A 109581-nucleotide genomic window follows, 5' to 3' on the forward strand; every position below is an offset into this window, starting at 1 on the left:
GCTGGGAAGTTCCAGTCAACCCGTCAGGGAAGTTTTCTTCCTGGTTCTTGCAGTTACAGGTTTTCAAACAACCCGGCAAAGAAGTTTTCCAAGGAAATGTGACTGAGGGAAGTGCAGGGATGAGCTCTCATTGCTCTCTGTGTGGATTGTGTCTGTCCTCAGCCAGCATGCAGTAGCTTTCAGATGAGGAATGGGACTATTCCAGGCTAAAGTGGGCAATCAGGATCCAAACTCAGTTTTTTTAAGGCAAAATGAAGGTGAAAATGTGTGGTTGGAGCCTTCTTGGTCGCTTACCCTTTGAATTCCCTGCTGTCCTCTAGTCTGAATCTTGCAGTGTTTCTCCTGAGGCGTAAAAATTAAAGGGAGAAAGCAGATTGTCCTCACCCACATAGACACCTTCTCCGCAGCTCAAGGTGAACAGACAAAATCTCTGGGGGTGCGTTGTTTTATTAAACGTGTATCAGATATCCAGCATTAGGGGAGCTGTGTACAGCGACTGGCTGCAGGTGCCTGGGGCTTGACCAGTGTCACCTGGAAGGGAAAAAGGAAAAAAAGGCGACCATGGGGACTTGTTTCCAAGTATATTTATTTGTAATTTCTCATTGTCCATTGCTGTACGTGTGCCTCGGAACATTTAGCTCGCGCTGCTTCCTCCTCTTCTCCCCGTCTTACTCCGCCTGTTCGTCTTCCTCCACTGCCTGTTCCTACTCTTCTTCATTGTCATTCTTTTACCCTTCTTCTCCTCCTTCTGTCTGTCCTCCTGTTTGATGTTGCTCTAGTTGTCGTCTTCCTCCCCCTTCCTCCCACTCCTCCTCCACAACTTCACCCTAATCCTCTTCTCCTGTTAGTCATCCTTCTCTTGTTCAACTTCTTGCTCATCCTCTTCTTGTTTCTCATCCTCCTTCTTCTCCTCTTTCTCCCCCACCTCCTCCACTGCCTCCTCTTTGTTCTGTTCCTCTTCATCCCGCATGTCCTCTTCCTTCTCTGTGTCTTCCTCCTCCTCCTGTTCCCATTCCTCTTCATTCTCCTTCTCCATTTTCTTCCTCTTTCTCCTCTTCTTGCCCCTCTACCTCCTCTTCCTCCTCTTCTTTTCTCTTCTTTCTCATGTTTGTTCTCCTCCTCCTGTTCTGTATCTTGTTCCTGTGTTCTGTTCCTCCTCCTGCTCATCCTTCTTCTCTCCCTGTTTTTCCTCCTGTTTCTAGTCCTGTGCCACCTGTTCCTTGTGTTCCACCTCCACCTCTTCTTTCTCCTCCTCTTGCTCCTCCTCCTCTTCTTCCTCGTCCCTCTTTTCTCTCTCTTCTTCCTCCTTGTTCTCATTCTCTTTCTATGTTCCTCGTCCTCTTCATTCCCTTCCTCCTCCTCCTTCTGCCGTCCACCAGTTCGTCCTGTTTGTCTTCTTTCTTTTTCTCCTCCTCCTCCTGTTTGTCCTTCTGTTAATTCTCTGCGATGGGGTCATCACAGCCTGGTTGGTTGGGTGTCTGGGACTCAGTGATGGATCAAGGGATTCGATTCCCCATTTAGAAATGGGTTTCCATAGGCCCTTTCCTGGTGCCAGCGTGACAGAAATGACAGGCTGACAGTGGGGGTTTTAAAGGGTTTGTGGGTTAGAGAGAGCAGGAAAATTAGCTCGTTCCACTGGGCATCCAGTGGGTACCTGCCCATTATGAAAGTGTTGTTATTTAAGTGCTGTTAGTTTGGGGTGTATAGGGCAGGTGGAAGACCCACGTGGCTCCGTGAGGTTCCCACCATTCCCATCCAGTTTGATGTGTATCAAGGCAGAAAGCCTCTGCCCCACGGGAGGGGAAGGTGTCATGTTCATTTCCTCCACCAATTAGCCCTCGGATGAGAAGAGGGAAAAAGTTCTGTCTGATTTTACAGAAGGTGCTCTGCGTGCTGCTGCGCTTCCCAGTTGTGTGCCAGGGTCATCACAACCTGGCTGGCCAGGTTCCTGGGACCTTAGAGGCCCATAAGGAGCGAAAAAGTCAGCCTGGCACCCAGGAACCTTGAGGCTGATAGGGAGCGGGGGAAGAAGTCTGCCTGGTGTGCGGGACCTCCGGGGCCTGATGCAGAGGGGAAAGGGGACTGATAAGCGACCAGCTTGGTCACAGAGCATGGCTGTTTGCCTCATAAAATGCAATTCGTTTTGCTAACTGTCCTACCAGGTGTCAGGAGCATGGGGGTACCGGTCACAAGTGCAATTGTGAATTGCCTTTCTTAAGTACTGGGACGGCAGCAATGCAGGGCCCAAGTCCCAGGTTAGGCTTGAGGCTACTGCTTTTACCCTGGTTCTCCCAGGCAAAGCACAAGATGAGTGTTTTAGATCACTTAAAAAATTTGTAAAAGTGCGACTTAACAGAGTTTGATGGCAAGGTTCACTCTGTTACTTACTACATGGGCGAAACATACAAAGGAAGATCGTGTTAGAATCGATTTGGAATGATTTACACAGAGATGGGAGGTGTGGAAAGGTATCACAAAGGGAGACCCTCCTGTGGAGTCACAAGGTTCAGAGTGGACCCCCTTGCTTTCAAGACTCCATCTCAGTGGGGAGTCGAGGCGCAGCTGGATCCAGACTTAGTCCCAGACTTGGTCATCAGTTTATGGCTAAAAGACTGTGTGTGCACAGTCAGTCCTTGTATCACTTAGTTAAGATTTCCAAGTTTAGCATGCTGTTCATCACTTAGCGATCCATTCGGGCACCTGGTGTTAGTTCGCTCTGCAGTTTGAGCCCTTGGTTTCCTGAAACAGGCCCTCAGGCATGGAGTCTTATAAAAGTACATAATTTAATAGAGTGGTACAGCAGCAGGATCAGCTCGAGCTCGGTGCCCCCAGACAGAAATCCAAACAAAGAAATCCCTGGGCAATTATACCCTTACAGACTATTCACCCCCCTCTTCATGTGATCTTCATGCACCTTTCACACGCCCTTTGGTCCAGTCGTGGTTGTGGTCGGAGATCTTCTGACACCTTACTGGATTCCTTCACTTTCTCCGGGCAGGCCCTTGTCTTGCCGAGCTGCAGGGGCTGTTGAGGGTTGTAGCCTTGAAGGCTCCTTATCATCTGATTTAGGCTGGCTCGGGAGGCTCCTGTTTTTACTAAGTAGGTACCCGTTCAGTACATCTCAGTGCAAGTTTACAGCTTGTGGCCTAAGGCTTCAGCAAATCCAGTTACTCATGCTAAGTAAACAGCGTACTAAATCCCAGAACATTATAATTCAGAAGTGAGTTGTTCTACTTGAAACTTACTTATTTAAGGTCAACGACTAATACCTCTTAACACTGAGAGTCGTCCCTGCTCAAGGGGAGAGTTGCCTGGTGGAGCAGGCCAGTTGCCGCCCAGGGAGAACTCAAATTGGGCTCATCCAACGACCTGTTGCTGTTAAAAGATCTCGTTGCTGGAGATTACTGCCGTGCAGCCATGCTGCCTAGCAGGGAGAGCTCAGAGAAGGCTCGCTTAGGCTGTCATAGTTATGGGGTAAAGTGGTTGGCTCGTAGTCAAATTGCATACAATGGGAGAGGTATGCATAAGAGTCCTTGTACCCACAACTCTCGCTGTGCCGCTCTGCTCCTTTGTGGGTTTCCTAGAGGAGTTCTTGGCCCGGCTGCGGCTCAGGCTTTACCTCCTTTGGAGCCTGTACCAAATTGCTGCTGGTTTGGTTAAGGAGGGTTCAAGTGCATCCGTCACAATAATGCACATAGTCTGTCCTGTACTTCTCCAAGGTGGTCTAGGGGTGATTGATTCTGTATTACCATTTGTGCTAAAGGATTTTCAAACGTGGGTTTCTCTAGGTTTGCTTTATTAACAACTCAGAGTTGGGCCACCACCGCAGTGAATGGTGAAAGATAACTCAAAACCGCCTTCTATATATACGATTTTACAAAACAATATGCAATTGATGTTTTGTCAGAAGAAGTTCTTGGTGTTCTTGCACAAACTCTCACTTCTCTATTCTCCAGTGGTTTCAGAAGTCCAATACGTTTTCCTGTCTCAACCGATTCTTATTGTCCCGTCTCGGTTCTTCTGAAGTTAGTGGTCATAGGCAGAAGGTCTCCAGTCACCACAGTCACTTATCTTCTTACACACCAAAGATCACCTCTGAATTTCTGAGAATCACTCAGGTTGTTCTCTTAATTCGTCTTACTCTAAAGTTAATCACTTATCTATTCTTATGTCTGAGATCTAAGATGTATGATTCTTTTTCTGTTGATTCAGCTTGACTGGGTTTTAAGCCAGCTATGGTGAGGGCTACACGAGGGACAAGTGAGCAGCTTATGCATATTGTTTTATAAGCACCTGCATTCTATTAATCACATCTAAACCAAGCTCTAATCATTAGTTATATGTCTGATATGAATAGTCTTAGAAACAGTGAGGCTTAAGGCCTAGTTCCCTTTACATTTGTGATAATAATTTGATTTCTTTTTGTAGGGCTGTAATACTCTCTGCGCTTTCATTAATGGCTTTTTCTAAGTGTCTTGACACATTTGCAGCAGCTCTTTCTAGTTCTGCAACGCCTAACCCTGGGATAAAAGCTGTTGCAGGCAGGTGGAACTTTGTGCCACATTCTATCAGTGGGCTGTAACACTTCTTCCCATAGAGAGCAGTAGCTAGGAGCTACAGAGGCAGAAGAGAGACAGGTTCTAACCTGTGTGGATGGTATTAATGCACTTGGAATACACTTTTCAGCTCAGGTTGAGGGTCAATCCTCAACTGCCCTTTCTCCACCTCTCTAGTATCGCCCTGGTAGTTGTGTCAATGGGTAGTATAATCTCCAAATAAGTCTGAATCCTGTAAGTGATTTCCTGTAGAAGGGTTTGCATGTGCTGGATTTGGATGTTCAGGTAAACCGGTAAGGTTTGGACCCAGAGTAGATGACTCAGAGCAATCAGGATCCTACAGGCCTGTGGTGGCAACCAAAATTGTATCATTATCCTTGGTTTGATTACAGCTTCCTGCAGAATACCAGGTTAATCTATCTGCAAATATCCACATTGTCTCAAGAGTCTGCAGGGCCTGAGAAACTCCATCCAGGAAAAAACTCTACAGTGTGGTGGCTTATTAGAATAGGTTTGATGTACAGGCTTCTGGAGAAACTCCCTTCCATGTTCAGTGGATGTGGTATATAGTAAGGTCTTGGAAGAATCTGTGGAGGAAGACCAATTGCCTTTAGACCCAGAAACTGATCTGTGGAATGTTGCAGGCATAAGACTCCCCTTTTCATCTGTATGGTCCGAAGATGTGAATTGTCCATCTCCGTCCATTGTATCCATTTCAAGGCTCTGTTGGCATTTCCAGTTCCCAGCTGCTGCAGAGTCAGTAAGCTTGTCAATAGGTTTGCTCTCCAGGCATACCCAGGGACCTCCTTTGAGGCTAGCGACAAACCCTTCCTGGCGGAAGGGCCGTATGCTCACTTTCTTTGGTGAAAATTCATAACGTAGATGCCTGTCCTTGTACCACTGAGAATTCAGTGGGACAGATACCCAGGAGAGCTGATTTCTGGTAGAGGATGGGCTTTTAGTGCATACCCAACAGTCGGGCTCGTTTGCCTCCGCTGCCGTACTGTGGGCTGTGGCTATGGCCAAATTATGGAATGAATAGGTATAATCCATATTCCACCACAGGCTTATAAGCAAGGCTACCCTATTAAAACCTAGGCTTCCAAATCACTAGTAACAGGAAGAACAAACAGACGGAGATAGCAAAAATAACTATCCCTTGGATATAGAGGACAGCACTGAAATCAAAAGGGTTTCCTGACTCTGGAAACCCAGAAGGCATTGAAAGAGCTAAAGCAAGCAGTCATGGAAGCTCCCTCATGAGCCCTGCCAGACTACAACAAGCCTTTGGTATTATATTTACATGGGCAGAAAGGAATAGCCAGTTGGCCCAGAAACGTCTGCAAGCTGTAGAATGTGACTCAGCAGAACTAGACCTCGTAATTCAAGGCCTGATGTCCTGTGCTGGGGCTGTGGCAGCAGCAGCTGCGATGACTGAGAGAGCACTCAAACTCATTAGGCTAGTTAAGTGTCATGCGCGGTTTGTGCTTTCAGAACCTTCGGGAAATGGATCGCTGGGCTTGGAGGTCATTTGGGGAGTAACTCCTCCTTCCCTGCAGACCTGACCATTGTTTGATCTTTGGCCATGCATGGTGAGCTGCCCTGCTCAGCATATCAGATCAGCATATCAGAACACAGAGCTGCACACCCCCAGGCATGGCCTCCCCATCCTGTTGCTGATGTCTGTGCTGATCTGTGCCGATTGGCTTCTTTTCACCTGTGGTTCCTTGCTGTGCAGGGTTCGTTGTTAAGCAGAGTTCGTCATTACGTAGAACCTGCCCCACCGCCATGTTTGAGACATTAACTCTTTCGGTCTCTCACAGGGCCTCTCCCCATCGTCCGCCTGCCCGCCTGGGCTGCGAGGAGGAGCCGGGCGAGCATCGCCTCCATCTGCCACGGTAGACGCTGTCGTGGAGCAGGCATCGCCTGGCCCCGACCATGTCGTGTGTCCACTACAAGTTCTTCTCCAAGCTGAACTATGATATGGTCACCTTCGACGGCCTCTACATCTCTCTGCCTGACCTCAAGCTCCAGATCATGGCCCGTGAGAAGCTGACGGTGGCCAGCTGCGACCTGCTGATCACCAACGCCCAGACCAACGAAGGTGCGTGGGGGCAACAGGCACGGGGCCTCGGGGACTGCCCGGCTGGCGGTGTCGCAAACGACCCCGCGACAGCTTGGGTGGAAGCTGGAAATCCAGTAATAGTCCAGTCTGTTCATCAGGATGTTTCAAGGCAGTGCTTTCAGTGCAGCTACACAGATGATTTGTTTGTCGCAAAGTGTGCAAGGGGCGTTGATGAGAAGAGAGCTAAAAACTCACCTCGTGAGAAAGCATAATTTTAAGCGCTAGGGGGAAAACGTGTTCTCGGGAGTTACCCTCTTTTGTGGTAGAGAGAGTCTGGCATGTTAGTAGTCCTTGTCAGCTCTTACTCTGCAAATCCTTTCCCCAGCAGCATATCAGCTGGTTGGCAAGGCATCTAAGGCTAGTCAAGGCTTTTCTTTGTCATTTCACATATCGGCTTGCCTTCTGATGACTTCTGTTCTGAAGAGCTTCTGTACTTTATCTGGGTGAAAATACTTCTCTGCATAGTGCTCAGAGAGGTGCTTTTGCACTGCTGTCAGACTCCAAACGGTGGGTTAAAGCAGGCCGTAAAATAAAGTAGGAGCTTTTTTCAGTAACCTGTTGATAGCATACATATGACAGAAATTAGTAAAGCTAGCAGATTTTCAGAAGTATAGGTGAATTTAAAAATGGGATTTTTAAATTGTGCATTCAGCGTGAAGCGGAGCATAACCTGAGCTGCTTGTACTTTTTTGCAGGAGGAAGGTCGTGGATACTAATGCAATAGCTGATTTAAGATTTCCGAGTCCGTATGAGGCAGCAGTCAAAGTAGCTCTTGTTTAACTTGTCTGCCTCCATGAAATACTTCTTTGCCTTGGGTCTTTCAAGCATACCAAGTTTCTTGTCTTTTAGACTGTTATGTCTCTTCTGCTCTTGACTTGGAGATAACATCCAAATCTTCCTTTGCTTTTGCAAGCTTTCTGAGTTAACGGGATCCTTATTTTTAATCACAGGTCAGACTGACAAAAGCCCAGTAGCCCCTTACTGGCCATCCCTGCCAGTAAAACAAAAAACAAGTGTTGTGCTATCAGGGAATAGGAATCAACAATGTTGTTACCTCCAGCTTTGCTGAACATTTCTGTTGGAGTGCTGCTTGGACAAGTGAAAAGTAGCCTTGTTGGGCATGACGTCACTGCTCACTTTGCAGATGTGGAGTCACGAGGTGAGGCAGTGTGACGCTGCTTTGCAGGTCCTGGTAGTTGCCGAGTCTCTGCTAGGGGATGCTGCTGCCCATGGGGAACAGGTTCCTGCTGGGAGACACCAGTTCATTCTGAGAGCTGTTAGACTAAGCTGGCTTCTGTTAAATTCAAATTGAGAGGGACTTCGGGAATAGCGCGCCAGATTTAGTCCTTCCCTATTTAAAAAAAGAAAAAAGTTGACTTTTTAGTCGACATTGTTTGGCTTCACCTCTCATAAAATTTCATCACCAAAATTAGTTCAGTTAATTGCGGCGAAGGAAAAATAAATGTCTTAAAGCCAATTGGTATCAGGCCCCTTCACAGAACTAACTCAGCAATGGACTCTGCTGTATGTAAACACTCTTCCACAAATTCTCTGAGACGGTGACCAAGCTGGTGGAATACTTCAGTACCAAATACAAATAGGTGCCGGGATAAGTGTCCTATACAGAGAAAGCCTTTCCTTCACCGCACTATTGTCACTCTTCAGCTGATCCATTTAAATGTGCGCTGATGGACTTTTAAGGTGAATTCAGTTTTATATCAGTCTGTTACTAGATGGCTGGACCTCTCTTCATGGTGCACTTAACAAGCGAATTGAAAACAAGCATATATCACAAGATATATATATATACACACACACATTCAAGGATAAGTCTATTCAGAAGGCAGGTGTCAATGCTTCTCTTCTAGTGGTCAATGAATTGTCACCAAGTACTAGAAGAGGACTTCTTCCTCTTTTTGCATCACACAGCTGTTGGGCATGTTCGAAGTGACCTCTGCAGGCTTGCATCATTTGTGAATAAATGCATTGGTTGCTGTCCTCATATATACAGTCTCTTCCTAGGCGAGGTGCTGCCACTTGTAAAGCTGCTGCAGAACTAGAACAATCCTCAGTTCAGCACAGGCGTAGCAAACTCCTGCCTTTTTGTGGAGCCGCTGTTGCTTGTCCTCTATCTCTGAAATGTCAGTCCAGCGGTTTGTGATCGGGACCAGAAAGAACGCTCTGTATGACTCCATTCAGCAGGTCGAAACAGCTGGTTTGGGCTTCTAGATCTGCAGCTGCCATGATGTCCCAGTTGCCTGCCTGGGCCCCAGTACTGCTTCAGCTCCTTCTCCATCAAAAAGTCCCAGTGCAGGCCTTTCTTGACAGGTGGCTGTGGAAGGGTTAGAGTTTCTTCTTTGAGAAGAGCTCTAGGGGTTGCTTTCAGGATATATGACTTCTGTAAAAGCTTCTGTTTTCGTCATTAGTAGTCCTTTCTCCTACAATTTGAACCTCCTCGGAAGTCCAGAGGAAGCTTGCTGTTCGGTTCCCTAGGGGGGAAGATCAGGAATTAGTTTCAGCTAAATGATTTCTCAGTTTTCTGAAGAAGCATTCTGTCATTTGGAAATAGAAGTAGAATGTTCATTTCATTGTGGAAATAATGTCTTCTGGTAGGTGAGTTTTGGGGTAAGAGAGGTTCCTGCCTGTAGGAATAATATACTGAAAAATGAAGCATAAATTGTGAAATATTCCTGTTTTGTGTGTGATCACTGAGCAAAACCACCCTGACAGAGCTTGACTAGATATACAGCATCTTTGGTTTTCAGACCATTGTTCTGATTCGGTCTGCAAAGGTAAGAGCTTTTAATATTTAAAACTGTAGGCAGATTACAGGGAATGGCTGCTGATAGTGATTTAAAATATTTAGTCATATCCAGCTTGTGTAAGGACAATATAAAAACCATTCTCATGGAGAGATCTTTGCATTTTAAGCTTACTCAGTCCAAGTGTCTCAGGTAGTTTGGTTTTTTGATTGTTTGGGCCTTATGTAGAAGGTCAGAAGGCTTTCCTCCTCTTCAAAGACTAACATGGTGTAAGCCCAGGCAAAGCATGGGTAGCTTCAGGCCCACTCTCTTTTCAAAAGGCTTTTCACGGCTGTCGTCGTAAGGAATTTTGTTTGAGTGTCTCAGCTCTGCAAAATGAATCGCAAGAATTCATAGAATCCTGGAATCATGGAATGGTTTGGGTTGGAAGGGACCTGAAGGATCATCCAGTTCCAACCCCCCTGCCATGGGCAGGGACACCTTCCACTAGACCAGGTTGCTCAAAAGCCCAGGGACGGGGCATCCACAACTATTGACATCCAATTCACATCCCTTGGGTTAATTCAAACTAGATGATAAGCTTCAGAGGGGAGATAGCACTTTAGTTGGAGCCAATTGTGCCCTACTTGTGAAAGCAAGCTCAACCCCCCCCCAGATTTCTCTGATCCAAATACTAGCATTGCCAGTTTTGTTTCCATTTACACGTAAAGCGCCGAGCAGCTGAGAAGCGGTGTTGTTGATGGATTAAGCTCCAAGGAATAGACAGAGATGGCAGGCGCTCTTCTGTGTTCTGTCAGTCTTGACCGCTAGCAGCACAGGGGAATTGATATAGCTAACAGCTAGGAAAGCAATGGCGCAGAGTTGTCATGCTTTAGCTGAGGGCCTCTTTTGTTGCAGGGCAAGCTAGTCAGACTTCAGAATCTGGTTTATGCAGGTGAGACTTTGCTGTGGTTGGTTTTTCTCCAAAGCTCTGTTGGTTTTGTAGCCTAACAGAAGCAAAAGCAACTTAAGCTAGATCAGGAAAGAACCTCACGCATTAGCAGACTCCGCTTCAGTGACCTTTGAGACCATTTTGCTGTTGGCATTCCAACCATTGTAAAACCATGAAAAAGATTGTGCTGCTTGTGTTTGATTATCAAACCTGAAGGTTTCTTGAAATGTACTTTCAGTGTGTTGGGACGATAAAAGTGCAACGTTCCATATCAAACTTTGCTTTTCCATCCGTAAAGGGATTCTCTGAAATGTTGTGTAATTATGTATTGATATAGGTTCTCGTAAAGTGGCAGATTCTTTTTCTGTATTGATGTTGTTTTCAGAATACACAGATGGTAATGCCCTGATTCCTAGGAACTCATCGGTAATTGTTAGAAGAATCCCTGCTGGAGGAGTTAAAGTCACCAGCAAACCCCGTGTTACGTAAGTATCCGTAAAGCATTGTATTCTTGGTTAGGGGTTTCAGTGCATTAACTTTTTAAATTGATATTAGTTTACAAGAGGCATTCAGATTGTATCTTTCTTGTTAAAGCTGCTGTTAATTTTTGTTGTCATGGGCTAGATTTTAATATATCTGTCCCAAAGCAGACGTACGTGTTTTGGCCTGCTGGGAGATTGGGTTGAAACTGCAACAATGGTAGCTTTTAAGATGATTCCATTGGGTTTGTTCTTGGGGTTGATTCTTCTGAGAGCCAAGTTGTAGATCCCATTTCCTCTACGTGGAGAGATTCCTTATTTTATGTGTTTGATTTGATTGCTTTTATAGTAAAGACAGATAGGCATTGTTGTGTAAACTTCTAATTTCTTCCCACCTCAGAAGAGTCTGATTGTCAGTGTTTGACTATTTCTTGCATTTGGGGGGTGCAGGGTGGGATATGGCAGGTATTCTTACCCCCTGGTAAATCTGGGTGTTTTGCATACTAGACACAGAGGAAAGACCAAGGGTTGCCAGCTGGCAAACCATGCAAACCAGAAGTTCCATTCATAAGTGATTCCTGTTAGTTTCCTAAAGACAATGTCCATTTCAGGCCAGAGAAAAAGAACACTCTCCTAAAGTGTATCACCTTTTGAGCGAGTACAACAAAGGAATAGTTAACCCCTTCCAAACTTGAAACTCAGTAAGCAGTTCAGCACGTTACCAGGCGTTACTAGTTCTCTAAGTCTGTTTTTACCCTAAGTTGCTATCAGTGCTCCAGGTTTTCAATCTATATTCCTCAGATTTCTGGAGGACAGAGAATCGGATGTGTTGGTTAAACTTACAGCTATGCAAATGCAATGCTGACTACAGGATTATTGCTGTCATGTATGTATTCAGCTACATTAGCATTGTTTGAACATTCATGTCTTCCAGCCTTCTTAAAGAGACGCCTCTCCCCCACAATTAGTAGGTATTATTAGCTTGTGGTTTTGCCATGTCTTTCTCATGTTGGTTCTCAGGCAATAAAGTAGACTGGTGAGTTACTGTGTGTCTCGAAAAAACAGCACAGCAGCATCCTGGTACCTGTGAAGCATTTGCGAGCAAAAAACCCTGAATTGCTGTGAGTCTGCCTGTAAACTTTGGGCATATTACTTCAGCAGTTGCTGCAGTGCTTTCAGGCACTACCTAGGAATTCAGGACGGCACAGTGTTGTCCTTGTAACCATGGCCTTGTTTTGGCCATGTTTAACTTAAATATGTGTGCTTAGTGCCGCCTTGTCAACGCATCCTCCGTTTCTGGTTGGCTGGCGCTCTCTCCTGGTATCATAATCCTGCCCTGAAATGAGAGGAGAGATGCTGCTAGCATCAAAGATCAAGCAAAGACCTGTATGTGGGGATAAGGAAAGAATGGCGCTGCTGTTGTAGTGTTGAAAATGAACCAGGCAGATGAGCTTTCTATTCCTTCAGCTGGAAACATTGCAGAAACAACTGGTAGAGTGGTTAATGTTTGGGAACGAGGAATGTATGCTATAACGGTGGAGAGGCCTTCAAAAATGCGTTACTCACCTTGTTGTATGTTCTTCAAGGTAAATGGATGAAGAAAGCATTGCGTGGTAATCTAAAGTATTTCCCTGTACTTCCCCATCTTCAGGAGGTACGTGGCTGTACTTGCGAGCCTGGTGGTATTCTAGCAGTGGCAGGAAGCATGAGCCTTTCTAGTTGTACGTAAATTCCACAGCAGCCATTGAATTGTCTCTGCTCATGGGACGCTTTGGATGACGTATGAATTGTTTGTTAACTAGATCAAGGGCTGCACGTCTGATTCCTGATGAGTGGCATGCAGATACAGATCAATAAGTGTGTGGAATCTCAGCAAGTTTTCAAATGTAATGACTATTGCCAAAAAGATTGTAGCCTTTTCAAGATTATCTTAAAGCAAATTCTGGCAAGTAAGACCTTTTCTTTTTCGTCACAGGGCTCCTAAATCACACCAAACCCCAGAAACTGCTTTCAGGTGACATTTCTACTACTATTTTTAGTCAATCTTGCATATGCTAAATGTAGGAGCTATCTGAATACAGTGCTTGGGCTTTCACAAAGAAACTCTGTTCTAAAGCCTATGCTGCTGCCATTTTTGTTATCTCTTTGTCAGATGACTGACTGTTTTCTCTGAAGTAAACTTGCACTTCAAAGTGTCTAGAACGTCAGTGTTCTTTCTTGGAAATTAAAGTACTGTATCTGGTACCCATTTGTAATACTAGATATATACGGATTGGTTAAAGTTGCCTTTGTATTTTGAGAGTTGATTATTTAAGAACACCAAGCTGTGATACAGACTTCATCTTTTTGATACTGACGCAGCAGAGACAAAATACCTGAGGGCTTCCTCTTGCACTGTTGTGTTCTATAACTGTACATCTTAATTTGTGACAAAGTAGAAACGGGATTTGGGTCTGTTTGTTGGGTTTTTTAGTTGCGCTGAATGTGCCGAGAGAGAACAGTTTAGGTATATGAATAAATTTCCCCATTCCCTAGACTATCAGAACATGATGTTTTGATGTTCAGGTTTTATAACCTGTTGTCACTGCTTTATGCTGGGTCCAAGTGCTTTACTTGAAATTCTAATCACCTTTATTTCTTCTTCCAGGAGTCAAACTGAGCCAGTGCGTGGAACATCAAAAGCAGTATGTAAAAACACAATCTCACACTTTTTTCTACACACTGCTCTTAATTCTAAACCATGTAGCCTTGTATTAATTTTCCAAACATTAACTAATTATACATTCCAGTAAAACCTGGTGTATGTTGTAAAGACAATGTCTTTGATTCAGCATAGGAAAAACTGGGTAATGCCATCACTTGCACAGGTCTAATGTAAATATTGGTATTGGTGCCTAGTGATGCATTGCATTTCACATTGAATATGCTAGACTATTTCCTGGATGACTTTGTGTTGTACAGGTAATGTATGATCGCTTTTAGATCATGTAGGTCCGAGGTTTGCACAACTGAACATGGTGCCATGTTCTACATCTGTGTATAGCTAGTAAAGCGTATGTTTGTACATTGTTTTGTTTGTAGGTTGTTTTGTGCTTTTTGTTTCTTGCAATCCAAATTGTTTGGAGTGAATTTTCTGCTATTTCCACATTATATCACTTAGCTTTTTTTTTTAAAATACTCTTTTTGCCCAATGGATTTTGAAAATGTTATCAAAACTCACTGAGAAACCACCGTGGTTAAACTTGGTACTGTTTCTTAGTTGTGACCTGGGGGTTCAAACAAATAGCCAAACCAACATATCCCATACATTTTGAGGACAGTCATGTGCAGCTAAATGTTTCCGTTTCATGTCCTTAAATGCTTGGGTATTTGTTCCTAAAAGTGTATAATTGAAGTGATATTATTTGGGCCCCTCTGAGTACATGTATGTCTTTAAGAGATTGCCATGAATTTAAATATGGTTGCTCCGCGAAGTGGTATTCGGAAGTTCTGCATTTGATCTTTCCACTCTATCTGATGAAGCAGTTTAGTTTAATAGTTTGTCTGCAAATGAAAATATCTAAGACCCAGTGTAGAGATTTTGGCACAAGGTTAGAGCCTGGTGTATTTGTGGGTAAAATCCCTGTCATTTGTCTGAACTTCTGCCTGCAGTACTTTTTTGGACCTGGGTGGCTTCGGGGTTGGATGCTGCTTTGATTTCCCAAAGGTTAAGCCTTTCTTTAGTATACCCCCACTCTGAATTTCCATTTGGAAAAGGGGCAGCATTTTTCTTCGGGTTAGAAAACACTGTCATTCGGCTGCTAAACTAGAGAGAAGTCACACAAGGAAATACCTGACTGGTAATGGTCTAGATCTGGATTTGCGACTTGGGTCGAAGGCTAGGTGTAACTGTGCTTTTCAAAATAGCCCTTATAATGTAAAAATTCCTATTTGTTGGTTTTTATTTTTCATCTTCAAGTATAACTGCTTTTTCTTCACTAGAATGGTGTGAGGCTTTGCACTAACCCTGGATCATTGGATCTGATCCCTTGATCAGCTGTTTGGGTAACTTAATCTAGAAATTGATGAGCTCTGGGGTTGTGTTCTGTGAAGAATACAGCCTCTGATTCTCGTGGAATGGTATACAATGAACTTAAAGTGGAAAACTTCTTGTATGTTGGTGTAAAAACACTAAGCCTAAACCTGACATCCATAATTCTATCACTGATTGGTTCAACTTCCTTTTTGGACATGAAAGGCTCTCATTGTGAGCCCAGTGACCCTAGCAGTTAATGGAAGGCATTTATGTAAACCACCTTTATAGTATTTGATCTAACTGAGATGGGGTTTTATGTCTTGGAAAGAGTTCTTTTTCTCTTTGTTTACTAGCTTGTGTATAAACACAAATCACATCTTCATCAATAAGGTTACCATTCTTTCAGCCTCGTGTGTTCCCTGGTGTCTTTGTATTACGTTTCTAAGTAGCATCTTACCATAAGCTTAGATAGATGTCTCAAAAAAATATTTTTTTTTAAGAAAGGAAAAATCCTGGAGTGGGAGGGAAGACTTAGTGTTAGTTAGAACTAATTAAAAGGAAGACAAAGCAAGACTGTTCCCTTCTTGTTTGCTCTGACTGTACCTGATGTGGGTTGTGGGTAGCCATAGGGAGGGTGGAAGCCTTGCATCTCTCTTTACAAGTCCTCTCTCTCTCTCTCTGTCTCACACACACAGTAAAAGCACTGCAGCCTCAGGTGCTTCTAGTGTTGGAGGCACAGTTAGCTTTATTCTTAAAGCTAACTCAGGTCTTGGTCTAAAGTGTGTGGGGTTTTGTTTTGTTTTGTTATTTTAAATAAACGTCTTTCTGCATGTATTTCAAAGCCAAACCTGGATCTTAGTGTGGTCTGAATAAATCACTGGGAAGGCTTGCCAATTATTGTTGAACAGTAAAGCAGCAATGTTAAAATCAGTTCAGATTTTTTTTTTTTTAAAGGATGCACAAAACCTTATACTTTGAATATTTCTTAATTGTCTTGCTCTTATGTTAGCTGTCATTCTACACTTCCAAATCTGTGCTGCTGTCCTACCGTTACTACTGCCAAATCAAGAAAGTGAATCCTATTTGTTTTCGTATTCCTATTTCAGTAACTGCAAGGATCTCTAGTTGGTATTAGTCCTCAGAGGCTGCAGAAATGCAGAGAGTCACGCGCATTGTTTTAGCACCGCCAAGCACAGCTGTGATCCTTCCTGGCTGAATTTTCAGTTTAACCAAGCTATTGGGTTTTAGGAAACCACTGTAATTTAAATGCAGCACTCCAGCAGTGAGATTAGCCTTTTCCTCCTATTTTCTGTGTCTTGAGGACAGCTGTTCAGTTTACGCTGTGACACTTTATTCTACGTTTTTGAACAACCGAAGTCCTAATAAGCAGTGATTCAGGTGTCTTTCTGATCATGTTTTGCTAGTGTAAGCTTAACTGCTGCTTGTGGCATAATATAATTCCATATTCTGGAAAAGGAACAAGCTAAGCGTTACCCTGTTTACTTGTGGAAAAGCAGCATTTCGCTATTAGTTCTCCATAAACGCTGCAGCCTATTGCAAACTAGTGGCCTGAGGGCTTCACTCCTGCAGGGTGTTCCAGGAGGTAGGTGGGAGGGAGGAGTGTGGTTGCAGTGGAGAAAAAAATTACAGGACTGTGCTCTGACTCCATGTTTTCATCATCATTAAAAATTGGGTTTGCTCTGCTAGTAAGAAGCATAACATTAAATTCTCACACCTCCGGAACTAATCTGGATAGTATGGCCTGTGGTCTAATAAAATACAAGACATCAGTATTGTCTGTTTTTGTAGGCCGCTCTGTCATGGTAAACACCTTTATTTCACTAATTTGAGCAGCCTGTTTTTTTCTAGACAAAGTGGTGGTTTACTTTCATGGCTGATGTTCTGGCTTGGTGTTTTTATTTGGGTGTTGTGGGGTATGGTGAGTTTGGCATTTTTAAACTTAGTGACGACAGGAGGGGCAGAGTTCATGGTTGAGGGCTGATACGCCTGTGCTTGATTTTGCCAGGCAGCTACTGTCTTCATAAAAGCATAACTGTGTGCATTTAGAAGTGATGAGATGTTAACGGATTAATTGACAAGCTACACTGCAAATAAGTTTCCTGTAGTGATGCTTCCTTCTCAAATAAACTGAAATCCTTTTTAGCTGAAAATTGACAGATGTGAGCATTTGACAAGGGTCCCTCTCTGAGATACTGTGGAGCAGTAAGTTGATGTCGAGCGGGTTTGGTTATTTTCGTTTCTTCTCATTAACCACACAGGCACTCTTAAGGTGCCATAGGTTTGGACTTTGTTTTGAGCAAACACAAATTGCACGGGGTTGGCAGTGCCCCTGTCAGCAACACTCAGAGGATATAGTGCAGACTTTCAGACTACAGTAGACCTTAACTATTGCTATGTTTTGACTGTAGAACTTGAATATGTGTTTAATTTTTTGTGAACAGACAGATGACTCTCCTGCATCTCTTTCTCTGGCCCACCTTGCTAAGGTATAGATATATTCTTTTCAAATTCTTTAAAAAAAAAAAGTGTTTGCTTTGTTTTTTAAAATCTTATACTGTGATCTATAGCTGGATAACTGTTGTAATGGAAACAAAATTTAATTTAATTTTTATTAATTTAAAGTATTAATTTTAACTTTAAAATGGGTGTCTATTTTGGTACTAGCCTGTAAAGAGCAGTTCCCACTTTGGGAAGATAGAAGGGGAGTACCTTATCAGCCTCAACGTAATGTTGCACTATTACTCATCTTCCAGACACACAGAAGCAGCATTTCAGAAGCTGTTTACCATTTCTCATATGTTTCATTGATTTTGCATTGGAAACTAACAGTTTTTCCAGAAGAATTGAATGGGCTGTAAGTTACGGGCATTTGGAGGGGGGAGTGTGCAACAGCCAAAAGAGAATCGTTTCTGTAACATGGACAATTGCATGGCTGTTTTTGAATTCCTAGCCATTAAAGTTACAGATCCATTCTTTTAATGCTGCACAGTTTCATAAATGCTAGTATATAGACAGTAGACAACATAATCTAATTTGTTGGAATGCAGACTGTGTGAAGTGTGAAAGTGTACCTGATTGTTTCTAGGAATATACCGATGTGTATGTGTGGCATATTAGCAGATGTGACCTTCCGGAACTGTTGTAATGCCATGTTTTGCTATGGACCTGCTTGCATTTTTTGCTCAACAATGTGTACCTTCCTCTGGGAAAGCACTACTGTCTGCACTTTGTGAAAAGGCGTAGTGCTAGCCAATGAAAGAACTAGTCTTTAAAGTTACAAAGCTTAGAGAGGGTAGGGCCTAATGCAGAGGAGCTAGTTCTTTCTTCTGAAAAGGAAGGATGGAGTTCATTTCCAAGAAAGAGGAATCTCTTCACACTGGTCACTTCTTTCCTTTCTCACTGAAGAAATTAAATTGTGTGCATCTGGGGGGGGAAAAAAAATGTTTGGAAGGTAGCCACCAAAAGAACTTGGTCTCCATTAGTGCTGTCCCTAAACATGTCCTTGGTACTGTAAACTTATGCCAAATTTTACTCTTAAAATATGAAGAAGTGTCCTTGTGGTGTACACATTTAAGCTTTTGAGAAAATTTCAGTATTTCAGAAAAATACAGGAACATAATGGAAAGCAGCTCAAACCTGTTACTTACTCTAACGTCTTTAGTGCAGACTGACTTGGCATGGAGGTGATGCGTTAAGAGTTTTCTGGTTTATTATTACTACGTATGAAATGCCATGTTTGAATTTTGGTCTATTCCTACTAATGTGTTGTGGGTTTTGGATGTGTTTTGTAAACTGTTGGGTTCAAAGAAATTAGTCAAGTATCTGTAAAGCTTTCTGTAAATGTTAATGGAAATGATTTCATAGGTGTTGCTCTGGATTATGTTACTGTGGAGAAAAAAATGGTGTCTATGAAACATCCATTTAATAGAATGTTGAAACTAGTTGGTTGCTTTTGTGAATGAATGCATATAAAAACAGAACCATGAGTGGTTGATCTGAGTGGTTGATCTGAATGCTAGGTGCTTGAAGGTCCACATCCTTTACAGCCTCTCCCTTAGACCCTGCTTGGATCTGGACTCGTGTGAAATAAAAACATTGGAACAAATACTACTTTGAAAAAACAGCTGGCTTCAATAATTTGAAAGATCTAGTTCTGCATAAGGTTGATATTACAATTTATATGTTAAAAGGACACAGTCAACTGGAAAAAAAAATGCAGATTGTGCTTCCTGTAGTTAAATCACTTAATATGAAGAAGTTAGTAGAGGGAGAAGCATGCAGTGTGGACTGCCTCCAGCACATGATGGTCAAATTTGTAGTGACAAGAATCTTTTGTCTTGCTGAGGGATTATAAAAAGCTTGCTTCCTTTTAATGCTTCTGTGTGGGAAGCTGCATTTCAGCAAGCAAAAACAACTTCCCTGACTCTTAAGTTGTGTGTCCCTTTAATGCTGCAAAATGTAAATAAGGATACTTGCATGCATCTTTCTCAATTAAATGTACAGTGGATGTCTTCTTCAAATAGGCTGGAGCTTAAAAATCACCTTAAAAATACTGGATCGTGTAATGTTGTCTCCTTATGCCTTCGGTCCACTTGGAAGACAATTGGATTGGTTACGCCAGTCTTTCTGTAAGGTACAAACAGAGCCTAAGGTTTTGAGTGCCCAAGAACGCTCTTGTCAAGTAGGTTAACACGCACACAAACACCATGTAATAACGGTGTAAGGGCTCCCCAGAACATCTTCAGGACAACGGTATTTTCTATAAGCAGCTCTTTTGATGCAACCTCAGCTAGTGTTGTGCTGCTCTTTACAGGACTCGGTGAGCGGTGTTGTCTTTGGCTGTGTGGGCTTAAACGTGTTTCTAATGTGCGTGTCAAATAATTGCCTGTTAAACAGACTGCCAATCTGGCTGAAGCCAGTGCTTCCGAAGAGGATAAAATAAAAGCTATGATGATCCAGTCCTGCCATGAATATGATCCAATCAAGTAAGTGTTGATAATGTCAGATCTGTTCTTTGAAGATTATGGAAAAAACTGTAGAGGTGTTTGGTTTAACAAGCGAGACATGTGCATACCTTGTTCTTTTATTCCCCCAAAACTTGCAGTTACATGAAGAAACCCGTGGGTCCACCTGCATCGTCATATACTTGCCATCGTTGCAGAAAACCTGGCCACTCTATGAAGAACTGCCCAAGAAATGGGGTAAGATTGTGGGGGACTTCTGGTGTTACCTAGTTTTTAATTGTTTTACCCTGGCAGTTAGGTAACAAGTACATGAATACTCACGTGAAGAATTGTTTCTCTTGGGGTGAAATACAGAGCTTATATGGCAATGTTGCAAAGCCTTTCAGAATTTGAGGGAAACCTGGAATTAGAAATGTAAAATTTTCTTTTTTTCTAGGTCATGGACATGAAATGTGTCCATAGATCTTTCTCTGTGAACTTGTATGCGTGTTTTTGTACATTTCAATGTTATTGGAAATTTTTCTGGTTTTAACTCTTTTTAGTGACAGTTCATAGTTTTTAGTATTTTGTATAAAAAGAAGATGTTTCTGTTGACCCCATCTACTGAACATTTGTGTGTTTTAATCAGACAAGCCTCTGGTTGCGTCTTCATGCCGTTTAATGTTAGTCACTGAAGGTACATGCATGAGGTATGAATTTAGCCTTCATATAGAGATGGTGAACATAAGTTTCCCCAGTGAGTGATTCAGAGCACTGCATTAAGCTCTCCCTCTGCATTGCCCTTTGGAGGAGGAGGAGCGGCTTTGTGTCTCTTCTCTGAGTGGATGGTGAGCTAAGGGCTGTTTCGCCCTTAAGGAACCTGAGGGTAAGCCAAAGAATGTCGACCGAATTCAAGACACTGCTCAAGCCTTTGGAACATCCTGGCTGTATTCATTTAGGAAAAGAAGTATTTTAGTCGAGCGACCCTTACGCTAGGTAAAAGGAGAGGATTAAAGGCTCTTGCTGCTTAAAATCATCATTGAAATGTCATTTTAAGTGTGGGTCTTAAGATGCGGTATGTCTGCATTTCTTGTCTCAACAGGACGAAAGTTTTGGGTCTGTGCCCAGGATGAAAAAGACCACAGGAATTCCAAGGAGCTTCTTGGTGGAGGTGAAAGATCCCAAAAGGAAGGGTGTCATGGTGACAAAAACTGGAAAATACGCAATACCACGTGTTAATGTGTAAGTATGGAATTAATTGGACCGACCAAAAAGTGAACGAGAGAAACCGTGCGTAAATGTCTGTATTGGCTTTGTGTGGCAAGTTTTTGGTAGCGGGGGTGGGGGGGAAGGTTACAGGGGTGGCTGCTGTAAGAAGCTGCTGGAAGCTTCCCCTGTGTTCAAGAGAGCCAATACCAGCCAGCTCTAAGACGGACCCGCCGCCAGCCAAGGCCGAGCCAATCCGCAATAGTGGTGACGCCTCTGTGATAACATTTTTAAGAAGGGAAAAAAAGTTGGGACAGAGGGAAAACGGCAGCCGGAGAGAGGAGTGAGAACATGTAAGAGAAACAACCCTGCAGACACCAAGGTCAGTGAAGCAGGAGGGGGAGGAGATGCTCCAGGCGCCGGAGCAGAGATTCCCCTGCAGCCTGTGGGGAAGACCATGGTGAGGCAGGCTGTCCCCCTGCAGTCCAGGGAGGTCCACGGTGGAGCGGAGGTCCACAGTAAAGCAGATGTCCACCTGCAGCCCGTGGAGGACCCCACGCCGGAGCAGGTGTGTTCCCAAAGGAGGCTGTGACCCCGTGGGAACCCCGCTCTGGAGCAGGCTCCTGGCAGGACATGCAGATCTGTGGAGAGGAGCCCACGGAGCAGGTTTTCTGGCAGGACTTGTGACCCCGTGGGGTACCCACGCTGGAGCAGTGTGCTCCTGAAGGACTGCAGCCCATGGAAGGGACCCATGCTGGAGCAGTTCGTGAAGAACTGCAGCCCATGGGAAGGACCCACGCTGGAGAAGTTCATGGAGAACTGTCTCCCGTGGGAGGGACCCTGCACTGGAGTAGGGGAAGAGTGAGGAGTCTTCCCCCTGAGGAGGAAGGAGCGGCAGAGACAAGGTGTGATGAACTGACCGTAACCCCCATTCCCTGTCCCCCTGCGCCGCTGGGGGGGGAGGGTAGGTAGAGCATTTGGGAGTAAAGCTGTGCCTGGGAAGAAGGGAGGGGTGGAGGGAAGGTGTTCTGAGATTTGGGTTTATTTCTCATTACCCTACTCTGGTTGATTTGTAATATATTGAGTTAATTTTCCCCAAGCTGAGTCTGTTTTGCCCGTGACGGTAATTGGTGAGTGATCTCTCCTGTCCTTATCTCGACCCACAAGCTCATCTGAGCTAATTTCGTTGTTGATCCACTGAATGGGAGAGGTCTGCGGTGGGAAAATTGTTCCCCCCTCCCTATTCTAGTGTGGTGGCTATAGAAAAGTAGGTTCAACTAAATGCCTATGTTTTAGGAGGCTAATGTGGAGTGAGAAGAATTCCATCTCCTGTCTTCCTTTGATAAGATCCAAAGCTTGGAAAAGTTCTCCTTTACCCATCTTTAATTTGTTTCTTTTTCCTTCCCCTTTCCCCTCCTCCAGGGAAGCTTATGCTAGAAGAGAGAAGGAAAAGCCTCCCTTTTTACCGGAGGAGCCATCCTCTTCCTCCTCAGATGATCCTATTCCAGAGGAGATTTTATGTCTCATTTGTAAGGAGATAATGACTGATGCGGCTATTATTCCCTGCTGTGGAAACAGTTATTGTGATGAATGTAAGTGTGAACTCCCATGTTTGTTAATTCAAAACAGCACATCTGCTCTTCTGAAAGCAGAAAGAGGAGATAGCGAAATTATTTTGTTACCAGTTCTATTTTATACTTAAGTATACCCTGAATAGGAAAGGGCTCTTCTCGTATAAAGGGGGAAAAAAGCCACAGAGCTTTAATAGTTAAATAAATAAATAAATAGTAAAATACATAGCTTTTTAGTTAAATTTACATGCGGAAGGACGAGTATGAGAGGAGTGGCTGATTGTGCAGGTGATTGCAGTATTGGATATTGAGTGCATTTAGTTTGCCCACAGCCCTTTCTCTCATACAAAACTATATAGCCAACTCTGGTGACTTTCGGTGGTCTGCAACAAACGGATAGTTAGCAGCATTTAATCCACATTTTCCTCCACGGGAGAGTTGGTTAAAACCTTCAGAGCGCGAACCTAGTAATGGTTTTTTGAACCTACTATTTGTTTTTCTGAGACAAGTTTTATTCGTTAACCTGGAGGGTGGGGACTTCTCACTGTACTATATAGTGGGAAAAAGACTAGCTGAAACATCAAGACACAGCCTACTCTACATCTTCAAATGTTACAACAGTGACATACCAAAACTCTAGAGTTATTTGCTGCATACTAGAAATTTTTTACGCTATTGAACCTTTATAGCTTCATGCTCTCACTTCAAGACCATATTCACCTGTTGATCATATAGGTGTTTTTATAGTTGATTAGAACCCCCAAAACTTCCTTAGTTTGGCTAAATGCTATTTTGATTATTCTAATTGTACACAGGTATTAGAACAGCCTTACTGGAATCTGAGGAGCATAGATGTCCAGAGTGTCATCAGACAGGTGTTTCGCCTGATGCTTTAGTGGCCAACAAGTGCCTACGCCGGGTAACCTGATGACTTTTACGTAAAGTGCTTGTAAGAATAGGCTCTTTGTAAAAAGCTGAAAGGGAAGGAAATATTAGTTTACATCTGCTTAAGCAAGGTTGACTTGAATAAGGCTAAATTTACCTTTCAAGTGCATTATCTGTTATCACAGAAGCTTACAACTCCTTGGAGACAATCTGGCAAATTCAGGTCATGCTTTTGTTTAAGGTGATTGCCTCGCTTTCAAATTCTGTGTTAACACGGCAGTACTTTGAATACAGACACTCCGAGTTACCAATCACTAGTATCAGTGTTTAATGTGATGTGTTCATGTATCGGCATGTTGATTTCTTTGGGGATTGATAGCATTTACAGCTAATTACACAAGTAATTTTACTCTGTGGAGGCTTTTGTTCGTATATCTGCTGAAGTTTCATATTACCTTTGCGTAAATGTTTTTCTGCCTCTAGGCTGTGAGCAACTTCAAAAGTGGAGCCGGTTACAGAAGAAGGCACCGTCAGCAGATGTGGCACCACCAGCAGCAGCAGCTGCCACTGCCACCACCCCCACTCGTGACTCTTACACCTCCTGCTGCTCTGGTGACTGCTGCTGAACATTCTACATATTCGTCTCTGTCAGTCAGCAGTTTGTTGGAAGAGAAGGTAAGCTTTGTTTCAACATTTGCAGCGATTCTTGTATTTTAGTAGAGCTTGTTTTCCAACTGTCTGCATTTATTCACAAGGGCTGTCAGACCCCTGTACTAAGACAACCAGCATTACCAAGTCGTCTGGGCCCCCAAGGACAATCAACACGCACCACTGGTAAGGAACTGTAACTTTTAATTTTTCTAAAAAGAATTTCTGTTAAAAAATGATCTTCAGATACACTGAATGGGATTTTTTGCTTTTTCCTCTCTCCACTCCAAAAGGTCATCCAGCGAGAGCCAGTACAATTTGCTCAGCAGGTGGCAGACCAGGCTGGGAACTGTAAGTGTTCTGCAGAAATTCAATGTATTCATACTGGTAACCTGTTAAATGAGGCTGTAACACATAAATTCTACAACAGCTGATTTATGATGAAGTAAGTGTGCACAGATAGTTGTGTAGAATACAAGTGGTCATTAATTTTTAAATGGCCTAATTTGAATTGGCTTTAACAAAGGGGTATGTGCTCGCAGTAAGATTATTTACAATAGAAGTCCAGTGCATAATTGAAAAGAGGACTCTGAAAAATGCACGCTTTCTGAGGAAACCATAAGTGCATCTAAAAATCAAATCTAATTAAAGGATCAGGTGGAAAGCCACCCTTTTGCTCACTGGCTGTATAAGGCTGAAGAAATTGATTTCCCAATAGAAACCAGCCTCCAGCATTCTTTTTTGAACAACTTAGTTGATTCTGATTGAGCAAATCATTGGAAAAGTCAAGGCTGTTATTTTAGGACAATTCTGAGTTTCTTCAATTTAGTCGTCTCAGATAGCCAAGCTGCTTTCTCTCCGTTGGAAAGAGAAGAGTCTGTTTTATCTCTTATTGCTGTGCCAAGTCAGTCCTTCATTTTTTTATATGCTTGATGTTAGATCGACTGTAAGGGTGCACTGTGTTTATAAAATCTCAAAGATAAATCCAAACAAAAATGGGGATCCACCCCACAGATGATTTAAAATCTCAGATTCAGTAAGCAAGAAAATAACAATGCAGGGACAAGAACAGGCCAAGTACATCATCATGAGGCGACAGCACAGGAAGCGTATGTGGAAGAGGTTAAAAGAAGTTTGAGAGAAGATGAGTTAATATTTGTGCAGGACTTTGAAGGTTAGAAGTGCGAAATATTAAGTGTCTCCAGGAGTAGCAGAGGAGCGGTGGGCACATGGCACGTGGGAGATGGGAGTCTCTGTTAAGCGTGGGCAGCCTCCACTTGCAGCTGCAAAGCTGAGTGTCAGGAGAGAAGACCGAGGGGAGTGTTGGGGGTGAGGATGTGGAAGGCAAGTATGAGGATCAAGAAATGAGTGTAATCTCACATGAACGGAAAGCAGGGAGAAAAATGCTTAAGTTGAGAACAAGAAGTGCTCCCCACCATGCTCCCGCTTCCTTCGCTTTCCTCTTTAAAATCCGACAGAGTGTAACAAACAGTGACACATGGTTTTGGGTTTCTTTAGACGTCCAAATCGAGGACGCCTGCACAGCGAGTGTACCCAAAGGACTCAGGCCCCAGCACTACCAGAATCAACACCAGTCTTTGTGCCTGTGCCTCCAGCTCCCTTGTATCCTCCAGCACGCCACGCACTTCCTCTTCCACTGGGGGTACCACCACCACCGTTTCCTCCTCAGTTTCCACCTGGCCAGCCTCCATCTGCTGGGTGCGCTGTCCCCCCTCCAGGATATCCCCCAGCTCCCGCAAACACGTCATCAGCTTGGGTTCCAAGAGCAGTACCCATGTCTCCTTCACCTACCATCCCAAGGACTCAAGCATCTCCTTTCTCTAGGGAGGAGTTTTACAGAGAACAACGGAGTCTTAAAGAGGAGTAAGTATTTGGCTCAGTGAAGCTGCGTTGTTCTTCATTTTTGTATTTTGATCACATAATGAGCTGCAGTTACACTCAAGTGCACCTGACGTAAGCAAAAATGACAGTGTTTTTTCCAGTATACTTTTGTGTTGCAGATGGTAAACATGCAAAACTAAACCAAGACAAATGTAATTCTAAAACTTTCCCTAAAACTTGTAGGAACGCTGAACTGTTTTTGCTGAAATGGGATGTTCCCCTGTTGCATTTGCATGCAGTCTATATTTTCTCATATTGGCCATGTTTTGTCTCTTGGTGCCTTTTTGTAATAAAGGTCAAACTTATTTTAACAGGGAAAAGAAAAAGTCCAAACTTGATGAGTTTACCAGTGATTTTGCTAAGGAATTGATGGAATGTAAAAAGATTCCAGAGGAGCGTAGGCATTCGTTTTCCAGGTAACTGGTTTACATGTCTGTAATGGAGCAGCAGGTTGTCTGGAAGAATCAGGGGGAGTTCCACTGCACCCCTCTCTCATTGGATGGATTGGATGATTCAAGGGATTAGCAGGGATAGGAGTTTCATAGGTAGGTTACTGGCTCAAATATGGCAGAGATTACAGTTGACTGATGGTGATAATGGGGCAGCAGTTGTTAAGGAACAGGGGTCTCTTTCCCTGAAGCTTCTCTGCAATGACATCCTTCACCTCCTGAGAGCCGTGAGGAGGCTAGGAACTGAATAGGTGTAGTAGCCGGATTTTCTGCATCTCCCTGTTCTGATTGTAACCATTACCTCAAAGCACATCGGAGGAGATATGTGAGAGAAATTGTCTTCCTCTTTTGTCTCTCTCCTGTAGGTACACGGAGAGATTTTAAGCTGGACTGCAGACTGGTGGCTTTCACTAGAATTTTGTTGACATTGTTAAATGAAAAACAAGAAAAACTTGTGAAGAAAAAACGCAGGGCAGCTGATGTTTTCTATCCCCCCAAATCACTTGGGCAGGAGTCTGCATAGCTGTCTCTTAGTAATGCTGTCAGTATCCTTCCTAGAGTAATGGCATTGAGTCATATTACTCGAGGCTGAGTTTAGAAGCATTTAGATACGACTCTTTCTTGAAGCGCTGTCACTATCCTTGGTTAGAGCTAGAGGTATGTGCAAGATTTTGCTAGGACATTGGGCTAGAAGTGTTGATTGTAAGACTGCAGTGCAAGTATTTTGCATCCTGTACAAATTGCCAAAGAAGTAGTGAAGTTAAAGAGACTAAGCTGGCATTTTAAAATTGAGCTTTACTGTCTTCAGGCCAAATCGTGTTTTCCTGATGTTTGATACTGCACTGTAGCCATTAAGACTTGCTCTTTTTGCATCTTACTGCAACAAAAATGATTTGCGCTGCATGTCGTTGCAGAGTAGTGAAAAAATGGGTGCGTTCACATAGCAGTAGAGGCCACTATACACCACCTTAAATCAGCCGATAGCTATGGTAGTTCGCGTGGTAGAAGTGAGTGGAAACAGACTTAGCCTTCCTGTATGTTTTTCCATTAACAAAGCAACAGCTGTTCTGTCTTGTGAGCCGAAACTTGTACATGTTATTAAGTTCTTCAGTTGGCAGTAGCATTATGTCAGCAGCTGAAAGAACATAAGTGTATGGAGAGTCAAAAACCCCAAAGCAAATCTGGAAGGAAAAAACTGGGGAGAGTGACTGTTTTGAATTAACTTCGTGTGTGTGTGTTGTGTTTTTTTTAAGGTCCAAGTCTCCTTCTAGTGCTTCATCTTACTCTAGAAGTTTCTATACCTACTCCAAGTCAAGATCAGCTTCTTCCCCCTCTCGCTCCCACTCTCGATCATTTTGTCGTTCCCATTTGCATTCCTACTCGCGATCGCGGCTGTATCCAAGAAGAGGCGAAGGGAAGAGTCGTAACTATTGTTCTAGGTCAAGGTCAGCTGGTAATAGAGCTGGAAATTACCCTGGAAAATCTTCTGGAAGAGCACGCCATGTCGTCAAAGATCCTACCAAATCAAAAGAGAAGGAAATGGAATATCCACAGGGAGATGGCAAAGGAAATAAACATCAAAAACACCAGAAGAGAAGAAAAGGAGATGAGAACGAAGGATTTCCTTCATTTCGTGAAAGATGTCCTGGAATGGAACCTCCTGCGAAAAAAGTGAAGGAGGAGCTTCCCAAGACAGGCGGCATTGAAACATCTTCCTCTCAAAAGGGTGAGAAGGTTCTTGGTACCCCACAGAAAGTTCACCCAAAAGTGACAAAAGATCACCCAGAAACCAGACCAGCCGAGGAGGAAAAGGCAAAGAAAGACCACAATGAAAATGACAGTGAGAGTAATGTATCTGCAAAAGATGAGGGAGCTGCAGGAAAAAGTCCAAAAGACCCCAAAGAAAAGTCTGCTGATAAGGTGAAAGAGGATACAGCAGCACCTGCTGCAGTTGACCAGCCTGAAGCAAGCAGAAGTCAAAGCCGTCCCAGTGTTAGCTGTAGTCAAAGCCCTTCTGAGAGTCAGCCTCGAAGCCACAGCAGCAGTGCCAGCTCGGGAGAGAGTCAAGACAGCAAGAAAAAGAAAAAGGAGAAGCAGCAGCACAAGAAGCATAAGAAGCACAAGAAGCATAAGAAACACAGGAAGCATAAGAAACACATTGGAAGCGAAACGGAATTGGAGAAGAGCCAAAAGCACAAACACAAGAAGGAAAAATCGAAGGAAAGCAAAGATAAAGATAAGCAAAACATGAAATCTGTCACTACATAGAATGACGGATATTAAAAAAATGACTTAATTCCTAAGTCATCTGTATTAGACTTTGATAAAATGTAAATGAATTCAAGCGTTGCAAATAGTGACATGGAAGACCCTGTGCTGCACTTAAAATATTGCTGCTTGATTATTTGATTTTTACATCAGAGCTTTATAAAAGTGAACATTTTGTAGAGAATTGTGAGTTGTGGCCATGTATCATGAAAGGTTTTGCTGGGGCATGTTATTTTTAACCATTGTTGATTAGTTTGGGTGGGGTATACTGCAAAAATTTTCACAGCTGAATTTTGTTTTAATTGCCTGCCAGAAGAAGGTGGTACCTGTTATAAAATAGCAGCAGCAAAATGCTTTGCAGAATCCATTACAGCCCTGTTATGTCACTTTTTGGTTATAATACATTTTCAGTAAACTATCCAACGTGATGAGATTTCCAGTGATAGCTGAACATGAGCAGAGAAGAGACTAGTGACAGAAAAAAGGTACCAGTAGAAGCTTGCTGGTAGCTAACATGTACGAAAAATAACCATATCAAGGGGTTTCATTTGGAAAAGACAGGTAGGACTTTAAATCTTTTGAACTGATGCAATGTGGGGAGGTGCTGCCAAGAGGTATGTTTTTTTCCTGTGCCAAGCGGCCTTGTTTTTCTATTGTAAAAGGTAGGATGTGGCCCCAAACATAGAGCCACTCTTCACAGCTGGTCCTGACAATTTTAGACTAACGTTCAATAAGAAGCTGCCACATTTCAACCTTGTTCCAGTTTGTTTGGAAAGCTGTTGTCATTTGCCAGCAGACATTTACACATAGACTTTAGGATGCCCTGTAATCTGTATTTCCTCTCATAAGAATGCTGATCACCAAGGTGTTTGTGTTCCTTAAATAGAAGCTTTATTAGGAGTATTTTCATATGGTGGTGCCATGATACAGAGCTAACCCTTCCAATAAACGTGGGGTTCAGCAGATGAGTTTGGCAGAAGAAGAAAGCCCACTAGAAAGGCAGGCTTCTGCTTTAAGCTTCTTTGAACAATGACAGGAAATCTAGAAAATGGTTCGGGTGTGACGTCACGTTGGGGGGTCTGATGCCCTAGCGGGGCTGTGAGGTCAGGAGGGGGGAGCCGGGGTGTGTGTGTGTGACGCAGGGGGGTCCCCGACTTTTGGTTCCCCCTCGTGACCCCCCCACCCGGACATGCGGGTTCCCCCCTGCCCCCTGCGTGCAGTGGGCGTGGCCTCGCCAGGCCCCGCCCCAAGCCCCCCGCCCCGCCTCCATCGCCCTGACAGACCCCGCGGCCCCACAGAGAGTGGAGGTTAACCCCACCCTATGGATCTCCGCCACCCCCCCCCCGGACGCTATGGACTCTTCCCTGGCCCTATAGAACCCCCCTGGCCCTATAGACCCTGCCCTGATGCCCAGCCTTACAGACCGCCCCCAGACCCTCCATACTCTTCCCTGACACACACCCCCAGACCCTATAGACTCTCTTTGGATCCTATAGAACACTCCCTTTCCCCCCTGGACCCTGTAGATTCTGCCCCCCCAACCTTATAGTTCCCTCCTTTCACCGAACCCAGCCCCTGTAGATTCCCCCAGACCCCATGGAACCCACTCCCCCTCCAAGCCCTAAAGATTTCTTCTGGAAGCTATATACACACACACCCCCTCCCCCAGGACCCTATGGATCCCTGCCTCTCCCAAGCCTGGACCATCTAGATCCCCTGGACTGCCTGGATCCCTCTGTTATTCCCTGCCCTGGGCCATATAGATCCCTCTGGACCCTATAGATCCCCCTGTCACAGGAGGACCCAGTCATCTGGACATGCAGGCAGCCCCAGGTGTCCAGGTAGTGGACCAGGGTGTCCAGGGGTAGATGCCCCCCCGACCCAGATGCCCTGTAACTCCCCTCAGCCCCATATAAACCCCATAGTTCCTCTCCCCCCGGGTCATATAGACCTTATAGGCCACTCTTTCCATCCCTATAGGCCCTCCCCACAGTTTTATAGACTCCCCCAGCCCCATATGGACCATATAACCCCCCCGCGGCCATATAGACCCTAAAACACCCCCCCCACACCCCCATATAGATCATCCCAGCCCCATAAAACCCCCACAACCGCCCCTCCAAACCCCATACAGCCCCCCCACCCCATATAGAACACCCATCTCCTTAGAGACCCTCTACCCTCAGCCCCTCCCACACCTTTGTCAGGATTTAACCCCAGCCGGCAACTCAGCACCACGCAGCCGCTCGCTCGCTTCCCCCCCACGCAGTGGGATGGGGGAGAGAATTGGGGGGAAAAAAGTCAAACTCGTGGGTTGAGATAAGAACAGTTTAACAGGACAGAAAGGAAGAAACTAATAATGATAGTAATAACAATACTAAGGTGACAATGGCCTGGACAACGCCCCGAGAGACCCAACATGGACGTCGCGGGGAGGGGCCCGGCGTCCCTTCTCCTGACTGACGGGGGTCTCGGACACTCCTGGAACTGGGGTGGGAGAAGGTTCCAGAAGGCCGGGACCTGGGGCCCAGAAATAGGGGCACAGCGGAGCAAAAAAATCACACACAAAAGCTTTTTTCACTCTGCTGTAGTAAGATGCTGGCAGTCTCCAATGTGAAAAATCATGAGTCCAGCAAAGCAAAATAATGAGACTTTAAGCTCATGATACTTGAAACAAACCCGTGATTTGCCTTCTAGTAATTAAGACGGAATATACTTGTTACAGAGATAGAAGACTATCTGTATAACAGTTACATAGACAGTTATGTAGATAGAAGAGGTAAATAACTTCTAGCGAGAGCCTGAAAGAGTTGCAGATCAAAAGATGACTGGAAAAAGCATGTAGAAATCTTTGGAAAAGAGAAAATGTAACACAGTAAAAGGCATAGCAGAAATTAAAAACTGAAGTCGGAGACATTGGTTTTTGGAGGTTTTTTTCTTCCTTTGAACTGTGGGAGAGACTAATTTTGGAATGAACTGTCAAAGGAAATGATGACTAGACGCTCTCAGGCAGGAGCCTTTATGTTTCCAAGACGTTCAATTTGGCGCTGAGATACATAGATGAAAATGGCCATTGCGTGCAGGAGGTTGGAGTAGATGATCTTCCTTTGGTGTACCTGACCCTCCAAGCAGCGTACCTTGGTACAGGCACATACAGTATGGTGTCGGGGTTTAACCCCAGCCAGCAACTAAGCACCGCGCAGCCGCTCGCTCACTTCCCCCCCCACAGTGGGATGGGGGAGAGGATTGGGGGGAAAAGTCAAACTTGTGGGTTGAGATAAAGACAGTGTAATGGGACAGAAAAAGAAGAAAATAATAATAATGATGAGAATAATAAAAGAATGAGAATATGCAAAACAAGTGATGCAGAGTGCAATTGCTCACCACTCGCTGACCGATGCCCAGTTAGATCCCAAGCAGCAGCTCGCCCCCCCTGCCCAACTCCCCGCAGTTTATATACTGCACATGACGTCACACAGTATGGAATACCCCTTTGGCCAGTTTGGCTCAGCTGTCCTGGCTGTGTCCTTTCCCAACTCCTTGTGCCCCTCCAGCTTTCTTGCTGGCTGGGCATGAGAAGCTGAAAAGTCCTTGACATAGTATAAATACTACTTAGCAACAGCTGAAAACGTCAGTGTGTTATCAACATTCTTCTCATACTGAACCCAAAACATAGCACTATGCCAGCTACTAGAAAGAAAATTAACTCTATTCTGGCTGAAACTAGGACATATGGCATGCCAAAATCCTCTTCAGTCTGACTACAAGTACAAAGAAGCATTAGAAATACCACGCTTAAGTCCCTCTGGATTAGTATTTCATCTGCTTGTGTTGTGAATACTGAAGGACTGCATCTGAAGGGGAGAGATGCTTTTTTCCAGTTTTATCCTTTTGCTGCCACCAGGCAGCAGATTAGGGCTGAGACAGGGCAACTCTAGCCCACCAAGTTCATTATCCAGTTATATACTCACCCACCCCAAGTTTGCCAAATTCCTTTGTTATGGCTGTTTATAGCTCCTGCCTCCACAGTCTTCCATGGCAATGAGTTTTGCACCGTGTAATTGAGTCTTGGCGGGGATGTGGAACTCCTCCCCCCCCCCCTTTTCTTTATTTTAAACCTGTTATTTGATTGTTTCTTTAGGTTTCAACCAGTTCTTGTCTTGTAAGAAATCGTGTCTAATCATTGGGGTATTGCTATTCATAATTTCACATTTATTTTACACCTCTCATACAGGAACAGTTTGGCGTTGTGGGTTGTTCTTCTTGCCCCAAGTGATTGCCTGATGTGCGTCTCCGGGGTGCTGAAACCCTCCTCCTCCGTGCTGAGGGGTCACACTCGGTGCTGTGCACAAACTGGCTGCAGAGGTCAGAGCCCCGATGTGGGGATCTGCTCCGCTTTCTCGGCCGCAGCTGAGCGTGCTCCCGAGCAGCCCTGGGTGTGGGAGCCCGCTTGGAGCTGGCATTGGAGGGCCCTGCAGCCGCATCATCCCTTGGGGCTCGGTCATGACGTGGAGGACTTGCTCTCCGCCTCCTCTTCCTCCTCGCGGAGCGGTGGTAGTCCGTGGTCTCCACAACCCGGCTGCGGAGAGCGTAGCCCTGCCGCAGGGATCTGCTCTGCTTCTGCATTGGCAGGGTTTGCTCCTGAGCAGCACTGGGTGCAGGAGCCGACTGGGAGGTGCCGTTGGAGGGCCCTGGAGCAGCAGCATCCCTGGGAGCGTGATCACGACTTGGAGGACTCCTCCTCCTCTTCCTCCTCCTCGTCCCTGTTGAGTGGTCGTAGTCTGTGGTGTCCACCAACCAGCTGCGGACATCTCTTCCCCACTGCGGGGATCTGCTCCGGGCCCTCTCCCTGGCACCGTTCCTCTGGCAGCGGGAAGGGCTGCATCCGTGCTCCTCTTTGGTGCTGTCTTCTTGCACGGTGTGCAGAGGGGCAAGTGGTGGAGAGCAGACCGGGCACGCAGCTTTCCTTCTGGACACCAGCCTCAGGCAGCCGCAGAAGAAGCGATGCAAGCAGGAGCCCACGTAGGAGGCGATGCTCAGCCTGCCTGGCCAGCCTGCAGATGCCTCCCATGCACCTGCCTGGGTTAGCTGTCTGGTGCTGGCTGGTGCAGAGGAGCTGCTGTCCTCTGGAGAGTCCTCCATGCCCACCGCCATGTCCTGCAAAGAGAGCTGTGCAAAGGTCCTGCCCTTTCCTGCTGAAAGGACCTGAACAGTGGGGAAACCCCAGCAGCTGTGGGAGGGGACAGCTAAGGGCCTCCCAAAGCCTCTCCTGGAGGGCTGCAAAGGCAGAAGGGCCAAAGGCGGACAAATGGGGTGGATCGAGGTGGGATGCTTTGAGAGGGAGCAGCCTTGCGGCTGTGAAGAAAGCGGCAGCGTGGGAGGGAGAAGAGAGCAATGCCAAGATCCCAGAAAGAAATCTGCTGTCCCTCTGGTGCCCTGAGCCACCTCCCCAGGTTACCTTAGTCCTAGGAGGCAGACCCTCTGGTCCCACAGCATCCTCCTGCTTGCCCTCGGCCCCGCATTGACTGAGGGAGGAACAGGCATATGCTGGTGCCAGTGAGGAAGGCACCCTTTCTCCCCTTTTCAAATCAGAGCACCTGGAGAAAAAATTTCGATGCACCATCGATCAGAATTTCTTCCTACCAGCTAACCTAATCCTACCCTCTTTCAGTTTAAAACCGTTCCCCCTAGTCCTATCACTACAATCCCTCGTAAAAAGTCCCTTCCCGTCTTTCCCTTACTCTCCTGTTATTACCTGACGTAAAACAGCAAATAGGCTTGCTGCTGGAGGACCGTGCTGATGTCACAATGACCCACAGATGAATCGTTCATCTCGTACCACAGTCCATTGCTGGCCTGTAAAAAAAAAAAAGGCAACGATATGAATCGTTGTTCATCAGGAGATGAACTGCATGGTTTCCCCACAAAAACGCAGGCAGAAAAACTCCAGAACCGCCAAAACAAACCCAAGCCAGCCTCTAAGGAGACGTTCTCCCCCAAATCCTTGGCTGCCGGTACCATTGCCGTGAAAGTTTGTCTTCCTTTTTCTCTTGGCGTGGAAGGAAGTTTCTCTTTACCTTTGTGTAGCAGAAATAGTGTCCCGAATGACACCCGTTACCGCTGTGCACCAGGACAGCGTATAAAGAGTAGAAGAGCGACTCTCCGTCTGGCTGAGACATGTACGGGCGAAGATCCAAGCAGTTGGAATACTTCACGACCTACGGAGAGACCAAGAGTGCTCAGAAATGATCCTGAAATACTACACGAAATATCCCTCCAAGACCAGGGGCCAGAGGTGTATAAATACATCTTTGGGGCTCACGAACACTTGGTTTTTCCCTAAAGCAACCTAAAGGTAATGGTTTGGGTGGCAGGAAACTATTGTCGGCCAAAGAGTACGTCCTTGTCTTCCCGCAGCAACTCTTCTCTTTCCAGAAGGGAACACAATAAAACTCAACAGCTTGTGAAAGTGCGGACCACCATGAGAAATATCCCGCTCCGGGAAGAAAAACGTTGCCCTCTGGTTGCATACTCACCTTGTTGATCTTCCCGCCGGTGAAATCTTCGAACCTTTTCAGGCACACCGTGAGGACCCTGGGCGCGCCATGGATTGTAAACCTCTTGGAGGCGGCGACCATCTTGTTACACCTTGAAACCGAGCACAGAGCCTTCGTATATGCCCTATCTTGCCCCAAAAAGGCCAGACACCCTTTCGTGTCTCCCCCACCCCTACGCTGTTTTAAGGCTGCTCAGATGCATAAAGCCATATTAAAATATTTGTGCCTGATCATTGCGCATCTAACCTACGCGAAAAGATGGCTTATGCTGGAGTATGCGCAGCACCTTCACGCAGGATCTAATATTGTTAATAATCATCTTACTGGCTGCATTTAAAGCAGTTTTCGCCATCCAGCTGCTCGGGTTTCACAAAGTCCGCCAGCGCTGCGGTGACAGATGAGGCTGCCTGGAGGAGTGAGAAAGGAGAGAGCTGATCTCCGGGAAATACTGATCTCCGGGAAATGTCCTCGCCCAAACACTTTATCAAGAGTTGACAAGACGACCCAGGTAGCTGACGCTGAGGAGAGACGCTGTGGACCCGCGAGGAGGCAGAAAGAGGGTACGATGCCGAATATTTCCCTCAATTCCTGGGGCTATCCAGAGTTACGTCTCTGTGCCACTGCTCGGTTCAGCTACCGATGGTGTGCAGGGTCATCGATAACGAAAATAATACAACCCGTCAGCCTAGGGGTCCGACGGGTGTCGAGGGAGGGCAAAAAGAAGAAGGATGCAGAGGGATCCTTCCATTCTGCCGCCAAGCTCTCTTGTGTTCACACTACGTGTTTTTTAAAGCAACTGTGTTGATTCTGGAAAGCTACGGGGGCCTTGGCGACATCTCGAAGCACGATTACAAACTCCCTTACTTTGATATCCAAAGGAATGTCCAGAAAGGCCTCGTAGGAATCGGAAACCGCTTTGCAGCTCGAGCACGTGACTGGAAGGAAATTCAAAATGCTCAGGGATAGGGGAAGTCGACCAGCTGTGCCGCTCTACGTCCTTCACACCTACTACGCCAGTCACACCATCGGCTGCTCATCACAGGCAGACAGAAGGACACGGACAATTCCAAGGAGAGCAACGGTTGTGGAAAAGTACCTCTGGATCGCAGAAGGCCCCCAAATATTTGGTGGACGATGGTAGTCGATTCAGAAGAGATGTCCAAGCTGGAAATAAATGGTAAGGCAGAGAGTTATTATCATCTCCTCCAGGTGTGAAAGCCCTGGGCATAGTTCTTCCTTGATGGCACTACACCAAGGAGTCCGAAGGGCTTGGGAACATTGCCAAATTAATTTGCTGTTGCTTACTTGCTGATTCCATTCAGACAAGCTCTCTGCATGGCATCAACAGTGTAACGTAAGAACTCGTGGGCATCCTCCTGCGTGCCAAGCTGGAAATGTTCTCCTATTACTAAAAAAGAAGAAGTTAGTAGCTTTCTCCTACAAGAACAGAAGAAAACTCGTCCAAGCCCCTGAGATGACTCACGTGAGAGAACACTGATGACAGCCGAAGGGTAGATGGCACTGCCCGAGGAGCGCAGGACTCTGTTAACGTGGCTTTCCATTCTACACATCACGCAGAAGCCTCGCTGGTGACCTGAAGAGGAAAGGAGGGAAGCAAGAGCCTTGGGTGAGCAAAATATCCACAGCGATGGGAAACCTAGTGGGGATTTTGAAGTTCTAAGTCTCCCCATCCCAACAAGCCCAGGCCGTTTTAGTGCAGAGAAAACTTTCTTCAGAGGGATGTTAAGCTGACAGAATATTTCAATAAAGCAAAGAGGGTTTAACCTGCAGGAATAGGGACCAAGACCTGGGGCTAGAAACGGGTGCCCTTCTGAAGATGAACACGGCTCGATACGACAGGTGCCTTCTAGGCTTGAGCATTCAAAGACGACCAACTCGGGGGAACTGGGAAAGAAGGGCTGCTTTTTTTCTCTTCAATTCCAGATTCTTGGAATCCTGGGGAAGTGCCTGACAGGTTGACAAGGAGACGTTCCTCAAAGTACTCACACGACTGGCTGTGCTCACGAGACAGCAGGTAGTTGGCCAGAGGTGGGGTGTAGGTCAGGCACTGCAGGATGGAGTTGAGGAAACACAGATTGCCCGGGTTGTGGAGTCCGGCTCCAGCTCTCCATTGCTGCTGCCAGTCCATGTAAATCCTCTCCGGTGGAAAAAGGATCCTTTGCGGCGGAGCCATCCCCTCAGTGACGACTGCAGGGAAACGACATTTGAAAAGAGATGAGACAATATTGTTGCACGAAAGCACATGTAAAAAAGTTGAGTTCTCGACAGGAGTATGACCAGCTTAAACATCCAACCTGGAAGCATCAGGGGAAGCCTAACGCTGCCATCGAAAGTTTTCTGGTCAAGAAAGAGTTTTGGAAAACAATGTGTTGCCCTGCTTGCTTTCCCTAAAGTCCAACAAAGCCACACTCGGACTTCTACCTTCCTTTCCCTCTAGAGTCTTGAACTTCAGTATCAAGCCTTCCCTCTTCCTGACTGTAATTTCAGGAAAACAAGCCCAGAAGGTAACCCTACTAATGTCAGATCTTTCTACGAGCAATGTCTTCTTTCGAAGACTGTACACAGTGGCAGAGCAGTGACCAAAAAACGCGTCTCCCTGCTTGAAAACACCTGGGTAAGTCTGGGTGCCATCAGGAAATGCCCCAGAATTCCCTCTCGGTTGTCAGGACCTCAACATTTAGGGACGGAGCACCAGCCACCTCCATTGCCTTTGGGGATTCCCAGAACCCAAGCCTGCTGCCGAAGTTGTTACTCACAGGACTCGTTCCCCATCACGGCCATCGCTCCTCGCCGGAACAGAGGGCAAAGCTCGGGATGACAAAGGATCTCAGGACACGCTCCGGAAAGACAAGACTGGCGCAAATCCCGTCACCTGATGGCAAAGAAATAATCGTAGATCAACAAAATGATTAAAAATCTTCCGGCCGCTACTTTAACATCTGCCTTTGCCGTGCTCCTTTTCTGCCTCCTTTCCTACCGCTTCTTGCCGTTCTAGGCTGAGCCCAACGCCTCGGACTACGCTACCACCCCCTCTACTTACCTATCCTAGGATATAATAAAGAAATAATAATTAGCAAACAGGAACTCTGCCCGTAGCCCACCTCTGGCCAGCCCATCAAGGTGCAACAGCTCAGCCTACAGCTCCGACGGTATAGACCAGCCTATACTTTTATCCCGTTATCTACCCACTCTATGATCTGCCCTGAAAGTCAAACCATAATTACCTTTGTGCGAGGATGGCAGTTGAGAAGAAGCGAGCAGTAAACGATAAATGGTTGGGAAAAAACCCAAAACCAGTAGGCACTCAAGGAGCAGAGGAAGGAGCCGAGCTATCCCGAAGGCCAGCTCAGCCCAACTGGCTGCCCCTGGCTCGCTTTTTGGGATGCCAAAGCCGCAGCCAGGTGAGGTCACAAACGCCGGGCGGGCACCGCATCGCTGCCCCTTTGTGACACGGGGGCTGTGGCCACGGACCGGGCACCTCAGGTAGCCAGCAACTGGGAGCCACTGGGCTTCCCCACGTACTGCTGGCAAAGGGCTGGTCATCCCTTGAACAGAGCTCCCACGTCTTCCCTGAGCCGCACCAGCCAGATGAATAAAAAGCTGCCCAGGGCCGTAATGAAGCGTCTTCACATCCGGGTTGACCTTGGATTTCTTTTCCGCTCTTCCCAGGTCCAGGATTGCGTCTGAAGAGGTTCGTGTAGCGAAGCACGTGGTCCCTCGCGGGTTTATTTCCAATGGATTTTTAATCTGCCCCTCGAGATAGCGATGGGAAACCTAGTGGGGATTTTGAAGTTCTAAGGACAGTCGGCCACAGGCTGACTCTGAACCGGCGCTGCCAAAGAAACGTCTTCAGCAACTGCGCTGGGTTGACCTTGGTTGGCTGCCAGGCCCCCACCCAGCTGCTCTCTCACACCCTCGAGCTCCAAAAAAACCATTTGTACGTGGCTTTTTAGCACCTTCGCAGTTCGTAGAATCATTTAGGTTGGAAAAGACCTTCAAGGTCATTGACTCCAACCAGCAACCATGCCCACTAAACCACGTCTTGAAGTGCCTCGTCTACGCGCTTTTTGAACCCCTCCAGGGATGGTGACCCCACTGCTTCCCTGGGCAGCCTGTTCCAACGCCTGACAACCCTTCCAGTAAAGGATTTTTTTTCTAATATCCAAACTAAACCTCCCCTGGTGCAACTTGAGGCCGTTTTCTCTCCTCCTACCCCTAGTTACTTGATAGTAGAGACCAGCACCCACCTCACTACACCCTCCTTTCGGGTAGTTGTAGAGAGTGATCAGGTCTACTCTCACCCTCCTTTTCTCCAGACTAAACCACCCCAGTTCCCTCAGCCGCTTCTCCTAAGTTCTCCAGACCCTTCTCCTTGGCCTCCAGACCCTTCACCAACTTGGTTGCCCTTCTCTGGACACGCTCCAGCACCTCAACGTCTTTCCCGTAGCGAGGGGCCCAAAACCGAACCCAGGACTCGAGGTGTCACCTCACCGGTGCCCACTACAGGGGGACAACCACCTCCCTGCTCCTGCTGGCCACACCATTTCTGATACAGGCCAGGATGCCGTTGGCCGTCTTGGCCACCTGGGCACACTGCTGGCTCATCTTCAGCCGGCTGTCGACCAACACCCCCAGGTCTTCTTCTGCCAGGCAGCTTTCCAGCCACTCTTCCCCAAACCTGTAGCGCTGCGTGGATTCTTTGTGACCCAAGCGCAGGACCCGGCACTTGTTGAACCTCATACAATTGGCCTCGTCCCATCCAGCCAGCCTGTCCAGATCCCCCTGTAGAGCCTTCCTACCCTCCAGCAGATCAACCCTCCCTCCCAACTTGGCGTCGTCGCCAAACTTGCTGAGGGTGCACTCCATCCCCTGGAGAAAAAAAGAGTGATCTGCATTTAGGGCTGTTCTTGCAGCTTTCTCTGGGGTTCAGTCATTTTCTTGGAGCGGTTTCTACAACAGACAGAAGACGTAACCAAGACTACAAATGGGAAAATTGATTGGGGTCTAACCCACCAGGTCTGCCCCTGTCAGAGCAAGTCCTCGTCTTTATCATCCCTACGGCCTCCATTTCATAGAATCATAGAATCATCGAATGGTGTGGGTTGGAAGGGACCTTAAAGATCATCTAGGTCCAAGCCCCCTGCCATGGGCAGGGACACCTTCCACTAGACGAGGTTGCTCAAAGCCCCATCCAACCTGGCCTTGAACACCTCCAGGGAGGGGGCATCCACAACCCCTCTGGGAAAACTCTCCCAGTGTTTCACCACCCTCACCGTAAAGAATTTCTTCCTAATATCTAATCTAAATCTTCCCTCTCTCACTTTAAAACTGTTACCCCTCGTCCTATCGCTACACTCCCTGATAGAGAGTCCCGCCCCATCTTTCCTGTAGGCCCCCTTTAACTACTCTTCTCTACATTAGCCAGCTTCAGACAGCAGGCAAGTCGCACTTTACACCAGGGCAGCAGCCTGAAGCCCAGCAAGGGAAGATAAGGACTGACGGGGGGTAGTTCAGATTCAACAGCACTGAAGGAGGCAGGTAGTAATTGTCTCCTATGACAGAAAGAGAAACAGGCAGGAGGAGAAGAAAAAGAGCAAAGCCAGGAAAAGGAAACGTATTCTGAACACATTTTAACACTTGTCATCACCTGACATAAAACAGCAAATAGGCTCGCTGCCTGAGAACTGTCTTGATGCCACAACCATTCACAACCATTCACAGCCATATCATTCATCTCGTACCACAGTCCATTGCTGGCCTGCAAAGAAAGGCATCAGTCTCTGGAGATGAACCGCATGGTTTCTCCACAAAAACACAGGCGGAAAACTACAGAACCAAGAGTACGCCAACACAAATCCAACCCAGCCCCTAAGGAGACCTTCTCCCCCCAACCCTTGGCCGCCAGTTACGCTGCCGGGAAGGTTTGTCTTCCCCAGCACACATTTTTTCCCTTGCTAGGAAGGAAGTTGCTTTGTGTAGCACAAATAGTGTCCTGCACGACAGCTGTCACCACGATGCACCAGGACAGCATATAAGGAGTAGAGGAGCACTTCTCCGGCTGTCTGGGACATGTATGGCTGAAGATCCAAGTACTCAGGATACTCCACAACCTACAGGGAGACCAGGAGGGCTCAGAAACGATCCTGAAGTACTACATGAAATAGCCTTCAACAGGCATGGTTTGTCTGGCAGGAAACTGCTCCCGGCCAAAGCAGCTCTGTCGGAGCAGAGTACATGCTTGTCTTCGCACCGGAACTCTCCTCTCCTCGGAAGGGAACACGAAAAAGCCAACAGGAACAGCTTGTGAAAGAGCGTACTGCTTTGGGAAATCTCCTGCTCCGGGAAGAGAAAGTTGCCCTCCAGTGGCATACACACCTTGCTGATCTTCCTGCCGGTGCAATCTTCAAACTTTTTCAGACACACTGTGAGAACCTTGGGCGCGCAATGGACTGTAAACCCCTTGGAGGCAGCAACCATCTTGTCACACCTTGAAAGCAAGCACAGAGCCAAGTGCTGAAATGCACCCAATTTTCCCCCAAGAAGACCAGACAAGCTTTCTTGTCTCACACAGCCTTACACTATTTTAAGGCTATTCAGTACCATAAGGCCATATTAAAAAAAAGCTGCGTCTCGTTATCGTGCATTAAGCCTATGTGAAACGATGACTTCTGCTCCATGACATGCAGCACCTTCCCGCAGGATCTAGTACTACTGGGTCGCTAGTAATCATCTTACTTGCTACACTTAAAGCAGTTTTCACCATCCAGCTGCTCCGGTCTCACAAAGTCCTCCAGAGCTGCAGTGACAGAAGAGGCTGCCTGGAGGAGTGAGAGAGGAGAGCAGTGAGCTGCGGGCAATGCCCTTGCCCAAACACTTACTAGGACTTGACAAGAAGACCCAGGTAGCTGATGCTGAGGAGACGCGCTGTGAACCCGCAAGCAGTGTCCAGAAGGAGGCAGAAAGAGGGTATGATGCTGAACATTTCCCTCAGGGAACTGAATTCCTGAGGGATTCCCGGGGCTATCAAGAGCTACTTCCCTGTGGCACTGCAGGGTCATCAATAATGAAAACGATACAACCCATCAGCCTGGGAGCCAGATGGGGTGCTGAGGGAGGGCAAAAGGAAGAAGGATGAGAGAACATCAAGGGTGCAGAGAGGATAATTCGTACTTGTCCAGCTTAAAGCCAGCACCTACAAGGAGATCAATGCCATGGCCTCCCCGGAAGAACTCAGCCCATTCCACTTCTGACCCTCCACCAAGCTCTCTTGTGTTCGCAGCATACGTTTTTAAGTCAACAGCATGGATTGCGGAAAGCTACAGGGGCCTTGGGATGTCTTGAAGCACAGCTATAAACCCTCTTACTTTTATATCCAAAGGGACATCCAGGAAAGCCTCGTAGGAATCGGAAACTGCTTTGCAGCTCAAGCACGTGACTGGAAGGCAAATCAAAATGCTCAGCGATAGGGGAAGTCACTGGCTGTGCCAGTTTCCGTCCTTCATACCTACTACGCCGGTCACACGATTGGCTGTTTATCACAGGCCAACAGAAGGGCACAGACAATTCCAAGTTGAGCGATAGTTGCGGAAAAGTACCTCTGGATCTCAGAAAGCCCCCAAATGTTTGATGGATGATGGTAGTTGCTTGAGAAGACATGCCCAACCTGGAAATAAATGGGAAGGCAGAGAGTGATCTCCTCCAAGAGTCTTGCTTTGTCTGAAAGCCCCGGGCATAGGTTTTCCTTGGTGGGAGTACAGCAAGGAGTCCAAAGGGCTTGGGAACATCGAAAAGGTAATTTGCTTGTGCTTACTCGCTGCTTCCACTCAGACAAGCTGTCTGCATGGCATCGACAGTATAGTGTAGGAACTCGTGGGCATCTTCCTGCCTGCCAAGCTGGAAATCTTCTCCTATGCCTAAGAAAGAAGAAGTTAATAATTCTCTCCTACAAGAAGGGGAGAAAACCTGTAAAAGCACCTGAAATGACTTACGTGTGAGGACGTTGATGACAGCGCTAGGCTGGATGGCACTGTCCGAGGAATGCAGGACCTCGTTAACGTGCGCTTCCATTATGCACATCATGCAGAAGTCTTGCTGACAACCTGAAGAGGGAGAGAGGGAGGGAGGGAAGCAAGCTCTTCAGGTTAGCATAATAGCCATAGCGATGGGAAACCTCATGGAGATCCTGAAATTTTAAGAACAGTCTCCACTCCTCCCAAGGTGCCAACGTCCCAACAAGCTCGGGACATTTTAGTGCGTAGAAAAGTTTCTTCAGAGGGATGCTTAACTGACAGAAGTTTTCTGTGCAATAAGCAAAGAGAGTTTGACTTGCAGGAATAGGGACCAAGACCCAGGGCTAGAAAGAAGTGCCTCTCTGAAGATGAACACACCTAGATAAGGCGAGCGGCTGCTAGGCCTGAGTGTTCAAAGAACAACTCCTCGTGGGGTCAACAAAGAAGGACTGCTTTTCTCCTAAATCAGATTCCAGATTCTGGGAATCCTGGGGAAGTGCCCAACAGATGTACAAGGAGATGTTCCTCAAAGTACTCAACGACTGGCTGTGCTCACGAGAGAGCAGGTAGTTGGCCAGAGGGGCTGTGTACGTCAGGCACTGCAGGACGGAGTTGACGAAGCACGTATTGCCCAGGTTGTGCAGTCCCGCTCCAGCTCTCTGTCTTTGCTGCCAATCCATGCGAATCTTCTCCGGGGGAAAGAGGATCCTTTGTTGTGGAGCCATTTCCTTGGCAATGACTGCAGGGAAATGACATTTGAAAAGAGATGACACGATTTTGTTGCACAAAAGCTTTTTTAAAAGTCGAGTTCTGTACAGGAGCACTCAGGACAACCAGCTCTAACCTCCAACCCAGAAACACTGGGGGAAGCCTAATGCTCCCATTGATATTTACTGGTCAAGAAACAGTTTTGGAAGATAGGCTGCACCCCTGCTTATTTTGCCAGAAGTGCAACAAGCCCGCACTCTGATTTCTGTGCCCAGGGCTACCTTCCTTTCCCTCTCGAGACTTGAATTGGATTCTCAGGTCAAGTCTCCCCTCTTCCTGATTGTAAATTGATGAAAACAAGCAAGTATCTAGCACAGAAGGTAACCCGACTGATGTCAGATCTTTCTGCGAGCAAGGTCATCTTTCAAAGTCTTGTACTAGTGGCAGAGGAGTGACAGAGGAGCGTTTCCCTGCGTCTAATCGGAAGCACCTGGCTAAGTCTGGCTGCTGTCAGGAAATGCCCCAGAATTCACTCTAAGTTGTCAGCACATTCAGGGATGGAGCACCAGCCACGTCCTTTGCCTTTGGGGATTCACAAAGCCTAAGCCTGCTGGCGAAGCCGTTACTTACAGGAGTCGTTCCCCATTGCGGCCATCACTCCTCTCAGGAACAGAGGGAAAAGCTTTGGATGACAAAGGAGGTCAGGACGTGCTCCAGAAAGAGAAGATCGGCGCCAATCCTGTCTCCTGATCACAAAGAAATAACTGTAACTCAACAAAATGCTGAAAAAAAACCCCAAACGCAACCCACAGAACAGCATCCGCCACCAACAGTGTTTCAGTGGCACTTGTAACCGCTGTCGAGCTGCAGGCTGATGGCCCCACTGTCCCTGTCACAGGACTCCAGTTGCCAGCAATTACCGAGGCCCTTTTGAAAGACTGCATTGCGTGTCACCTTCTCTGAAGAGGACCTGCTGCTTACCTGTGGCTAGCCTTAGCAGCAGAGCCCTCGGGCTCTCCAGCCCACACTTGCTCACCTTGGATGCAGGAGTGACCGGCTTTCGGCCACTATTTTAACGGCTGCCTTTGCCGTGCTCCTTCTCTGTCTCCCTTCCTACCGCCTCAGTCAGGGCAGGCTTCTTGTCATTCTAGGCTGAGCCCAACGCCTCAGACTACACTGCCACCCCCTACTTACCTATCCTAGGATATGGTAAGGAAATAGCAAACAGGAACTCTACCCGTAGCCCACCTCTGGCCAGCCTATCAAGGTGTAATAGCTCAGCCTGCAGCTCGGAAGGCGCAGACCAGCCTGTACTTTCATCCCGTATCTACCTACTCTATGATCTGTCCTGAAAGTCAAATCAGAATTACCTTGGAAAGAGGATGGAAGTTGAGAATTGAGCAGTAAATGATAAATGGTTGGGAAAATGTAGGCACGCAAGTAGCAAAGGAAGGAGCTGAGGTATCCCGAAGGCCAGCTCAGCCCAACTGGCTTTTGCTGGCCTGCTTTTCAGGATCCCAAGACCTGGCCAGGTGTGCTCACAAGCAGGGGAGGCTTTCTTCTTTTTATCTTCAGAGAAGTCTGGCAGACAAAGCTGAAAGTGATGGAAACAGAACAGATGGCTAGTTTGAAGCAAAAACAAGAGGGTTTGGTGACTTAGTTTTGTCTTCAACTCGTTTTATGCCACTGCATTGGTATATCAGTGATACAGATGCTTCTTGAACCTTCCATAAGGGTGTTTTCCATGTGAAAATGCAAAAATCCCCCTGTGGTTTTCAGAGCAAAGCTAGAGAATACGTTTCGGCCTAGTATGTATGCCAAGTTTTTGGTTTACATGCATAACTGAGTTCACCCTGAGAGTCACTGCCACTATGATTCCAGTTGCCCCCAGCATGGCCCCAGAGTCCCACAGCATGGTCCTAGATGCTCCCAGTATGATGCCAGTTGCCCCCAGTGTGGTCCCACTTGCTCCCAGTATGATCCCAGATGCCCCTAGGGTGGTCCCAGTGGTCCTCATAAGTAAAGAGGGGGGGAATAGGGGATAGGGGGGACCCCAAAAATTTGAGGGCAGGGGGGCACCTACCTGTCTGCGCCAGGGAGGTGATGCTGACCGGCCGGGGCATGCTGCTCGTGCGTGGAGATATATGGGGGTGCCACCGCCAATGCTGTCACAGCCCCCCCCTTTGAAACCCCACAGCGGGGGTCTCACCTCCTGCCCCCTCACCAGCCAGGGGAGAGCTGTGGGGAGAGAAAATGGGGGGTGAGTGGGGGTGGGGAAGAGATGGGGGGACTGAACGAGAAGGGTGGGGGGAATAGGGGGGGTCACCTGAGTGCGCCGCAGCTCCCCGTACTCCGGCCGCAGCACCTCCAGCACCCTGCACTCCAGCAGGTCTGTGATGTGGAGCAGACCTTCCCAAGATGGTGGCAGGGAGAGGGTGTGGGGGGGCAGACCCTTCCAAGGTGGCGTCCAGGAAGGTGGACTCCTCTCAAGATGGCGGCCCTGAGGGAGGACAGCGTCACCTATTGCCGGGGTCCAGGACATGGCGGCCCGCTTCCTTGTGAGAGGCCAGCAGCAGGTTGGACTGCGCCCGCTGGAAACGCCAGACCTGTGGGGCAGAGGCTGTGGGGCTGGCCCCATGGCTGGTGTGGGGTGGGCTGCCCTCCATCCTCCTCCTCCTCCTCGCCTGGGACTTGTGGGTCGAGTGCTTGAGGGCGATGTCGGCCAGGCTCTTGAAGAAGAGCTTCTCCTACAGACACACCTGTGGGGAGGGGAGGAGATGGCCACCAGTGATGGAGGAGGAGGAAGGTTCACAATGGTGGCCAGGGATGAAGGAGGAGAAGGGGTCAAAATGGCAGCCAGGACGGGGCAGCAACTCACCTTGTCGGTGATGGGGAGGTAGCAGCAGCTGGCGGCGCAGACAGGGCACGGACCTGCGTGAGAAACCAGACTCGAGCACCCCTCCAAAATGGCGGTTATGAGGGAAAAAGTTTGGCAAGATGGGAGGGGGAACCCTTTGGTGAGGTGGACGGGGGGCGGGAATCCCTCCCTTCCGCCATGTTATGGATATAAGGTGAGGGGGCATCCCTCCCTTCCGCCATTTTAGGAGGTTAAGGTCAGGGGGCTCCTTCCCTTCTGCCATTTTAGGGGTTCAAGATGAGGGGGGTGCCCCTCCATTTTGTAGGGGTGAAGGGGCTCCTACCTGCGCCCCTGCACACCGCACGGAGGACGTGGCCGCACCTGGCGACGGCAAAGCGGGCTCCCTCTTGGCATAAGCAGCGCTTGTACTGGAACCAGTCCATGCTGGGGGGGTCAGCCGCCTGCTAGGGTGTCCGTGTCCCCGTCCCCCCCTTCCGTACCACGACCTGCCGGCTGTGGCAGCGCCAGGACCCCTTCACCCCTCAGTCTGTGAGGAAACGGAAGGGCAACGGCCGTTAAAAAGGGCGGGAAGCCTGAGAGGGCGGGGCTACTGCAGAAGAGGGCGGAGTCACCGTTACAAAGGGCGAGGAGACTGACAGGGCGGAGCGACTGCGAGAGGGGGCGTGGCCAGGGTGGAAAGGGGTGGAGCCATGGCTACAGTGGGCGGGGAGCAGGCTGGGATGAACTGGAATCGTGCTGGGAGCAACTGGGAGGGACTGGAACCACACTGGGAGGAACTGGGATCATGCTGGGGGCAACTGGGGGCAACTGGAATGACGTTGGGAGTGACACTGGGAGTGACTAGGAGCAACTGGGAACGTGCTTGGAGGAACTGGGATCATGCTGGGAGCAACAGGGGGCAAATGGAATGAAGTTGGGAGTGACTCGAAGTGACTAGGAACAACTGGGTGCAGGCTGGGATTGACTGGAATCGTGCTGGGAGCAACTGGGAGGGACTGGAACCACACTGGGAGGAACTGGGATCATGCTAGGATCAACTGGGAGTAACTGGAATGACGTTGGGAGTGAGTAGGAGCAACCAGGAGCATGCTGGCAGGAACTGGGATAAAGTTGGTTGCAACTGGGATGATGTTCGGAGTAACTAAGATCAACTGGGGTCATGCAGGGAGCAACTGGGAGTGACTGGAACCACACTGGGATGAGCTAGGAAGATGTTGGGAGCATCTTGGATGATCTTGGGAGTAATTAAGATTAACTGGGATCATGCTGGGAGCAACTGGGAGTGACTGGAACCACACTGGTAGGAACTGGGATCATGTTGGGGGCATCTGGAGGCAACTGTAATGAAGTTGGGGGTGACTCGAAGTGACTAGGAGTAACTGGGAGCAGACTGGGATCCACTGGAATCGTGCTGGGAGCACCTGGGAGGGACTGGAACCACACTGGAAGGAAAAAGGATCATGCTGGAGGCAACTGGGGGCAACTGGAATGACATTGGTCGTGACTAGGAACAACCAGGAGCATGCTGGGAGGAACTAGGATCATGCTGGGAGCAACTGGGAGTGACTGGAATGACGTTGGGAGTGACATTGGGAGTGACTAGGAGCAGCTGGGAACATGCTGGGAGCAAGTGGGATCATGCTGGGAGCAAGTGGGAGTGACTGGAACCACACTGGGAGCATCTGGGATCATGTTGGGGGCAACTGGGATAGTGTTAGGCGTGACTAAGATCAACAGGGATCGTGCTGGGAGCAACTGGGAGTAACTCGAACCAGACAGGTAGGAACTGGGACCATGTTGGGGGCAACTGGGGGCAACTGGAATGACATTGGCAGTGACTAGGAGCAACTGGCAACATGCTGGGAGCAACTGGGATCATGCTGGGAGCAACAGGGTGTGTCTGGAACCAGACTGGGAGCAACTGGGATCTTGTTGGGGGCAACTGTGGGCAACTGGAATGACGTTGGGAATGACATTGGGTGTGAATAGGAGTAACTGGGAACACGCTGGGAGGAACTGGGATCATTCTGGGATCAAATTGTCAGGACCAGCTGTGAAGAGTGGCTCTATGTTTGGGGCCACATCCTACCTTTTACAATAGAAAAACAAGGCCGCTTGGCACAGGAAAAAAAACATACCTCTTGGCAGCACCTCCCCACATTGCATCAGTTCAAAAGATTTAAAGTCCTACCTGTCTTTTCCAAATGAAACCCCTTGATATGGTTATTTTTCGTACATGTTAGCTACCAGCAAGCTTCTACTGGTACCTTTTTTCTGTCACTAGTCTCTTCTCTGCTCATGTTCAGCTATCACTGGAAATCTCATCACGTTGGATAGTTTACTGAAAATGTATTATAACCAAAAAGTGACATAACAGGGCTGTAATGGATTCTGCAAAGCATTTTGCTGCTGCTATTTTATAACAGGTACCACCTTCTTCTGGCAGGCAATTAAAACAAAATTCAGCTGTGAAAATTTTTGCAGTATACCCCACCCAAACTAATCAACAATGGTTAAAAATAACATGCCCCAGCAAAACCTTTCATGATACATGGCCACAACTCACAATTCTCTACAAAATGTTCACTTTTATAAAGCTCTGATGTAAAAATCAAATAATCAAGCAGCAATATTTTAAGTGCAGCACAGGGTCTTCCATGTCACTATTTGCAACGCTTGAATTCATTTACATTTTATCAAAGTCTAATACAGATGACTTAGGAATTAAGTCATTTTTTTAATATCCGTCATTCTATGTAGTGACAGATTTCATGTTTTGCTTATCTTTATCTTTGCTTTCCTTCGATTTTTCCTTCTTGTGTTTGTGCTTTTGGCTCTTCTCCAATTCCGTTTCGCTTCCAATGTGTTTCTTATGCTTCCTGTGTTTCTTATGCTTCTTGTGCTTCTTATGCTTCTTGGGCTGCTGCTTCTCTTTTTTCTTTTTCTTTTTCTTGCTGTCTTGACTCTCTCCCGAGCTGGCACTGCTGCTGTGGCTTCGAGGCTGACTCTCAGAAGGGCTTTGACTACAGCTAACACTGGGACGGCTTTGACTTCTGCTTGCTTCAGGCTGGTCAACTGCAGCAGGTGCTGCTGTATCCTCTTTCACCTTATCAGCAGACTTTTCTTTGGGGTCTTTTGGACTTTTTCCTGCAGCTCCCTCATCTTTTGCAGATACATTACTCTCACTGTCATCTTCATTGTGGTCTTTCTTTGCCTTTTCCTCCTTGGCTGGTCTGGTTTCTGGGTGATCTTTTGTCACTTTTGGGTGAACTTTCTGTGGGGTACCAAGAACCTTCTCACCCTTTTGAGAGGAAGATGTTTCAATGCCGCCTGTCTTGGGAAGCTCCTCCTTCACTTTTTTCGCAGGAGGTTCCATTCCAGGACATCTTTCACGAAATGAAGGAAATCCTTCGTTCTCATCTCCTTTTCTTCTCTTCTGGTGTTTTTGATGTTTATTTCCTTTGCCATCTCCCTGTGGATATTCCATTTCCTTCTCTTTTGATTTGGTAGGATCTTTGACGACATGGCGTGCTCTTCCAGAAGATTTTCCAGGGTAATTTCCAGCTCTATTACCAGCTGACCTTGACCTAGAACAATAGTTACGACTCTTCCCTTCGCCTCTTCTTGGATACAGCCGCGATCGCGAGTAGGAATGCAAATGGGAACGACAAAATGATCGAGAGTGGGAGTGAGAGGGGGAAGAAGCTGATCTTGACTTGGAGTAGGTATAGAAACTTCTAGAGTAAGATGAAGCACTAGAAGGAGACTTGGACCTTAAAAAAAACACAACACACACACACGAAGTTAATTCAAAACAGTCACTCTCCCCAGTTTTTTCCTTCCAGATTTGCTTTGGGGTTTTTGACTCTCCATACACTTATGTTCTTTCAGCTGCTGACATAATGCTACTGCCAACTGAAGAACTTAATAACATGTACAAGTTTCGGCTCACAAGACAGAACAGCTGTTGCTTTGTTAATGGAAAAACATACAGGAAGGCTAAGTCTGTTTCCACTCACTTCTACCACGCGAACTACCATAGCTATCGGCTGATTTAAGGTGGTGTATAGTGGCCTCTACTGCTATGTGAACGCACCCATTTTTTCACTACTCTGCAACGACATGCAGCGCAAATCATTTTTGTTGCAGTAAGATGCAAAAAGAGCAAGTCTTAATGGCTACAGTGCAGTATCAAACATCAGGAAAACACGATTTGGCCTGAAGACAGTAAAGCTCAATTTTAAAATGCCAGCTTAGTCTCTTTAACTTCACTACTTCTTTGGCAATTTGTACAGGATGCAAAATACTTGCACTGCAGTCTTACAATCAACACTTCTAGCCCAATGTCCTAGCAAAATCTTGCACATACCTCTAGCTCTAACCAAGGATAGTGACAGCGCTTCAAGAAAGAGTCGTATCTAAATGCTTCTAAACTCAGCCTCGAGTAATATGACTCAATGCCATTACTCTAGGAAGGATACTGACAGCATTACTAAGAGACAGCTATGCAGACTCCTGCCCAAGTGATTTGGGGGGATAGAAAACATCAGCTGCCCTGCGTTTTTTCTTCACAAGTTTTTCTTGTTTTTCATTTAACAATGTCAACAAAATTCTAGTGAAAGCCACCAGTCTGCAGTCCAGCTTAAAATCTCTCCGTGTACCTACAGGAGAGAGACAAAAGAGGAAGACAATTTCTCTCACATATCTCCTCCGATGTGCTTTGAGGTAATGGTTACAATCAGAACAGGGAGATGCAGAAAATCCGGCTACTACACCTATTCAGTTCCTAGCCTCCTCACGGCTCTCAGGAGGTGAAGGATGTCATTGCAGAGAAGCTTCAGGGAAAGAGACCCCTGTTCCTTAACAACTGCTGCCCCATTATCACCATCAGTCAACTGTAATCTCTGCCATATTTGAGCCAGTAACCTACCTATGAAACTCCTATCCCTGCTAATCCCTTGACTCATCCAATCCATCCAATGAGAGAGGGGTGCAGTGGAACTCCCCCTGATTCTTCCAGACAACCTGCTGCTCCATTACAGACATGTAAACCAGTTACCTGGAAAACGAATGCCTACGCTCCTCTGGAATCTTTTTACATTCCATCAATTCCTTAGCAAAATCACTGGTAAACTCATCAAGTTTGGACTTTTTCTTTTCCCTGTTAAAATAAGTTTGACCTTTATTACAAAAAGGCACCAAGAGACAAAACATGGCCAATATGAGAAAATATAGACTGCATGCAAATGCAACAGGGGAACATCCCATTTCAGCAAAAACAGTTCAGCGTTCCTACAAGTTTTAGGGAAAGTTTTAGAATTACATTTGTCTTGGTTTAGTTTTGCATGTTTACCATCTGCAACACAAAAGTATACTGGAAAAAACACTGTCATTTTTGCTTACGTCAGGTGCACTTGAGTGTAACTGCAGCTCATTATGTGATCAAAATACAAAAATGAAGAACAACGCAGCTTCACTGAGCCAAATACTTACTCCTCTTTAAGACTCCGTTGTTCTCTGTAAAACTCCTCCCTAGAGAAAGGAGATGCTTGAGTCCTCGGGATGGTAGGTGAAGGAGACATGGGTACTGCTCTTGGAACCCAAGCTGATGACGTGTTTGCGGGAGCTGGGGGATATCCTGGAGGGGGGACAGCGCACCCAGCAGATGGAGGCTGGCCAGGTGGAAACTGAGGAGGAAACGGTGGTGGTGGTACCCCCAGTGGAAGAGGAAGTGCGTGGCGTGCTGGAGGATACAAGGGAGCTGGAGGCACAGGCACAAAGACTGGTGTTGATTCTGGTAGTGCTGGGGCCTGAGTCCTTTGGGTACACTCGCTGTGCAGGCGTCCTCGATTTGGACCTCTAAAGAAACCCAAAACCATGTGTCACTGTTTGTTACACTCTGTCGGATTTTAAAGAGGAAAGCGAAGGAAGCGGGAGCATGGTGGGGAGCACTTCTTGTTCTCAACTTAAGCATTTTTCTCCCTGCTTTCCGTTCATGTGAGATTACACTCATTTCTTGATCCTCATACTTGCCTTCCACATCCTCACCCCCAACACTCCCCTCGGTCTTCTCTCCTGACACTCAGCTTTGCAGCTGCAAGTGGAGGCTGCCCACGCTTAACAGAGACTCCCATCTCCCACGTGCCATGTGCCCACCGCTCCTCTGCTACTCCTGGAGACACTTAATATTTCGCACTTCTAACCTTCAAAGTCCTGCACAAATATTAACTCATCTTCTCTCAAACTTCTTTTAACCTCTTCCACATACGCTTCCTGTGCTGTCGCCTCATGATGATGTACTTGGCCTGTTCTTGTCCCTGCATTGTTATTTTCTTGCTTACTGAATCTGAGATTTTAAATCATCTGTGGGGTGGATCCCCATTTTTGTTTGGATTTATCTTTGAGATTTTATAAACACAGTGCACCCTTACAGTCGATCTAACATCAAGCATATAAAAAAATGAAGGACTGACTTGGCACAGCAATAAGAGATAAAACAGACTCTTCTCTTTCCAACGGAGAGAAAGCAGCTTGGCTATCTGAGACGACTAAATTGAAGAAACTCAGAATTGTCCTAAAATAACAGCCTTGACTTTTCCAATGATTTGCTCAATCAGAATCAACTAAGTTGTTCAAAAAAGAATGCTGGAGGCTGGTTTCTATTGGGAAATCAATTTCTTCAGCCTTATACAGCCAGTGAGCAAAAGGGTGGCTTTCCACCTGATCCTTTAATTAGATTTGATTTTTAGATGCACTTATGGTTTCCTCAGAAAGCGTGCATTTTTCAGAGTCCTCTTTTCAATTATGCACTGGACTTCTATTGTAAATAATCTTACTGCGAGCACATACCCCTTTGTTAAAGCCAATTCAAATTAGGCCATTTAAAAATTAATGACCACTTGTATTCTACACAACTATCTGTGCACACTTACTTCATCATAAATCAGCTGTTGTAGAATTTATGTGTTACAGCCTCATTTAACAGGTTACCAGTATGAATACATTGAATTTCTGCAGAACACTTACAGTTCCCAGCCTGGTCTGCCACCTGCTGAGCAAATTGTACTGGCTCTCGCTGGATGACCTTTTGGAGTGGAGAGAGGAAAAAGCAAAAAATCCCATTCAGTGTATCTGAAGATCATTTTTTAACAGAAATTCTTTTTAGAAAAATTAAAAGTTACAGTTCCTTACCAGTGGTGCGTGTTGATTGTCCTTGGGGGCCCAGACGACTTGGTAATGCTGGTTGTCTTAGTACAGGGGTCTGACAGCCCTTGTGAATAAATGCAGACAGTTGGAAAACAAGCTCTACTAAAATACAAGAATCGCTGCAAATGTTGAAACAAAGCTTACCTTCTCTTCCAACAAACTGCTGACTGACAGAGACGAATATGTAGAATGTTCAGCAGCAGTCACCAGAGCAGCAGGAGGTGTAAGAGTCACGAGTGGGGGTGGTGGCAGTGGCAGCTGCTGCTGCTGGTGGTGCCACATCTGCTGACGGTGCCTTCTTCTGTAACCGGCTCCATTTTTGAAGTTGCTCACAGCCTAGAGGCAGAAAAACATTTACGCAAAGGTAATATGAAACTTCAGCAGATATACGAACAAAAGCCTCCACAGAGTAAAATTACTTGTGTAATTAGCTGTAAATGCTATCAATCCCCAAAGAAATCAACATGCCGATACATGAACACATCACATTAAACACTGATACTAGTGATTGGTAACTCGGAGTGTCTGTATTCAAAGTACTGCCCTGTTAACACAGAATTTGAAAGCGAGGCAATCACCTTAAACAAAAGCATGACCTGAATTTGCCAGATTGTCTCCAAGGAGTTGTAAGCTTCTGTGATAACAGATAATGCACTTGAAAGGTAAATTTAGCCTTATTCAAGTCAACCTTGCTTAAGCAGATGTAAACTAATATTTCCTTCCCTTTCAGCTTTTTACAAAGAGCCTATTCTTACAAGCACTTTACGTAAAAGTCATCAGGTTACCCGGCGTAGGCACTTGTTGGCCACTAAAGCATCAGGCGAAACACCTGTCTGATGACACTCTGGACATCTATGCTCCTCAGATTCCAGTAAGGCTGTTCTAATACCTGTGTACAATTAGAATAATCAAAATAGCATTTAGCCAAACTAAGGAAGTTTTGGGGGTTCTAATCAACTATAAAAACACCTATATGATCCACAGGTGAATATGGTCTTGAAGTGAGAGCATGAAGCTATAAAGGTTCAATAGCGTAAAAAATTTCTAGTATGCAGCAAATAACTCTAGAGTTTTGGTATGTCACTGTTGTAACATTTGAAGATGTAGAGTAGGCTGTGTCTTGATGTTTCAGCTAGTCTTTTTCCCACTATATAGTACAGTGAGAAGTCCCCACCCTCCAGGTTAACGAATAAAACTTGTCTCAGAAAAACAAATAGTAGGTTCAAAAAACCATTACTAGGTTCGCGCTCTGAAGGTTTTAACCAACTCTCCCGTGGAGGAAAATGTGGATTAAATGCTGCTAACTATCCGTTTGTTGCAGACCACCGAAAGTCACCAGAGTTGGCTATATAGTTTTGTATGAGAGAAAGGGCTGTGGGCAAACTAAATGCACTCAATATCCAATACTGCAATCACCTGCACAATCAGCCACTCCTCTCATACTCGTCCTTCCGCATGTAAATTTAACTAAAAAGCTATGTATTTTACTATTTATTTATTTATTTAACTATTAAAGCTCTGTGGCTTTTTTCCCCCTTTATACGAGAAGAGCCCTTTCCTATTCAGGGTATACTTAAGTATAAAATAGAACTGGTAACAAAATAATTTCGCTATCTCCTCTTTCTGCTTTCAGAAGAGCAGATGTGCTGTTTTGAATTAACAAACATGGGAGTTCACACTTACATTCATCACAATAACTGTTTCCACAGCAGGGAATAATAGCCGCATCAGTCATTATCTCCTTACAAATGAGACATAAAATCTCCTCTGGAATAGGATCATCTGAGGAGGAAGAGGATGGCTCCTCCGGTAAAAAGGGAGGCTTTTCCTTCTCTCTTCTAGCATAAGCTTCCCTGGAGGAGGGGAAAGGGGAAGGAAAAAGAAACAAATTAAAGATGGGTAAAGGAGAACTTTTCCAAGCTTTGGATCTTATCAAAGGAAGACAGGAGATGGAATTCTTCTCACTCCACATTAGCCTCCTAAAACATAGGCATTTAGTTGAACCTACTTTTCTATAGCCACCACACTAGAATAGGGAGGGGGGAACAATTTTCCCACCGCAGACCTCTCCCATTCAGTGGATCAACAACGAAATTAGCTCAGATGAGCTTGTGGGTCGAGATAAGGACAGGAGAGATCACTCACCAATTACCGTCACGGGCAAAACAGACTCAGCTTGGGGAAAATTAACTCAATATATTACAAATCAACCAGAGTAGGGTAATGAGAAATAAACCCAAATCTCAGAACACCTTCCCTCCACCCCTCCCTTCTTCCCAGGCACAGCTTTACTCCCAAATGCTCTACCTACCCTCCCCCCCCAGCGGCGCAGGGGGACAGGGAATGGGGGTTACGGTCAGTTCATCACACCTTGTCTCTGCCGCTCCTTCCTCCTCAGGGGGAAGACTCCTCACTCTTCCCCTACTCCAGTGCAGGGTCCCTCCCACGGGAGACAGTTCTCCATGAACTTCTCCAGCGTGGGTCCTTCCCATGGGCTGCAGTTCTTCACGAACTGCTCCAGCATGGGTCCCTTCCATGGGCTGCAGTCCTTCAGGAGCACACTGCTCCAGCGTGGGTACCCCACGGGGTCACAAGTCCTGCCAGAAAACCTGCTCCGTGGGCTCCTCTCCACAGATCTGCATGTCCTGCCAGGAGCCTGCTCCAGAGCGGGGTTCCCACGGGGTCACAGCCTCCTTTGGGAACACACCTGCTCCGGCGTGGGGTCCTCCACGGGCTGCAGGTGGACATCTGCTTTACTGTGGACCTCCGCTCCACCGTGGACCTCCCTGGACTGCAGGGGGACAGCCTGCCTCACCATGGTCTTCCCCACAGGCTGCAGGGGAATCTCTGCTCCGGCGCCTGGAGCATCTCCTCCCCCTCCTGCTTCACTGACCTTGGTGTCTGCAGGGTTGTTTCTCTTACATGTTCTCACTCCTCTCTCCGGCTGCCGTTTTCCCTCTGTCCCAACTTTTTTTCCCTTCTTAAAAATGTTATCACAGAGGCGTCACCACTATTGCGGATTGGCTCGGCCTTGGCTGGCGGCGGGTCCGTCTTAGAGCTGGCTGGTATTGGCTCTCTTGAACACAGGGGAAGCTTCCAGCAGCTTCTTACAGCAGCCACCCCTGTAACCTTCCCCCCCACCCCCGCTACCAAAAACTTGCCACACAAAGCCAATACAGACATTTACGCACGGTTTCTCTCGTTCACTTTTTGGTCGGTCCAATTAATTCCATACTTACACATTAACACGTGGTATTGCGTATTTTCCAGTTTTTGTCACCATGACACCCTTCCTTTTGGGATCTTTCACCTCCACCAGGAAACTCCTTGGAATTCCTGTGGTCTTTTTCATCCTGGGCACAGACCCAAAACTTTCGTCCTGTTGAGACAAGAAATGCAGACATACCGCATCTTAAGACCCACACTTAAAATGACATTTCAATGATGATTTTAAGCAGCAAGAGCCTTTAATCCTCTCCTTTTACCTAGCGTAAGGGTCGCTCGACTAAAATACTTCTTTTCCTAAATGAATACAGCCAGGATGTTCCAAAGGCTTGAGCAGTGTTTTGAATTCGGTCGACATTCTTTGGCTTACCCTCAGGTTCCTTAAGGGCGAAACAGCCCTTAGCTCACCATCCACTCAGAGAAGAGACACAAAGCCGCTCCTCCTCCTCCAAAGGGCAATGCAGAGGGAGAGCTTAATGCAGTGCTCTGAATCACTCACTGGGGAAACTTATGTTCACCATCTCTATATGAAGGCTAAATTCATACCTCATGCATGTACCTTCAGTGACTAACATTAAACGGCATGAAGACGCAACCAGAGGCTTGTCTGATTAAAACACACAAATGTTCAGTAGATGGGGTCAACAGAAACATCTTCTTTTTATACAAAATACTAAAAACTATGAACTGTCACTAAAAAGAGTTAAAACCAGAAAAATTTCCAATAACATTGAAATGTACAAAAACACGCATACAAGTTCACAGAGAAAGATCTATGGACACATTTCATGTCCATGACCTAGAAAAAAAGAAAATTTTACATTTCTAATTCCAGGTTTCCCTCAAATTCTGAAAGGCTTTGCAACATTGCCATATAAGCTCTGTATTTCACCCCAAGAGAAACAATTCTTCACGTGAGTATTCATGTACTTGTTACCTAACTGCCAGGGTAAAACAATTAAAAACTAGGTAACACCAGAAGTCCCCCACAATCTTACCCCATTTCTTGGGCAGTTCTTCATAGAGTGGCCAGGTTTTCTGCAACGATGGCAAGTATATGACGATGCAGGTGGACCCACGGGTTTCTTCATGTAACTGCAAGTTTTGGGGGAATAAAAGAACAAGGTATGCACATGTCTCGCTTGTTAAACCAAACACCTCTACAGTTTTTTCCATAATCTTCAAAGAACAGATCTGACATTATCAACACTTACTTGATTGGATCATATTCATGGCAGGACTGGATCATCATAGCTTTTATTTTATCCTCTTCGGAAGCACTGGCTTCAGCCAGATTGGCAGTCTGTTTAACAGGCAATTATTTGACACGCACATTAGAAACACGTTTAAGCCCACACAGCCAAAGACAACACCGCTCACCCAGTCCTGTAAAGAGCAGCACAACACTAGCTGAGGTTGCATGAAAAGAGCTGCTTATAGAAAATACCGTTGTCCTGAAGATGTTCTGGGGAGCCCTTACACCGTTATTACATGGTGTTTGTGTGCGTGTTAACCTACTTGACAAGAGCGTTCTTGGGCACTCAAAACCTTAGGCTCTGTTTGTACCTTACAGAAAGACTGGCGTAACCAATCCAATTGTCTTCCAAGTGGACCGAAGGCATAAGTAGACAACATTACACGATCCAGTATTTTTAAGGTGATTTTTAAGCTCCAGCCTATTTGAAGAAGACATCCACTGTACATTTAATTGAGAAAGATGCATGCAAGTATCCTTATTTACATTTTGCAGCATTAAAGGGACACACAACTTAAGAGTCAGGGAAGTTGTTTTTGCTTGCTGAAATGCAGCTTCCCACACAGAAGCATTAAAAGCAAGCAAGCTTTTAATAATCCCTCAGCAAGACAAAAGATTCTTGTCACTACAAATTTGACCATCATGTGCTGGAGGCAGTCCAAACTGCATGCTTCTCCCTCTACTAACTTCTTCATATTAAGTGATTTAACTACAGGAAGCACAATCTGCATTTTTTTTTTCCAGTTGACTGTGTCCTTTTAACATATAAATTGTAATATCAACCTTATGCAGAAATAGATCTTTCAAATTATTGAAGCCAGCTGTTTTTTCAAAGTAGTATTTGTTCCAATGTTTTTATTTCACACTAGTCCAGATCCAAGCAGGGTCTAAGGGAGAGGCTGTAAAGGATGTGGACCTTCAAGCACCTAGCATTCAGATCAACCACTCAGATCAACCACTCATGGTTCTGTTTTTATATGCATTCATTCACAAAAGCAACCAACTAGTTTCAACATTCTATTAAATGGATGTTTCATAGACACCATTTTTTTCTCCACAGTAACATAATCCAGAGCAACACCTATGAAATAATTTCCATGAACATTTACAGAAAGCTTTACAGATACTTGACTAATTTCTTTGAACCCAACAGTTTACAAAACACATCCAAAACCCACAACACATTAGTAGGAATAGACCAAAATTCAAACATGGCATTTCATACGTAGTAATAATAAACCAGAAAACTCTTAACGCATCACCTCCATGCCAAGTCAGTCTGCACTAAAGACGTTAGAGTAAGTAACAGGTTTGAGCTGCTTTCCATTATGTTCCTGTATTTTTCTGAAATACTGAAATTTTCTCAAAAGCTTAAATGTGTACACCACAAGGACACTTCTTCATATTTTAAGAGTAAAATTTGGCATAAGTTTACAGTACCAAGGACATGTTTAGGGACAGCACTAATGGAGACCAAGTTCTTTTGGTGGCTACCTTCCAAACATTTTTTTTCCCCCCCCAGATGCACACAATTTAATTTCTTCAGTGAGAAAGGAAAGAAGTGACCAGTGTGAAGAGATTCCTCTTTCTTGGAAATGAACTCCAGCCTTCCTTTTCAGAAGAAAGAACTAGCTCCTCTGCATTAGGCCCTACCCTCTCTAAGCTTTGTAACTTTAAAGACTAGTTCTTTCATTGGCTAGCACTACGCCTTTTCACAAAGTGCAGACAGTAGTGCTTTCCCAGAGGAAGGTACACATTGTTGAGCAAAAAATGCAAGCAGGTCCATAGCAAAACATGGCATTACAACAGTTCCGGAAGGTCACATCTGCTAATATGCCACACATACACATCGGTATATTCCTAGAAACAATCAGGTACACTTTCACACTTCACACAGTCTGCATTCCAACAAATTAGATTATGTTGTCTACTGTCTATATACTAGCATTTATGAAACTGTGCAGCATTAAAAGAATGGATCTGTAACTTTAATGGCTAGGAATTCAAAAACAGCCATGCAATTGTCCATGTTACAGAAACGATTCTCTTTTGGCTGTTGCACACTCCCCCCTCCAAATGCCCGTAACTTACAGCCCATTCAATTCTTCTGGAAAAACTGTTAGTTTCCAATGCAAAATCAATGAAACATATGAGAAATGGTAAACAGCTTCTGAAATGCTGCTTCTGTGTGTCTGGAAGATGAGTAATAGTGCAACATTACGTTGAGGCTGATAAGGTACTCCCCTTCTATCTTCCCAAAGTGGGAACTGCTCTTTACAGGCTAGTACCAAAATAGACACCCATTTTAAAGTTAAAATTAATACTTTAAATTAATAAAAATTAAATTAAATTTTGTTTCCATTACAACAGTTATCCAGCTATAGATCACAGTATAAGATTTTAAAAAACAAAGCAAACACTTTTTTTTTTTAAAGAATTTGAAAAGAATATATCTATACCTTAGCAAGGTGGGCCAGAGAAAGAGATGCAGGAGAGTCATCTGTCTGTTCACAAAAAATTAAACACATATTCAAGTTCTACAGTCAAAACATAGCAATAGTTAAGGTCTACTGTAGTCTGAAAGTCTGCACTATATCCTCTGAGTGTTGCTGACAGGGGCACTGCCAACCCCGTGCAATTTGTGTTTGCTCAAAACAAAGTCCAAACCTATGGCACCTTAAGAGTGCCTGTGTGGTTAATGAGAAGAAACGAAAATAACCAAACCCGCTCGACATCAACTTACTGCTCCACAGTATCTCAGAGAGGGACCCTTGTCAAATGCTCACATCTGTCAATTTTCAGCTAAAAAGGATTTCAGTTTATTTGAGAAGGAAGCATCACTACAGGAAACTTATTTGCAGTGTAGCTTGTCAATTAATCCGTTAACATCTCATCACTTCTAAATGCACACAGTTATGCTTTTATGAAGACAGTAGCTGCCTGGCAAAATCAAGCACAGGCGTATCAGCCCTCAACCATGAACTCTGCCCCTCCTGTCGTCACTAAGTTTAAAAATGCCAAACTCACCATACCCCACAACACCCAAATAAAAACACCAAGCCAGAACATCAGCCATGAAAGTAAACCACCACTTTGTCTAGAAAAAAACAGGCTGCTCAAATTAGTGAAATAAAGGTGTTTACCATGACAGAGCGGCCTACAAAAACAGACAATACTGATGTCTTGTATTTTATTAGACCACAGGCCATACTATCCAGATTAGTTCCGGAGGTGTGAGAATTTAATGTTATGCTTCTTACTAGCAGAGCAAACCCAATTTTTAATGATGATGAAAACATGGAGTCAGAGCACAGTCCTGTAATTTTTTTCTCCACTGCAACCACACTCCTCCCTCCCACCTACCTCCTGGAACACCCTGCAGGAGTGAAGCCCTCAGGCCACTAGTTTGCAATAGGCTGCAGCGTTTATGGAGAACTAATAGCGAAATGCTGCTTTTCCACAAGTAAACAGGGTAACGCTTAGCTTGTTCCTTTTCCAGAATATGGAATTATATTATGCCACAAGCAGCAGTTAAGCTTACACTAGCAAAACATGATCAGAAAGACACCTGAATCACTGCTTATTAGGACTTCGGTTGTTCAAAAACGTAGAATAAAGTGTCACAGCGTAAACTGAACAGCTGTCCTCAAGACACAGAAAATAGGAGGAAAAGGCTAATCTCACTGCTGGAGTGCTGCATTTAAATTACAGTGGTTTCCTAAAACCCAATAGCTTGGTTAAACTGAAAATTCAGCCAGGAAGGATCACAGCTGTGCTTGGCGGTGCTAAAACAATGCGCGTGACTCTCTGCATTTCTGCAGCCTCTGAGGACTAATACCAACTAGAGATCCTTGCAGTTACTGAAATAGGAATACGAAAACAAATAGGATTCACTTTCTTGATTTGGCAGTAGTAACGGTAGGACAGCAGCACAGATTTGGAAGTGTAGAATGACAGCTAACATAAGAGCAAGACAATTAAGAAATATTCAAAGTATAAGTGTAATAAAACCTGGAGTTTGTTCATTGTATAAACTTCATCCTGGAAGCGGCCAGAAGGGTGGTAATAGGGTATTGATAAGTAAATTAGTGGTATAGAAAAAGGGAGGGGGATTGTAATGGTTAAGGTACTAATATGTTGACTAAGCAATAATTCTTTAAACTAATTAAATAATGTGCTGTTAGAGTTGGTTGTGTAAGGCCCATTGTAACATAACAGGGATTGCTTTGTTAGAGTTGATGGTGTGAAACTTAGAAACATGCCTTGTGAGATAATTGTAGCTTTGAAATGCACACATGCAGACACAAGAGATAAGATAACCGGAGAAGAAACAAATGGGCTATTACAGCCTCAAGGATGAGAAAAACCAGCAGTTTATAACATAAGACAGACCACAGACTCCCCTGCTTCCCTAGACAGGGGAATCTTGGAATTTATAACCCCTAATAGATAAAGGTTAAGAATTTATAACTCATAAGTCATTGTTAACAAAAACCAACTAACTATCCGAAATAGCTATGTAAAAAAGATGTAATGAATATGTATGATGTACTGAAATAAATACCGGACGCATTAACTGTTTGGTGCGACAGGCCTTTGGAGCGAGACTCCTCCTGTTCGCCCAGCGCTGTTTGCTTAGCCATAGCCTACTAATAAATTACGGACTGGTTATCCTGATTGGCTTTTGGATTTCCCTTATTCGCGTTTATAACAATTTGGTGCCGTGACTCGGATACGGGTGAGTTTGGTGCAGGTCCCCACGAGAAGGGAGGCGCGCCCTATCTACGGATAGCCCTGTGTTGGTTACCCGTACCAACCCCCGTACCGACGAACTCTAAATTTCTGTGGCTAAGCAAAAAACCTGCAGCACCCCTTAAAGTTTCGTGCACGAAGACCAAGCGGGGACCCTGGACAGGGTAAGTATTTGCGTGGTTGTGGGTTCGAGTCCCACCGGGTACGCGGTGAGCCGCTTGGTTGGGGTGGGTGATCCTGAGGTGCGAGTGCTTGAGAGGTCTCGTAGAGGCCAAGCGAGTGTGGACCCTTAAGTAGTGCAGTTCTCGTAGCCCGTGAGGGAGCGAGTCACGAACAAGGGGAAGCGAAAGGAAAAAACCAGGTTGTGGGTTCGAGTCCCACCCGGTAACTGTGAATAAAGGCACCTCGGAAGATGGGCCAAAGGAAAAGTAGGCCTTCTGGACCCATGGGCGGGAAGGACCCGTCACCGGATATACCCCCAGATAGTCCGCTGGGGATGATGCTAACATTTTGGGATGATTCTCCTCGGAGGCAGGAGAAGTCCAAAACCAAAAATGATACATTATTGTATGGAGGTGTGGGGAGGTCAACCCCTTACTAATCCATATATAGTGTGGCCGATTTTCGGTTCTTCCGAAGATTGGGTGTGTCAACAGTTAAATGCTTGGGTTAATGGAAAGAAACCCCCTGTGAGTTCGGAGGAAAGTGAATACGCGGCGTTGTGGATTCCCCAACTAGGGGAGGGTGCTTATTTGTATCCTTTGAAAGAAAAGAAGAAAAAGTCAGGGACGGAGGATCCCTCATGGCCCCCACCCTATGTACCTCAGCCTCCCGAAGCCCCGTTAGAAGCCCAATCTGTGCTTCGGGATGAACCCTGTGAAGGTCCTAAAACTCGGTCACGATCTCGCAGGGAGTTAAAGTCTGCATATAATCAGAAGGGGGGGACATTTCGGGAATGTGGTAGAGCCTTAGAAGGAGAAGGGGCCCCTATGTTAGTGGGGGGTCCCGGGTCAGACTCTGAAACGGAGGAGGAAAGATCCCAGGAGGCTGAGAATGATGTGGTTTCTCGGGGACTTAGTCGGCAGAAGTCTGCGAGGGGAGGTGGTTTGTTTCCTCTGAGAGAGATGTTGATCCCAGGAGCAGGTGGACAGGGAGCACCTGGGACTGGTTATGTCGCGGTCCCGTTAAATACGGGAGATGTGCGCGAGTTTAAAAAGGAGATGGGAAATTTGTTGGACGATCCTATAGGGGTTGCAGAGAGATTGGATCAATTTTTAGGACCCAATCTCTATACTTGGGAGGAGTTGCAATCAATTTTAGGTATTCTTTTTACGGCGGAGGAGAGAAATATGATTAGGGGTGCTGAAATGCGAGTCTGGGATCAGCAGCACCAAGCCGGTCCCGCGGCTGATCAAAAGTGGCCGTTGGCTAGACCTAACTGGAACAATCAGGACCCGGTTCATAGAGACAATATGTCAGATCTTAGGATGATAATAATTCAGGGGATTCAGGAGTCGGTACCTCGGGGGCAGAACATTAATAAGACATTTAATGAGCAGCAGAAAAAGGATGAGACACCAACAGAATGGCTTGAGAGGTTGCGGAAAAGTTTTCAGTTGTATTCGGGAGTGGATCCTGCCACTCCGGTCGGTCAGGCACTTCTAAAAACTCAGTTTGTGGCGAAGTCGTGGGTAGATATTCGGAAAAAGCTCGAGAAAATAGAAGATTGGCAGAATAGAGGTCTGGATGAACTTTTGAGGGAAGCTCAGAAAGCGTTTGTAAGAAGGGAAGAGGAAGTTGAAAGAAGGAAAGCAAGGATTTTGGTAGCTGCTGTTCGGGAAGGGCAGAGAGGAGTTGTGCAGAAGGCCGGACAGCAGAGGGGAGAGCAGGGTGATAAAAAAAAAAAAAAACAAAAAAACCCCGAATAAGGGAAGAAAAAAATATTGGAGAAATTGAGTGTTTCTATTGCGGAAAGAAAAGACATATGAAGCGGGACTGTAAAAAGCGAGAGCAGGATAAAAAGGCGTTCAGTGAGGATTAGAGGGGTCAAGGGCTTTATTTGCTGGGGACCCCAGGTAAATCAGAGCCCTTGATAACACTGAAAGTGGGTCCCCAGCAACAAAATGTGACTTTTCTGGTGGATACTGGAGCAGAGAGGTCGACCGTCCAATCTTTACCAGAAGGATGTAAAATATCTAAAGAAAGTGTTAGCGTGGTTGGAGCAAAGGGGGAACCGTTTAAGGTTCCGGTGATCAAAAACGTATTGGTGGAATCAGATTGTAAGTGCGGTATAGGGAATTTGCTGTTTGTGCCTGAGGCAGAATATAACTTGTTGGGAAGAGATTTGATCATAGAACTTGGGATAACCCTGGGAGTGGAGGAGAAAGAGTTGAGAGTGAAGTTGTGTCCGCTTACGGAAGTAGATGAAGGGTTAATAAATCCTGAGGTGTGGTATTCCCCCGATACAGTGGGGAAGTTAGACATTGAGCCTTTTGAAGTAGTAATCCGAAATCCGGAGGTGCCAGTAAAAATCAAACAATACCCAGTGTCTCGGGAAGGGAGAGAAGGTTTAAAACCTGAAATAGAAAGATTATTAAAGCAGGGGTTATTGGAGCCCTGCATGTCACCGTTTAACACGCCGATACTTCCAGTTAAAAAGCCAGATGGAACTTATCGGCTGGTGCACGATTTACGGGAAATTAATAAGAGAACTGTAAGTCGGTTCCCGGTGGTAGCAAATCCACATACTTTGCTGAGTCAAATTCCTCCCGATACTCAGTGGTACAGCGTCATAGATTTTAAAGATGCATTCTGGACGTGTCCTCTAAAGGAGGAATGTAGGGATTATTTTGCGTTTGAATGGGAAGATCCAGATACTCACAGAAAACAACAACTTAGGTGGACGGTGCTTCCCCAAGGTTTTACTGAATCTCCTAATTTGTTTGGTCAGGCTTTGGAGCGAATACTCCAAGGTTATCGGTTGCAGGAAGGGGTGACCCTTGTACAATACGTAGATGATCTTTTGCTCGCTGGAAGAGATAGGGAAGCAGTTCAGCGGGAAAGTATTCGTCTATTGAATTTCCTCGGTCTTCAGGGGTTTAAGGTGTCTAAGGCTAAGCTGCAATTTGTGGAGGATGAAGTTAAATACCTCGGACACTGGTTAAATAACGGAACCAAGAAACTTGACCCTGACAGGGTTAATGGGATTCTGTCGCTAAAACCCCCTAGAAGTAAGAGGCAAGTGAGGCAGCTTCTCGGTTTGTTCGGATATTGTCGGCAGTGGATTGAAAATTACAGTGCAAAAGTAAAATTCTTGTATCATAAGTTAACACAAGACGGACTTCTTAAATGGAGCCCGGAGGATGATGCAAGATTAGAAGAACTCAAAACTGATCTAGTAAATGCTCCGGTTTTGAATTTGCCAGATGTACGGAGACCTTTTTATTTGTTTGTGGCTGTTGATGAGGGAACAGCGTACGGAGTTCTTACCCAGGAATGGGCAGGAAGGAGAAAGCCCGTAGGATATATATATCGAAGCTGTTAGACCCGGTGGCGCGGGGGTGGCCAACGTGTTTGCAAGCAATAGTGGCGGTGGCATTATTAGTGGAAGAAACTAATAAAATAACATTTGGAGGGGAGCTTAAAGTCTTCACCCCTCACGATATCAGGGGAATTTTACAACAAAAAGCAGAAAAATGGATTACAGATGCCAGACTCCTGAAGTACGAAGGAATATTAATTCATTCCCCTAAATTAGAAATTGAATCCACAACAATACAAAACCCGGCTCAGTTTTTGTATGGGGTACCGGGGGAAAAGATTAGAACATGACTGTTTAAAGAATATAGAAGAACAGACTAAGATTCGGCCGGATTTGGAGGAGGTGGAGTTGGAGACTGGAGAAAGGTTGTATGTAGATGGATCTTCTCGGGTAGTAGAAGGCAAAAGAAAATATGGGTATGCGATAGTGGAAGGAGAGCATTATACAGTTAAGGAGTCAGGGCCATTGAGTGCTGCGTGGTCTGCTCAAGCGTGTGAACTGTATGCTGTATTAAGGGCTTTGCAGTTGTTGAAAGGGAAAACGGGTACTATATATACTGACTCTAAATATGCTTTCGGAGTAGTGCATACTTTTGGGAAAATATGGGAAGAGCGAGGATTGTTGAATTCAAAGGGAAAGAATTTGATTCACAGAGAATTAATAATTCAAACATTGGAAGCATTACGGGGTCCTGAGCAGATAGCAGTAGTACATCTCAGGGGCCATCAGAAGGGTTTAACACCGCAGGTCCGGGGAAATAACATCGCGGACAGGGAAGCGAGAACAGCAGCTTTGCTAACTCTGAGGGAATCAGGGAATGAAACCAGGAAGGACAGAGAGGGTGAGAAAGAACGTGAGAGGTTAACACTCTCATTTACCGAAGCAGAAAAGAAAAAGCTTCAGCAGATGGGAGCTGAGGAAAAGGAAAATGACTGGGTGTTGCCCGATGGTCGGCGAGTAGTCCCTAAAGCATTAGCTTTTGAAATTATGAAAAGCATACACTCAAAGACTCACTGGGGAACTCAAGCTCTTATAGATCAGTTTGCAGTCAAATATGTGAGTATTGGGATCTACGATGTTGCGAAAGGAATTGTTCAGGGTTGTATAACCTGTCAGAAAATTAACAAGCGGCAAGCTCGTAAGAGGGTAATGGGCGGACGGGAATTAGCACAACGACCGTTTGCTAGAATACAAATAGACTTTACAGACCTTCCAAAGGTGGGAAGATATAAACATTTACTGGTAATGGTAGACCATTTAACCCATTATGTAGAGGCTTTTCCAACAACACGGGCAACAGCTAACAGTGTGGTAAAAGTGCTTCTAGAACACATTATACCCAGATATGGGAGAACTGAAGTTATTGATTCTGACAAGGGCCCCCACTTTGTATCTAAGATAGTGAGGGATGCCCTAGCTCCTTTTGGGACAAAGTGGGAGTACCATAACCCCTGGCACCCACAGAGTTCAGGGAGAGTAGAAAGGATGAATGGAGAAATTAAAAGGCAGCTAACTAAATTAATGATTGAAACTAAAATGTCCTGGCTTAAGTGTTTACCCTTAGCACTTTTAAATATACGGACCCAGCCAAGGACAGATATCGGGTTATCTCCTTTTGAAATGTTATACGGGATGCCATACGATATGGAATGCCCTGCAGATAATCCAATAATAAGCGAAGGGAATATTGAACCCTATATCACCCAATTAATGAAAAGAAGGAAAGAGCTGTGGAAAAAGGGAATGGTAGTACAGAGACCTCCACTGAATATGTCTATCCATTCTATTACACCTGGTGATAAAGTATTAATAAAATCATGGAAAGAGCAGTCCCTTACCCCTCGGTGGGAAGGACCTTTTCTTGTTTTACTCGCTACAGATACAGCGATTCGAACAGCCGAGAGAGGATGGACCCATGCCTCGAGAGTTAAAGGACCTTTGTCAGAGGACCAGTGGGAATTGATAAGAGAGCCTGGATCGCTAAAGATGACAATAAAAAGAAAGAACAGGAAGACTCAATGAACTCTACCGAAGGACCTGTAAAAGTCCAGTTTGTATAATTGGTTTCAGGTACCCGCTGGAAAAATCCTACGAAAGACTAACTGTGCTCCGTGGCATAGTGGTAATTTACCTACACAAACTAGGGGTGCGGGAATATATATAAAATAACAGGGACACATACATGTCTTCCTCATTGCTGCGAAATCACTACTAAGGAACCAGGTGCTTCAAGAAGGCAATCTCGAGCAATACCATGTATTAAACACCCTGATTCGGGACATGTGGGGTGGGTGGTATGTAAATGTGTAAGTTGTGATAAGAAGTGGTATTGTGTATCATTAGCCAGACATTTCCATTGCATGAATTGTGGGGGAGGATCCTCAACTAACCAAGAATGGGAAACTGAGGTAGAAATGTGTAAGTTGCTCTGTGGATGGGAATTGTTGGTGCCTATAATTTGAAAGATATATGAGTGGGATTGGGAATGGTCTGTAAAGCTGTGTGCAAAGCGATTCACTTGGAAGTGGGAAGACCGATCCATCCCCAAATAGAATAGAGAATCAAAGCATAAGGGACGGCTAAATCCACTCACTTTAACAAAAGAGAAAGGTGACCGTCGGGGTTAACAAACTCTCTCCATTTTCCTCAAGAAAAATCCCTCCCAGGTTGCCATGCCAGTATTCCCAGAGAACCCTAACGCGCCTGCTGCCGAGAAGATCCATTACCTCGCTGCTCTCTGCAAAAGAGTAGGCGAAGGAGGCAGAGGCATGCGTACAGAAGGTAAGGGGAATAAGGGAGACGTGAAAGAAAGGAGGAAGGAGAGAAGGGGAATTGGAACCTATTGCAGATTTGCACCTTCCCAGAGGCTGCTGACAACTATCTGTTTGGGAATGGTATTGGTAATAGTGATATACTCCCATCCAGTATACTCCCACGGGCACCGACCATTTAAATGGACATTAATACAGCTGGAATCATCTAAGACAATCCAAACTAAAACTGTTCAGGGGGCTCCACAGTTTAATATAACCTACTGTGGAATTTTCAGACGTCAGAAGGATCCGTGTTACCCAACACAAGTATACCTGTGCCCTAGTTCAAATCCAGGGCGACCTCATTGCAACTATCCTGGATACTATTTTTGTGGACACTGGGGTTGTGAGACACTAGCGACAGCTTGGACACTGGACTTTGCAAATATTTCAACCTCAGTGTATTGAACCCGGAGGATCCTGGGTGGGTTCTGGGGCGAACATGGGGAATGATGTCATGGACCACGGGAAAGGTAATGGGTACATTAATACAAATCAAGAAAGAAATGGCTCCAAGTGAGGAATTATCTCCCGTGGGGCCTAACACAATACTTACCGGGGAATTGGGAACAAAACAGATTAAAACAGAGTTAGTGGTAAATGAAACACAAGATGTAGCAGATAATACCAACAGCCTGAATGGACAAAGAGATATTGAGCCTAACTCTCTTTGGAAGTTAATGGAAGTTAGCTACCAAGTATTAAATCAAACAAATCCAAATTTGACTGACCACTGTTGGTTATGTTTTGACACAAAACCGCCCTATTATGAAGCTATAGGGATTGGCAATAGTTTTAAGTTGACGAATGGGTCAAATCCACCACAATGTAACTGGGAGAATGGCACACAAGGCATATCCATGCAGCAGATTATGGGAAAAGGGAAATGTGTTGGGAGAATACCCATAGAGAAACAACATCTCTGTCTAAACCCTAATGGCCAAATACGAATTCAAAGGCCAGCCCAGTGGCTAATACCCACAAATAATGCTAAATGGGTATGCTCTAAAACCGGAATTACGTCTTGTATCTCCCTCGAATATTTACAGAGTACCAAGGAATTTTGTGTACGGATAATGATTGTTCCAAGGATAATATACCACTCAGAGAGCTATTCCTCTAAGTTAAAAGAGGCAATGAACAGCGTTTCTCTTGAACATTATCTAGTAAAGAGAGAACCTATCACGGCCTTAACCCTAGCCACCCTTATGGTATTAGGAAGTGCAGGTGCAGGCACAGGAATAGCCTCTTTAGTAAAACAAAACCAAGACTTCACATCTTTAAGGGTAGCTGTGGACGAGGACCTTATGAGGATAGAGCAGTCTATAACGGCTCTGGAAACATCAATACGTTCACTCTCTGAAGTAGTCCTGCAGAATCGAAGGGGTTTGGATTTGCTGTTTCTCAAAGAAGGGGGATTATGTGCTGCTCTGAGAGAGGAGTACTGTGTCTATGCGGATCATACTGGGGTGGTTAGAGATACAATGACAAAATTGAGAGAAGGACTGGAGAAACGACAACGGGAGAGAGAGAGCCGACAGAACTGGTATGAAGCAATGTTCAATTATTCTCCCTGGCTAACTACTTTGATTTCTACAATCGCAGGACCTTTACTATTGCTAGTATTGGGACTAACCTTTGGACCTTGTATTTTCAACAAACTGATTTCTATTGTGAAAGGACACTTAGAGGCAGCCCACCTACTGTTCCTGAAAAGCAAGTGCGAACACCCTAAGGAAGGAGAAGAAATATCAACTTTTGCTAAAGCATCGGAAATGTTAAAGAGATTCAATGAACAAAATACGGAATAAATAAGAGGGGGGAATTGTAATAAAACCTGGAGTTTGTTCATTGTATAAACTTCATCCTGGAAGCGGCCAGAAGGGTGGTAATAGGGTATTGATAAGTAAATTAGTGGTATAGAAAAAGGGAGGGGGATTGTAATGGTTAAGGTACTAATATGTTGACTAAGCAATAATTCTTTAAACTAATTAAATAATGTGCTGTTAGAGTTGGTTGTGTAAGGCCCATTGTAACATAACAGGGATTGCTTTGTTAGAGTTGATGGTGTGAAACTTAGAAACATGCCTTGTGAGATAATTGTAGCTTTGAAATGCACACATGCAGACACAAGAGATAAGATAACCGGAGAAGAAACAAATGGGCTATTACAGCCTCAAGGATGAGAAAAACCAGCAGTTTATAACATAAGACAGACCACAGACTCCCCTGCTTCCCTAGACAGGGGAATCTTGGAATTTATAACCCCTAATAGATAAAGGTTAAGAATTTATAACTCATAAGTCATTGTTAACAAAAACCAACTAACTATCCGAAATAGCTATGTAAAAAAGATGTAATGAATATGTATGATGTACTGAAATAAATACCGGACGCATTAACTGTTTGGTGCGACAGGCCTTTGGAGCGAGACTCCTCCTGTTCGCCCAGCGCTGTTTGCTTAGCCATAGCCTACTAATAAATTACGGACTGGTTATCCTGATTGGCTTTTGGATTTCCCTTATTCGCGTTTATAACAATAAGCTTTTGTGCATCCTTTAAAAAAAAAAATCTGAACTGATTTTAACATTGCTGCTTTACTGTTCAACAATAATTGGCAAGCCTTCCCAGTGATTTATTCAGACCACACTAAGATCCAGGTTTGGCTTTGAAATACATGCAGAAAGACATTTATTTAAAATAACAAAACAAAACAAAACCCCACACACTTTAGACCAAGACCTGAGTTAGCTTTAAGAATAGAGCTAACTGTGCCTCCAACACTAGAAGCACCTGAGGCTGCAGTGCTTTTACTGTGTGTGTGAGACAGAGAGAGAGAGAGAGGACTTGTAAAGAGAGATGCAAGGCTTCCACCCTCCCTATGGCTACCCACAACCCACATCAGGTACAGTCAGAGCAAACAAGAAGGGAACAGTCTTGCTTTGTCTTCCTTTTAATTAGTTCTAACTAACACTAAGTCTTCCCTCCCACTCCAGGATTTTTCCTTTCTTAAAAAAAAATATTTTTTTGAGACATCTATCTAAGCTTATGGTAAGATGCTACTTAGAAACATAATACAAAGACACCAGGGAACACACGAGGCTGAAAGAATGGTAACCTTATTGATGAAGATGTGATTTGTGTTTATACACAAGCTAGTAAACAAAGAGAAAAAGAACTCTTTCCAAGAAATAAAACCCCATCTCAGTTAGATCAAATACTATAAAGGTGGTTTACATAAATGCCTTCCATTAACTGCTAGGGTCACTGGGCTCACAATGAGAGCCTTTCATGTCCAAAAAGGAAGTTGAACCAATCAGTGATAGAATTATGGATGTCAGGTTTAGGCTTAGTGTTTTTACACCAACATACAAGAAGTTTTCCACTTTAAGTTCATTGTATACCATTCCACGAGAATCAGAGGCTGTATTCTTCACAGAACACAACCCCAGAGCTCATCAATTTCTAGATTAAGTTACCCAAACAGCTGATCAAGGGATCAGATCCAATGATCCAGGGTTAGTGTAAAGCCTCACACCATTCTAGTGAAGAAAAAGCAGTTATACTTGAAGATGAAAAATAAAAACCAACAAATAGGAATTTTTACATTATAAGGGCTATTTTGAAAAGCACAGTTACACCTAGCCTTCGACCCAAGTCGCAAATCCAGATCTAGACCATTACCAGTCAGGTATTTCCTTGTGTGACTTCTCTCTAGTTTAGCAGCCGAATGACAGTGTTTTCTAACCCAAAGAAAAATGCTGCCCCTTTTCCAAATGGAAATTCAGAGTGGGGGTATACTAAAGAAAGGCTTAACCTTTGGGAAATCAAAGCAGCATCCAACCCCGAAGCCACCCAGGTCCAAAAAAGTACTGCAGGCAGAAGTTCAGACAAATGACAGGGATTTTACCCACAAATACACCAGGCTCTAACCTTGTGCCAAAATCTCTACACTGGGTCTTAGATATTTTCATTTGCAGACAAACTATTAAACTAAACTGCTTCATCAGATAGAGTGGAAAGATCAAATGCAGAACTTCCGAATACCACTTTGCGGAGCAACCATATTTAAATTCATGGCAATCTCTTAAAGACATACATGTACTCAGAGGGGCCCAAATAATATCACTTCAATTATACACTTTTAGGAACAAATACCCAAGCATTTAAGGACATGAAATGGAAACATTTAGCTGCACATGACTGTCCTCAAAATGTATGGGATATGTTGGTTTGGCTATTTGTTTGAACCCCCAGGTCACAACTAAGAAACAGTACCAAGTTTAACCACGGTGGTTTCTCAGTGAGTTTTGATAACATTTTCAAAATCCATTGGGCAAAAAGAGTATTTTAAAAAAAAAAGCTAAGTGATATAATGTGGAAATAGCAGAAAATTCACTCCAAACAATTTGGATTGCAAGAAACAAAAAGCACAAAACAACCTACAAACAAAACAATGTACAAACATACGCTTTACTAGCTATACACAGATGTAGAACATGGCACCATGTTCAGTTGTGCAAACCTCGCACCTACATGATCTAAAAGCGATCATACATTACCTGTACAACACAAAGTCATCCAGGAAATAGTCTAGCATATTCAATGTGAAATGCAATGCATCACTAGGCACCAATACCAATATTTACATTAGAACTGTGCAAGTGATGGCATTACCCAGTTTTTCCTATGCTGAATCAAAGACATTGTCTTTACAACATACACCAGGTTTTACTGGAATATATAATTAGTTAATGTTTGGAAAATTAATACAAGGCTACATGGTTTAGAATTAAGAGCAGTGTGTAGAAAAAAGTGTGAGATTGTGTTTTTACATACTGCTTTTGATGTTCCACGCACTGGCTCAGTTTGACTCCTGGAAGAAGAAGTAAAGGTGATTAGAATTTCAAGTAAAGCACTTGTACCCAGCATAAAGCAGTGACAACAGGTTATAAAACCTGAACATCAAAACATCATGTTCTGATAGTCTAGGGAATGGGGAAATTTATTCATATACCTAAACTGTTCTCTCTCGGCACATTCAGCGCAACTAAAAAACCCAACAAACAGACCCAAATCCCGTTTCTACTTTGTCACAAATTAAGATGTACAGTTATAGAACACAACAGTGCAAGAGGAAGCCCTCAGGTATTTTGTCTCTGCTGCGTCAGTATCAAAAAGATGAAGTCTGTATCACAGCTTGGTGTTCTTAAATAATCAACTCTCAAAATACAAAGGCAACTTTAACCAATCCGTATATATCTAGTATTACAAATGGGTACCAGATACAGTACTTTAATTTCCAAGAAAGAACACTGACGTTCTAGACACTTTGAAGTGCAAGTTTACTTCAGAGAAAACAGTCAGTCATCTGACAAAGAGATAACAAGAATGGCAGCAGCATAGGCTTTAGAACAGAGTTTCTTTGTGAAAGCCCAAGCACTGTATTCAGATAGCTCCTACATTTAGCATATGCAAGATTGACTAAAAATAGTAGTAGAAATGTCACCTGAAAGCAGTTTCTGGGGTTTGGTGTGATTTAGGAGCCCTGTGACAAAAAAGAAAAGGTCTTACTTGCCAGAATTTGCTTTAAGATAATCTTGAAAAGGCTACAATCTTTTTGGCAATAGTCATTACATTTGAAAACTTGCTGAGATTCCACACACTTATTGATCTGTATCTGCATGCCACTCATCAGGAATCAGACGTGCAGCCCTTGATCTAGTTAACAAACAATTCATACGTCATCCAAAGCGTCGCATGAGCAGAGACAATTCAATGGCTGCTGTGGAATTTACGTACAACTAGAAAGGCTCATGCTTCCTGCCACTGCTAGAATACCACCAGGCTCGCAAGTACAGCCACGTACCTCCTGAAGATGGGGAAGTACAGGGAAATACTTTAGATTACCACGCAATGCTTTCTTCATCCATTTACCTTGAAGAACATACAACAAGGTGAGTAACGCATTTTTGAAGGCCTCTCCACCGTTATAGCATACATTCCTCGTTCCCAAACATTAACCACTCTACCAGTTGTTTCTGCAATGTTTCCAGCTGAAGGAATAGAAAGCTCATCTGCCTGGTTCATTTTCAACACTACAACAGCAGCGCCATTCTTTCCTTATCCCCACATACAGGTCTTTGCTTGATCTTTGATGCTAGCAGCATCTCTCCTCTCATTTCAGGGCAGGATTATGATACCAGGAGAGAGCGCCAGCCAACCAGAAACGGAGGATGCGTTGACAAGGCGGCACTAAGCACACATATTTAAGTTAAACATGGCCAAAACAAGGCCATGGTTACAAGGACAACACTGTGCCGTCCTGAATTCCTAGGTAGTGCCTGAAAGCACTGCAGCAACTGCTGAAGTAATATGCCCAAAGTTTACAGGCAGACTCACAGGAATTCAGGGTTTTTTGCTCGCAAATGCTTCACAGGTACCAGGATGCTGCTGTGCTGTTTTTTCGAGACACACAGTAACTCACCAGTCTACTTTATTGCCTGAGAACCAACATGAGAAAGACATGGCAAAACCACAAGCTAATAATACCTACTAATTGTGGGGGAGAGGCGTCTCTTTAAGAAGGCTGGAAAACATGAATGTTCAAACAATGCTAATGTAGCTGAATACATACATGACAGCAATAATCCTGTAGTCAGCATTGCATTTGCATAGCTGTAAGTTTAACCAACACATCCGATTCTCTGTCCTCCAGAAATCTGAGGAATATAGATTGAAAACCTGGAGCACTGATAGCAACTTAGGGTAAAAACAGACTTAGAGAACTAGTAACGCCTGGTAACGTGCTGAACTGCTTACTGAGTTTCAAGTTTGGAAGGGGTTAACTATTCCTTTGTTGTACTCGCTCAAAAGGTGATACACTTTAGGAGAGTGTTCTTTTTCTCTGGCCTGAAATGGACATTGTCTTTAGGAAACTAACAGGAATCACTTATGAATGGAACTTCTGGTTTGCATGGTTTGCCAGCTGGCAACCCTTGGTCTTTCCTCTGTGTCTAGTATGCAAAACACCCAGATTTACCAGGGGGTAAGAATACCTGCCATATCCCACCCTGCACCCCCCAAATGCAAGAAATAGTCAAACACTGACAATCAGACTCTTCTGAGGTGGGAAGAAATTAGAAGTTTACACAACAATGCCTATCTGTCTTTACTATAAAAGCAATCAAATCAAACACATAAAATAAGGAATCTCTCCACGTAGAGGAAATGGGATCTACAACTTGGCTCTCAGAAGAATCAACCCCAAGAACAAACCCAATGGAATCATCTTAAAAGCTACCATTGTTGCAGTTTCAACCCCATCTCCCAGCAGGCCAAAACACGTACGTCTGCTTTGGGACAGATATATTAAAATCTAGCCCATGACAACAAAAATTAACAGCAGCTTTAACAAGAAAGATACAATCTGAATGCCTCTTGTAAACTAATATCAATTTAAAAAGTTAATGCACTGAAACCCCTAACCAAGAATACAATGCTTTACGGATACTTACGTAACACGGGGTTTGCTGGTGACTTTAACTCCTCCAGCAGGGATTCTTCTAACAATTACCGATGAGTTCCTAGGAATCAGGGCATTACCACCTGTGTATTCTGAAAACAACATCAATACAGAAAAAGAATCTGCCACTTTACGAGAACCTATATCAATACATAGTTACACAACATTTCAGAGAATCCCTTTACGGATGGAAAAGCAAAGTTTGATATGGAACGTTGCACTTTTATCGTCCCAACACACTGAAAGTACATTTCAAGAAACCTTCAGGTTTGATAATCAAACACAAGCAGCACAATCTTTTTCATGGTTTTAAAATGGTTGGAATGCCAACAGCAAAATGGTCTCAAAGGTCACTGAAGCGGAGTCTGCTAATGCGTGAGGTTCTTTCCTGATCTAGCTTAAGTTGCTTTTGCTTCTGTTAGGCTACAAAACCAACAGAGCTTTGGAGAAAAACCAACCACAGCAAAGTCTCACCTGCATAAACCAGATTCTGAAGTCTGACTAGCTTGCCCTGCAACAAAAGAGGCCCTCAGCTAAAGCATGACAACTCTGCGCCATTGCTTTCCTAGCTGTTAACTATATCAATTCCCCTGTGCTGCTAGCGGTCAAGACTGACAGAACACAGAAGAGCGCCTGCCATCTCTGTCTATTCCTTGGAGCTTAATCCATCAACAACACCGCTTCTCAGCTGCTCGGCGCTTTACGTGTAAATGGAAACAAAACTGGCAATGCTAGTATTTGGATCAGAGAAATCTGGGGGGGGTTTGAGCTTGCTTTCACAAGTAGGGCACAATTGGCTCCAACTAAAGTGCTATCTCCCCTCTGAAGCTTATCATCTAGTTTGAATTAACCCAAGGGATGTGAATTGGATGTCAATAGTTGTGGATGCCCCGTCCCTGGGCTTTTGAGCAACCTGGTCTAGTGGAAGGTGTCCCTGCCCATGGCAGGGGGGTTGGAACTGGATGATCTTTCAGGTCCCTTCCAACCCAAACCATTCCATGATTCCAGGATTCTATGAATTCTTGCGATTCATTTTGCAGAGCTGAGACACTCAAACAAAATTCCTTACGACGACAGCCGTGAAAAGCCTTTTGAAAAGAGAGTGGGCCTGAAGCTACCCATGCTTTGCCTGGGCTTACACCATGTTAGTCTTTGAAGAGGAGGAAAGCCTTCTGACCTTCTACATAAGGCCCAAACAATCAAAAAACCAAACTACCTGAGACACTTGGACTGAGTAAGCTTAAAATGCAAAGATCTCTCCATGAGAATGGTTTTTATATTGTCCTTACACAAGCTGGATATGACTAAATATTTTAAATCACTATCAGCAGCCATTCCCTGTAATCTGCCTACAGTTTTAAATATTAAAAGCTCTTACCTTTGCAGACCGAATCAGAACAATGGTCTGAAAACCAAAGATGCTGTATATCTAGTCAAGCTCTGACAGGGTGGTTTTGCTCAGTGATCACACACAAAACAGGAATATTTCACAATTTATGCTTCATTTTTCAGTATATTATTCCTACAGGCAGGAACCTCTCTTACCCCAAAACTCACCTACCAGAAGACATTATTTCCACAATGAAATGAACATTTTACTTCTATTTCCAAATGACAGAATGCTTCTTCAGAAAACTGAGAAATCATTTAGCTGAAACTAATTCCTGATCTTCCCCCCTAGGGAACCGAACAGCAAGCTTCCTCTGGACTTCCGAGGAGGTTCAAATTGTAGGAGAAAGGACTACTAATGACGAAAACAGAAGCTTTTACAGAAGTCATATATCCTGAAAGCAACCCCTAGAGCTCTTCTCAAAGAAGAAACTCTAACCCTTCCACAGCCACCTGTCAAGAAAGGCCTGCACTGGGACTTTTTGATGGAGAAGGAGCTGAAGCAGTACTGGGGCCCAGGCAGGCAACTGGGACATCATGGCAGCTGCAGATCTAGAAGCCCAAACCAGCTGTTTCGACCTGCTGAATGGAGTCATACAGAGCGTTCTTTCTGGTCCCGATCACAAACCGCTGGACTGACATTTCAGAGATAGAGGACAAGCAACAGCGGCTCCACAAAAAGGCAGGAGTTTGCTACACCTGTGCTGAACTGAGGATTGTTCTAGTTCTGCAGCAGCTTTACAAGTGGCAGCACCTCGCCTAGGAAGAGACTGTATATATGAGGACAGCAACCAATGCATTTATTCACAAATGATGCAAGCCTGCAGAGGTCACTTCGAACATGCCCAACAGCTGTGTGATGCAAAAAGAGGAAGAAGTCCTCTTCTAGTACTTGGTGACAATTCATTGACCATTAGAAGAGAAGCATTGACACCTGCCTTCTGAATAGACTTATCCTTGAATGTGTGTGTGTATATATATATATCTTGTGATATATGCTTGTTTTCAATTCGCTTGTTAAGTGCACCATGAAGAGAGGTCCAGCCATCTAGTAACAGACTGATATAAAACTGAATTCACCTTAAAAGTCCATCAGCGCACATTTAAATGGATCAGCTGAAGAGTGACAATAGTGCGGTGAAGGAAAGGCTTTCTCTGTATAGGACACTTATCCCGGCACCTATTTGTATTTGGTACTGAAGTATCCCACCAGCTTGGTCACCGTCTCAGAGAATTTGTGGAAGAGTGTTTACATACAGCAGAGTCCATTGCTGAGTTAGTTCTGTGAAGGGGCCTGATACCAATTGGCTTTAAGACATTTATTTTTCCTTCGCCGCAATTAACTGAACTAATTTTGGTGATGAAATTTTATGAGAGGTGAAGCCAAACAATGTCGACTAAAAAGTCAACTTTTTTCTTTTTTTAAATAGGGAAGGACCAAATCTGGCGCGCTATTCCCGAAGTCCCTCTCAATTTGAATTTAACAGAAGCCAGCTTAGTCTAACAGCTCTCAGAATGAACTGGTGTCTCCCAGCAGGAACCTGTTCCCCATGGGCAGCAGCATCCCCTAGCAGAGACTCGGCAACTACCAGGACCTGCAAAGCAGCGTCACACTGCCTCACCTCGTGACTCCACATCTGCAAAGTGAGCAGTGACGTCATGCCCAACAAGGCTACTTTTCACACTTGTCCAAGCAGTGCTCCAACAGAAATGTTCAGCAAAGCTGGAGGTAACAACATTGTTGATTCCTATTCCCTGATAGCACAACACTTGTTTTTTGTTTTACTGGCAGGGATGGCCAGTAAGGGGCTACTGGGCTTTTGTCAATCTGACCTGTGATTAAAAATAAGGATCCCGTTAACTCAGAAAGCTTGCAAAAGCAAAGGAAGATTTGGATGTTATCTCCAAGTCAAGAGCAGAAGAGACATAACAGTCTAAAAGACAAGAAACTTGGTATGCTTGAAAGACCCAAGGCAAAGAAGTATTTCATGGAGGCAGACAAGTTAAACAAGAGCTACTTTGACTGCTGCCTCATACGGACTCGGAAATCTTAAATCAGCTATTGCATTAGTATCCACAACCTTCCTCCTGCAAAAAAGTACAAGCAGCTCAGGTTATGCTCCGCTTCACGCTGAATGCACAATTTAAAAATCCCATTTTTAAATTCACCTATACTTCTGAAAATCTGCTAGCTTTACTAATTTCTGTCATATGTATGCTATCAACAGGTTACTGAAAAAAGCTCCTACTTTATTTTACGGCCTGCTTTAACCCACCGTTTGGAGTCTGACAGCAGTGCAAAAGCACCTCTCTGAGCACTATGCAGAGAAGTATTTTCACCCAGATAAAGTACAGAAGCTCTTCAGAACAGAAGTCATCAGAAGGCAAGCCGATATGTGAAATGACAAAGAAAAGCCTTGACTAGCCTTAGATGCCTTGCCAACCAGCTGATATGCTGCTGGGGAAAGGATTTGCAGAGTAAGAGCTGACAAGGACTACTAACATGCCAGACTCTCTCTACCACAAAAGAGGGTAACTCCTGAGAACACGTTTTCCCCCTAGCGCTTAAAAATATGCTTTCTCACGAGGTGAGTTTTTAGCTCTCTTCTCATCAACGCCCCTTGCACACTTTGCGACAAACAAATCATCTGTGTAGCTGCACTGAAAGCACTGCCTTGAAACATCCTGATGAACAGACTGGACTATTACTGGATTTCCAGCTTCCACCCAAGCTGTCGCGGGGTCGTCTGCGACACTGCCAGCCGGGCAGTCCCCGAGGCCCCGTGCCTGTTGCCCCCACGCACCTTCGTTGGTCTGGGCGTTGGTGATCAGCAGGTCGCAGCTGGCCGCCGTCAGCTTCTCACGGGCCATGATCTGGAGCTTGAGGTCAGGCAGAGAGATGTAGAGGCCGTCGAAGGTGACCATATCATAGTTCAGCTTGGAGAAGAACTTGTAGTGGACACACGACATGGTCGGGGCCAGGCGATGCCTGCTCCACGACAGCGTCTACCGTGGCAGATGGAGGCGATGCTCGCCCGGCTCCTCCTCGCAGCCCAGGCGGGCAGGCGGACGATGGGGAGAGGCCCTGTGAGAGACCGAAAGAGTTAATGTCTCAAACATGGCGGTGGGGCAGGTTCTACGTAATGACGAACTCTGCTTAACAACGAACCCTGCACAGCAAGGAACCACAGGTGAAAAGAAGCCAATCGGCACAGATCAGCACAGACATCAGCAACAGGATGGGGAGGCCATGCCTGGGGGTGTGCAGCTCTGTGTTCTGATATGCTGATCTGATATGCTGAGCAGGGCAGCTCACCATGCATGGCCAAAGATCAAACAATGGTCAGGTCTGCAGGGAAGGAGGAGTTACTCCCCAAATGACCTCCAAGCCCAGCGATCCATTTCCCGAAGGTTCTGAAAGCACAAACCGCGCATGACACTTAACTAGCCTAATGAGTTTGAGTGCTCTCTCAGTCATCGCAGCTGCTGCTGCCACAGCCCCAGCACAGGACATCAGGCCTTGAATTACGAGGTCTAGTTCTGCTGAGTCACATTCTACAGCTTGCAGACGTTTCTGGGCCAACTGGCTATTCCTTTCTGCCCATGTAAATATAATACCAAAGGCTTGTTGTAGTCTGGCAGGGCTCATGAGGGAGCTTCCATGACTGCTTGCTTTAGCTCTTTCAATGCCTTCTGGGTTTCCAGAGTCAGGAAACCCTTTTGATTTCAGTGCTGTCCTCTATATCCAAGGGATAGTTATTTTTGCTATCTCCGTCTGTTTGTTCTTCCTGTTACTAGTGATTTGGAAGCCTAGGTTTTAATAGGGTAGCCTTGCTTATAAGCCTGTGGTGGAATATGGATTATACCTATTCATTCCATAATTTGGCCATAGCCACAGCCCACAGTACGGCAGCGGAGGCAAACGAGCCCGACTGTTGGGTATGCACTAAAAGCCCATCCTCTACCAGAAATCAGCTCTCCTGGGTATCTGTCCCACTGAATTCTCAGTGGTACGAGGACAGGCATCTACGTTATGAATTTTCACCAAAGAAAGTGAGCATACGGCCCTTCCGCCAGGAAGGGTTTGTCGCTAGCCTCAAAGGAGGTCCCTGGGTATGCCTGGAGAGCAAACCTATTGACAAGCTTACTGACTCTGCAGCAGCTGGGAACTGGAAATGCCAACAGAGCCTTGCAATGGATACAATGGACGGAGACGGACAATTCACATCTTCGGACCATACAGATGAAAAGGGGAGTCTTATGCCTGCAACATTCCACAGATCAGTTTCTGGGTCTAAAGGCAATTGGTCTTCCTCCACAGATTCTTCCAAGACCTTACTATATACCACATCCACTGAACATGGAAGGGAGTTTCTCCAGAAGCCTGTACATCAAACCTATTCTAACAAACCATCATGCTGTAGAGTTTTTTCCTGGATGGAGTTTCTCAGGCCCTGCAGACTCTTGAGACAATGTGGATATTTGCAGATAGATTAACCTGGTATTCTGCAGGAAGCTGTAATCAAACCAAGGATAATGATACAATTTTGGTTGCCACCACAGGCCTGTAGGATCCTGATTGCTCTGAGTCATCTACTCTGGGTCCAAACCTTACCGGTTTACCTGAACATCCAAATCCAGCACATGCAAACCCTTCTACAGGAAATCACTTACAGGATTCAGACTTATTTGGAGATTATACTACCCATTGACACAACTACCAGGGCGATACTAGAGAGGTGGAGAAAGGGCAGTTGAGGATTGACCCTCAACCTGAGCTGAAAAGTGTATTCCAAGTGCATTAATACCATCCACACAGGTTAGAACCTGTCTCTCTTCTGCCTCTGTAGCTCCTAGCTACTGCTCTCTATGGGAAGAAGTGTTACAGCCCACTGATAGAATGTGGCACAAAGTTCCACCTGCCTGCAACAGCTTTTATCCCAGGGTTAGGCGTTGCAGAACTAGAAAGAGCTGCTGCAAATGTGTCAAGACACTTAGAAAAAGCCATTAATGAAAGCGCAGAGAGTATTACAGCCCTACAAAAAGAAATCAAATTATTATCACAAATGTAAAGGGAACTAGGCCTTAAGCCTCACTGCTTCTAAGACTATTCATATCAGACATATAACTAATGATTAGAGCTTGGTTTAGATGTGATTAATAGAATGCAGGTGCTTATAAAACAATATGCATAAGCTGCTCACTTGTCCCTCGTGTAGCCCTCACCATAGCTGGCTTAAAACCCAGTCAAGCTGAATCAACAGAAAAAGAATCATACATCTTAGATCTCAGACATAAGAATAGATAAGTGATTAACTTTAGAGTAAGACGAATTAAGAGAACAACCTGAGTGATTCTCAGAAATTCAGAGGTGATCTTTGGTGTGTAAGAAGATAAGTGACTGTGGTGACTGGAGACCTTCTGCCTATGACCACTAACTTCAGAAGAACCGAGACGGGACAATAAGAATCGGTTGAGACAGGAAAACGTATTGGACTTCTGAAACCACTGGAGAATAGAGAAGTGAGAGTTTGTGCAAGAACACCAAGAACTTCTTCTGACAAAACATCAATTGCATATTGTTTTGTAAAATCGTATATATAGAAGGCGGTTTTGAGTTATCTTTCACCATTCACTGCGGTGGTGGCCCAACTCTGAGTTGTTAATAAAGCAAACCTAGAGAAACCCACGTTTGAAAATCCTTTAGCACAAATGGTAATACAGAATCAATCACCCCTAGACCACCTTGGAGAAGTACAGGACAGACTATGTGCATTATTGTGACGGATGCACTTGAACCCTCCTTAACCAAACCAGCAGCAATTTGGTACAGGCTCCAAAGGAGGTAAAGCCTGAGCCGCAGCCGGGCCAAGAACTCCTCTAGGAAACCCACAAAGGAGCAGAGCGGCACAGCGAGAGTTGTGGGTACAAGGACTCTTATGCATACCTCTCCCATTGTATGCAATTTGACTACGAGCCAACCACTTTACCCCATAACTATGACAGCCTAAGCGAGCCTTCTCTGAGCTCTCCCTGCTAGGCAGCATGGCTGCACGGCAGTAATCTCCAGCAACGAGATCTTTTAACAGCAACAGGTCGTTGGATGAGCCCAATTTGAGTTCTCCCTGGGCGGCAACTGGCCTGCTCCACCAGGCAACTCTCCCCTTGAGCAGGGACGACTCTCAATGTTAAGAGGTATTAGTCGTTGACCTTAAATAAGTAAGTTTCAAGTAGAACAACTCACTTCTGAATTATAATGTTCTGGGATTTAGTACGCTGTTTACTTAGCATGAGTAACTGGATTTGCTGAAGCCTTAGGCCACAAGCTGTAAACTTGCACTGAGATTTACTGAACGGGTACCTACTTAGTAAAAACAGGAGCCTCCCGAGCCAGCCTAAATCAGATGATAAGGAGCCTTCAAGGCTACAACCCTCAACAGCCCCTGCAGCTCGGCAAGACAAGGGCCTGCCCGGAGAAAGTGAAGGAATCCAGTAAGGTGTCAGAAGATCTCCGACCACAACCACGACTGGACCAAAGGGCGTGTGAAAGGTGCATGAAGATCACATGAAGAGGGGGGTGAATAGTCTGTAAGGGTATAATTGCCCAGGGATTTCTTTGTTTGGATTTCTGTCTGGGGGCACCGAGCTCGAGCTGATCCTGCTGCTGTACCACTCTATTAAATTATGTACTTTTATAAGACTCCATGCCTGAGGGCCTGTTTCAGGAAACCAAGGGCTCAAACTGCAGAGCGAACTAACACCAGGTGCCCGAATGGATCGCTAAGTGATGAACAGCATGCTAAACTTGGAAATCTTAACTAAGTGATACAAGGACTGACTGTGCACACACAGTCTTTTAGCCATAAACTGATGACCAAGTCTGGGACTAAGTCTGGATCCAGCTGCGCCTCGACTCCCCACTGAGATGGAGTCTTGAAAGCAAGGGGGTCCACTCTGAACCTTGTGACTCCACAGGAGGGTCTCCCTTTGTGATACCTTTCCACACCTCCCATCTCTGTGTAAATCATTCCAAATCGATTCTAACACGATCTTCCTTTGTATGTTTCGCCCATGTAGTAAGTAACAGAGTGAACCTTGCCATCGAACTCTGTTAAGTCGCACTTTTACAAATTTTTTAAGTGATCTAAAACACTCATCTTGTGCTTTGCCTGGGAGAACCAGGGTAAAAGCAGTAGCCTCAAGCCTAACCTGGGACTTGGGCCCTGCATTGCTGCCGTCCCAGTACTTAAGAAAGGCAATTCACAATTGCACTTGTGACCGGTACCCCCATGCTCCTGACACCTGGTAGGACAGTTAGCAAAACGAATTGCATTTTATGAGGCAAACAGCCATGCTCTGTGACCAAGCTGGTCGCTTATCAGTCCCCTTTCCCCTCTGCATCAGGCCCCGGAGGTCCCGCACACCAGGCAGACTTCTTCCCCCGCTCCCTATCAGCCTCAAGGTTCCTGGGTGCCAGGCTGACTTTTTCGCTCCTTATGGGCCTCTAAGGTCCCAGGAACCTGGCCAGCCAGGTTGTGATGACCCTGGCACACAACTGGGAAGCGCAGCAGCACGCAGAGCACCTTCTGTAAAATCAGACAGAACTTTTTCCCTCTTCTCATCCGAGGGCTAATTGGTGGAGGAAATGAACATGACACCTTCCCCTCCCGTGGGGCAGAGGCTTTCTGCCTTGATACACATCAAACTGGATGGGAATGGTGGGAACCTCACGGAGCCACGTGGGTCTTCCACCTGCCCTATACACCCCAAACTAACAGCACTTAAATAACAACACTTTCATAATGGGCAGGCACCCACTGGATGCCCAGTGGAACGAGCTAATTTTCCTGCTCTCTCTAACCCACAAACCCTTTAAAACCCCCACTGTCAGCCTTTCATTTCTGTCACGCTGGCACCAGGAAAGGGCCTATGGAAACCCATTTCTAAATGGGGAATCGAATCCCTTGATCCATCACTGAGTCCCAGACACCCAACCAACCAGGCTGTGATGACCCCATCGCAGAGAATTAACAGAAGGACAAACAGGAGGAGGAGGAGAAAAAGAAAGAAGACAAACAGGACGAACTGGTGGACGGCAGAAGGAGGAGGAGGAAGGGAATGAAGAGGACGAGGAACATAGAAAGAGAATGAGAACAAGGAGGAAGAAGAGAGAGAAAAGAGGGACGAGGAAGAAGAGGAGGAGGAGCAAGAGGAGGAGAAAGAAGAGGTGGAGGTGGAACACAAGGAACAGGTGGCACAGGACTAGAAACAGGAGGAAAAACAGGGAGAGAAGAAGGATGAGCAGGAGGAGGAACAGAACACAGGAACAAGATACAGAACAGGAGGAGGAGAACAAACATGAGAAAGAAGAGAAAAGAAGAGGAGGAAGAGGAGGTAGAGGGGCAAGAAGAGGAGAAAGAGGAAGAAAATGGAGAAGGAGAATGAAGAGGAATGGGAACAGGAGGAGGAGGAAGACACAGAGAAGGAAGAGGACATGCGGGATGAAGAGGAACAGAACAAAGAGGAGGCAGTGGAGGAGGTGGGGGAGAAAGAGGAGAAGAAGGAGGATGAGAAACAAGAAGAGGATGAGCAAGAAGTTGAACAAGAGAAGGATGACTAACAGGAGAAGAGGATTAGGGTGAAGTTGTGGAGGAGGAGTGGGAGGAAGGGGGAGGAAGACGACAACTAGAGCAACATCAAACAGGAGGACAGACAGAAGGAGGAGAAGAAGGGTAAAAGAATGACAATGAAGAAGAGTAGGAACAGGCGGTGGAGGAAGACAACCAGGCGGAGTAAGACGGGGAGAAGAGGAGGAAGCAGCACGAGCCAAATGTTCCGAGGCACACGTACAGCAATGGACAATGAGAAATTACAAATAAATATACTTGGAAACAAGTCCCCATGGTCGCCTTTTTTTCCTTTTTCCCTTCCAGGTGACACTGGTCAAGCCCCAGGCACCTGCAGCCAGTCGCTGTACACAGCTCCCCTAATGCTGGATATCTGATACACGTTTAATAAAACAACGCACCCCCAGAGATTTTGTCTGTTCACCTTGAGCTGCGGAGAAGGTGTCTATGTGGGTGAGGACAATCTGCTTTCTCCCTTTAATTTTTACGCCTCAGGAGAAACACTGCAAGATTCAGACTAGAGGACAGCAGGGAATTCAAAGGGTAAGCGACCAAGAAGGCTCCAACCACACATTTTCACCTGATTGCCTTAAAAAACCCCTGAGTTTGGATCCTGATTGCCCACTTTAGCCTGGAATAGTCCCATTCCTCATCTGAAAGCTACTGCATGCTGGCTGAGGACAGACACAATCCACACAGAGAGCAATGAGAGCTCATCCCTGCACTTCCCTCAGTCACATTTCCTTGGAAAACTTCTTTGCCGGGTTGTTTGAAAACCTGTAACTGCAAGAACCAGGAAGAAAACTTCCCTGACGGGTTGACTGGAACTTCCCAGCTGTGGTAAAACCACCCTCCCTCCGTACTTCCATTTCACAAGAGCCAGCAGCACAGCTTGCGTGGGGGGAAGGCACCAGGAAGACCTTGGGGCCGAGAGACGAGCACAAGCATCTGCCAAGGGAGCTGCGTCCAACCAGGAGCGCTCCCCATTGCTTCTCTGACAACAAAGCCCCGGTGAGTGCTCCCACCAGGAGGCAGAAACAACTTCCACTTCTGCAAACCTCTGTTGATGAAAGACTGCCAACAGAGATGGGGCTGTCCAGGAGCACGAGAACCACATGAAGGCCAGAAGACAACAAAGGCACCTGGTCTGACCGCCCCCCTCCAAAGCGTGGCAGCCTCCTGTCAGAGAGGAGGTAACTCTACCTTCCCCTGCCCTGCTGGCATGAAACATCGGTCTCCAGATGTGAGGGCTCGGGCTGCCGACACTTGGCGTACCAGCAGGAACGCTTTGGCCTATGTGCCAAGTGTTCCCAGAGCTTTCTGCTGGCCTTTGCACAGCTCACAGCCCAGGAAAGGTGCGTCTGGGGCCACCACCTGCTTGTCAGTTTGCCATCCCGACCAAGCCAAGCTGTGATACAAGAGCTTCGGTCCTCCCTGTCTCCCAAGGAAAGCTAGAAATGGCTTGATCACCATCGAGCTCCTGTGGGATATAAAGAAAACTTGTCAGGCAGCAGTCGCATCCTGTTGTGTAGGCTTTGAACTAGCCTGGTGAAAAAGCTGACCAGCAGATTATGCTACGTAAGAAAAAGCTCCTATGTGAAGATGGCTTTGAAGACACGTGCAAGAGAACCTGACCCACAGAGACCTTGCCTATGCAGGTGGGTCTATTGTTAGAAGAGACCAGACAGAAACGAGCTGAAAGTGGCAAAGTTGCAACAAAGTAGTGCAAACACAGCTCATAAATAGGCATTAAGCGTGCTTGCACGCGGGAGTTGTGTGGACAAACACTCAAAAGTGAATGGTAACAGGTGATCTCACGGCCAAAGCCAAGAGGTTTTTTTAGACTGTAAAAATGAATATGTGAGTAGCCTTACGATTGCATATAAAGAGTCAAGAATTCTTATGGGGGGTCCTTCTCAGGCTCCCAGCCGAGAGGCACCTTTATGGCTGACAATTAAAAGGGGGGTTATCTAGTGTGGACATCTGCTACCTTCTTTCCTGTACCCACGCGTGAACTCAAAGGGAAGAAAAGTGCAAGCAAATCCATTTTGGTAAAAGTTCAGGTCAACATTTAAACAACCAAAACTCTGAACAGTTATGCTGACCCTTCCTTACATCTTTATTGTACCTTCCTTTGACCTCTAACTAAGCACATTCCCTTCTACCCACAGTCTTTCCTCCCAGACGCACAGCTCTCCTACATAAGAAACGTAAGCTACAAAAGAAAAAAAACTGCTTTGGTGAACACCAAAACACCCATCATTTTCTCAAACTCTCCACTGCCCCATCTGACAGTCAAGGGACAGGATCTCCTAAAGGCTCTTGCATAGGCACTGCCCTGAAACCCCCCCACTGCTTCTCTACCAGTGCACAAAGAGATTAGCAGGGGTTTCATTTTTGAGTCGATGTAGACGGTCTCTGAAATTAGACAAGTAAACTTTAATGAGGATAAGCCCTTTGCCTTTGCATCTGGCAACCAACAGGGATGCAGACCCGGCAGCACAGATCAGTGCCAGGCACAAACCACCACCCTACACACAGGGAAAGCATGACAAGTCAGATGCAATATCCACTAATGCCAAAAAATGGCTCTTGACATCAGTTCGCTGTATGATCACGTTAGTTCTTTTAGTCAGACACAGAAATCAGGAGTGATTTCTTTGTCTTTTGCTGAAGTAGGCTTTCAAGTAGATATTGCCAAAGAATGCAAAACCAACCGAAAAAAAAAGGTTAAAGCAGGTACTTGCATCCTCACTAGCTGCATATCATTGAAGTGTTTCTCACATTCTCTTCTCTACTCTAAAGGGTCCCCACTTCAGATGCACTTGAGTTACATTACCGTTAAACACACACCACTAGCAGACATTTCTCTAGACTGAAGGCTGACGGCAATGTACAAGGACAGCTGTCCTGGGTTTGGCTGGGATAGAGTTCATTTTCTTTCTAGTAGCCGGTATAGGGTTATGTTTGGGTTCAGCTGGTAACACACTGATTTTTTCAGTTGTTGCTAAGTAGTATTTATACTAAGGCAAGGTTTTTTCAGCTTCTCATGCCCAGCCAGCAAGAAGGCTGGAGGGGCACAAGAAGTTGGGAGGGGACACAGCCAGGACAGCTGAGCCAAACTGGCCAAAGGGGTATTCCATACTGTGTGACGTCATGTGCAGTATATAAACTGCGGGGAGTTGGGCAGGGGGGGCGAGCTGCTGCTTGGGATCTAACTGGGCATCGGTCAGCGAGTGGTGAGCAATTCTACTGTGCATCACTTGTTTTGTAGATTCCAAGCCTTTCATTATTATTAATGTCATTTTATTATTGTTACTATTACCATCAATTAGTTTCTTCTTTTCTGTTCTATTAAACTGTTCTTAGATCTCAACTCACGAGTTTTACTTTTTTTCCCCCAATTCTCTCCCCCATCCTCCTGGGTGGGGGGGAAGTGAGCAAGCGGCTGCGTGGTGTTTAGTTGCTGCCTGGGGTTAAACAACGACAACAGTCCCTTCTGGACATCTCACTCCTGGGTAGAAATCCTAGAGACTTCCTTTAAGGAAGGAAATCCAGAGAGCTACAATAAGCTTTTTAAACCAAGCACCGCAAATCACAAGCTGTCGTGGTTTAACCCCAGCTGAGATTGACATAAGAACAGTTTAATAGAACTGAAAAGAAGAAATAATTAATGATAACAATAATAAAATTGCAATAATGATAATAATAAAGATTGGAATATACAAGTGATGCACAATGCAATTGCTCACCACACACCAACTGACACCCAGTTAGTCCCCAAGCAGCAACTCCTCCCAGCCCCACACCCCCCAGCTTATATACTGGGCATGACATCACATGGTAGGGAATACCCTTTTGGCCACTTTGGCTCAGCTGCCCTGGCTGTGTCCTCTCCCAACTTCTTGTGCCCCTCCAGCCTTCTTGCTGGCTGGGCATGAGAAGCTGAAAAAACCTTGCCTTAGTATAAACACTACTTAGCAACAACTGAAAACATCAGTGTGTAATCAACATTCTTCTCATACTGAACCCAAAACATAGCGCTATACCAGCTACTAGGAAGACAACTCTATCCCAGCCGAAACCAGGACACAAGCAAACAAACAGACACAAAATGACAGGTAAAACTCTGAGGCACAAATGAGGAACAAAAGGTCTCCCGTTCAGTCCACTACCCTTCACAAAACAGACAAGTGGCTTAAAGAAACGCCTGCAAAGAAACTGCAGATGGAAGATAACTCTGGTAAGTCCAGTACGAGCGACCAACGTGGAAACAGCAGTGATGACCCTTCTCCTGCTCCTCCTACGAGCTCTCCACCTGCCACGTGAAGAGGCAAACCCAAGGATGATCGAATCAGAGCTGACAAGAAATTGCCCCCCCAAATCCAAAATGATCAAGAAATCTATGTGAAATGCAGATTCACGTCCACTATCATGGATGATGAACCTCACCCTAAGCACACATTGTGCCTTGAGGTAGGAGCCAAGGACTGCATGAAGTCACCACCACGAGCAGATGTTCAAACCCGAAGCATCCAGAACACACAGACAAACCTCCACCATTTTTTCAGCAATGCTTCAAGTCACGTGACACTCAGTCCAGCACTTTACAAAATGTCACTAAACTTAACGATAGCAGCCTCCCCGCAGGTTTTTTACTCATGAGCAAAAACCAAAGAGCCACGTACCCTTGGGAAACCCTTGTCCTTCCGTGTGGCTGGCGTCTTCCCATAGCTCTTCCTCAAGGCAGGAGAAATGGCCATGAATTTGGAAGTCCACATACATTCAGAAGTACACTTAGTCCTCTGGTAGTCATTACCTATGGGCCAGAAGTCCTCTCACCTCTCCCCAGAATTGCCCGTCAGTCATCTGGCAGTCATTTTCCATGAACCGCAAGTCCTCCCTCCCTCCCTCCCTCCCAACCCACCAGAAATGAGTCAGACTGCACCAGAACTGCCACTGCCCAACCTGCTGTAGACATAGTAGACCAGAAATGTTGGTTTCAAGACAGGAAACACAGCACAATCCACCAGAACAGCAACAAATCAACCAGAATTAGCACACGCAAACCAAAGGTCCCTATCCAAACCCTGAAAAGGCAATCAAGCTAAAAAAGGACTCTGCACAAAAAAAGACCATGCAGAACACAAGATAAGGCAAAAATAGCCTAACCCCAGGAACCCAGGGCCAACAAACCCAGATCCTCTCCATAACAATAACACCCTTTAATCCTAACTCTCTTCAGCTCTGGCATACCATAACCCTGCCACCCCATAACCCTAGTGAACTGCAACCCTAGCATCCCAAAACACTAGCACATGGTAGCCCTAAGAGAGCAAAAAGTTGAACACAAACTCCCTGGAAATCTCTGCCAGGCCCTTCAGGTGGCCCCAGATTTCAGACATCACAACTCTGAAGTGGGACACAGCCACCGGGATGTTGCCAGCATCCATCTTGACATCATCTGTCACACCCGGAAAAAGTGCCTGGCTTAAACACTCTCGGGGAGAAAGGCTGAGGCACTCGGAGACTTTGAACCGGCCAGCCATGACCACGGGGTTTCAGCTCACCATTTCTGTCTCAGAGCCACCAGGCAGATGACCCCGTCCTCCCTGAGACACCGCGCGGGGCACCCGTACCCAGGCCGGATAGAGCCTTTGCTCTAGGAGGAGGTGCTTCCTGGGAGGAGGATCTCTCATGGGGGCACTGGCAAGCCCTCCTCAGGCCTGGATGCCTGAGAAACATCCCTGTGCTGCTCTGTATCTCACCAAAACCAGGGGTGGAGGAAGGCTGCTTTGGTGGCTTCCAAGAGAACCAGCTCACCTGGGCTGCTCTGCGGCCACCGGGCACCTTTGCTGTCAGGCAGGTCCCAGCGTTGCTGTCACGGGCAATTGGCTGTCACCTCCGTGCAGGACGCTCTCCAGCAGACAGTACGTCTCCTCTTGCTCTCCCTGCGGACAAGATCAAAAGGTAGCAATGAGGGTGTGCTTTGCCCCATCCCCAGGGTGCCACAAGAGAGACCTGCCACCCCCAAATCAGCTGTGTGACGTGGACACCGCGTACGAGCTGCAGACATGGGTCAGGACTGGCTGGGGGGAGTGGGCAAGCCATTCTGTCACGCATCCCGCGCTGGCAGAAAGCAGAGCTGGAGAGAACGGGGGAAGCCCAGGGCAGCCGGCAGCAGGGCTTCACTGGGAAAAACCAGGCAGGGCTGACCCTGACACCCTGCACGCAGACCCGGCCCTGGGAGTTGACAACCTGTCCCTCTGCCTACCGCTGCCACAGGATCCAGAAAGCAGTGCCGCCGGCCCTGGCGTGGTCCTGAGCCACCGCTTGACAGACGAGTCTTTAGCCAGCAGGCCTAAAAAGAGGAAAAACTGCCCAGAATTAAGCTGTGCTCAAGTTTTTGCAGGCAGCATGGGTTTTTGAGGTACCTGGTGGTGCCACTCCTGGGGAGCACTCAAGAAACAAGGGCGGCTGCCTGTACCTGCAGGCAGGTGGTGGAGCGTGTGCAGCGTGAGCGAGCGGTGGTTTGTGTGGCTGTTGAGTGGGTTTGGGCCTTAAATGTGTCCAAGGTGGTACGCCTGGTTCCTTCTGCCTTGCAGGTGGTCTTTAGAGCGGAAACAGGGTTTTTTTAAAGCAAAACCAACAAGCAAACAAACAAAAAACCAGCTGGGTAAGCTTTTTCCCCCCAGCTGGCCTTTTCTTCCCCCGTCCTGAACACTCTGCAAGGTGGTGACTGTCACCAACATCAGGGCGCAGGATTGGGCCCAAGGCAGGGCTTTTGCAGGCAGCACTTTTCTCGAGGCTCCTGGGGAGTGCTCAAGAAATGGGGGCAGCTGCCCAGAACTGCTAGTTTTGGTCTCTGTCCAGCCCCCTGCCCCCATTTGTTATTCCTCCCTCTCTGCCTTTAGTCCATCGCTATTGCCTCCCTCCTCTTTCTTCCTCTGACTCCCTGCCTGTATTTTCCAATTCCTCTCTGTCTGTCCTAGAGCCCCGTGCTGTTTTTTTCCTTCTCCACACCTCTCTGTCCCGCTCCCTGCCCACGGAAGGAAGGAAAATCACAGCACGGCCACGTAGAGCGTGTGTGCGCACGTGCAGGGCTGTGTACCTCGGAAGCCTCGCGCTGTAAGAGCTGCAAGGCACCAGCGTGTTCTCTTAGGTGGAGGACAGTCGAGCGAGTGGAGCTACAGAAGAGGAAGGGAGGAAAGGACAGACAGATGAGGGAAAGAAGTGCCTGAACTCTAAACTTTGCCTGGCAGGGCAGAGAGCAGGACCTCCGGCGAGTCCTGGGCCCTTGGGGTCACGTCAGCCCTCTTCTGTGTCCCAGTCCCTCCCTGCCCCGTCCCCTTTCCCTCCGCCTAAGTTTTTTTGCTCCCCGGTTGTCACGTCCCACCTGTGGGGAGGGGGGAAGAGACCGAGATCTGCAAAACCCCTCAGTGTGGATTAAGGTGAGATGACACTCAAGGTCCACACAGAGACACCAGCTTTGACGGGAGAAGTCTCTAGAAGGACTCTTCTGTAACCATGGGCCCCCTCACAGGTCTAGCTTCTCCCGAAGAAGCTATGTGGCTCTCTGGGAAACCAAGGTTAAGGCCTTGCCTTAACAACTTGAAGAGAAAGGGGGGTGGGGGGTGGGGGGTGGAGAGAGCTCACCAGCCCCGGCTCCAGCGTCGGAATTCGGTGTCGGGAGGGAGGGAGGGAGACAGGGTTTTTCTCACTCCTGCCTGCCCCTGTTTGTCGGCCCCAGGTCCCGGCCTTCTGGAAGCTTCTCCCGCCCCTGTTCCAGGAGTGGCCGAGACCCCCGTCAGTCAGGAGAAGGGACGCCGGGCCCCTCCCCGCGACGTCCATGTTGGGTCTCTCGGGGCGCTGTCCAGGCTCTCAGGACAGTCCCTCGGGGCTCGACCCTCACACCTGGACCTCTCCTCCTCTCTGGGACGGGGCTCTGCTCCCTGACCCCCCTTTCCCTCTCCTCCAAGGCTCTCTCTTCCTCTGCCACCCCACCTCTCCCTGGACTTGCCTCGTCTTTTCCCTCTTTCCTGCTCCCCGTCCCTCGGTCTTGCCGTCTCTCTCTGTCCTGCAGGCCGTCGCAGCTTTGCCCTTCTCCACCGCTTTGTCCTGATCGGCACCCCTCTCTTTTTTCCCATCATCTCTCTGGCCTGTTCCCTGTCCCCCCGGCCCAGGACCCCCGAAAGCCTCTCGGGCCCCTGCCATCCCCAGCATCCCCCCCCAGTGGGACCCCCATGTCCCCAGCACCGTCACAGCCCCCAGTGTCCTCATTCCCCGCCATGACGCAGGTCCCCTCCCCTCCCGCCATGACACGGTGTCCTTGTCCCCCCCAAATGTCCTTGGGTCCCCTCCTGCCCCCCGACGGTGTCCCCCAGGACGTGGTGTCCCCTGTGCCCCTCCCGCCATGGTGGCACTGTCCCCATGTCCCCACAGCCACAGCGTCCCCACGCCGGCATTGTCCGCAGGGCAAGGTGTCCCCCGTGTCCCCATCTCCAGGGTGGGCCTGTCCCCCTGTCCCTGTCCCCGGGGTGCTGTCCCCAGGTTGGCAGTGTCCCCATGTCCCCGTCCCCACGGTGCTGTCCCCAGGGTGGTGTCCCCCATGTCCCCATCCCCAGGGTGGTGTCCCCAGGTTGGCAGTGTCCCCATGTCCCCATCCCCAGGGTGGTGTCCCCAGGTTGGCAGTGTCCCCATGTCCCCATCCCCAGGGTGCTGTCCCCAGGGTGGTGTCCCCCATCTCCCCATCTCCAGGGTGGTGTCCCCAGGGTGGTGTCCCCCATCTCCCCATCTCCAGGGTGCTGTCCCCAGGGTGGTGTCCCCCATGTCCCCATCCCCAGGGTGGTGTCCCCCATCTCCCCGTCCCCAGAGTGGTGTCCCCCATCTCCCCGTCCCCAGGGTGGTGTCCCCCATGTCCCCATGCCCCAGGGTGTCCCTTGCCCTGGGGTAGGGTGTCCCCGGGGTGTCCTCGTGCCCATGCTGTCCCCATGGTGTCCCCCCCAGTGTCCCCAGGTGTGGGAGATCAGCTTGCTCTTCTCTCGGGGGGGTGGGCTCTTGGTGGCAGCGCATGGCACTGGTGGCCCTGCAGGACGTGGGTGCTGCGGGGGGGGTCCCATGGGTGCTGGGGGTCATCGGGGGGGGTCCCATGGGTGCTGGAGGATGCCCACCTCTGCTCCCTGCACGCCCGCCGCGTCACCCTCAACCCCGAGGACCTGCAGCTGGCCCGGTGCCGGCAGGGGCTGGAGGTGGGGGTGGTCTGAGGGACACCCCCACCCACTGCAGGCACCCCAATAAATGGGGGTTTGCTGCTGCTGCTGCTGGGGTGGGTCTGGCAGGGGGGCCATGGGTGCTGGGGGGACATCAGGGGGTCCTATGGGTGCTGGGGGGGACCATACGTGCCAGGAAGGGGGCCTGGGGTGGTGCCATGGGTGCTGAGCGGGTCCCATGGGAGCTGGAGGGGGGTCCCCAGGGCGCAGGGGGGGCTCCCACGGGTGCTGAGAGGGCTCTAGGAGGGTCCCATGGGTGCAGGGTGGGGGTTGGGGCACCCTTCCCTTGGGGGTGCAGTTTGGGGGGGATGGGGATACTGAGGGGGTGATGGAGGGTGTGGCTAGGGGGCGTGGCTTCAAGGGTGTGGCTTTCTGGGTCCCCCCTCTAATATAGGCACTCCTCCGGGGTGCACCCCATGTTGCCCCCCCCCAGGAATGGCAGTCGCGCTGCTGCCGCTGGTAAAGGGTGGGGAGGGCAGGGGCCTGCGGGGCGCTGCACCTCCGCCGCCTCACCTGCCGGCATGGCCATCCTGTGCGTGTGCCTGGGGGGGCAGTGAGTTTGGGGGGGCACCCCAAAACTGACACCCCCCACCCGAACCCCCAAACCTGCCCCTGGAACCGCTCCCACAAACCACAACTTACCCCTTGGGGAGCCCAGGACCCTGATGCCCCCCCAGGCACCCCTAAACCTGCCCCGGGACCCCGACCCCCCCATCCCCTTAGGGACCCCGAAATCACCCTTAGAGCCCCTCCCATCCCCCTCGGGTGCCCCAAAACCCTCTTAAGGAACCCCAATATCCCCTCAGGACCCCCCAGCATTCCCTTGGAGTCCCCCAATATCCCCAATATCCCCTTAGGGACCCCCAAAGCTCCCTTAGTGCCCCACCCTAGCACATCCCAATATCCTCTCTAGGCACCCCAATACCATCTTGGGACCCTCATACCCTCCTAGGGACCCCAAACCCCCTTAGGCTCCCTAAAACCCTCTTAGGACCCCCAATGCCACCCATGGGGACACCAAACCCCCCTTAAAAGCCCCTTATATAAAAGCCCCTGGGACACCTCAATACCCTCTTAACGTCCCCTATATTCCTCTGGGCCACCCCAAAACCCCTTCAGGGTCCCCAAACCCCTGCCTAGGGCCCCCCAGTACCCCCCTGGAGACACCAACACTCCCCCCAAAACTATGCTCTCACATGGGGGGGGTCCTGGAACCCTTAGGGATCCCCTCTATCCCCCTGGGACACCCCAATACTCCCTTGGAGACCCCCTGAACCTGCCTGGGACCATCCCCCCCCAAGCCTCACTTAGGGCCCCCCAATACCCCCTTGGACGCCCTGTATCCCCTTAGGACACCCCAAGCCCCCTTAAGGTACCCCAGTACTCCCTTGGCGTCTCCCAATACCCCCCTGTGCCCCCAAAACCCCCTTCTGACACCCCCCCCACCCCCCCGCAGGAGCTGTGTTCCCACGGCGGGTCCCTGTCACGACCTGGGCTGGACAGCCCAGGGAGTCCTGTTGAATTCGGCATTCCCTCAGGCTAAATTAAGGTGAAACTGAACTTGGGAGGTATAAGAGGAGGCGGTGGGCTTTCTCACAACAGGAGTTGGCGCGGAGCTACCTCGGGGCCCCGTGTCACCTGTGGTGACCATGTCCATCACTTCAGGGCAGAAGGAGATCCCTCCCGTTGGGTCAGGAGGTTCAGAGCAGACCCCCTTGCTTTCTAGGCTCCTTCTCCGAGAGGAGCCTGGGGGCGGCTGAATCCACTCCTAGTCCCAGACTTGGTCAGCGTAGGTCATGCCTAAAGGGATGAGGCGTAGGGATTGTGGGAAAGCAAAAGGAAAGAGAGAACAAGACAGAGAGAGAAAGATTTCACCAGTCCTGGGTCCAGCGTTGGGCCAGTCAGCCGAGGGCTCCAGTCCCGGTGGGCTTGCGCACGACGTGGGGCTTCAGTTTGTGTGCTCATCCTTGGCCCTCCTTCGGGCGGGCACTCGAACTCATTAGGTGTCCTGATCAGTCTGTGAGCTTTTGGGCTTGGGGGTCCTTTGGGGAATAACCTCCCCCTCCCTGCAGACGCGGTCTTTGGCCATGCAGGGTGAGCTGTGCTGCTCAGTGTACCGGAGCAGCACATCCGAACAGGGAGCTGTGCACCCTCCGGCACCCCCCTCCTGTTGCTGATGGGTGCTGATCCGCTGCTTTTGCCCTGGGGTTCCTTCTTGTGGGGAGTCTCAGTTGAGCAGAACTTGCCCCCCGCAGTGTTTGAGACATTAACTCTTTCAGTCTCTCAGAGGCCCCCCTGGGCCCCTTTGAGGTTTTCCCCTTCTACACCTGCAGCACCATCGGTCGCCTCCTCTTCGGGGAGCTGGTAGGGGACCCAGGAGTCTGGGAGGGGACCCAAGCATGCATCACTTGTATATTCCAATCCTTTTATTATTATTATTATTATCGTCATTTTAGTATTGTTGTTACTGTCATTATTAGTCTCTTCCTTTCTGTCCTATTAAACTGTTCCTGTCTCAACCCATGAGTTTGACTTTTTTTCCCCCAATTCTCTTCTAGAGATGGGTGTTCTCTATGGGGTTGGGGAGGCTGTACGGGGTTTGGAGGGGCGGTCGTGGGGGTATTATGGGGCTGGGATGATATACATAGGTGGGGGGGGGGGTATTTTAGGGTCTATATGGCACCGGAGGGGGTAGTATATGGTCTATATGGGGCTGGGATGATATGTATAGGTGTTTTAGGGTCTATATGGTGCCGGAGGGGGTAGTATATGGTCTATATGGGGCTGGGATGATCTATATGGGTGTTTTAGGGTCTATATGGCGCCAGAGGGGGTAGTATATGGTCTATATGGGGCTGAGGAGTCCACAGGACTGCGGGAAGGGGCTGCCTGGGGCTGCCTGCTGCCTCTGTGCTGAGACATCTGGGGCTGCCTGCACCCCTGGACACCCTGGTCCACTACCCGGACACCTGGGGCTGCCTGCACGTCCAGATGAATGGGTCCTCCTGCTGCCTGCATCCCCGGACGCCTGGGTCCTCCCCTGGACGCCTGGGCTCATAGATGTTGATCTGGATTACGTTACTGTGGAGGAAAAAACGGTATCCATGAAACATCCATTTAAGAGAATGTTGAAAGTAGCTGCATGCTTTTGGGAATGACCGCATATAAAAACAAAACCATGAGTGGTTGATCTGAATGCTAGGTGCTTGAAGGTCCACATCCTTTACAGCCTCTCCCTTAGACCCTGCTTGGATCTGGACTCGTGTGAAATAAAAACATTGGAACAAATACTACTTTGAAAAAACAGCTGGCTTCAATAATTTGAAAGATCTAGTTCTGCATAAGGTTGATATTACAATTTGAATGTTACAAGGACACAGTCAACTGGAAAAAAAATGCAGGTCGTGCTTCCTGTAGTTAAATCACTTAATATGAAGAAGTTAGTAGAGGGGGAAACGTGCAGTGTGGACTGCCTCCAGCACATGATGGTCAAATTTGTAGTGACAAGAATCTTTTGTCTTGCTGAGGGATTATTAAAAGCTTGCTTGCTTTTAATGCTTCTGTGTGGGAAGCTGCATTTCAGCAAGCAAAAGCAACTTCCCTGACTCTTCAGTTGTGTGTCCCTTTAATGCTGCAAAATGTAAATAAGGATACTTGCATGCATCTTTCTCAATTAAATGTACAGTGGATGTCTTCTTCAAATAGGCTGGAGCTTAAAAATCACCTTAAAAATACTGGATCGTGTAATGTTGTCTACATATGCCTGCGGTCCACTTGGAAGACAACTGGATTGGTTACGCCAGTCTTTCTGTAAGGTACAAACAGAGCCTAAGGTTTTGAGTGCCCAAGAACGCTCTTGTCAAGTAGGTTAACACGCACACAAACACCATGTAATAGCGGTGTAAGGGCTCCCCAGAACATCTTCAGGACAACGGTATTTTCTATAAGCAGCTCTTTTCATGCAACCTCAGCTAGTGTTGTGCTGGAGGGGCACAAGGAGTTGGGAAGGGACACAGTCAGGGCAGCTGACGCAAACTGGCCAACGGGGTATTCCATACCCTATGATGTCATGCCTAGTATGTAAACTGTAGGGAGCGGTTGTGGGGGGGAATCACCGCTCGGGGACCAACTGGGCATCGGTTGGTGGGTGGTGAGCAATTGCATTGTGCATCACTTGTATATTCCAATCCTTTTATTATTACTATTTTCATTTTAGTATTGTTATTACTATCATTATTAGTTTCTTCCTTTCTGTCCTGTTAAACTGTTCTTATCTCAACCCACAAGTTTGACTTTTTTTCCCCCAATTCTCTCCCCCATCCCACTGTGTGGGGGGGAAGCGAGCAAGCGGCTGCGCGGTGCTGAGTTGCCGGCTGGGGTGAAGGAACGAAAAAGATGTGGGAGGGGCTGAGGGTAGAGGGTCTCTATGGAGATGGGTGTTCTATATGGGGTTGGGGGGGCTGTATGGGGTTGGAGGTGCGGTTGTGGGGGTTTTATGGGGCTGGGATGATCTACATGGGGGGGGGGTGTTTTAGGGTCTATATGGCCGTGGGGGGGTTATATGGTCCATATGGGGCTGGGGAGTCTATAGAACTGTAGGGAGGGCCTATAGGGATGGAAAGAGTGGCCTATAAGGTCTATATGACCTGGGGGGAGAGGAACTATGGGGTTTATATGGGGCTGAGGGGAGTTACAGGGCATCTGGGTCGGGGGGGCATCTACCCCTGGACACCCTGGTCCACTACCTGGACACCTGGGGCTGCCTGCATGTCCAGATGACTGGGTCCTCCTGTGACAGGGGGATCTATAGGGTCCAGAGGGATCTATATGGCCCAGGGCAGGGAATAACAGAGGGATCCAGGCAGTCCAGGGGATCTAGATGGTCCAGGCTTAGAGAGAGGCAGGGATCCATAGGGTCGTGTGTGTGTGTGTGTGTGTAGCTTCCAGGATGGGGGGGCAGAATCTACAGTGTTCAAGGGGGGAAAGGTAGTGATCTATAGGGTCTGGGGGCATCTGTAGAGCTAGAGGGAGGGAAGGGAGGGAAGGGAGGGATCTATAGGGTCTGGGGGATCGGTACGGACAAGGGGAGGGAGAAATCTATAGGGTCGGGTTCTATTGGGTCAGGGGTCTATAGCATCCGGGGGGGCGGCAGGGATCCATAGGGCGGGGTTCTCCCCCCACTCCCTGTGGGGCCGCGGGGTCCGTCGGGGCGATGGCGGGGGGCTAGGGGCGGGGCATGGCGAGGCCACGCCCACTGCGGGGAGGGGGAAGGAACCCGGGTGTTCGGGGGGGTCACGGGGGGGGAAACCCAAAAGTTCGGGTCCCACCCTCCGTCACACACACCCCCCCCGGCTCCCCCTTCCTGACCTCACAGCCCCGCTAGGGCATCAGGCCCCCCAACGTGACGCCACACCCGAACCCCCCCACAAGCTGCGGCCGCCGCCGCCCGGATTCAAACCTCCCGCCGCGTCGGCCCTGTACTGACGTCATTTCTGCTCGCTCGCCCGCCCGCCCACCCACCGTCCGACCAATAGGCGCCCGCGCGGCCGCTCTGCGCCGCCGGAGGCCGCGTCTCGATGGTGCCCTGGAGGTGCAGAGCGGGGGCGGGAGGGGGGGAGAAGCCGCGGGGTGTTATTAGCATGAATTTGCATCGCTCCTCCCCCAGCCGCAGGGCACCCTGGGGGACCCAGGCGTCCGGACAAGCAGCTCCGCGTTTATTGACCGGGGATGGGGGGCGGGGGGCCAGGGCTGCTGCCATTTCCTCCCAGTATGAACCCAGTATGATCCCAGTTGCCCCCAGCATGGTACCTGTTGCCCCCAGCATGGTCTGAGTCACTCCCAGTTTGATTCCAGTGGCTCCCACTGTGATCCCCGTTTCCCCAGCATGCTCCTAGTCACTCCGAGTCAGTCCCAGTATTATTCTGGTAACTCCCCATATGATCCCAGTTGCCCCCAGAAGGCTCTGACTCACTCCCTGGCACTCCCAGTATGATTCCAGTCACTCCCAGTACGATCTTAGTTTCCCTCGTTTCCCTCAGAGTAGTCCCAGTTGCTCCCAGTATATCCCCGTTGCCCCCACTGTGCTCCTACACACTCCCAGTTGCCCCCAACATGATCCCAGCTCCTCCCGGTGTGATTCCAGTCACTCCCAATTGCTCCCAGCATGATCCCAGTTGCTCCTAGTCACTCCCAATGTCACTCCCAACGTCATTCCAGTTGCCCCCAGTTGACCCCATCATGATGCCAGTTCCTCCCAGTGTGGTTCCCGTTACTCCCAGTTGCTCCTACCATGATCCCTATTGATCTTAGTCACTCCCAACACTATCCCAGTTGCCCACAACAAGCTCCCAGTTCCTCCTTGTGTGGTTCCAGTTACTCCCAGTTGCTCCCAGCATGATCCCTGTTGATCTTAGTCACTCCCAACACTATCCCAGTTGCCCACAACAAGCTCCCAGTTCCTCCTTGTGTGGTTCCAGTTACTCCCAGTTGCTCGCAGCATGATCCCTGTTGATCTTAGTCACTCCCAACACTATCCCAGTTGCCCACAACAAGCTCCCAATTCCTCCTTGTGTGGTTCCAGTTACTCCCAGTTGCTCCCAGCATGATCCCAGTTGTTCCTCCCAGCATGTTCCCACTTGCTCCTAGTCACTTCGAGTCACTCTCAACTTCATTCCAATTGCCCCCAGTTGCCCCCAACATGATCCCAGCTCCTCCCAGTGTGGTTTCAGTCACACACAGTTACTCCCATTATGATCCCAGTTGATCCTAGTCACTCTCAACAACATCATCCCACTTGATCCCAGAATGATCCCAGTTCCTCCCAGCGTGTTCCCAGTTACTCCTATTCACACCCAATGTCATTCCCAACGTCATTCCAGTTGCCCACAGTTGCCCCCAACAAGATCCCAGTTGCTCCCAGCCTGGTTCCAGACACACCCTGTTGCTCCCAGCATGATCCCAGTTGCTCCCAGCATGTTGCCAGTTGCTCCTAGTCACTGCCAATGTCATTCCAGTTGCCCCCAGTTGCCCCCAACATGATCCCAGTTCCTACCTGTCTGGTTCGAGTTACTCCCAGTTGCTCCCAGCACGATCCCTGTTGATCTTAGTCACGCCTAACACTATCCCAGTTGCCCCCAACATGATCCCAGATGCTCCCAGTGTGGTTCCAGTCACTCCCACTTGCTCCCAGCATGATCCCACTTGCTCCCAGCATGTTCCCAGTTGCTCCTAGTCACTCCCAATGTCACTCCCAACGTCATTCCAGTCACTCCCAGTTGCTCCCAGCATGATCCTAGTTCCTCCCAGCATGCTCCTGGTTTTTCCTAGTCACTACCAATGTCATTCCAGTTGCCCCCAGTTGCCTCCAGCATGATCCTTTTTCCTTCCAGTGTGGTTCCAGTCCCTCCCAGGTGCTCCCAGCACGATTCCAGTGGATCCCAGTCTGCTCCCAGTTACTCCTAGTCACTTCGAGTCACCCCCAACTTCATTACAGTTGCCTCCAGATGCCCCCAACATGATCCCAGTTCCTACCAGTGTGGTTCCAGTCACTTCCAGTTGCTCCCAGCATGATCCCAGTTAAACTTAATTACTCCCAAGATCATCCCAGTTGCTCCCCACATCTTCCTAGGTCCTCCCAGTGTGGTTGCAGTCACTCCCAGTTGCTCCCTGCATGATCCCAGTTGATCTTAGTTACTCTGAACATCATCCCAGTTGCAACCAACTTTATCCCATTTCCTGCCAGCATGCTCCTGGTTGCTCCTACTCACTCCCAATGTCATTCCAGTTACTCCCAGTTGATCCTAGCATGATCCCAGTTCCTCCCAGTGTGGTTCCAGTCCCTCCCAGTTGCTCCCAGAACGATTCCAGTCAATCCCAGCCTGCACCCAGTTGTTCCTAGTCACTTCGAGTCACTCCCAACTTCATTCCATTTGCCCCCTGTTGCTCCCAGCATGATCCCAGTTCCTCCAAGCACGTTCCCAGTTGCTCCTAGTCACTCCCAGTGTCACTCCCAACGTCATTGCAGTTGCCCCCAGTTGCCCCCAACATGATCCCAGTTCCTCCCATTGTGGTTCCTCTCACTCCCAGTTGCTCCCAGCATGATCCCAGTTCCTCCAAGCACGTTCCCAGTTGCTCCTAGTCACTCCCAGTGTCACTCCCAACGTCATTCCAGTTGCCCCCAGTTGCCCCCAGCATGATCCCAGTTCCTCCCAGTGTGGTTCCAGTCCCTCCCAGATGCTCCCAGCACAATTCCAGTCGATCCCAGCCTGCTCCCAGTTGTTCCTAGTCACTTCGAGTCACTCCCAACTTCATTCCATTTGCCCCCAGTTGCTCCCAGCATGATCCCAGTTCCTCCAAGCATGTTCCCAGTTACTCCTAGTCACTAGCAATTTCACTTCCAACGTCATTACATTCGCTCCCAGTTGCTCCCAGCATGATCCCTGTTCTTCCCAGCATGCTCCTGGTTGCTCCTCTTCATTCCCAACGTCCTTCCAGTTGCCCCCAGTTGCCCCTAACATGATCCCAGTTCCTCCCAGCATGTTCCCAGTCGCTCCTAGTCACTTCGAGTCACTCCCAACTTCATTCCAATTGCCCCCAGTTGCCCCCAACATGATCCCAGTTCCTCCCAGTGTGGTTTCAGTCACACACAGTTACACCCAGCATGATCCCAGTTGATCCTAGTCACTCCCAACATCATCCCACTTGATCCCAGCATGATCCCAGTTGCTCCCAGCATGTTTCCAGTTTCTCCTATTCACACCCAATGTCATTCCCAACGTAATACCAATTGCCCCCAGTTGCCCCCAACATGATCCCAGTTCCTCCCAGTGTGGTTCCAGTCACTCCCAGTTGCTCCCAGCATGATTCCAGTCGATCCCAGCCTGCTCCCAGTTGTTCCTAGTCACTTCGAGTCACTCCCAACTTCATTCCATTTGCCCCCAGTTGCTCCCAGCATGATCCCAGTTCCTCCAAGCACGTTCCTCGTTGCTCCTAGTCACTCCCAATGTCACTCCCGACGTCATTCCATTCGCTCCCAGTTGCTCTCACCATGAACCCAGTTGCTCCCAGCATGCCCCTGGTTGTTCCTAGTCACTCCCAACTTCATTCCAATTGCCCCCAACATGATCCCAGTTCCTCCCAGTGTGGTTCCAGTTACTCCCAGTTGCTCCCAGCATGATCCCTGTTGATCTTAGTCACTCCTAACACTATCCCAGTTGCCCACAACAAGCTCCCAGTTCCTCCTTGTGTGGTTCCAGTTACTCCCAGTTGCTCCCAGCAGGATCCATGTTCCTCCCAGCATGCGCCTGTTTGCTCCTATTCACTCCCAACGTCATTCCAGTTGCCCCCAGTTGCCCCCAACATGATCCCAGTTCCTCCCAGTGTGGTTCCAGTCACTCCCACTTGCTCCCAGCATGATCCCAGTTGCTCCCAGCATGTTCCCAGTTGCTCCTAGTCACTCCCAATGTCACTCCCAACGTCATTCCAGTCGCTCCCAGTTGCTCCCAGCATGATCCCAGTTCCTCCCAGCATGCTCCTGGTTCTTCCTAGTCACTACCAATGTCATTCCAGTTGCTTCCAGTTGCCCCCAGCATGATCCCAGTTCTTCCCAGTGTTGTTCCAGTCACTCCCAGTAGTTCCCTGCATGATCCCAGTTCCTCCCAGCATGTTCCCAGTTGCTGCTAGTTACTCTCAATGTCACTCCCAACGTCATTCCAGTTGCCCCTATCATGGTCGCAGTTCCTCCCAGTGTGGTTCCAGTCACTCCCACTTGCTCCCAGCATGATCCCAGTTGCTCCCAGCATGTTCCCAGTTCCTCCTGGTCACTCCCAACATCATTCCAGTTGCCTCCAGTTGCCCCCAACATCGTACCAGTTCCTCCCAGCATGATCCTGGTTGCTCCTAATCACTGCTAATATATTTCCAGTTGCCCCCAGTTGCCCCCAGCATGATCCCAATTCCTCCCAGCATGTTCTAAGTTGCTGCTAGTCACTCCCAGTGTCACTCCCAACATCACTCCAGTTGCCCCCAACATAATCCCAGTTCCTCCCAGTGTGGTTCCAGTCACTCCCAGTTACTCCCAGCATGATCCCAGTTGATCCCAGTCTGCTCCCAGTTGCTCCTAGTCACTTCGAGTCACCCCCAACTTCATTCCAGCGCGACTCCCTGGTCTCTGCAGCCCGGGTCGTGACACCCCCCGACCCCTGGGACCCACCGTGACCCCCAACCCCTGCCGCCCCCTGACCCCTCCACCCCTTTGGCACCCCTAGACCACCGTGACCCCCCCTCAGCCCCCCACTCCATCACCCTCTGACCCCCATCACCCCCATGACCCCCGTGACCCCTGGCAGTTGGGGGGCTGGGGGGGGCAATTGGAAGGGGGATGCTTGGGGGGTGGGGGGGTGCAGGGGGCAGCCGCCCAGTGCCTCCTACCCCCCCAGGCTGGCCTGGGGGCAGCTGCTGGAGCAGGTGGGGCAGCGCATCCACCACCAGCCGCGGTGAGTGCAGGGACTGGGGGGCACTGGGAGGGACTGGGAGGGTGAGTGGGAGGACTGGGAGGGCACTTGGAGGGCACTGGAAGGGGCTTGGAGAATGATTGGGAGGGCACTGGGGTGGGACTGGGAGGGAACAGGGGTCACTGGGGAGCACTAGGACGGACTGGGAGGCACTGGGATGGAGTGGAGGGGAGGCTGGGAGAAGACTGGTCCATACTGGTCCATACTGGGCGCACTGGTGCCGCTGGGCAGGAAGGGAGGTGATGCTGGCGGTGGTGACCTTCCTGACCAACACGGTGGTGAAGGAGCTGCTGCAGGAGCTGCGCCGCGTCCACCGCACCCTGGTCAGCACCCCAAAACCGGGGGGGACCCCAAAACCCACCCAGGACTGCCAAAACACTATGGTGAGACCCCAAGAGCTCTCCAGGACCCCAAAAGCCCCCGGCAGAACCCCAAAATTCCCCGCAGGCCCCCAAAGCCCCTGTGGGGACCCCAAACTCCCCCAGTGGGACCCCCAAGCCCTTCCAGGACCCCAAAAACTTCTTGGTGGGACCCAAAATCCCCCCAGACCCCCAAAAGCTCTTGATGGGATCCTCAAAGCCCCCAAGAACCACCCCAAAACCCTTTGGTGGGACCCCCAAAAGCCGCAGGGCCCCCCGAATCCCCTGATGGGACACCCAAGCTCCCCCAAGGGCCCCCCGACCCCTCAGGACCCCCCCAAACCTCCCCGGCCCAGCACATGGATGGGACCCCAGAGGAATCGGGGGTTGTCCCCCCCCCCCACAGGGAGACCCCCTCAACAGCACTAGCGAGGAGCTGGGTACTGCCATCAAGGGGGGGCACCCCAAAACGGGGGGGACCACAAAATAGGGGGTGACCCCCCCAAAAGGGGTTTGGGGGGGCTATTGATGGGCTGGGGGGGCAAGGTTTGGGGGGGCATAGGGAACTTGGGGGGTCTCCTATTTCAGGGGGGTGGTTTTGGGGAGGTCTCCTGGGGGTTGGGGGGGGGCATGAGGGTTTGGGGTGAAACCAGGAGGTTTTGGGGTCCTCTAGAGATTTCGGGGGGTCCTGAGGAGTTGGAGGGAGGGATTTGGGGGGGTTCCTATGGGGTTTGGGGCGTCCCTGGGTATTTTGGGGTGCCTGGGGCTTTGGGGTCAGAGACTGGCGGGTCTTTTGGGGCGCATCACCCCCCCAGCACACGCTGGCCAGGCAGCCCCCCCCCCGGGACTCGCCGTTCCCCCCCAGCAGCCCCGAGGGGGCCCCGCCCCACCGCCCGGCCACGCCCCCCGCCCCTTTCTGCTCTGGATCCGCCCACCTCCTGCCCCCTTCTGCGGTTGCCACGCCCCCTCAGCCTCCCACCCATTCACACCATGGCTCCGCCCCTGTCGACCGTGGCCCTGCCCCCTTCCGCGGTCACCCCGCCCCCTCAGTCTTCCCGCCCTTCCTTTCCTCAGGCTTCCCGCCCTTTTTAACGGCCGTTGCCCTTCCGTTTCCTCACAGACTGAGGGGTGAAGGGGTCCTGGCGCTGCCACAGCCGGCAGGTCGTGGTACGGAAGGGGGGGACGGGGACACGGACACCCTAGCAGGCGGCTGACCCCCCCAGCATGGACTGGTTCCAGTACAAGCGCTGCTTATGCCAAGAGGGAGCCCGCTTTGCCGTCGCCAGGTGCGGCCACGTCCTCCGTGCGGTGTGCAGGGGCGCAGGTAGGAGCCCCTTCACCCCTACAAAATGGAGGGGCACCCCCCTCATCTTGAACCCCTAAAATGGCAGAAGGGAAGGAGCCCCCTGACCTTAACCTCCTAAAATGGCGGAAGGGAGGGATGCCCCCTCACCTTATATCCATAACATGGCGGAAGGGAGGGATTCCCGCCCCCCGTCCACCTCACCAAAGGGTTCCCCCTCCCATCTTGCCAAACTTTTTCCCTCATAACCGCCATTTTGGAGGGGTGCTCGAGTCTGGTTTCTCACGCAGGTCCGTGCCCTGTCTGCGCCGCCAGCTGCTGCTACCTCCCCATCACCGACAAGGTGAGTTGCTGCCCCGTCCTGGCTGCCATTTTGACCCCTTCTCCTCCTTCATCCCTGGCCACCATTGTGAACCTTCCTCCTCCTCCATCACTGGTGGCCATCTCCTCCCCTCCCCACAGGTGTGTCTGTAGGAGAAGCTCTTCTTCAAGAGCCTGGCCGACATCGCCCTCAAGCACTTGACCCACAAGTCCCAGGCGAGGAGGAGGAGGAGGATGGAGGGCAGCCCACCCCACACCAGCCATGGGGCCAGCCCCACAGCCTCTGCCCCACAGGTCTGGCGTTTCCAGCGGGCGCAGTCCAACCTGCTGCTGGCCTCTCACAAGGAAGCGGGCCGCCATGTCCTGGACCCCGGCAATAGGTGACGCTGTCCTCCCTCAGGGCCGCCATCTTGAGAGGAGTCCACCTTCCTGGACGCCACCTTGGAAGGGTCTGCCCCCCCACACCCTCTCCCTGCCACCATCTTGGGAAGGTCTGCTCCACATCACAGACCTGCTGGAGTGCAGGGTGCTGGAGGTGCTGCGGCCGGAGT

The 109581-nt window shown here is 47.6% G+C and overlaps 4 protein-coding genes across 4 annotated transcripts; 1 reads left to right on the forward strand and 3 right to left on the reverse strand.

Annotated features, from left to right (window-relative positions):
• Positions 1–6494: 6494 nt before the first annotated feature.
• On the forward strand, positions 6495–28761 carry LOC142026373 (E3 ubiquitin-protein ligase RBBP6-like). The gene is made up of 16 exons (XM_075019329.1): positions 6495–6660; positions 10760–10859; positions 12829–12867; positions 13501–13537; positions 17331–17375; positions 19786–19874; positions 19994–20090; positions 20935–21074; positions 22461–22630; positions 23425–23528; positions 23978–24169; positions 24250–24328; positions 24436–24493; positions 25661–26026; positions 26359–26460; positions 27747–28761. The coding sequence occupies exons 1-16, from the start codon at positions 6495–6497 to the stop codon at positions 28759–28761; spliced, it is 2799 nt and encodes a 932-aa protein (XP_074875430.1).
• A 5628-nt stretch (positions 28762–34389) lies between these two features.
• Positions 34390–38120, reverse strand: LOC142026374 (ubiquitin carboxyl-terminal hydrolase 42-like). Its single transcript, XM_075019330.1, has 9 exons — positions 38096–38120; positions 37326–37526; positions 36802–36912; positions 36624–36726; positions 36415–36482; positions 36183–36253; positions 35643–35725; positions 35298–35409; positions 34390–34979 (listed from the first exon to the last, which is right to left on the reverse strand). The coding sequence occupies exons 1-9, from the start codon at positions 38118–38120 to the stop codon at positions 34740–34742; spliced, it is 1014 nt and encodes a 337-aa protein (XP_074875431.1). The 3' UTR covers positions 34390–34739.
• Positions 38121–41293: 3173 nt separating this feature from the next.
• LOC142026375 (ubiquitin carboxyl-terminal hydrolase 42-like) lies at positions 41294–44702 on the reverse strand. Its single transcript, XM_075019331.1, has 9 exons — positions 44687–44702; positions 43905–44087; positions 43328–43438; positions 43150–43246; positions 42935–43002; positions 42704–42774; positions 42075–42157; positions 41715–41826; positions 41294–41449 (listed from the first exon to the last, which is right to left on the reverse strand). Exons 1-9 carry the CDS (start codon positions 44700–44702, stop codon positions 41294–41296), a joined length of 897 nt encoding a protein of 298 aa, XP_074875432.1.
• Positions 44703–47366: 2664 nt separating this feature from the next.
• Positions 47367–81610, reverse strand: LOC142026376 (E3 ubiquitin-protein ligase RBBP6-like). The gene is made up of 18 exons (XM_075019333.1): positions 81445–81610; positions 77244–77343; positions 75236–75274; positions 74566–74602; positions 61080–61124; positions 58580–58668; positions 58364–58460; positions 57380–57519; positions 55824–55993; positions 54926–55029; positions 54285–54476; positions 54126–54204; positions 53961–54018; positions 52428–52793; positions 51994–52095; positions 50516–50707; positions 49763–50320; positions 47367–47460 (listed from the first exon to the last, which is right to left on the reverse strand). Exons 1-18 carry the CDS (start codon positions 81608–81610, stop codon positions 47367–47369), a joined length of 2628 nt encoding a protein of 875 aa, XP_074875434.1.
• Between the last annotated feature and the right edge of the window lie 27971 nt (positions 81611–109581).

This window comes from Buteo buteo, chromosome 33, assembly GCF_964188355.1.
Source record: "Buteo buteo chromosome 33, bButBut1.hap1.1, whole genome shotgun sequence".
In the NCBI taxonomy this organism is placed as follows: Eukaryota; Metazoa; Chordata; class Aves; order Accipitriformes; family Accipitridae; genus Buteo; species Buteo buteo.

What these genes read in the sequence shown, in the direction of transcription:
- LOC142026376 (XM_075019333.1), bottom strand. Translation starts at nt 81,610, where the DNA reads ATGTCGTGTGTCCACTACAAGTTCTTCTCCAAGCTGAACTATGATATG. An exon ending in CATGAATATGATCCAATCAA is followed by an intron (nt 58,461 to 58,579) that starts GTAAGTGTTGAT and finishes CAAAACTTGCAG; the next exon opens with TTACATGAAGAAACCCGTGG. An exon ending in AAACAGTTATTGTGATGAAT is followed by an intron (nt 55,030 to 55,823) that starts GTAAGTGTGAAC and finishes AATTGTACACAG; the next exon opens with GTATTAGAACAGCCTTACTG.
- LOC142026373 (XM_075019329.1), top strand. Translation starts at nt 6,495, where the DNA reads ATGTCGTGTGTCCACTACAAGTTCTTCTCCAAGCTGAACTATGATATG. An exon ending in GCAATACCACGTGTTAATGT is followed by an intron (nt 21,075 to 22,460) that starts GTAAGTATGGAA and finishes CCCCTCCTCCAG; the next exon opens with GGAAGCTTATGCTAGAAGAG. An exon ending in GGCAGACCAGGCTGGGAACT is followed by an intron (nt 24,494 to 25,660) that starts GTAAGTGTTCTG and finishes GGGTTTCTTTAG; the next exon opens with ACGTCCAAATCGAGGACGCC.
- LOC142026374 (XM_075019330.1), bottom strand. Translation starts at nt 38,120, where the DNA reads ATGGCCGTGATGGGGAACGAGTCCT. An exon ending in TCGTGAGCACAGCCAGTCGT is followed by an intron (nt 36,913 to 37,325) that starts GTGAGTACTTTG and finishes TTTCCTCTTCAG; the next exon opens with GTCACCAGCGAGGCTTCTGC. An exon ending in CCGGCGGGAAGATCAACAAG is followed by an intron (nt 34,980 to 35,297) that starts GTGAGTATGCAA and finishes GTCTCTCCGTAG; the next exon opens with GTCGTGAAGTATTCCAACTG.
- LOC142026375 (XM_075019331.1), bottom strand. An exon ending in GGGCTTTCTGAGATCCAGAG is followed by an intron (nt 42,775 to 42,934) that starts GTACTTTTCCGC and finishes TTTGCCTTCCAG; the next exon opens with TCACGTGCTTGAGCTGCAAA. An exon ending in AACTGCTTTAAGTGTAGCAA is followed by an intron (nt 41,827 to 42,074) that starts GTAAGATGATTA and finishes CTTGCTTTCAAG; the next exon opens with GTGTGACAAGATGGTTGCTG.